The sequence below is a fragment of the Patella vulgata genome, chromosome 9, assembly GCF_932274485.2.
Source record: "Patella vulgata chromosome 9, xgPatVulg1.2, whole genome shotgun sequence".
Taxonomy (NCBI): domain Eukaryota; kingdom Metazoa; phylum Mollusca; class Gastropoda; family Patellidae; genus Patella; species Patella vulgata.
The window spans coordinates 23,147,969-23,292,147 of record NC_065887.2 but is presented as its reverse complement, the minus strand read 5'-3'; the positions used below and the strand labels follow the sequence as shown (position 1 = coordinate 23,292,147).

The 144,179-nt window shown below is 35.8% G+C and overlaps 2 protein-coding genes and 5 long non-coding RNA genes across 16 annotated transcripts; 6 read left to right on the top strand and 1 right to left on the bottom strand.

Annotated features, from left to right (window-relative positions):
- The first annotated feature begins 10,998 nt into the window (after positions 1-10,998).
- On the top strand, positions 10,999-16,950 carry LOC126832261 (uncharacterized). The gene is made up of 7 exons (XR_007684630.2): positions 10,999-11,155; positions 12,152-12,242; positions 12,706-12,830; positions 13,498-13,512; positions 15,138-15,219; positions 15,838-16,025; positions 16,668-16,950. It is a non-coding gene; the product is annotated as an uncharacterized LOC126832261 (long non-coding RNA).
- A 5,308-nt stretch (positions 16,951-22,258) lies between these two features.
- On the top strand, positions 22,259-27,923 carry LOC126832267 (uncharacterized). The gene is made up of 4 exons (XR_008789361.1): positions 22,259-22,359; positions 23,915-24,002; positions 27,090-27,202; positions 27,753-27,923. It is a non-coding gene; the product is annotated as an uncharacterized LOC126832267 (long non-coding RNA).
- A 22,501-nt stretch (positions 27,924-50,424) lies between these two features.
- LOC126832266 (uncharacterized) lies at positions 50,425-52,495 on the top strand. Its single transcript, XR_007684639.2, has 3 exons — positions 50,425-50,505; positions 51,456-51,643; positions 52,334-52,495. It is a non-coding gene; the product is annotated as an uncharacterized LOC126832266 (long non-coding RNA).
- Positions 52,496-53,987: 1,492 nt separating this feature from the next.
- Positions 53,988-63,820, top strand: LOC126832263 (uncharacterized). Of its 3 annotated transcripts, none has more exons than XR_008789359.1 (6): positions 53,988-54,138; positions 55,829-55,919; positions 57,289-57,407; positions 58,841-58,928; positions 60,506-60,618; positions 63,208-63,820. It is a non-coding gene; the product is annotated as an uncharacterized LOC126832263 (long non-coding RNA). The 3 variants fall into 3 exon arrangements; XR_008789360.1 differs by lacking the exon at positions 53,988-54,138 and adding an exon at positions 54,615-55,560; XR_008789358.1 differs by lacking the exon at positions 53,988-54,138 and adding an exon at positions 54,615-55,571.
- An 8,511-nt stretch (positions 63,821-72,331) lies between these two features.
- On the top strand, positions 72,332-78,119 carry LOC130014356 (uncharacterized). The gene is made up of 6 exons (XR_008789335.1): positions 72,332-72,466; positions 73,093-73,183; positions 73,299-73,417; positions 73,729-73,816; positions 75,151-75,320; positions 77,624-78,119. It is a non-coding gene; the product is annotated as an uncharacterized LOC130014356 (long non-coding RNA).
- Positions 78,120-89,315: 11,196 nt separating this feature from the next.
- LOC126831459 (AMP deaminase 2) lies at positions 89,316-126,736 on the bottom strand. 5 transcript variants are annotated; one of them, XM_050561959.2, is made up of 17 exons: positions 126,560-126,736; positions 120,231-120,456; positions 115,703-115,892; positions 115,154-115,337; positions 113,266-113,307; positions 107,437-107,656; positions 106,388-106,517; positions 105,547-105,681; positions 105,063-105,125; positions 102,806-102,937; positions 101,813-101,976; positions 100,101-100,227; positions 98,999-99,162; positions 98,643-98,763; positions 98,196-98,369; positions 97,742-97,852; positions 89,316-97,417 (listed from the first exon to the last, which is right to left on the bottom strand). In XM_050561959.2, exons 1-17 carry the CDS (start codon positions 126,630-126,632, stop codon positions 97,235-97,237), a joined length of 2,439 nt encoding a protein of 812 aa, XP_050417916.1. In that variant the 5' UTR covers positions 126,633-126,736; the 3' UTR covers positions 89,316-97,234. The 5 variants fall into 5 exon arrangements, with proteins under 5 accessions (XP_050417916.1, XP_050417917.1, XP_050417919.1 ...); XM_050561960.2 differs by lacking the exon at positions 113,266-113,307 and adding an exon at positions 110,196-110,234; XM_050561962.2 differs by lacking the exon at positions 113,266-113,307.
- A 453-nt stretch (positions 126,737-127,189) lies between these two features.
- Positions 127,190-143,600, top strand: LOC126831466 (2-hydroxyacyl-CoA lyase 1). 4 transcript variants are annotated; one of them, XM_050561975.2, is made up of 18 exons: positions 127,190-127,264; positions 127,850-127,954; positions 128,997-129,037; positions 130,379-130,459; positions 131,991-132,063; positions 133,200-133,277; positions 134,137-134,231; positions 134,876-134,988; positions 136,002-136,137; positions 136,432-136,537; positions 137,558-137,641; positions 138,058-138,165; positions 138,536-138,589; positions 139,260-139,360; positions 139,971-140,129; positions 141,459-141,566; positions 142,409-142,595; positions 143,120-143,599. In XM_050561975.2, exons 1-18 carry the CDS (start codon positions 127,199-127,201, stop codon positions 143,150-143,152), a joined length of 1,728 nt encoding a protein of 575 aa, XP_050417932.2. In that variant the 5' UTR covers positions 127,190-127,198; the 3' UTR covers positions 143,153-143,599. The 4 variants fall into 4 exon arrangements, 3 of the variants coding, with proteins under 3 accessions (XP_050417932.2, XP_055959137.1, XP_055959136.1); XR_008789214.1 differs by lacking the exons at positions 141,459-141,566; positions 142,409-142,595; positions 143,120-143,599 and having other exon boundaries at positions 138,536-138,593; positions 139,971-140,109; XM_056103162.1 differs by lacking the exons at positions 127,190-127,264; positions 127,850-127,954; positions 128,997-129,037; ... (5 more) ...; positions 136,002-136,137; positions 136,432-136,537 and adding an exon at positions 136,205-136,387 and having other exon boundaries at positions 138,536-138,593; positions 143,120-143,600.
- Positions 143,601-144,179: the final 579 nt, after the last annotated feature.

Here is a 144,179-nt window from a genome sequence, read left to right as displayed (position 1 = left end):
TTGACCTGCACAGAGGATCTTAACAATGGTACATTTGTAGGAATCGGAATGCCCTGATAAAACCCACAAGGCTAGGCAGACGACCCCAATCCTGTCACATACAAGTGCAGGATTCAAAACATGCCACCCGAGTAACTGACTGACCCTACGATCCAAAGCTAACGCGTCAGACCACCCGACCACCCAAAGCCCTTAATTTGTTAACAAATATTTACATAATCCAACAATGTGAAGGAGGGTTGACAAACATTAATTGCAGCAGATGCCTCATGCCCCTGTATAGTACTTGAAAACCCTGTGAAATTTACATGTTCATAAAGTCAAAAGGCCTAACACCATTATATTATTAATAATTGACTATTTAGGGATTCAATTAAATATAGAGAATTACACCCAACAAGTGTAACCTGTCTGGGCTGTCTATTTAAGCCTGTAGACTACAAATTCCAAACACATGGCTAATGTTGAAACCGTGGTCATAAAATGTTGTCTCCCCTTAATCACAAAACGCATGGCTTTCATAACGGCTTTACATACAACTTCAGGATAAATAAAATACCGTCTAATATCACAATTAATCCTTATCAATAAACACCCTATTTAGAATCTTGTATGACAGTAGAAGACAACAACTGTCATACAAACTATTACAAATTCTGCATAAGATCAACAAATCTGACATAGGTCAAAGATCGTAAACAGCGCGGGACATTTGTCGAGTGCTTCTTGCAATAAATGACAATATATTGACCTAATATTAAAGTATTTGCGCTACAAATATCAATCGTCATGTACAGATCTTAGTTAATAGTATTAAAAGCGAACAGAACATACAAACTAAGTATTGTTTAATGGTCGAGAGCGAGACATTAAGTAATATATTGTAACAACAAGAGGACCGTCAGGTCCGAGTGTTTTTACAATATATTACGCAATGTCTCAGCTCGAGACCATTAAACATCTTTTAAAATACAGATGTGACGTCACCCTTTGATGTTGGCGTACCATTATTTCAAATAATCGTACGGGCAACTTGCCAATCGTACCTTGTCAAATATTAGACTCGAGTGACGTATTTCACTGTAAACGCACGTGCGGAGTGTCTGTATTTTAAGATGTTTAATGGTCTCGAGCTGAGACATTGCGTAATATATTGTAAAAACACTCGGACCTGACGGTCCTCTTGTTGTTACAATATATTACTTAATGTCTCGCTCTCGACCATTAAACAATACAAAATACAGACACCCCGCACGTGCGTTTACAGTGAAATACGTCACTCGAGTCTAATATTTGACAAGGTACGATTGGCAAGTTGCCCGTACGATTATTTGAAATAATGGTACGCCAACATCAAAGGGTGACGTCACATCTGTATTTTAAACATTGTTAAATCACCTCTGACTCGGCGTTCAAAAACTGTTGCTACAAGTTTGATAATAAAATGGCGGATATGAAATACGCCATACAGTGTGCTATGAGGGAAATTTTGCCCGGGCAGCGGCACTATCGCCTACTCTTACATCGAATTCAAACTGCCAAGGGATCTTTTACGTGTATTTCAATGTATACACGGGACCTCGGTTATTCGTCTCATCCGAAGGACTAGACAGCTGTCCTTGTCAGACCCTCCGTTCTGCACCACTGACAAGGGGAAACCACGTCGGAAAATCCAGATGAACTTTCTCGGCCAATGCAGGGATCGAACATCCGACCTCCAGGCTAGCGAGACAGCGTCTTAACCACCCAGCCACCGTGGCTCCAAAAATGGCGGACACATGAAAATGAGGCAACATGTGACAATCGACTGGACCAAGCAAGACTATCATTTTGTAACTTTATCACTTGGTCACACAAACTAACCAGCCTCGACTGTTGACTTAAATATAATTAATGTAATAATTATTGACTTACCTCCTTTGATCAACCACACAGTACGTAGAGTTGTACTGTCGTAGTAATTACACGTGTTGATGGTTTGGTAGCTGAAATAAAAGTGTCCTTCCGAGTCTCAATTACGTCACTGTTAATCACGTGACGCATATTAAAACACTCCCGGTACAACATTCTTCCCCATTTTGTTAGCACCTGGTCGGGGGCAATGACACCAAGCGAACATGCCTCTTCACAGCATTGCAGGAAAACGCAGCGTGATGATACGAGAAGGTACGTTATTTATCATTAAATTATTATGCAAAGACAATCTTTGATTACCATATTAATATGCAAAGACAATTCTAGGAAGAGCCTAAGTCCCAACCATATGCTGTCCAGCAACATGAGGACCAGAAATAATTTCTTTTAAAATTACGAACCAGCAATCATATGGATGTTGAGAAAATTATAGAATAGGACCCTCTCGATAAAACATGCGTCAAAACAACAAAGAATTCATTAATTAACTTTTTTTTATTTAAATTTCAGGCGCAGGAATGTGGTAAACGGCATGGAGATCATGGGTAGCTGGAGCCACCAAAATCAGTTTGGCCATCCTCTTAGCCACATGTACTAAAGACACTGAAGCTTATCCACGATCCAAATAAGGGGCAACAGTTCCTCCGCCCCTTCAACAAAACAATGACGATGACTACGTGCTTGCTTCAAATTCAAGCGTTTCAAAATAGTTAGAACGTGTCGCGCAGCCTTGCCAGATCCATGATCCCTACAGTGAAGGATGATGGTTTTATTGTGCTCGGCAGCACGGGGCAAAACATGCTCAAGAAAACAAGCCTGGGCAATTAGGTTCTCCTTTGCTGCCGAAGATGTAAAACCCAACCCCACATCACCAACTGCGACACACTTGGGTTGCTGAATAAGACTGTTTAATGTCACTAGCCAAGTAAACTCTTCTCACAAGATGGGGACGTACACCAAAAGAGAGTGAAACCTCTGTACAATCCGCATGTGGTTGAACGTTGTTCTACCATTTCGGGAAAATGTAATTGGCTATGAATACTTCTGACTTATGAGGATATTCAATGGATGCCAAGTAATTGGAAGCAGCGGTGTGACCAGTCCTCTCGAGAACCTGATCTAGATGAATGTGCGAGTCAGAGAAGGCATACTCCTCCGGATTCACCAGAGGGACAGAGAAGCAGACCTGTAGTGACTTGAAGACTTTCTTCTTTCGATACGGCAACAAAGCACCCAACGAGCACAGAACCCGCCAAAGGTATAATTCCAAAATGCATCAGGGAGGAGTTGCAGAAAATACCAGACAATCAGCCAACCCAATGATACTGGCTGCTCTTTGTAACACCAAGTGTTCTTCCAAGTTGAAAGGTTCTGCCGACTGCAACTCAGAGGGATTCAGCCGATATTACTCCACAAATGTCAACTGCTCCTGCAGTTTAGCTAAATGCAGCTGATCTTTAATGAACTCCAGAAGACCCATCATCAATCGGATCCACAGTAAGAGATTATTGTCTGTAAATCCTGCTCCACCAGAATGGCCCGAATGTCTTTGTCGAATAAACCATAAAGAGGTTTCCCGAGCTTTACACTGTCAACAAACTGTCTGAGGAGCAACATACCAAGGTAAATGTGCTCATATGCGTGGCGCTTCAGGTGGGAGTATTTCTGGACACAAATTGGACAACGGTTTCCCCGTCGAAAATACTGAGAACAACCTTCCCCTGCAGATGCTTCATCCACGGTGATATATTCTTCCGAAGAGTCATTGGCAGTGGTGTACTCCTATTCATCCGATGCCATCTGAAAGTGAGAAAATCGATTGAGTTACATTACCTGAAGAGTGTGAAATGTGACTGAGTGAGCAAAGAACCCACAACATGATATTAAATAAATAAAAGTGAAACCCGAACCATATGCCTTGCGCAAACGACGCAAGATCAACAATACCACATTACTTACAGATATATAAAAATGATAGCTTGAGTGTTTTTACATTGTAAATTCCGAAAAACGCCTAGGTAAACGACTATTCCTACCACTCCTGGTGGAGACTACAGCCCTAGGCGTGTTAACCAACTTATCATGTTCTATCACTTTATCCTGCTCAACCAATTTATTCTGCTTAACTGCCGCGGCCGACAAACTCCGTCCATATGCGGAACCATCCCGATCCAACACATCCACTGCCAGCAGGTCATCTTCTGGAGCATCAGTAAATCCCAATAAAGGGGAATAACCAAGCGACCTCTCATCACTACCACTCTTGGGGTTAACCTCTTCCCTACAGGACATCATATCATCAATTCCATTTCCGGAAACGTCAGCTCGCATACTGGTTCCGCCAAGTTCTTTTTCCGATTCCCATAACTTCAGAAAGGAATGTCCACGACGCTTCAACCAAAACGGAAAATCCCAGTCCAGGCATAGTTTAATCCTGTCATGATGAATCACCACCTGCCCTTTTCTGGTGTGAAGCCGATACAATGGTGGATCCGCAGTGATTACTAGATAAGGGTCCTGCCAAGGAGGCAACAACTTCTTACTTTTCCCAATTTTGGAAGAGGAATCTAGAATGTAGACAACTGTTTTTGCCTTTTTTGACCATGCCGGATGTTAAACCGAGCATGTTCAGGAGTGAATGACAGCACTTCCATCTGACGACGAACCCAATCATCAGGACACATCCCTTCACCCTCAGTTCGATATGTCCCCATCAAGATAGCCAAGAACGGAAACTCCTCATCCCAAGTGTTGTTCCTTCCGTTAAGATAGCATCGAACCACGTCTTGCCCATTGGAGCTAGGATGGTCGTCCGAGTTTTGACGATCTCCAGTTGTTGACAGAGAGATCGAAAGAGCGAACTGTCAAAATTCCGCCCTTGATCGGTGTGAACCTCTACCGGACAACCAAAGGTGACGACAAAGTGTATAAGGAAATTTCGTGCTACCACTGTTGCTGTTTGTTCCGGTAAAGCTGTCATCTCCACCCATTTCGTGAATTGATCTATCATCATCAGGATGTAGTTATTTCCAGAGGTACTCACTTGAAAAGGACGTTCCATGGTCATATTATGCCAGAGAAAAGACTGCTTCAGACGAGCAACCGTTTTGTTTATGCCCAGATGTACTCCGCTCTTGGAGTCATGGCAGAAGCACAGAACCTCAGCGCTCAAAGCAGATGGCACCACTAAACAGTCTCCGATCAATGCGCTCATCCCAACGATAATACAACGTGTTGTCGCGAACCTGCAATTGATGTTGACATAGCCATAAGGACCTCTGAGCTTTCCCGCGTAAGTAGGGTAGAGGTATCCTCATCATTCCATTACATCCTACTTATTTCGGAAACGGTGTAACTAGAAACCCAGTTGGAAAAAATCTCCTTCGAGTCATCCAACGCTGTCTCAATATGGGATGCCACTAGCGGATCGAAATCTTGAGTCCGTCGAACAGCCAAAAAAATAACATCATCGACATCTTCTCCAAAACGATCCCATTGATTGTAAACTCGGGCGCAGTAGTGGCATCCCCCACGTGGTAGATTTTCCAGTAGTGTACCAGCTGAATAACATTTACAGCTTACCAGTGGGTCGGGTATCCTTGACAAGGAATCAGCATTGCAATGTTGAACTCATGGATGATGCTGGATTTCTATATCATATTGCGAACATTCCTCTAACCAGCTAGCCAATTGCTTGAACCTGGTAAGCCATATTAAGCTATTATGATCAGTTCGAAAGATGAACCTGCGCCCAAGAAGATAATGCCGGAACTGTCTGCAAAACTTAACGACGGCAAGAAGCTCCTTCCGGGTTGTGCAATATCTCCGCTGTGCTTTCTGTAAGGTGTTACTGGTAGGCCACACCAAGCTATTATGATCAGTTCGAAAGAGGGACCCGCGCCCAAGAAGATAATGCCGGAACTGTCTTCAAAAATTAACGACGGCAAGAATCCCCTTCCGGTTGTACAATATCCACGCTGTGCTTTCTGTAAGGTGTTACTGGCAAAGCATATTACCACTTCCTGTCCATTTTGAATTTGTAGTAATTCGCCCCCTATAGCATGATGACTCGCATCTGTATCGAGGATAAATTGTCCATCCACGACCGGATGCCGAAAACATGGACCTGAAGTGACTGCGTACTTTAAATTGTCAAATGCCCCCTGATGTTGAGAACACCAGACAAATTCGGCTTTGCCCCTGGTTAAGTCATACAAATCTGCAGCCAAAACCGCAAAGTTCTTAATATGATTCCGGTGATCATTTACGAATCCCAGGAACGACACCACCTGCTCCTTGTTCAGGGGAACCACCCAAGAAACTACTGCCTCAGACTTTGACTTGGAAACGTACACTCCCTTGGCATTTACTGTCCTACCAAGGAAATCAATCTCTTGCTTGAAAAATACACAAAAACACATACTTATGGAAAAACAGCTACTTAATTTATTTGGGCGACGTTTCGAAGAGTATTCTCTCAACGTTATTTACTCTTCGAAACGTCGCCCAAATACATTAAGTAGCTGTTTTTCCATAAGTATGTGTTTTTATGTATTGCTCTATCCGTTTACTAAATGCCTCTGAAAGATCTTGATTGAAAAGGAAGCATTTTTTCGGCTTAAGCTTTAGATAATATAGACGAAATCTTTTGAAAACCTCCTCCAGGTTAGCCAGAGAGGTCGAAATATCCCGCCCAAGAACAACAATGTCGTCAATGTACACAAGAACCTCGTTCCAGGTCAACCACAAAGAACCAATTGTAATGTTCGTTGAAAAGTTTTTGGTGCATTACACAATCCAAAATGCATCAAATAACCTATATTTTGTTATAAAGACAGTCTTCCTCCTGGCCTCCTCTTCCAGCTCGATTTCATAATACCCTGAAGCCATGTCCAGAGTGTAGAAATAATGAACGCCCTGAAGGGCACCAAGACAATCTTCAATCAGCGGAAGGGGAAAGTTATCCTTAATGGCTTTCTCGTTCAGGATGCGGAAATCAACACACCAACGAACCGTCGGAATGGGACGACACAATTACCCCCGTATCTTACTGAAGTGAGCTTGTTCCTGCTCCTGAAAACCAATTGGTGTTCTACGGATCGACTGTTTGTAAGGTTGTGCAATTCCAGTATTGATGTCCTGGTTAACGGCAGTGAGACAACCCAAGTCTAAATCATGTTTGGCAAAAACATCCCCATATTGTTTTAGAAGAGAAGAGAGAATAGAAGCCTGATGAGAATCTAGGTCCTTCTTAACCCCATCCTCCGCTTCCAGGGAGGCAACACGAACGTCATGAATGATGTCAGAGTCTGGGGCCACTACTTGTTCCACCAACTCAGAGTTAGCAAGATGAGAACCCTTTCGTAGACACACAAAGCTATTCGAATCGTTAGCAACACACATTACGTCAGGCTTCCTTCTACCAACGGAAACCGCAATAAATACTCCAGGGTGGTCTAGAACTGGTTCCAACAGATAATCATCATCCTCTTGAAATGGACACTCGAAGATAACATCCACCATTTGTATAGAATTGGGAGAAATCTTATACGTCCTTGCACTAGTTACTCTACAAATCTTGATTTCGGATGAAGACATACGTTTCAAGGAAGGAGTTAGAACCTCCTCTCCTACCGAAACGGTACCATTTCTCTGATTGACCACACAGTTCTAAAAAAATCCAAGCCAAGAATTACTTCGTCAGAAATGAGAGCAACACAAACATTCAGTATGAAAGAAGAATTCCCAAAGTGACATCCGGCAATAGATGACCAGAAATCAGCTCAGAGCCGATTCCCTTCAGTCGAACAACTTTACCTAGTTCTACTTTCTCCACCACATTCAAAAAAAAAAGTCGATACCAATGATATCATGGCTGCAGTGTCAATCACAGCATCAACTGGGACATCCCTAGGCTTCCAGGTTAAGGTAACTTGCGAGAGGGAGAATTGGATCCAGACCAGGACTATGACTGGAACGGCTGACCAGAAGAGCGGTCGAACATCCTACGGGAAACTTGACGCTGTTTAACTTCAGGAGCAGGCTTAACTTCAAAAATTGCCTTAGAGTTAGCCAGAGAACCCTTCACATACGTGACAGCCCGATGCAAAGTGGACGGGGACTTTACCATTGCTAGACCAGCAGCTTCCTTTTCCCTACAACCATCCAAGACCAGGAAATGCACCCTCTGGACAAAATCCTCCAGAGATTTTTGTTGTCTGACTGAATGCAATTCCCTCTGAGAAACAACATGAGCTTCTGTTTTATTAAAGCAACGACGCAGCTCCTTAACCAGTGATGACGATGCGCAAAACGCATGAAACACCAGTCAACTTGTGGAGTCTTCTCCAGAAAATCTTACCATCTTTGGTGCATTGGGACTGTGACCTCTACGACGATTAGAATCATCTTCATTGTCAGAGGAAATGCATTCATCCAGAATAGTATTGTTTTCCACATCAGATGAAGAAGATGATGAAGTGGACTGATCTCTATTGGAACGACTTTTCGACCTACACAAAAAAGAACGCGAGGAAGATGATTTTTTTTCCAGGAAGACCTCTCCTTACGACAACGTGATTCATAATGTAAAGAGTCGGTTCCATCACCCTGCACAGACCTTTTGTCGTACCAGTTTCCACGGGTCACACCAAACACCACTGAGCTGCTCATGCGACACGCAATAGCGCCATACACGCGGGAGGGGTTCATTGTCAAATTTGACAATTCAAAGAAGGGTTGATGAAAACTGCTGGTTTATCTATCCATGTTTGCTTTCCTATCGGTTCTTGCATAAGATTTACTGTTTAGCGTATCTTTGCTTTAGTGTGTTACGTTTAATTTGCAATATGACATCTTCAACATAATCAGCGTATCTTTGCTTTAGTGTGTTTAATTTGATCGGGAGACGCGTTCGTCGACGTCAACGTCAACCGACAACACTGTAAGAATTGGCCGTGGCACTGCAAGAGGAGTGGGTCAGATTGCCCCAAATCGTGATTGGACGGTTGATTAGGAGCATGCCACGACGAATTGTTGAATGTCTGAGGATTGGTGGAGCAATTACTCATTATTAAAACAAAAATCAAAAACGTCCATTTTCACTTTTGGCGGCTTATCTCTTTGCGAGTGAAATAAGGCTGTCAAATAAGCCGCCCATATGAACTGTTTATGTTCACGTGTAGACAATTGGCTTGTTATTAACATACACTGGTTGCCTCTAATAAAAACAGCAGTGCATGTCCGCTGTTTTGTATTGTTTCTGAATATCGCCTACATTTTTGAAGAGTATATTTATCACCGGATCTGCAGTCTCGCTGGAAGACGTTCGAACCGGTACCGGAGTGGAAGCAGCTTGCACTTGCATTGAATCTGACAAGGGCAATTGTAAGCCAACTTGCTCTAACATCAGAGTCATTGTTTCTATCAGTGTATCCGTTGTTTCACGTTGCATAGCCACCTGTGCATCATATTTCCTTGAAAACTGATTATAGAATTCAGCTTGACTAGCTTCAATTTGTGCTAATGTCAGAGCTGGTGGTGACGCGTAAGCTGAACTGCCATCAAATACTTCCCCAAATGTAACACGACCTTTTTCTACCCAGCTACGCCAAACGTCAAGTCTGCCAAGGCAGTCTACATGTCTAAAGGAGAGGCAATAAACAAAAATCAGCAAATACCAGTAACTTGTCTTTATTCCAAATAAGTAATTATATTAGGTATATATCTAAAAGTGTCTGTCCTATACCTTTTTTCTTTTCATGCACCTATACAAATAACAAGTGCAACCAAGAATAAAGATGAGAAGATAATGGCTGAACCGACTGTGAATAAAGTCAGCAAAACATCTTAATCTCCAATTGATATAAGTGTTTACTGTAACTAATACAAAATGTACATCAGTATCAATATCGAAAATTATTAACTGGATTAAATACACTCAGCTATATCAAATAGTAATTGTAATTTTTGGCAACTATGTTCGCCCATACAGTATTATTAACACCGTCGTTAATGGCAACTAATCACGTGACCACGCTTCTCCGTTGACAATAAACAAAGAATATTATCGTGTTTTATATCACAATCTAATATATGATTAGTGAAATGATGCTTATTAACTCTTCTTTCTTCGTATATCTATCAAATAAAGATGAATAATCGCTTGAAGGACCTTCAGAAATCTCCGAAAGATGTGACCTAGTTTTCAAGCGTGAAAGTTACAACACACCTGATTGACTCGACCTACTTAAACTTGCTGAGTCAGTACTTTGAGTCGATAAACCAATATCCAATCGTAGTCGAAGACGAGTAAATTTACGGCGACGCCAATGTCACTGTACGTAGAGTTCTACTGTCGTAGTAATTACACGTGTTGATGGTTTGGTAGCTGAAGTAAAAGTGTCCTTCTGAGTCTCAATTACGTCGCTGTTAATCACGTGACGCATATTAAAACCCTTCCGGTATAACAATAAGATAAAAAAAAAATCGTGTGGATCTACAAGCAGTAGTAATTTTATAAATATCATTAGCTGTTTAAAGATGGTCAGCTTAAAGGAGTTGCTCGTACTTTCCATATGTGTCTTTGAAGCAGTAGCCAATCCTTTTGACCCGAAAACGGTGATGATGTGTGGATTAAACAGTACGTGTTCGTGTTTTAAGGCTGACGGTTTCGTCGACCTCCATCCAATAGCCAATAACAACAATACACCCTAGTAAGACAGATTTTATATAGCTTTATTACTTTGATTGTATATAGTACCGCGGTACACCAAATTGCTATGACATCTCAACTGTTGCACAATATTCAGATGTGTATTAAAATTCTCCAGGTAAACTCCTGGCGATGTCAGAAGTAACAACTGTGGTCAATGATAAAATATCACGAGCGATTAACATGACGTCATGGGTTATCTTAATACCATACACTGGACATTCCCCTTTTAATTACACGACTGATACGACTGATATTACATCCAAATAACAACATCACGTGTATGATAGCGATAAATCAATATCTGATTTACGACACGTTATCAAAAACAATCAAAAGTACTTTTGTAACTCGATCTATAGTACCCGAATTCAACATGAAGTTAGTAGGTCTTTTATGCATGTGTTTGTCTCTGGTATTTGCCCAGCAGCCCCTGAAGCCGTGTAAAGCTAATAGTACATGTTCCTGTACCAATGTTGATGGTTATATAGATCTACACCCTATCGCTAACAGGAATAATACACCCTAGTAAGACCTACACCTTATTCATTATATTATTTCTGCAAATGTACGTTGAAATTCGTATGATTCGCTATTTTACAATTTAGAATAACTCGGAATACGTTAACACGAATAAGTGGGCTTACAAACATTTTATACAAAATTCAATGAAACCATTTGCTGGTACCACTTCTTATTCGGGGAGTTCACAAGGCTAAACAAATATACTTTTGTATTTCGCTCCAGGGCTGGTAAATCTGAAGATGACCTTTGGCCAAGCCATAGCCCTGGGCCCCAATGTGGTCTTCTGACTAGTGACATCCGACTTTTCAAATGTTTGTCTAAACCATCACCACATTTAACTATTAGTAGTATTATATCACTCAAAACATCTTCCTATTTAAGGAATTTACTTTAGTGATGCCTATACTAAAGCCTGATAACCCTTTTATTTGGTTGGAAAAATGGGACGTTAAAATAGTTAATAAATAATTTTTTTGGGTGTTATGTTAAACCATTCTACTTTTATATTACCTATTTTACTTTAACGTACATGCTAAATCGAAGGTAGAATGCCACAGGGGTTCATATTTAATCCATTCTTATTTAATATATTATTTTAATAATGATAACAGCACATGGAATCCTCTTTCTTAAAAACGTCAAAATACTGCTTCAAGAGATAGGAAATAAATTCAGTAGATTCTGGTTATTTAACTATTATTAACTGCTTATGTGCGAAGTTTCATCATCCAGAATGATAATGATTTAAGATCTTTGTAGAATGGGGAGTTGAAGGATTGTAAGCCGAATCGTATAAAAAGTAATCAATCATTGGTTTGTACACATATAACACGACATTTCGACAGTAGTTTTCTCTTATGGTTTCAAAGCATAAAATGATTAATTCACAAGGCAACTTTTGAAATGTGGAGGATTTGAAATTTTAAGACAGTTATTTAGATTATAAAGCTATTCATATATAACATCTATAATGTCATCTCTTTAGTTGTTTTTTTATAGTTTCAGAAATGTCACAAACAGTCCTAATTATATCTACTCCTACAACCCGTGTTACGGTTTTGCTGAAGGAAGTGTCTGTCAAAATGCCGCTGTAAGTATGGTTTTGAGTCTGTGAATTCGGCCATTATTGAAAGTGTTATACCAATTATTATTAATTTTTATTAATAGTTGGAGATTTTAGGTACAAATAGGAGATTAAAATAATGTACTACATGGACTAATGTTTCCTCACGAATCCGAATTAAAATTTATCGTGCAAATCCATTATTAAATTAACACATTAGATCACTTGGAGTTCCTATTCCAGGATATTCTAGCTGCCCCCACCCCCACCCTCCGTTGGTACAGGGCGGAATGCCCGAACAAGCACATTGCCGCGAAAAACCGAGACTCCGTGGATAAATTAGCACGTCGGAACAAAACTTGTCCGTCTTCAGTAGTCCAGTCGGTGCAGAAAAGTAGGACGTCAACCCCATTTCACCTCAATCCCTCAAAAAAACTTAATTGAATAACAAATATTTATTTATATTTTGATCTTTTTTTTACTTGTACAGATATGCCAACTAGACATAAGTGTTAACCAATACTATGTAATTGGTTATGCTAATACGGTACGATCCATAGCAGACTCGGAATATGGCCTTATATTTCAATATTCTGCAACCACTGATATGCCACTGTAAGTAAGAATTATTTGTTTTATAATACTCAGAATGACAAAGACAGTATGTGAATTTATACTTTAATGAAAGAAAGTATTGAAAACAGCCATTTGGTTTTAATAAATACGATATGAAGGGGATTGGGGGCACTGGTGTCCATCAACTGGTATACGGGTTCAATCGAACGTTGTCTCACTCGTTCGACTAATATTTTGTTTGGCGAAGATTGATCGTTGGACCACCACTAAGCCACATCTTAGTTGAATCAAGTGTTCTCACCGGAACAGAGCAGTTGAAAGACCTATTGAATCCTACTATTAGTACGACCGCCATAAAAAGAGTCCAGTTCTAGAAGCGTGGCCATAAAAAAAAGAATTAAGAATGAGATATTGGGTAACTTGGGGTTTAATATACTACCGTTTTCAGGTTTAAGAGCGGTAATTGGGGTATCATAGTTTAGTAAAAGATCAGTTTTAAGAACGAGAAATCAGGTACCTTGGTATAATAAAAGATCAGTTTTAAGAGCCTGACTATCGGCTATCGACTTTTAGAAGACGTGTGAAATACAAGTTCAGTAAATTGAAAAAAAAAAATTGTTTTCGATCTTATCGTTCGATCCATAAAACTGTGTTTGATCTGGCGGTTTCACTCGATATACTAATGACATATTATCTTGTATTCCAGACCATCGACAGTCAGGTAACAATTGATACGTTGTTAAAACGTACTTACCCCACACTCACTGACCCCATTGTGCTTTGTACTGATACCACCAAATGTTACTTTTATTATAAACTACATAAACTGATTTGCTTTCACATGCGAACTTCTAACAAAAAAACATTATACAAGAAAAAGAAGCGTTATAAGGGACGGGTGGGTGGGAGGCGTACGAGCAGATATTTATGATTGAGTTGTATTCTTAACATCTGACGTTATGGCATGTTTCATCCGAATCTGGCTTCCATTATTTAGATTAAAGATTTCGGGTCGCTATTTGTCTTCTTTGACTTCAGTGGTATGATGTATTATTGGTGTTCGGATTTCATATTTGTCCAGAAGGAAGATAAATATAAGATTCTGACTTTCTTAGCACGGTCAAAATGACTTTGAATAATTTTGTTAATGGTCACTTACATAAGGAAGTTGGGAGAAATCATTGTAGTATAATATTCAGATTCTATCACCCAACCACACCCCATTGTTACCTTGCACACTTCCCATACTCCTTCCATACTGTGTTGTCAAATTTAAGAGAGTGCAGTGCTTTGGCGGTAAGTTTTTTGGTATACTGGTGATTCATTTTGAGAAGTTAGCACTATGTTGAGTATCAATTTAAATTAGAGTTGGTGGCCTGCTACAAACGAATGCTACACTTTCCCAAGAGAATCAATCTGATTAAAATTCAGATGTATATTTCGTTTCGTTTTTTTTATACTTTCGCTGATGAAGATCTGAGCGGTTGTAGTGGACGGTCGCGTCAGGGGTCATACCAGCGGCTTTTAACCCTATGATTTCAGACATTTGATTAACCGATCAGCGGTGATGTTTCTAGTGGGCTTACCCTCAGCTCCGTGCACCTCACACCAAAAACTCACCGCAACAGACCGTTTCATTGGCTAATCTCTCACATCGTTCAGAATGCGGGTTATATAACAACTCTTCCAGATCCTGGCGTAGTAAAAACAAGAGCTATAAAAAACGAAACGACACAGGATCTGTGATTTAATCAGATTGGAAGAGAAGTAAGCGTTTTAATAGTTGAATTTCGCTGCTGTAGCTTCATACAGCATGTATAAATTCATGTATATCATTTTGGTGTGATTATTTGGACATTATTGTTTAAAATTATACTGTAACTACACGTTAGAGCGGGTGGAAGAGGGCCATGCTTGACTGAGAAAACGGTCTATCTGTTTTAATTACAGAATCCAAACTGTACTGATGTAAACGAATGTAGACCGAATGAAATTGCAATTTCTATCAGTGATTCTGTATCTTATATAGTTGGGAATAACATCCCATCGGCTAGGTCTATGGTGCACGTAAAACTTACATAAAAAAAGAAAACAGGAACGTTAGCATTCTGTAAATTATATTTACAACAAATAATGTGTAAATGTAAACAATAATGATGATGGGTTGTTACGTATACAGGCATTAACTGTAGATTGTGAGAGACGGTTTAGGAAACCCAATTTGATTAGAACAGCCATCAGAATGACAAGGAGTATAATTCGTTCCACCCACCTGTCTTAACGTTAAAGTAAGTTAAGACGAAGAAACGTTTTTCGGATTTCACTGAGAGATTTTATATATTACAGGACAGCAAATGTTATTCTTATCTGTGATTCAAATAGAGAAGGCGAACTACAGTTTGTGAAAGAGGACCCTGTAAAAACTTATGTAAGTAATTTCTTCGTTTTATATTGTGAGTTTTTAAATAGCTGGGTCTTCAGTAATGAAAGTATTTACATCAAGTAGCGCATTACTTTCTGACTTGAATATTATGTGGGGTCGTGAGACGAAAAAGAGCATTATGGAGTACAGTCATTGCCTCTGGAAGTAGTTGCTTTGAAAATCGAAACAACCTGTTAGTGTCCGTGACGTTTTTTAAACGAGAATCAGAAGTTTGTTCAATGAATAATGTTTAAACATTACTACACATACCAGAATCAGACATTAAGAAAGTTTACATATCAGTACGTTTATAGAGGGGATATCCATTAAACAAGGTGTCTGGATACACCCAGCCTTCAAATACAGGGGTAATTCAACTCTCTCGTTTGAACCCGTGAGGGATTTGGCCAATCATGTAATGCCGATTGGTAGACGACCATTATGTTCAACCCAATCTAACATGGTTCGTAAATGTATCAAAGAGAGCTTAATAAAACTCGACTTTTTGACACGAGGTTTAAAGTTGTCATAGTTATTTGGTTAGAATGTAGCGTAATGTGAAAGTCGTGAAAAATGTTAGAATCACCTTTAAGTAACCCTTGGTTTTATTTATTTGCATTTCAGTACTTTAATTTGTATTCTAAATATGCCTGTCCTATACCACCGAAACCTACAGTTCCTGGTCCCCAAACAACACCTGTGTGGACAGCACCTCCAGGTAGACCTACTGGACCGCCCGCACCACCCTCCCCAACTTCCGTACCAGTTATTTTCAGTTTGAAGGCCGTTGTTGTGCTACTTCTCTGTATTTTGTAAGTATTGTTTATGATAAGGTTTAATGGCGGCTTAAAAGAGCCATCGATATCATCTATAGTTAAGAAAATATACACATAGGCCTACGTAACAGAAATGTGGGGGAGGGGCACAAAAGCGGATATAACAGAAGAAAACATACCTTTAGGTATTCACAGTTGAAGGCGGATAAGAGATTGTTTCCAACAAAAATTAGGACTGTGGATTTTTGTGAAGTGATGAGAGCTACCGTCCATATCTAGTCGACATTATGTCATCAGTTGTTTCCGTATTACTGGCAAAGAGTGGGTCCTTTTGCTATTGCAAATCTTTGCAAATAAAAATCGTCTCTTTTCACTGACTCTATATTTTAAAAAAAATTATATTTTTGCTATGTTTAAAAGACAAACGACTTTTATTACAGTATCATGGGGTAACTAATTCCTGCAAAAAACGAAGACAATCTACTATAAAAGACTTGAAAAATTGTAACTCTGTAGAAGACATTATTTTAGTTCAACACGCTTAGTTATTGGTTCTAATGTTTTGCTATAGTATCTAAGAAATATGTTGATTTTGGTTTTCAAATGTTGATTTTAGATATCAAATAATTCAGAATTACAATGGTACATTTTAATTTACGTTTCATTTGTCTATTGCAGGTTTGTGTTGACATTTTTGTGTGGTTTGATTATTTTAGCCGTTTGTGTTTTTTCTGCAAGATTTAATTCTACCAACACTGATAAGGCAGAACTTGGGCAGTCTGCAAATTACGGCCATAAAGACGAAATGAAAAGATATTTAAAAAACGAATTTTAAAAGCTGGGTTAATTTTGTTGATGGGATGAAAATGTAAACTATAAAAATATATTTAAACAACTGCAAGGTTGTTTTTGTGTTTATAGTTTGAAAATGTAAGTTATACAAATAAAATGCTAATATATATTTGTTTATTTTATTTTGTTTAAATATAATGTCTGCTATTCTAACGCGTGAGTCAAGACACTTTGCCCTATGGTTGTAAATCCCACTCCATACCAACTTTAATTCAATCATATAACAGACTGTTGGAGCTGTATTCACAAATGATAATCAATGCCCGAATGTAGTGTGGCTCCAAACAAAATGTTTTAATCCATAGTCAATTCAGTACAATTCGTAGTATTCAATTAAAAGAAAAGTAAAGTTAGTGTTTTATTAGATTTCGGGCAATTTATGTTTCCATCTATAATATGTCATAATTTTTTGCCCACCTTACCCGTCTACCCGAAAAGTCAGATTGCCAATTAGATGATATTAGACAAAATCTTTTAATCGATAGTAAATTCAGTACAAAATTGTGATATTCAATAAACAGAGACGTATAATTAGTGTTTTATTAGATTTTTTGGCCATTTTATGTTGCCAACTAGATTATATCATAATTTTTTCCCACATTACCCATCTGTCGGAAAAGTCAGATTCACAAACGTTAGCTACGCCCCGTCTGCCCCCGTACGTCTATGTTCATAATCCTTCGGATTACCTTGCCTCCTTATCATTTTATAATGATAAACCTCATGTTCTTGATTCGGTTTAAACAATAACATAATATGGCGAACCAGAAGGGTGGGAGGGGTGTGTGTGAAGGAATCTTGTAGGAGAAAAGAGAGCAGAACTTTATTCCCTGTATGTAAACATTTATCAACAACTCGACCAAATGAATGAATGAAATGAAATTGGGTTTAAAGTCATATATTACTGCACTAACCGGGGTAATGAAGACGGACATACACCATACAGTTTGCTATGAGGGAAATTTTGTCAGGACAACAATTATTGAAATGCGATTGTGAATTAACTCCCCAAAGCTCGTGAGTCATGTTCATCAAGACCATAACACATGCAGTATTAGGAACTGTTTGTTCTGGGCGTTTCTGGGTTTGAGAGTACGCAACATCAAACGAATATTAAGTTTACTGGGTTAATTACCCTGAACTGGATCTAAAGCGAGCAAAGTGGGACAATTATCCTGGGTTTCCAACCTTTTGAGTTGAATACAGGATTCTGAATTGATAAGATTTACTGGAAATGAACTGAAATGGGGTTTAAAGATACTTTCCCGCGTACAAACTGTTTGATTTGATGATATATTTGGACTAGAAACATATTCAAACTAATTTGCTTCAAATCCGTCTCAAAACGTATTCGCCGGGGGATACCTATATAGCTATAAATAAACTGTTGTAGGACGCCATCTTTCTTTTTGTGTGTGGGGGGTGGGGTGGGGTGGGGGGAGGGGCTCCATTTTTCAGAATGTATTTTTCATTACTTACTGTCCATTTACCATACATATCGAGGCCTAAGTAAATACTTAAATATTTTCTGTCAACTTCTTTTTCTGCCATTTAATTGTCCATACTTTCCATATATACCACGTTTTCCATACTTTTGTTGGAAATAACCACCCGATAAACACTTTCGGGACAATGTACCTTTAACGTCCTACTTTTCTGCACTGACTGGGCCAACGAAGGTAGGGTAGTTTTGCCCGGTCAGCGGCTCTACGACCTACTCTAAATACGAATTCCAACTGTCAAGGGATCTTTTACGTGCACGTAAATGTGTACACCTGGTCGTGGTTTTTCTTTTACTCCATCAAAGGAATAAATTCTATCCTTGCCAGGCCCTCCGTCCTGACCCACTGTGAGATACGGGGAAAACCGCGTCGGGAAACAAGATGAACTTTCTCGGGCAACACCAGGAGCGAACCGAAACCTCCTGGTTTATACGAGTCAGCATCTTACTGTCTGAGCCACCACAGCTCCCATGATGGACTTGGGTTCGTAGCTTGATTATTTTTGGTTAAAGGTTTCTGATATAGCCTTTTATTAGTGATTGTCTTTTATAAAGGACTGCCTGGGATTCGTACCTTGATTGAAGTTTAAAATTAAAACTTATGTTCTAATTCAATATATTTACTTTATTTAACTTTATTTTACTCGCCCAGAATATACCTCAGAATCCATTTTTTAAATTTTCTAGGACAGTACCGCTACGTGAGGTTAACGAGAATATATATTTTTAGATTCCGGAGATGACGGTGGGGTGGGATCGGGGTTTGTCAAACTAGGGGGCTAATGGTATGTTGATCTTTTATAAGCAGTCACTTTACCTTCCCAGCAACCGTATTAAAATTACTGGATTGGATCATTACAAGATAACGCGTGGTGTATTCTGAAATTTGATAACGCATGGCATGTAATACTTATGTAATAAATATTACGTGCATATTAGATAACAATTAATATCAACTAAACGTGAATATATCAAAATGGTTGTTACATGTTCATGGGTGAAGATTTTACTTTTCATGTTATTCTATGTAACTGTTGATGCAGAACACGTAGACGAATGTATTAAATTAACATCATGTTCATGTAGGAATTCAGAAGGTGTCATAGATTTGTCTCCCTTGGCGTCCACTGACTTCACTGCAAAGTAATTAATCTCGATCTGTTGCTAAATACAATTTGGACACAGCTCACAAATTATTTCTAACAAAGTAAGGATCAAGGTTATTTTAATCCTTCTCTCCCTTTCCATTTCCCCCTTTTACGTGGCAAACTTTTTTTTACTATTGGTGTAGAATCGAAAAAGGGGTTTGAATATACATGTACTTTTCTGCCAGGTTTTGGTGAATATTCATGATTTTGAGGCGGAAGGATACGAGAAATAAGAGGTTGGTTAAGTTGCAAATTTGCTTGTATGCTACTCCCAGTTTGTGTATCTCAAATGTTTCATGGTGAACCTCATATCTGCGTTTGGGCAAGATGTTCATGTTGCCACATGTTGCTCCATCTCAATTTGTATCACAGAGGTATTGCGAAGAGTCTTCTTATAGCTCTGAAAAAGATGACTGCTTTCAACATATGACGTCACATCACGGGGCGTAATTATTGACATAAGACGTTATCTGGTCCGGGCAGAATGGTGCTTTTACTCATTTTACATACCCATTTACACTAAATGGTTCTATATTTTTAACCTGCATATACTTCAAACACCTTTATTTATTTTTCTAATACTTAAAAAAAATTGTTCTAGAATTTAATTTGCAGAAGGAAAACAATAATATTGGGGATTCATTAGGCTGCACCGATGGCATCCCTACCAGTGATTGTAGCGGCCTAGCGAATATTCACTACTGATCAGTGTCGCGCCATCTGTGGTAGACAGCGTTCAACCCCACGAAGATTTGGGAAATAGTTAGAGTCGGTCTAGGAGACTATAATATAATTATTAGTAAATGGGGAAATAATTGGTTATCTGTTGCCATTGTTCTGTGTTATGCTGTACAGTAGACGAGTGTATCAAGTTATCACCATATTAATATAGAAATTCTTTAGGAGGCAGACCACAATTAAATTTGACCAGTTCGGTACCCAGTCTCCAAAACAAGCCTCGCTATTCAGCATTCGAATATTGTGATCTGCAATGGAAGACAACTCTGCTTGGGTGATTGCTCGGTACCATCTCGATTTGTAGTTCGTCTAAATATAGCAATTTTCGCTATCCCTTTTCTTACCTTTTGCATGATTTTTGGACTACAGTCGAAGAAGATGGTTGAATTATAGACCGGGAGCCCAGTGGGTCAACCTAGCTGAAAAATGTACCAATATGGTATCAATGTATGTATATCTGGTATCATCAGAATGTATGTCTGCCGGGTTTCTGGTGGTGGGTTTGGTATTCCACGCCCTAAATGCCATGACCCCCAACTAGGCTAGATTAGCTCAAAAGTGTACCAAATGAAAATCGTACAGCAGTGTACCGTACATCTTCAGGTATTACAAAAACACTCTGACAGACATTTCTAGTGGTGGGGTACCCCTGACAGAGCTATGTAATTGTCAGATATTTGTAGTGGTGGAGTATCCCTGACAAGTGTTATCTAATATTTAGACCAAAAGCTAGGCTAGATTAGCTCAAATCTGTACCACCTAAAACAGCTTTGGAGCATACATTGATACCACATAGGAAAAAATTGGTACACTTTTCAGGTACGTTAACCCCCTGGGCTCCCGCTCTATTAACATTTGGTATATGTTCATGTTAAATATTGGTGTTTTCTTGGTTTGAACATAATTATGTTTATATTAATGTTTTATGTATATTTCCTTTTTCTTTTTAAAGTGATGTTGAAAAAGTTTTAAGAGCTTCTTATATATTAAATGCTGATGTTTTATAGGTTTAAAGATGTTTTAGATGAAACGGGAAGTTATTATTTTTCTTATAATCCGTGTTATTCATTCAGAGAAAGTGGATGTACAGCAGTTTCTGTAAGTTTCTTTTAATGACATAAACCATATTATTGACCCACCTCTTGCCCAGAATTAAACAAATCTATACAATTTAGAGTTATTAAAACATTAGTTGGTTTAAATGAAAAAGATAGCAGAATTCGTAGCACTATATATAAAGATGGCGGTGTGTAATCAATAGGAATAATGTAAACTTTAAATAGCCATAACTAAAGTAAAAATTGATCGATCTGAATGACTGTTTTGACAGAATTTCTTAACAGCCCTTTTGATTTTGCCTGGGTTGAAAACTTAAAATAATTAGACATATTTTATTTAAATCAACTATAAAATTGTTCATTTTGATGAATAGTGGGAGGTTAAGATACATTGCGACGAATATATGTGCCGGGTATTTATTTCAAATAAAAGTACGACAATTTTGGTATAATAATATTATTTGGAAAGTAGAGACACCCAATCTCACTAGAAAAATATTTGATTCCCCGAAAAACACCCATGGAAGGCATCTTTAATAATATTACTTCTTTAAAGCCAATGTTAATATATATATCACTGATCGTATGTTTCGCATGTAGGCACAGTGGGAAAATGAAACTGCAGTTAACAAAAAATTGTACTATCTCTAATGCAAATAATATTCAACTGACGGGACTTTAATAATGGCATATGTAATTGAGCATAGAAATCAGAGAATATGGAGAACCTGAAATATAAACATGACGGAAAGAACTTGTACAGCAAGAGGTGGATTTTCGTGGCGCGTATATCTAATCGTGGAAACAACTATACTAACAAATTGTCATATGATCAAAAAGACTTTATCTTGTCAAACATTAAGATAGAGAACTATAGTTTGTTGATTATATAATGATAAAATTAATCTAAATTGAAAAACAATAAAAAATTAAATACACGTGTACACTTTTCAGGGATGTGAAACCGATATGACTAATTATTATAGTTTTGGAACTCAAGATAGCGCCGCGTTTAAAGTAGATGCCACCAATGGACTATATATTGAATATGATGCCACAACAGATGTTAAAAGGTCAGTGGAGAGAGAGAGAGAGAGAGAGGGAGAGAGAGAGAGAGAGAGGGGGGGGAGACATCTTCGTTCACTCAACGCAAATAAGATCATTCCAGTTTCAACTTCAACGGAATTATCAGTGAAATGAAATTCGATCGTTTGTCTGTTACCACTCGTTACTTCAGTCTGTTATATAGAAGGATAACTCGTGTTTGTCATGTTTGGCGTCACTTCCCGTTTCTTCACGTGCTTGTTACAAGTCTCCCGTAGCAATGATCTTTGTGTTAAAACTATATTTGGAATGTATTTAACCAGTTCTATCACATATGTGATAATGACTGGCACCAATATTGTCCTTTAATGACGTACCGTATTACCTAAGGCGACTTATCCCCTCGCACACTTTGTTAAAGGGGAAGACCAGCGATTTTCAACAAGGTTTCCACAAATCTTAAATATATATTCAAATATAATCCCCCTGTAAAACAAGCAAAAATGTATTTGTAAGCGAGAAATTAATTTTTTATTAAAACCGGAAGTGACGTAGTTGGTTCAACACGCTCACTGGTCTCTATAGTAAGCTGTCTAGTCGTTCGGATGGCGTATGCCCGTCTTCATTAGCCCAGTAGGAGCAGAACAGTAGGACGTTAAACCCCATTTCATTTCATTTCTCTATAGTAAGCATACAGATTTGGCATAAGTTTACTGTTCTATTTTGTTACGCGTCGTCCTTTGACCAAACATCTGATCAAATGGGTTGTTTATTAGGATAAATATAAAAACGAATTGTTTAGTACACCCATACTGAACAATACGCTGTGGCCAAATTCACGCCACATGGCTAATTGTTTACATCACGTGGTTTGTTTGACAGCTTGCAAGTGACATGTACATCGTCTGCTTCGATGTTTTTGTGTTTGCTGACAGTGTTTTTCATCATGTGTTATGGGCACCTGAGACATATAATATAGTGCATTTTGGCACATAATATCGACGTGAACGACCTATCTTTTCTTTTTCTTCCATTTCCTCGCTTACAAAAACTTTTTTGCTTGTGTTACAGAGGGGATTATTTATCTATATACGCTCGTATATTTGAGATTTATGGAAACCTTATTGAAAATCGTTGGTCTTCCCCTTTAAATGGGAGAAGGAATTTAGTAAATTCTACTAACATAATAAATATAACGCTCTGCCAGGTGGACTTTTCACCTACAACATCTATCCAGTTTCATTTACAAATCTGGGTTGAAAATAACTATGTTTTGTAATATAAGCGTTATATAGCCCTACCCATCGTACAGATTAATCAGAAATGTCAGAATCGTACTCTAACCTTTTTGATGTCTATTGTTATTGTTGTTAGTGATTATCAAAGGTTCACAGTTTCATAATTTTCACATCTAAACTACGACTATTGCATCAATATCTCACCTTTTCACTAACATTTATGTGGCATGAAATATATGTAGGACATTATTTTATGTCGATTTCCGAAAAAAAAAACCCAAAAAACTTTTAAAGATAGAATGCAGAGAGGTAAACGATTCAGCTGCTTTTATTTTATATTTTTCAGAACATTACGGGTTTATTTAAGATGTGACAAAGGTGAAGAGGGTAAACTTGATGTTAAAGGACAATTTCCCGCTGGCAGCGCTATATATGTTAGTAGAATTTATTACGTTTCTTCCCCGTCCTCTTAAAACTATATAATACCATATATTAGCCTCACAATAAACCAGTATGTTTTAAATATTTATATCTCTCTATGTACTAATATACTACTTGGTCATTCTATATTTATTGACTTTAAATTTAAATGCTTAAATTGATGTCATTCTAATAAAAGAGATTTATAGACATTAAATTTAAATGCTTTAAATGATGTCACGTTAATAAAAGAGATTACATAAAACATTTATTTAGTCACTTTAGTTACCTCTTACATTGGTTCAGTGAGTAAGACGTTGGCTTACTAACCAGGAGGTCCCGGGTTCGATCCCTGTGTTGTCCGAGAAACTTGATATTGACAGGGGTTCCGTGTAGACGTAGGTGTGCTCGTAAATCCAGATGTCAGTTGGAATTCATCGAAGAGTATACGGAAACGCCTAATGACGTATACGTATGATATTAAACCCCATTTTATTTCATTTTTAATTGTTTCATAAAACAAGCGGTTGCCATGCAAGATACGCCAACGTTTTGCAAGAGGCATACAATCAGGAGTCATAATCCAAGATTTTACAGTCCAACATGTTTTAAGTTTCATCAAAATCGAGTAAAAGTTGTGACCTCTAGAGGCTCCGCAAGCTAAAAACGCGATTTTTCTTACAATCAGGGGCCATAATCCATGAAGTTAACGTGTGATATGCGCCAATATCGAAAGGAACTGTCATCTTTGGGATATAAACATATATTTTAGGTTTCATCAACATCGGATAAAAATCTTGGTATTACATACTTTTACACTGTTTGATTACAGAGAGCGGCCATTTTGTTTGGCAGTTTCGGACCGATTTTCACGAAATTCGAACCCAACCAACGGTGATATATTTGAACGGTTTCTAAAATCGAATAAAAATTGTGACCTCCAGACGGACCACAAGCTAAAAACGCGATGTTTTGTACAACCAAGGGCCATAATACAGGAAGTTACAGTCCGATTTGTGCGAATATCGACGGAATCGAGATCTTGGTTTATAAACATACGTTTTAAGTTTCATCAAAATGGGATAAAAATTGTGACATCACTAGAGTAGGTCACCGCGATACGCCAGTTTCTAATCCATGGACAGTTAACGATTATCTGATGGGCCAGTGTCATGGTCTAGTGAACTGTGTTCATCATATGGCATGTGAACTGTGTTCATTATATGGCATGTGAACTGTGTTCATCACATTTATCATGATAATGAGCAATTTATTATTAAAACTTATAGAAGTGCTGAATTCCTGTTCATCATATGAACTGTGTTCATCACATTTATCATGATAATGAGCAATTTATTATTATAACTTATAGAAGTTGAGAATTCCTGTTCATCATATGGCACGTGAACTGTGTTCATCATATTTATTATGATAATGAGCAATTTATTATGAATTCCTTTCAGACGACACTATATATATACTATTCAAAAAAAGTAGGGGATATTTGATTTTTAAGTGTTATTAAAGTCACCTAATGAAACTGACAAAGAAACAAATGACAAAATGAAATGAAGTTCACATTCATCGATTTATTCCAAATGATCGTTAGACTAAGTAAGGCACAGACTGACCATTATAAGGGTAAAATGATACCCGGGGTCAAACAGCAAAGTTACCACAGCATCACAACCAAGTCAGTAACGGGTAAATCCTCCTCTGTTTGCCAAACAAGCATTGATCCGACGTGGCATACTCCTAATGAGACGTCTAAGGTCATTTTGGTCCAGATTGTCCCATTCCTGTTGCAACGCAGCAGCAAGTTCTTGGACATTGGCAGGACGTCGTTGACGTTGACGTAACCTCTGTCCAAGCATGTCCCAGACATGCTCGATGGGGGAGCGGTCGGGACTCAGTGCTGGCCAAGGTAATTTGGTGATGTTCTGTTGTTGGAGGTAACCTGTAACGATCCTGGCCCTGTGACATCTTGCGTTGTCATCCTGGAAGATGAAACGGCGGCCATGACGTCGTGCGAACGGCACAACATGGACTGCCAAGATGTTGTCCCGGTAGTACTGGCCTGTAACACGCCCTGCAACAACATGTAAAGCCGTTCTTCCAGCAACAGTGATGCCTCCCCACACCATAACAGAACCACCCCCAAATCGATCATGTCTGATGACGTTAACGTCTTGGAAGCGCTCGTTTCGACGACGCCACACCCTCCTACGTCTGTCCAAAAAATCAACAGTGAACCTTGGCTCATCTGAAAACATCACATTGCTCCAGCGTCGATTATCCCAGTGTTGACGATCCCTACACCAACGACGTCTTGCCTGAATGTGATGATCTCTCAAACAAGGGATCACGCGAGGACGTCGGGCGCGAAGGTGACCCCTATGCAGTCGATTCCGAATCGTCTGGCCACTCACTCTCACACCAGTGTCTGTTTGAAGACGAGCGCTGATCTGATTTGCTGTGATGACACGATTTCTCAAGGCCAAGGTACGGATAAATCGATCCTGGGCTTGAGTTGTCGCCCTTGGTCGACCTGAGCGTGGTGTGTCCTGTACAGATTGTGTATCACGGTATCTGGACCATAGCCTGCTTATGACAGACTGAGAAACATTCATCGTCCGCGCCACAACCGCCTGTGTTGTGCCGATCTGTAGCATGCCAAGGGCACGTAACCTTTCATTTTGGGTAAGCCGACGCATATCAAAATTTGTTTTCTGGTCACTAAAACAATTAAACTGATGTTTCCAACCCGGAATTCAATGCCACAATGACTGTAACATTCAAAGTCAGAGTCGTGCAAATCTTGGGTTGGACCCCCATGATGATCCCAAGCATCACCTGCATTCCATGCGGTAGCTATTGGTGCGTTTGGGCGTCACATGTAACTGGAAATGTTTCTTCTGTTAGGTTCTATAGTGACTTTTTTCGTAGTCATTTGCATATTTTAGTATTATGCCCCCAAAATCAAATATCCCCTACTTTTTTTGAATAGTATATATGGAACCACTGTGATCTGTTAGATATCACAAGAAAATGTGAGCGTATATAAATAATTATTATTAATATATGTCTATATGTGTGTTTAGGTGATGATTTTAACAAGTATATACAGCTGCACACAGTCTCCTGGCCCGACTCCACCCCCGTGTAAACATAGCCACAGAGAGTGGCTTATTATCATAATACTTTCATGTATAATGTAAGTATATTATATTTAACACTACAATTGTTAACCTGAAATTCAGAAATATATAAGCTATGGCCTTGTACCTTTCAAAGCAAATAGTTAATCTCTAGAACAAACTTAATAATTTTGTGATTTCAATGAGATATAGGACAAGGAGTACATTTAAAATAAGTTGACCCGAACTATCACCCAATCCCTTTGGTAATCACAATAGTTCAAATTAGATTTCATTAAGAACAGACAACTTATACCGAAATTCATAGTATCAAAATTTCAGTTTCGTGGACCAGACTTTTCGACTGCCATATTTGTTATGTCTCTTCGCATTCATTTTTTGTTCATATGTAAATAATCTTGATTGTCCATAATATCATCAATAATGTATTAGACGTTTAAACCGTAATAAACAAGATCGCAAGATTCATTTCAAGTCGTCACAGCAGAGCCGTATATAGAGATTATTCTCGACGTCCTTACATTTCCTTCTTTATTTGGACAGATTTTACCAAGTCATGTTACCGCGTTCCATAATTAAAGTAATTAAATGTTTATATATTTACAGGTTATCATTGTTGGTGTTGATAATATTATCATCGATTATCATCTGTCTACAAATAAGGAATAACAGAAACAAGTCATTTACAACAACAATTCCTAATCCAAAAGTCTCTGAAAAGAAATCGTACGGGACTCTTAATTAAGCTAAACCAAGCATTGTTTTAATCTATAAGATTTGAAAAAGGGTATAACACCCCACTGTTAATCAATATTTATATAGTGTGCAATAATGCCGGCTGAAGCTTTGATTGTAAATTCATAACATTTATTTAACTTTTCCAAGCATATGTGTTCCCTTTTTCATTCATAACTTTACGTCGATCAGCACTCTGCTATTAAGAAATAAAGCCCCGAACATTAATGTGTTATTGACAGAATTGCAATCGAGTAACCCGGAATTCAGTTCTGTCAGTCCCGACAACGGAGGTGGTGTGAGTAGAATCGTGACTTAATTAAACACAACGAATATGTTTCGACTGCATGGTTGGTTGAGATAGTTACATATTCTGTCAACGCATGCGTTGTAGCCCGAAATCCACCTTTTCACTCGATTGTCATTATTTTGAGAGAATTCAATTCCGGAACGGGATGTCGGGTTATCGGCTATATTCCTCTTAATACTATATGATTATATACTCTGATCCTGGTGTTGGTCAAGAAACTTCCCCGGAATTTTGCAGCGTGGTTTCACCCTGTCGGTAGTGCAGGACAAAGGGTCTGGCAAAGTAGCCTACATTGTCTAGTTGTGTAGATGGGACAAAAAAACAAGCTCCCGTGTACACATTGGCGTGCACATAAAAGAATCCATCACAGTTGAATTTCGATGAAGAAATGCCACGGTCCATTGAAAATTTCCGTCACAACACTCTGCATAGCGTATGTCCATCTTCAATAGCCCGATTGGTGCAGGAAAGTAGGAAAATTGATAACGTGTATTATTATTATTATTATTATTGTTCGATTTATATAGCGCTTCATTACACGTGAAGTGTTTACGACCCCTGACAGTTGGAATTCAATATAAGAGTAGGCCGTAGCCCCGCTATCTATGTAAACTTTTCCTCATAGTACACTGTATAGGGTATGTCAGTCTTCATTAGCCCAGTCGGGGCAGAACGAAATGAAATGGAGTTTAACATCCTACTGTTTTGCTCCGACTGGGCCAATAGCCCGATTGGTGCAGGAAAGTAGGAAAATTGATAACGTGTATTCGTTCGGGTGGGACGAAAAACCGAGGTCCCATTTACATATTGACGTGCACGTAAACGACCCCTGACAGTTGGAATTCAATATAAGAGTAGGCCGTAGCCCCGCTATCTATGTAAACTTTTCCTCATAGTACACTGTATAGGGTATGTCAGTCTTCATTAGCCCAGTCGGGGCAGAACGAAATGAAATGGAGTTTAACATCCTACTGTTTTGCTCCGACTGGGCCAATAGCCCGATTGGTGCAGGAAAGTAGGAAAATTGATAACGTGTATTCGTTCGGGTGGGACGAAAAACCGAGGTCCCATTTACATATTGACGTGCACGTAAACGACCCCTGACAGTTGGAATTCAATATAAGAGTAGGCCGTAGCCCCGCTATCTATGTAAACTTTTCCTCATAGTACACTGTATAGGGTATGTCAGTCTTCATTAGCCCAGTCGGGGCAGAACGAAATGAAATGGAGTTTAACATCCTACTGTTTTGCTCCGACTGGGCCAACAAAGACGGACTTACGCCATTCAGTGTGTTATGAGGGACATTTTTCCAAGACAGCGGCGCTACGGCCTACTCTTATTTCGAATTGGCAATGGCTCTTTTTGTACACACCAATGTATACACGGGGAAACCACGCCGGGAAATATTGATGAACTTTCTTGGCCAACACCGGGAGCGAACCCGCGACCTACAGCGTCTTACTCACTTAGTCACTGTGGCTCCTGGAGCAGAACAATTGGGCGTTAAATCTCATTTCATTTCATTTCATTTTCCTACTTTTCCGAACCAATCAGACTATTGAGGATAGGCATACACTATGCAGAGTGATATGACGGAAATTTTCAATGGACCGTGGCATTTCTTCATTGAATTTCAACTATGAAGGATTCTTTTATGTGCACGCCAATGTGTCCCATCTACAATACTAGACATTGTTCTTTGCCAGGCTCTTTGTCCTGCACTACCGACATGGAGAAACCGCGCTGCAAAATCCCGGGACATTATCATAGTATTGAGAGGAATATGGCCGATAACCCGACATCACGACACCCCGACATCACGACATCACAACATTTTAACCCGACAATACGACATTTTTACGAGACATTGCGACATTACGACATTTTTATAGGAACCAGTCGCTTGGAAGATTCGACGCTGGCCACACTTTCCAAGCCGTTGCCCCCCCCCCCCCCCCCGTCTTCATTAGCCCAGTTTAGGAGCAGAATAGTAGGACGTTAAACCCCATTTCATTTCATTTCCAAGCCGTTGCAAATCACTTCCAGTTCAATGTTCGGACCATCTACAGGCTTCAGCAACGCTTTCGGGCCACCAAAACTACGGATGGTCGCCCCGAAATGGTAGATCAAGGGTTACCACAAAGCGACAAGACCGCCATGTTGTGCGACAGCACATGCAGAATCCCTTCGCACAGGCATCTGAGACAGCACACAGACAGTGGGAACACACGGAAGACCCATCAATACCGATACAGTGCGACGACGTCTCACCAGAGAGAACATCCATTGCCGTAGACCTTACCGTGGACCGAAACTCACCCCTTGCCATCGACGTGAACGTCTACAGATTGCCCAACAACACCAGAACTGGCGACACAGGCAATGGAGAACTGTTCTGTTCACAGATGATAGTCGGTATTGCGTATCAACTGCAGATGGCAGGACCAGAATATGGCGTCGACGTGGTCAGCGTTATTCTGACCTATGTGTCATAGAACGAGACTCATCGGGAGGTTTATGCATAATGGTTTGGGGTGGAATTGGCTTGAACCAGAGAGTGGGTCCTGCGGTGTTCCAAAATCTTGGTCAAGGGAGAGGATCAGGCGGCATCACAGCAGTGCGCTACATCGATCAAGGTCATCAAAACAACGTTTTCCAGAATGACAACGCCCGTGCCCACACCACCAGAGTTACTCGGGACTTTCTACAGAAGAACGGTGTCAAGCTTATGCACTGGCCATCCCTTAATCGCGGACTTACACCCAATTGAACTTCTATGGTGTGAAATTCAGAGAAGACTTAATAACGTCGTACCGAGACCAAACACAGTCGATTTATTGCGCCAGGTTTTTCTGAGAGTGTGGTTCCAGGTGCCAATGGCGCTCATCGATCGTCTGGTCCACTCAGTGTACAGACGCTGCGCTGCTGTTATTGACACTCGCGGTGGGCACACCAGATACCGATGTATAGACTGTGTACAGACTCTAAACCTTCTCGTAATGTCTTGGAATTGTGATGAATTAATCACTAATGTGTCAACATACTGTTCACAAAAAATTGCTTTGATCCATTTAGTAAGTCGTTTTCTAGAATGATTTGATTAATGTGCCTCTCTGATTTTGAAATCGTACTGACGTTTTTTTTTTCGCTATGCAGTAGTATTTTTACAGTCTTATGCCCCAAAGACACTTTCGCGCATTTTGAATCCGCAATGGGTAATCATTAATGCGTACCAATGCGGATGGATATTATGTTTATTTCACCTGTCAATCAAATAGTGCGTGCCGTTGCTGACCAACCTTTGCTCATAGTATGCAAAATCGGTCCGCACTGGTGCGCATTCGTACCATGTTAATTGTCTCTCATGTGTCCCGCATTGTCCATCATTGTCCCCTTACAGTACGCAATATCTGCGAAAAGTTTGCACACAGTTTGCGCAGGTGACCGCGCACTGGCGCTATGGTACGCCAGTTCCTGCACTGTCAGGTATTGGTTACGCTAGTGTACTCAGTTTTAAGAATGCGTGACCATTTTGTGAGTCATTTGTGGCACGCACTGGCACGCTTCATAGAAATAGTATATATAAATGAAAGGTATTGGGATATGGTCCATTCCGTCGGCAACTCTTCAAAATGATGAACTCCAGAGACCTTAAAGAAAGGAACCTTACTTTGCAAAACGTACATCTTACAGCAGCTGCTGGTCTACTATTTTTCGAAGAAGATGAAAGTGAACGAAATATTGTCGGAACTACACAAGGAAGATCGCAGAGGTTACCGGAACTTCCTACGTATCACCCCGAACTGTTTCAAGAGATGATTTAAAAGTTGACCCCACACCTGAAGAAGAATAAAACATTTATGAGAGAACCTCTTGAAGTTGGCCTGAAGTTAGCAATCACACTCCGCTTCTTAACCAGTGGCGATTCCTATGCCAGTCTCCAATACAATTTCAGAGTTGAACTTAGCACTATATGCAAGTTTCTACAGAAGTATGTAAAGCTATCGTCAAGGTCTACAAGCCAGAAATCAGGGCTGGCGCTATTACATTGGAAATATTAGTTTGTCCTAGAACAGAAGACCAGTGGAAGACTATTGCTGAAGGTTTTAGTAGCAGATGGAATTACCACAACTGTCTTGGAGCCGTTGACGGCAAGCATGTTGCTATGAAGAAACCCCCCGTGGAGGCCTCTGATTGGTGCGGCGTCTGTGAGTGAAGCAAACCTGCCAATGATTATATGAGAGTAAACTATGAGCACCAGTGAGTAAATTATGAGCACCAGTGAGTACACTGCGAGGATCAATGAGTAAACTGTGAGCACCAATGAGTGACACACGCCAAGTGGCGGGAAGAATTCCTGACCACTGGCAGATACCTACATCAACCCATGAGCACCATTGCTGATCTTGTCGTACCAGTGATGAACCTTTCGCACCAATGCGTGACATTGAGTACCCCTCAGTGCGTGACAGTGCGTGACATAATTTCCATTGACACTTTTACGCACCGGGTACGCATAGTTTGCGCATAGTTTACGAAAATGGTACGCCCTGGTACGCCCTGGAGTGCGTGGCATGAGCTTGGACAAATCCAAGGTTTTGGGTCGGCACTGTCACGCATGGCACGCAATGGTGCGCAATGGTACGCATAGTTTACGACTGTTTCCCGCGATGGTACGCATAGTTTCCGTCTTGGTACGAACTTTAGCGTACCAAAGCGTACCACGATTGCGTGAAAGTGTCAATCGGGCATTATGTTAAAGAAATTACATATTTTTCACTGTAATTTTACATTTATTTTTAACAGGGAGTTAGGTGATGCTTCACAAAGAGATAAATGAACATGTATTTAATGAATGCTACTTATATATTTTGGGATTGAGGCGGGGAACATCAGCCTCACAATTTATTTTTTTATTTATTTATGTTTGTTCTGTTTTATCAGATATCATTTCAAGTTATCTGTTCATCTAATAGACAATTATCTTTACAAATATTTTGTATTGATTTAAAATTCAGCGCTTGTAAAAGCATACCAAATGTATCAATCATGTGATTATTGATAATAATATAAGTAGCTGAGTGTATTATGATTATGCCGCTACATTCATACTTACAATTGAATATCTAAAGTAAATAATACCCTACCCAGCGGCCCAGCCCCCACAAATAGCTGAAACATCTAATCGGCTAGAATTGCAGTTATGAATTTTATCAGGATGGAACTGGGACTCCAGGAAACACACATTTAAATGATGAAAAACAAAATCGATATTACATTGTAATAGTATTATAATGACTATATTATTAAGTTGTCCCGACATTCTAAATTTCATGCTTTTCATTTTAATTTACCTGCACACCCGCGCCGCTCCATTATCGTAACAATCGAAGCTATGACAACCGAGGCTCTGCTACTCTATGTAAAATAAATGTTCAAAAAGGTATGTAAAACTGCACCAATTCACTTAATATGATAGGTACCACTATATCGTATATGTACTCTTCAAGAAAAGTAAGGGATATACAGAAACAATACAAAACTGCGAAAATGCACTGCTGTTTTTATTAGAGGTAACAAGTGTATGTTAATAACAGGCCAATTGCCTACACATGAACATAAACAGTTCATACGGGCGGCTTATCTGACGACCCCATTTCACTCGCAAAGAGAGATCCACTGTCAAAAGTGAAAATGGACGTTTTTGATTTTTGTCTTAATAATGAGTAATTGCTTCGCCAATCCTCAGACATTCAGCAATTCGTCGTGGCAAGTCCCAGACAGGACTGGGGCACGGATATTATCATCTTGAAAGATGAAACGTCGACCTGCACGTTGAGCAAAGGGCAGAACTATCGGTGCCAGGATGTGGTCATGGTGATTCCTCCCCACACCATAACAGACCCACGCCCGAATCTGTCATGCTGTCTCACGTTCACGCCTATCGGTGAAATCCAGAGTAAATCTGGACTCATCTGAGAGCATTACACGCGCCCATCGACGATTACCCCAATTTCTACGCTGCCTACACCATTGACGCCTGTTTGCCATGTGCTGGTGAGTTAATGGAGGCACAACACGTGGTCGTCGCGCATGCAAATGGGCTGCATGTAGCCGATTTCTAATCGTTTGGGGTGTAACGCGAATTCCTGTAACTTTACAGAAGGCTGATTGGCCGTTTGTCCTCGATTTCGCAGGACCTGTGTAGAATGTATCGATCCTGGGCTTGTGTAAATCTTATGCAAGAACCGATAGGAAAGCAAACATGGATAGGATAAGCCGGCACACGGCAGTTTTCATCAACCCTTCCTTGAAGTGTCAAATTTGACAATGAACCCCTCCCAGGCTCCCACGTGTATGGCGCTATTGCGTGTCGCACTTGCAGCTCAGTGGTTCTGTTGGGGCGATAAGTTATTCATCTGTGAACATACTATCAGACTATTTATCATATCACAACCTGTATTGGTATTTGCATTTCAATATCCCCTACTTTATTAAGAATATATATATATATATCCAGAAATATTAGCACAACCGTAAAAGCTGCACTACTTTGTTTCACGGTAAACGATGAAAAGATAAAAGGCATGTCGACACAAACTGATTTCAACACTGGTTTAATAACATTTTATCCGACCGTTATCGCCATCATGTTAAAATGTAATCATAATACATTATCATTATACATCTATATATCTACATGTGACCGACTAGAGATAATAGACCATTCACGTAACTATAATTCTCTGGTTCAAGATGGTGTTGAGTAATTCACAGTCTCTGTTTTTACTCCTCACTGTTTTTATTCTATGTATGAAAATTTCGATTATAGGAGCAGTTGATGCATGCGTTAAAATCTCAGCATGTTCTTGCCAAAATTCTGAGGGTACTATAGATTTAACTCCACTTTCCGGAAATCCGAAGTAAGTAAACTAACTATTGCATATAAATTTTGTCCTCCACCCACCTCCCTGAAAACTACATGTAGTATAATTGTACGGATTGGTCCATAAGCAGATAGTCCGGTTCATGGTCAAAATTTGGGTTGGGGGTTCTAACTCGGGCATCTTATATCATAAGGTCTGTTATTGAGTCAAGTGGCGTGGCTTCGATCCCAAACTTGCATGCGACCAGGCTAGGGTCATCTGCCTAACCTCGTGGTTTTCTCTGTTAAAGATCCCTTCGCACAAGCGAATTATTAAAATAAAATCGTACAGTATGTTAGGCCCGAAATGACCTACTTAATGTTGAGTGATATTACACCCCATTTCTCTGTCTGAGATAGCTACACTACAGAGAATTAAAAAAAAAAGATTTTGAAAAAAAAAAAGAAAAAGAAATGAAGGTCTGATTTGTGCTTATTTTGTTTTGGAAAAGAGATCCTCATTTGTCACAGATGTTTCATATGTTTAAATAAGATGACATCTATATTTGTATCATTGATGTTTTATAGGTTTAAAAAAGATAATATGTATATTTGTATCATTGATGTTTTATAGGTTTAAAGATGTACAAGATGAAGCTGGAAGTTATTATTTTTCTTATAATCCATGTCAGGAATTCACTGAAAATGGATGTACATCTGTTTCTGTAAGTTTATTACAATATAAGTCATTGCAACTTAATGGAATCTGATCTGACAATTTGGGAAAGATGGAAAATAGAAAGATAATATTAAACTGTTGTAAAAATGATTAATTTTCAGGCATGTGAAACCGATATGACCAATTATTATAGTATAGGAACTCAAGATAGCGCAGCGTTTAAAGTAGATGCCACCAATGGACTATATATTGAATATGATGCCACAACAGATGTTAAAAGGTAGGTAATATTAGGTCCTACACTTACGTAACGTCTAACAAGTTGGATACACATGTAAACTGGGTTTAATATCAACCCTGTTAAATATAGAATGGTTTAACATCTACTGGTTTAATGTCGGTCGTGTTAAACTAAGACTGGTGTAATGTCTATTCTGTTAACATTCTCCAGTGACAGGGTACTTTTAATACTTGGCTAGGCATAGATATGTTATACTACCCTTCCAAATTACCAGTTATCCACACAGGAGAGCATGACACGCTCCGAGAAAAAAAAACCTGTTTTAGTATCATATCATGCCTTCTTTTTCAGAACATTACAGGTCTATTTAAAATGTGACACAACAGAAGAGGGCAAACTTGATGTTAAAGGAGAATTTCCCGCTGGCAGCGCTATATATGTTAGTATAATTTACTACGTTTCTTCCCCGTCATCTTAAAACTATATAATACCATATATTAGTCTCAAAATAACCTAGTGTGTTTTGAGCGGACATTAAATATCTCTATATGTACTAATATACTTGGTCATTCTATATTTATAGACATTAAATTTAAATGCCTTAAATTATGTCACGTTAATAATATTTATTACATAAAACATTTATTTAGTCACTTTAGTTACCTCTTACATTGGTTCAGTGAGTAAGACGTTGGCTCACTAACCAGGAGTTCTCGGGTTCGATCCCTGTGTTGTCCGAGAAACTTCATATGGATTTTACAGAGTGGTTTCCATTGGACTGTGCTGCCGTATTCACGTAGGTGTGCTCGTAAATTCTGATGGCAGATGGAATTCAACGAAACGTAGACGGAAATACCGATGTTCAGACAACATTTTCCTCATGACACACAATTATGACGTATACGTAGGGCATCTAATCCCTTTCATTTCATTTTTGTGCGCCCCTGTCCGTCTGGACGTCAGTCCGTTCACAATTTACTTGTGGACACTCGACAGTCACAATTCTTATCCGATTTTGACGTCTCGATTCCTTTCGATATTGGCATCGGATCGAAACTTCACGAATCCTGGCTCCTGATTGTACGAAAAATAACGTTTTTAGCTCGTGGACACACTAGAGGTCACAATTTTCATCTGATTTTTAGGAAACTTGAAATGCATGTTTATAAGCCAAAGATCTTGGTTCCTTCCGATAATCGCGCATATCGGATCGTAACTTACTGAATTATAGTCCTTGAGGCCACAATTTTTATCCGATTGAAAAAAAACCGTTTGAATATATCACCGTTACACGCTAATGATGACTTGTGGTCCCCCTAGAGGTCACAATTTTTATCTGATTTAAAAAATAAAGAGAAAACGTTTGAATGTATCACCGTTACACCCTAATGATGACTGAGTTCAAATTTCGTGAAAATCGGACCAAAACTGCCGGACAAAATGGCCGCCCTCGTACACAAATAGTGTAAACATATGTTATATCATGGTTGTGGACCATCTAGAGGTCATAACTTTGATCCGATTTTGATGCACCTTGAAATACATGTTTATAACCCAAATATCTTGTTTCTTTCGATATTCGCGTATATGGGATCGTAACTTCCTGAATTATGGCCCTTGATTGTACGAAAAATCGCGTTTTTAGCTTGTGGTCTCTCTAGAGGCGGGCAATTTTTATCCGATTGAAAAAAAAACGTTTGAATATATCCCCGTTACACCCTAATGATGGCTAAGTTCGAATTTCGTGAAAATGGGACCGAAACTGCCGGACAAACTGGCCGCCCTTCGTACGCAAATAGTGTAAATATATGGTATATCAAAGTTGTGGATCCTCTAGAAGTCACAATTTTGATCCGATTTTGATGACACTTGACATATCTTTATACCCCAAAGATCTTGCATGGGTCCTTTCCATATTCGCGCATATCGGATCGTAACTTCCTGAATTGTTGCCTTTGATTGCACTAAAAATCACTTTTATTATAGCTTGTTCTCTGTCCATCTCTTGCAAAATGTGGGTGTATCTTGCCTGGCAACCTCAGGTTAATTGTTTCATAAAGAATGATTATTATTAATAATATAGGGATCATCCATATTATTTTTTTTATGTTTAGGAGATGACTTTAACAAGTAAATACTGCTGCCCGTCTCCTGGTCCGGGCTCGACTCCAGCCCCGACTCCAGTCCCGTGTAAACACAGCCACAGAGAGTGGATTATTATCATAATACTTTCATGTATAATGTAGGTACATTATATTTAACACTAAAAATGTTAAACCTGAAATTCAGAAATTTATAAGCTGTGGTCGTGTATCTCTCAACGCAAAACTAGATAACTCCCCAGAACACAAATAATTTTGTGATTCCAATGATACATAGGACAAGTGGTACATTTAAAATAAGTTTTTGTTTAATTGGCGCGAACTAACACCCAGCCAAGGATGACACGCCTACCCTAGGGTAATAATCATTTTTGCTAATGAGTTACATGAGAGAACATCCGTTGCCGTAGACCTTACCATGGACCGATCCTCAACCCTCGCCATCGACGCGAACGTCTACAGTTTGCCCAACAACACCAGAACTCGCGACACAGGCAATGGAGAACTGTTCTGTTCACAGATGAGAGTCGGTATTGCGTATCAACTGCAGGTGGCAGGACCAGAATATGGCGTCGACGTGGCCAGCGATATTCTGACCAACTTGTCATGGAACGAGACTCATGGGGAGGTCCAAGCATAATGGTTTGGGGTGGAATCGGCCTGAACCAGAGAGAGGGTCCTGTGGTGTTCCAAAATCTTGGTCCAGGGAGAGGGGGCGGCATCAAAGCAATGCGCTACATCGATCAAGCTCTCAGACCCCACGTCATACCACATTTCGCACGTCATTGAAACAACGTTTTCCAGCATGACAACGCCCGTGCCCACACCGCCAAAGTTACTCGGGACTTTCTACAGCAGAACGATGTCAACGTTATGCACTGGCCAGCCCTTAAACCCGATTGAACCCGGACTTAAACCCGATTGAAAATCTTTGGGATGAAATTCAGAAGAGGCTTAATAACGTCGTACCGAGACCAAACACAGTCGATTTATTGCGTCAGGCTTTTCTGAGAGTGTGGGGCCAGGTGCCAATGGCGTTCGTCATTCGTCTGGTCCACTCCATGTACAGACGCTGCGCTGCTGTTATTGACACTCGCGGTGGACATACCAGATACTGATGTATAGACTGTGTACAGACTCTAACCTTCTCGTAATGTCTTGGAATTGTGATGAATTAATCCCTTATGTGTCAATATACTGTTCACAAAAACTTGCTTTAGTCCATGTGGTAAGTCGTTTTCTAGACTGATTTGATTAAAGTGCCTTTCTGATTTTGAAATCGTACTGACGTTGTTGTTGTTGAGGTTTTTTTTTTTTTTTTTTTTTGCTGTTTAGTAAAGTCAATTTCAATTTTGTGGACCAGACTTTTCGACTGCCATACTTTTATTTCTCTTCGCTTTTTGTTCTGGATATTACAAAGGGACAGAGAAGAACATACAAGAACTGTTTTATGTTTTTTACCCTTGTTTATGCCAACTTCATACGTAAATAATCTTGATTGTCCATAATATCATCAATAATGTATTGGAGGTTAAAACTGTAATCGCAAGATCGCAAGATTCATTTCAAGTCGTCAGCAGAGCCGTATATAGAGATTATTCTCGACGTCCTTACATTTCCTTCTTTATTTGGACAGATGTTACTAAGTCATGTTACCGCGTTCCATAATTAAAGTAATTAAATGTTTATATATTTACAGGTTATCATTGTTGGTGTTGATAATATTATCATCGATTATCATCTGTATACAAATAAGGAATAACAGAAACACATCATTTACAACAGCACCTAATCCAAAAGTCTCTGAAAAGAAATCATACGGGGCTCTTAATTAAGCAAAACCAAGCACTGTTTTGATGAATAAGATATTGACTAAATAGAAATCAGACGAGATCATATAGTGTGCAATAATGCCGATTGAAGCTTTGATTTATAATATTTATTTAACTTTTCTTGGCAGATGGTACATTTTTTCATTCATAATTCTACTTTGATCAGTCCCCTACTATATATTAAGATATATTGTTGATTATGACTTTAACACAGTTTCGTCATTATCGACATATCTCCAAAAAGCACTTTCTCTCAGACGTTGGATTTATGAAGTTTTATTAGTTAATTATGTTACAGGCACTATACATGATTATCATTGTTTAATAAAATATCATTATTATATAAGTTCAACTTTTAATGTTTTCAGTTCTGTAAATAGTTTCGGCTAATATGTAATATGTATATAGAAATATTTTGTATCTATGGATCATATGATCTTATTACTGATTAAAGCATTATTATTATTATATAAAGCCCCGACCATTACTGTGTTACTATATTATACCGGAAGTTACTCGTGTCTGCTCCTGTTGGCGTAAGTGTTGCACAGAATAATATAAAGTGATAACCATAGACTTCATATGTCTATATAAATAAAATCAAAGATGTGCGTGTGTGTGAGTTTGCGTGTGTGTGGGTGAGTGTGTGGTGTGATCTTTCTTTTTGTGTGGGGGTGGGGGGAGGGGCTCCATTTTTCAGAATGTATTTTTCATTACTTACTGTCCATTTACCATACATATCGAGGCCTAAGTAAATACTTAAATATTTTCTGTCAACTTCTTTTTCTGCCATTTAATTGCAGAGTGTTCGCGTAACCATTTGATAAAGAAATAACAACCGCTCCCTCAGTCAAGGTAGCACCCAATAAGCTGGCACCAACAATCGGGTTGCCAGTTAGTGATACCCTGACATATTTGCCCAGTGCTTGCTTCGGGTCGTCCAGTAATTTTCTAGTACATGTAAGATTGGATGTCCATACTTTCCATATATACCACGTTTTCCATACTTTTGTTGGAAATAACCACCCGATAAACACTTTCGGGACAATGTACCTTTAACGTCCTACTTTTCTGCACTGACTGGACCAACGACGGTAGGGTAGTTTGCCTGGTCAGCGGCTCTACGACCTACTCTAAATACGAATTCCAACTGTCAAGGGATCTTTTACGTGCACGCAAATGTGTACACCTGGTCGTGGTTTTTCTTTTACTCCATCAAAGGAATAAATTCTATCCTTGCCAGGCCCTCCGTCCTGACCCATTGTGAGATACGGGGAAAACCGCGTCGGGAAACAAGATGAACTTTCTCGGGCAACACCAGGAGCGAACCGAAACCTCCTGGTTTATACGAGTCAGCATCTTACTGTCTGAGCCACCGCAGCTCCCATGATTGACTTGGGTTCGTAGCTTGATTATTGTTGGTTAAAGGTTTCTGATATAGCCTTTTATTAGTGATTGTCTTTTAAAAAGGACTGCCTGGGATTCGTACCTTGATTGAAGTTTAAAATTAAAACTTATGTTCTAATTCAATATATTTACTTTATTTAACTTTATTTTACTCGCCCAGAATATACCTCAGAATCCATTTTTTTAAATTTTCTAGGACAGTACCGCTACGTGTATTCTCTCTCTCTCTCTCTGCTTTTAGTTATGTATGTGAATATAATTTTATGATTCGCCACATTAAAACGTTAACAACAAAACCCTCAGCTACCCACCTAACTTAGAACAGCCTGTCTTCATCTGCCATCTACCAAGTTTGAGTAGAAAATGTTCATAAAAACAACTTATGATTTTTATAATCAAACGTTAAATCGCGAATTCATATATCTAATTCGAACGTAATAATAACCATGCCAACCTCTCTATCTTTAACTATTATATATCTTAAAGAAAAATTTCCTTTTCTCCTGGACTTGTGTGTCTGATGACAGACGTTCGATATTGACAATAACAATTTTAATGGAGTAAGACTAGTAATTATGTTATTTCATGATGGACGAAGGTAGTGCGAGTTATAAATAGACAATTTTTCCCTTAATTTTTTTCTCCCCTCTTCCTGCATTTTTGGGTTGACTTTTTGGTCTAGAATTGGAGAAAAGGAATCAAATTTGCAATTTCAAAGCAGTTTGGGGTAATACTGATGATATTAGAGCAGAGGGACAGTGGGTGTAAAGTGTCTTTCTGCAGAGCAATCATTGTGTCGGAAGTGAGATTTTCACCCCAGTCAACTTCAAATCCCCGTAGCTAAAAATCTAAACGGTCAACCCCCTACAAAATTATGATGAGGAGATTGCCAAATGTGGTCCCCATTGTGCCTATAAAGATTGGAACCAACGGAATGTTAAGCAAAAAGCTACAGCCTGTGATGTTACAGCTATTTAACATTGAAGTCAATGGGCAAATAATGTAACATTAGAGTTATTTCCCTTGGGTATTTAACCAAATGGCGGCCATTTGCAACACGTGGTAAAAGAAATTAGAACCTTGTTTATCATATTTAAGCTGGATCATGGCTGAAGTTACACAATGTGAGGTTTGTAAATCTGGAACTGAGTCTGAAGTGAGATGTACGAGTTGTGAACAATGTATGTGTAGTTCTTGTAGAATAACACACGACTCTTTTAAAGGGTGTCAACGTCATATTCTAGTCAAAATGAAAGATGTCATCGATAAACCAGCAGATGAAAGGCTGTGGGATTTTTGTACCAAACACAAAGATAGAGAAGCCGAATACCACTGTAATGACTGCCTGATTTCAATGTGTTACAGATGTTTTATTAAGGATCACAATGGTCACGGTTTTTTAGATCTACAAGATGAATGCACACAGATCTCCACCAGACAAAAGTTAAAAACTTTAAACCGTGATTTAGAAGCTCGGATTGTTAAATTCAATACATATTCAGAATGCTTGACTAGTACATTAACAGACATCAACAGATCTGCAGACACAGCGTGTAGAAATGTTGATAATCAAGTTGAAATAATCTGCACTACAGTTAAACAACACGGCGAAAATATGAAAGTAGAGATACAAAAGTCACGTGGTGAAGAAATTGCAAAATTAACAGAGCCAATAGAGGAAATAAAAACATTAATTGAAAATCTAAAAGCCGCTATCAAGTGTACTGAAGATATTTTGGAAGAGAAATCTATTGCTCATGTTATAGATAGATTATATGTGGTTCAAAAAGAAATGGACGAAGTCGATTTGAAATGTTTAGATATACCCAACGTTAATTTAACATATTTCAGCGAAGGCACAATTGACAACACTATAATTAATTTATTGGGAAGATTGGAGTGTTTACAGCAAGCAACGTTTACATGTAGTTTTAACATTAATGATGAAGTTTTACAAAGTGGGAAAAGTTTGTCTGGTGACCATGTCATAATTCAAGGCCTTCCTTGGTGTATAACTGTTGCCAAAGAAGAAAAAGAAATTGGGTCGACATTAGATGTTTATATTGATCTTAATTCGTATTTAACTAAGGATAAAGATGCTCATCCTATCCGCATTGCATCTTGTAAAATTAAATGCAACTTAAAACTTATTAACTTTAAAGATAAAAGCCAATCCATAAAAATGATTGACGACCCCGGTAGGCCCCCATACACCACTGATTTACCTGGTAATTGGTGCCAAACTTTTATCAAATGGGAAGATCTAGCGAATAAAGATAACGGTTTCCTTGACGACGATAACTCGTTTTTAATAGAGATGACACTTAGAATGATCAATTTAGAAACAAAAGATATGTAAGAGACGCTCAACTTGAAATAATGACGGTGTTGTACAGAGAGCAGAGTATATTTAATTTTTCCAGGACACTTAGTCGCGTTTCAGTAGTTTTCATAGCGTTACTTTTCTTTTGTATCTGGGATTACATTATTATAGTATTATTAAAATTATGTCGCTATTTCGTACTTCACGAAAATATAACCACGTCGTTGTCCATTTTTATACGTCCGCATTGTCGTCGCCGCTGTCCGTCCGTCCACAATTTGTTTGTGGAGACACTCTATAGGTCACAATTTTTATCCGATTTTGACGAAACTTGAAATATAGGTCTATCTCCCAAAGATCTCGGATCCTGTCGATATCGGCATGTATCGGACCATAACTTCACGGATCATGGCCCCTCATTGTGCGAAGAATCACGTTTTTAGCTTGTGGACACTCTATAGGTCACAATTTCCATCCAATTTTGATGAAACTTGAAATGCATGTTTATAACGTGATTATAACTAATTCCTGAATTATGGCTCTTGATGGTACGAAAAATTGCTTTTTAGCTTGTAGTCCCTCTATAGTTCCCAAATAGTGTAAATATATGGTATATCAAGGTTGTGGATCCTCCAGAGGCCACAATTTTGATCCGATTTTGATGAAACTTTAAATTTATGTTTATATCACAAAGATCTTGGTTCCTTTGAGAATAGTGCACATCCGTACGTAACTTCCTGGATTATTGCTCCTGGTTGTACAAGACAGGGTATCTCTTTCATTGGCTAAACGATAGGTTGGTTATATGGTAAATTGGCCAATATATTCAAAATGGCACCAGGCCGCAGTATATATTAATAAAATATAAAAAAAATACCCAAAGAAATGAATAATTTGTCTATTATCTATGTTATTGTTATTTGTGGTATTGATTGTATAAAAAAGAAATAAAATAAAATGTCGTTTTTTTCATAAAAATATGAAACTCTCATTTGTTTCTTAGACGCCCACAATTATTATTATTATTATTATAAGAACACTTATATAGCGCTGTTTCCACTATAGTGCTCAATAGCGCTTTACGATTTAATACAAAAACATAAGTATAGATATCAAAACTAAATACACATAAAATACAAATGTAAATAGTTACCAAGGTAAAACAAAAATGTACATAAAAAAAATACACAAGAATAGAAAAAATACACTTAAATTAAAATAGACATATATCACAGATAATAGACTATGGATAAATATACATGTATTAGATATCAATTAAAGGCTATTGTGAAAAGATGAGTTTTGAGACTATTTTTAAATTTTTCTAAATTAAATGTGGTTGTTTATTGTCGTAGCCTCGGTCCACCTACAAAGATAAGCGAATCCAGTATAAAACGAATGATACATTTTTGCCCTTGCCCGCCCACCGACGATCAAAAACGCACCGCCGAAAAAGGACCTAAATATTTTATTATTGTTAATTTTGTGTTCTTTTAGAAGACTATTTAACATTCAATACAATAATTGATAGGATTTGTAAATAGGCTGTAGGCACTAATTTAAGTTTTTATAATGGTTTGAAAAAATCCGGTACAATGCAATGATGCAAATTTCTGACAGATGTACATTGTTTTTGTTTTTTTAGAAACTGGATCTGCTTAAAATAATATACCAACCTGTCCTTCTATTTTTTCAGTTCTCCATGACACCAAGCCACTCTAAAATATCACGATATCAATATCAATTTACGTATTTGTCTATAAAAACTTTCCAGTCCTACTAATCATCGACAAGAGCGTTTCTTTTATCTATAGCGCCCAGTGCATTGCAAAAGGTGACCAACAAAGAATGGTATGTTATAGATATAATGTCCATTCTACACATGCATCATATCAACAAACTTAAATGATTTCATGAAACAAATTGAGGGGGTGGATGGTCGAATGGTTAGCACGTGCACAGTCTGTCATTGAGTCAACTGGCGTGGTTTTAATTTCCCCCTTGTGCGTGACAAGGAGTAGGGTCGCCTGTCCATCCTCTTGGGTTTTGTCAAGTGGATATTAAAAAATATCTATTTATCTATCTATCTAAATACCTATGACCATCTATTCTGGACTGTTTGGTGGGTATTGTTTTGATGGGGTCATAGATGCCAAATAACACTCGGTATTATGGGACAGCTTTGTGGCTATCTTATCTATATTCAATTCATAATAAAGCGGCTACTGTTACTGACTACCAAATGATTGGCGATCCTATCATTTGTTTATTGTTATCGCCAATATTGTGATCAAAGGTCGTGCAGATTTAGTAACATATAAACAGTTATATCCTAAAGTTTATCCTAAATATTATATTGCCGTCATTAAAGAGCCGATATCAAGTCTAAGTGGTATACACGTTTGAGGGCAGATCAGAAAAAATGTGATGAAGCACTGTGATGGAGATTTGGGGGTCTACTGCCACTATCGACAATTGAAGGGAACCTCACTTGCTTGACGTCTGTTTCGCTTGGTTTCGTTTTGAGTCCATTCGGTGAACATTAAGCCACGGAGTCTTGGGGGCCTTTGACCACACATCCTCTTCTATTGATATATTGAATATTATAATGTAATAAAATATTTTATTTTTAAATCCATTTGATTGTGATGTTTAAATTTAGCAGACATCATGTGATCCAAGTTTGAGTCTGGAGGCCATATGACCGAGCAACTTGACAATATCTGTATGGTATACGCAATGTAAATACGTCTGAATCAAAATGATAATGTTGATAGATACTGATCTTTGATAACCTGCAGTAACTCAGTATGATAAGTAATATTTTCTGGCTACTTCTTATAAATTATGTCGCATTAGCAAGGAGTTCTCAGTATAAAACATGTGCTCCGCGAAGCTTTTGTTCCTGTGAAACGGTGGATGGGGTGATTGATTTGCATCCTCTTGGAAATAAAGATGGGAATCCGAGGTTAGTTTATTTTAATTATATATGTTATCTTATCACTATCCTTTTAATGATATAGAGGTCCACTTGAACCTTGCAGACTGAGTGCACTTAAGAACCCAGTGGGGGCAAGGATAAAAATGCACAGCAAAAAACTTCTAAATTCAACAGCTTAAATCAAATAAAGTCATGTCTTGCGTTGTTCTCCAAATTTAGCTATTTTTTATTTAAAAATTGTATGTTATCTGAGCCACAAAAAGGATAATTCCCAGTGTTTTTACGTTTCTAAAAAAATTAAGCACGATTTTTCCCTTTTCTTCCCGAATTCTAATTCAAAAGTTTAACGTCTGTACCGTTTAAAGTTTTTTGGGTCTAAGAAAAGGAACATAGTCTACAGAAATCATGATACTGTGTGTGTTTTGCTGTGTCATTCAATGCCCTACTTAAAGCAAAACGTGAACACCTAGCTAATTAACTCAATTTTAAAGAAGTGTTTCTGAGCTGTGTGCACATGTAAACCCTGTTGGTTGATTTACTCAAGTTAATCCAAGATTAACTCAACTTTGCTTCACCTTAAACTTAAACTGATCCAATATCATTGTTAATAACAAAGCCCCCTACAACGCTGTAAGATGGGTCAATTGTTTGAAACTCTATACGTCTAGTGTAGGGTTAGGATAAAACTGGGAATTTCCTTTATGATCACAGTTACTCGCCTGTACAATCGAAGTTCAGGGCATATTCTATTGGCCTACTTGTCTGCCACACGTGGAAAGCAACCGTATCCTCCTCAAAACTGGTCGCCACATCCGGCGTATGAGTATGACCCATGCACTCTTTTCGTACTACATATCTTTGAATAGCCCTTGATCGTCTAGTATTGTCTCTGGTTGTATCCGCAATTCTTTAACTGGTTAGGGCGTATCTTTATATGTTTCTTTACCATCTCACGTTATGTATATCTTTTTATCAGTCCTAGTAAACAAGTTGACAGGAACAAAAGTACGGTATCTACAGTTTTATATCAAGCTGGATACATATGTTACAAGCAGAGATTAAAAATAAAGCCATTCTCTCTATCTCGCACTCCTATCCGAACTGATAGAACTTGCTACATCCTCTCCTCTAGAATTTATCTGGTGGTCTAAAGAATCGCTCAAATCTAAAACATTGTATATGCCTTGACTTTTGATATTTATTATTTAATCGGACAAACATTACGTAATTAATTATTATGATTGGTCACTAAGCCTAATGAACACGTGACGATGCCAAATATAGAATGGACATGCCTCATCCATGCATCCCAATATGGGACATATGACAAATGTGTTTATTAACCTAAAGTTCAATGCATGTTTCATATTATCACAGATTTCCGTTTCACGTGTTATTTTACTTGTGTATGAATCTGCACACTATAATTAGTCTAGGCCATGATCTTATCATGCATATCTTTTCTTTTGCAGAAATCCCACCATCCGTATTACTACAATTGTTCGATGTCAACTAAACTATGAATGTATATTCATACTAACTCTCTAGCCGATATCAATACCATCTGCGAACATTTAATTACCCTACTTCAATTTGATTGGTAAATACGGGTCACTGTAGACTACCCTTCCTGTCAAAACCCAATTTAGGGATGCAAACTAACTGGGGGTCGCAGCTTTATCCGATTAGACATTTTATTATTCACTTATTATTATTTTGCTTTTAGATTTACAGGAATTATAGAACCAAAGGGGCTATTTACCTTTTCCTGGAATCCATGTTATAGCTTTAATGAAAAGGCATGTCAAAATCTTTCGGTAAGTTCTGGTCCTAAACTACTGTCAAATGTTATTCCACTGCATTGAGACCCGTAGGGTAGTATTCTTTAAAATAGTTTTCTTATTTAAGATCAAAATGACAAAATAGGCACAATGATCTTTAACTATGGAGGCGGCGAGACAGTGAAGGTAACACTAACAGATATGTATAGTACTGACCACCATACATGATATGTCCGGAGTATACATTTATGCAAGTGGGTTTAAGGATGTAAAATATTTACAATGACCTTTTTTACCTTTCTGAAAATTTTATTTAATAATATTTTACAACTGCGTGACTCATTAAAATCATTTTCGTATTGTTCACGGTTGAAGGGTGAGCTGATAAACACGTCAACCACAGTACTGGACGCGGGCGCTGGGCGCTTAAGGGCAGGGTTATCCAGATACTAGTGTTTGGAAACATCGCGGGTCCTCAAATAGTTTCACGAGACTTTCGTATACATAATTAACCAGTTTTATTTCCTAACATATATGTTGGACTGCTCTTTTAACAATGAGAGCTACCCATCACCAAAAAAAAAGGTCTACACCCACCAATGATTATTTGTCACCGACAATCCAATTTCTTGTCGTCGACATTTCGTCGGTCAAAACATTCAGCGCACAACATGCAGATTTCCCGTCGCAGATTTCTCATCACCGATATTACATTTTCGCCGCTTTCTCGGCGATTGTAGGTCGTGTACGAGAATTCACCAATTGCCTCATGGATACATGACTATGTTTATATTTATACAGTTATTGGTTTACACCCAATTAAATACATGTATAGTGGTACGCAACAACGTCTTAAAACAGTTTCATTCAAAAAGATTTACATTTGGATAAGGATATTTACAATATAAGTTGGGGACATTCAATTGGGCTGTATAATCAAAGGTTATTCATCGGTGTCGAAAAAATCGCCGATGAATAATCATTGGTCTTGGTAAGCCTTTAATAAAATGTTTATAACTCTATTTGTTTGATATATTTTATTAGATTTGCCAGTATGATAAAATACGAGGAGATTCCTTCAATCTTGGTACACACAATTCAATAGAATATTTATCACAAGATGGAGTACTTATAATAGAATATTCAGCTGATACTGATATTCAAAGGTAAATAACAGCATATGAATAAATAACTCTTTTAGATGTACACGTCGCATTTAATGTAATGGTTCTCTTCAAATTATACCTGCAGTCATAGTAGAATCCTGGATAATATTTCATTTTTTGTTTTTTTAATTACTAGACTACATATTGCATTGGATGCTATCATTAACCCCCAGATAGACCTTCCAATTAAAAGCTACGGTACTGAAAATTCTGCGAAAACTTTTAAAGTGCATTGATTATTAAAATATTTGATAGGCTATCCTATCCAGTTCGAACGCATTGTTATGCTATCGACAAAGTAACAAAACACGCACCTCTTAATGTTATTAGGGGTTAATGAACTGACTACCCGATAAGAATGGAACGAAAATAACATCTAATTTTAACTAGATTAAATTCTGGGAAATTCTTGTACTTGTTAAGTACGAAAGAACCCAATCTAAGCTAGCCTAAGGTTATCCTAACCCTAACCTAGAATCACGACAGCAATCACGTGTTCGAACCTTATTTAAATCTCAGCGACCATAACGAAATCTTGAGTTGGCCTTAAGAATTAGATCTAGCTGGTTTAAAGAGAGAAATCTTTGAGACACCATTCTTCTGACTGACGTTAGAAACTCTTCGTAAACATCGTGTACACCGTGACAAACTTATTCGGTTTTTTTCTTCCATGGACTTTAACGACGAATCTTTCTTCGTGTTGAAGATTAATATATACCCTGAACAAATGAACTGCTGTTCAAGGTATTGTGTAACATAATAAAGACCCTTTAATGAGTATCAGGGCCTATTCAGTTGATTTGATAGAATTACTGACAATGTGTACGTGTTTCTGTTATCAGCAGCGCGGATCTCCCTAATCTTTATAATATTAATAAATATTATTATTGACAGGACGTCTGATATAAAGATAGTATGCGACCAAACAGTAGAAGGAAGATTACAGTTTATTTCAGAATCTCCACCAACGTTTTATGTAAGTATAGAAGGTATACTCTAAGACTTGTCACGATCAGAACTAAAGTAAAGTAAACCAATTAATCACGTGACATTTTTCTATGGCCCATGCGTTGTAGATAATAAAATGATGATATTTATGTTGTTATGTGTATAACAACAAAATACTACCATACCTATGATATGATACAAATAAAACACTACCATACCTATAATATTATATACCAATGTAACACTACCATACATACAATATATGATACCAATAAAACACTACCATACATAAATATATCATACCAATATCACACCACCATACTGTAATATGATATCATACCAATAACACGCCACCATACCTATATCATATCAATAACACACCACCATACTGCATCATACCAATAAAACACCACCATATATACCTATAATATGAGATCATACTAATAAAAGACCACCATACCTACAATTATCATACCAATAAAACACCACCATACCTATAGTATGATATCATACCAATAAAACACCACCATGCCTATAGTATGATATCATACCAATAAAACACCACCATACCTATAGTATCGCAATTGATAATTAAATTACCATGAGCAGATAGTTTGAATTTTTTTTTTTTTATTTCTGTTAAAATTTATTATATGTCCCGATATCAGCAATCTGTTTGGATAAAACTGGCTTTTATTCAAGGGTGGACCAAGTAGGTGAGGGCTGGAAATGTGGGTACAGGGTATCAACTTTCGGGTCCATAACAAAATTCAAATGCCTTTCATCCGTGTTAAAACTAAAAAAAAAAAGCATATATTTATTGAATACCTGTCAATGAGAAAGCAAATGTTGCATTTCCGTTGGTGGTCTAGTGGAGTCATATCGTCTTGAAATACCGACCTGGTCGTTTAGCTAATGGTCCTTTATCTTATATTTTGCAATCATAAACAATAAAATATTTTTTCTTTTTAATTTCAGCATTTTGAACTTATTAGTAGATATGGATGCCCTGTGCCAGGATCACAAAGTCTTCACTTTATGCCAGTTGAGAGTCTGATGGAGAATCGAAAAGAAGGGCGGTCGTTGTCTACGCATTTAATACCATCGATGCCATCATCAAACGACAGAACAATCAATACTGTAACATTGATATTTACATGTATTGTGTAAGTATTTGGCAAAGTTACCTCATATCTTTTTCAATTCGTATCATGCATTAAGCAAATAATCAGTGTGTTTAATAGTAGTAAGTACAGCGCCTAATGGCTACTGTCGTGTGTCGTCCCCAAATATCCACATGTTATGCAGACAGAAAATCTGCTATAAATGTATGCATACAAAGAGAATATTTTGTAGGGGTTCAATTGTCTACAGTCTTAAAATTGTGCCAATTTCATTGGATTACATATATTTTGATTTTTGGAATGGCAATCTATCTTTTGTTTTATAAGTAAAGATAGAGCAAATGTCATGATAATCATCACAGTCAGTCAAAATTGAAAGCAAATTTAGTAAACATTCTGACTTCCGCTTAATCGCTCTATATAAAAAATCAATCATTAATCATAAAGATATAACCGATTTTGTGTTTCAATGTTCACAGTACACCAAAATTGAAACTCAAATTAGTAAACATAAGGACTCTCGGTTAGTCTTATACGAATAAACATGTATTCGTATACAGACTACTCTATCAACCCATTCAATACTTTGTTTTTACCTATATCAAAGAGTAGATAAAAAACTAAAAATGATTATAATTATAGGGTAATAGTGATGAATTATAATATGATTATAAGTATATGGTAATAGTGATGAATTATAATATGATTATAATTATATGGTTATAATTATAGGGTAATGGTGATGCTGGTGATACTACTTTTATTAATGGGAATTGGTTTGATGATTTCTAGACATACCAACTTACATCCAGATACAAATATTCTACATAAATTTTATTATCAAAATACGTACCGAAATAGTGATAAATTAGATTGTTATACAAAATAAAGATTATTATTTTATAAGAGATTATATGGTTGAATTACTATTTTATTTCCTTACCGAAATAGTGATAAGTTACAGACTGGGACCGTTATACAAAATTAGACTATTGTAAGAGATTGTACGGTTGAATTCCTTTTTTATTTCCATCGTCTGGAAATAATTGTAGCGTAAAAACTGTCATGCAGTCACAACAAACAAATTATATACAATAATATACCAAAATGTTGATGCAAACCTTGTTATGTGGTTTTACGGCTTCACAACAGTTACAAGTCAAATAAATCAAATATATATATGTGTGTGTGTCTTTATGATCATTTACATTATCCGTTTTTATGAACGTGTCGCCATTTCATTGCTTATAAAACTGTTCCTTCGATAGACGGGTATTCCCTCGAATGTCTTAAACAAATGAGATCTATTCTAGTAGAGATCTGCATCGATTCCAATTGGCAATGTTTACAGGTCATACTAACCACCGACACGAGCGTTCGGCTAATTCTGGATATGGTGTGTAAAATATGCATATCTATAAAATATATTCCCTTGTTGGTCACATATGGCTATATGCTTTGCTGTCTTCGTTTGAATGTGTAATGGGCGAAGTGGTTCGAAGTGGATATCTGTTGTTCCAAAGAATCATATTGATAAACCTCCATTTCATCTACATGTATAGTAATAATAGTACCATATAGTCTTTTGAAATATTTATTGCGACTCGGGACAATCGTGACGACTCGCGACTTGAAAAAGCTTAAGACTCGATTCACGGCGAGGATGCATAACTCTAACTTGTCTTATTCGCCATGAATTGCAAACTCATTTGATGAACTGGCGATTTGAACCGAACACTGGCTTTGTGAAGACTTGGGACTCGACTCGACTTGGTTCTAATGTCAGCGAGTTGGGACTCGCCTCGGACTCGGGATGCGGCAACTTGGGACTCGACTCGGACTCGAGGTTCCGCGACTTGTTCCCACATTTGGCGTTTGATTTCAGCAGATACGCTGATAAATATGCTACTGCAACTAATCAAACAAAATTTCTCGATTCATCCCTGTAGGTAAAATCAGGTGCACTTTATAAGATAACGCCTTGTTTATGATCAAATGTGTATTACATATTTTATTACTAACTACGTAGTAAAACAGACTTTGTATTTTGTAAATGATAATAAAGATTAAGGGGGTGTGGGAACTTGTATGGGCATCTTTTTGAATTAGGTCAACGAGAATATATATTTTTAGATTCCCGAGGTGACGATGGGGTGGGATCGGGGTTTGTCAAACTAGGGGGCTAATGGTATGTTGATCTTTTATAAGCAGTCACCTTACCTTCCCAACAACCGTATTAAAATTACTGGATTGAATCATTACAAGATAACGCGTGGTGTATTCTGGAATTTGATAACGCATGACATGTAATACTTATGTAATAAATATTATGTGCATATTAGATAACAATTATTATCAACTAATATCAAAATGGTTGTTACATGTTCATGGGTGAAGATTTTACTTTTCATGTTATTCTATGTAACTGTTGATGCAGAACACGTAGACGAATGTATTAAATTAACATCATGTTCATGTAGGAATTCAGAAGGTGTCATAGATTTGTCTCCCTTGGCGTCCACTGACTTCACTGCAAAGTAAGTAATCTCGATCTGTTGCTAAATACAATATGGACACAGCTCACAAATTATTTCTAATTAACATAGGAAGGACCAAGGTTAGTTTAATCCTTCTCTCCCTTTCTATTTCCCCCTTATACATGGCGAACTGTTTTTACTATTGGTGTAGAATCGAAAAGGTGGTTTGAAGATACTTCTTCTGCCAGGTTTTGGTGAATATTCATGATTTTGAGGCGGAAAGAAACGAGAGATAAGAGGTTGGTTAAGTTGCAAATTTGCTTGTATGCTACTCAAAGTTTGTGAACCTCATACCTACGTTAGGACAAGATGTGTTGCCACATGCTGCTCCATCTCAATTTGTATCACAGAGGTTGTTCGTGTTTACTCTCTTTAAGGCCTTGTAGCTTATTGATTATCGCTGTGGTTTGTCCACAAATTATCCACAGTTTATCTCCCTTTTAGTATTACAACTTCCGGTGCATTTTCTAGAAAACTTCCTCGTGTAAAAGTTATAAATAAACTGAACTAAACAGTGAAGGTGAACTTTCCTACATGAATTCACCGAGAAAAGCAAATTAAACAAGGACAATTATGATGTGAAGGACACAGTATTCATTTATGCAAGTGACAATACCTGCATTATTATGTTCAGTGAATTTCATATCCATAATTACTTTTTTAGTGTATTTCTCTAAATGTGTAAACTGTGTAGTGTACTAGTGTAGAACTAATTTGAACAAAATTAAACTATACGTCTTGAAATCTCGCTTTTCTCTCACGAATAGAAATATTGCGAAAAGTCTTCTTATGACTGCTTTCAACATGTGACGTCACATCACGGGGCGTCAATCATTGACATAAGATTAAGACGTTATCTGGTCCGGCGGCAGAATAGTGCTTTTACTCATTTTACATACCCATTTACACTAAATGGTTCTATATTTTTAACCTGCATATACTTCAAACACCTTTATTTATTTTTGTAATACTTAAAAAAAAAATTGTTCTAGAATTTAATTTGCAGAAGGAAAAATTTAATATTGGGGATTCATTAAGCCGCACCGATGGCATCCCTACAAGTGATTGTAGCGGCCTAGCGAATATTCACTACTGATCAGTGTGGCTCCATCTGTGGTAGACAGCGTTCAACCCCACGAAGATTTGGGAAATAGTTAGAGTCGGTCTAGGATATGATAATATAATTATTAGTAAATGGGGAAATAATTGGTGATCTGTTGCCATTGATCTGTGTTATGCTGTACAGTAGACGAGTATATCAAGTTATCACCATATTCATAGAGGAATCGAGGAATTCTTTAGGAGGCAGACCACAATTAAATTTCACCATTTCGGTACCCATTCTTCAAAACAAGTCTCGCTATTCAGCGTTCGAATAGTGTGAACTGCAAGGGAAGACAACTCTGCTTGGGTGATTGCTCGGTACTATCTCGGTTTGTAGTTCGTCTAAATATAGCAATTTTCTCTATCCCTTTTCTTAATTTCTGCATGATTTTTTGGACTACAATCGTAGAAGATGGTTGAATAAACATTTACTGCCAGGTTTTGGTTCATGTTAAATATTGGTGTTTTCTTGGTTTGAACATAATTATGTTTATATTAATGTTTTATGTATATTTCTTTCTTTTTAAACTGATGTTGAAAAAGTTTTTTAAGAGCTACTTATATATTAATTGCTGATGTTTTATAGGTTTAAAGATGTTTTAAATGAAGCGGAAAGTTATTATTTTTCTTATAATCCGTGTTATTCATTCACGGAAAGTGGATGTACAGCAGTTTCTGTAAGTTTTCTTTTAATGACATAAACCAGATTATTGACCCACCTCTGGCCCAGATTTTAAAAAATTCTATACAACTTTAGGGTTATTAAAACATGAGTTGGCTTAAACGAAAAAGATAGCAGAATTTGTAGCACTATAAAGATGGCGGTGTGTAATCAATAGGAATAATGTAAACTTTAAATGGCCATAACTAAAGTAAGAATTGATCGATCCGAATGACTGTTAGACCAGAATTTCTTTAATACCAGCCCTTTTGATTTTGTTTTGCCTGGGTTGAAAACTTAAAATAATTAGACTTATTTTATTTAAAATCAACTATAAAATTGTTCATTTTGATGAATTTTATATGTTAATCTGTTTAGTGGGAGGTTAAGATACATTCCGACGAATGTATGTACCGGGTAGTTGTTTCAAATAAAAGTACGACAATTTTGGTATAATAATATTATTTGGAAAGTAGAGACACCAATCTCACTAGAAAATATTTGATTCCCCGAAAAACACCCATGGGCGCGCACAAAACAAAAATGTATGGGTGTCCCTAAACGACAGGCTGTTAGTTTACGTGCCTGCTTAAGTGACGTAATTCGAACTTCTTATGTGTAGGTCTAATGGTTAACAGTTGTGCGGACATTGAGAGAATTAAACGTCCAGTAGACTCTGGACGTTGGCAGAGGATAATCCTGGAATTTACTTAGGAGTCGATATTTATAACGAAAAATACCAGCTGATAATAAATTCTCCATTAATCAAGTCACGAGATAACTAGGGCGATTCAAGTTGATAAGAGTAATTTTGTTTTGATTAAAATGTTTTTATTGAGATTCGAAGTAAACTTTTGATAGATAAAATAGTTTGAATACGTTTTTAGTCCAAATATATCATCAAATCACACGGTTTGTAGGTTGGAAGGCATCTTTAATAATATTACGTCTTTAAAGCCAATGTTAATATATTATTGATCGTATGTTTCGCATGTAGGCACAGTGGGAAAATGAAACTGAAATAAATTTCCACCTAGCCTTTAAAAAAAATTGTACTATCTCTAATGGAAATAATATTCAACTGACGGGACTTTAATAATGGCATATGTAATTGAGCATAGATATCAAAGAATATGGAGAACCTGAAATATAAACATGACGGAAAGAACTTGTACAGCAAGAGGTGGATTTTCGTGGCGCGTATATCTAATCGTGAAAACAGCTATACTGACAAATTGTCATATGGTCAAAAAGAATTTATCTTTTATTACTGTCAAAAATTAAGATAGAGAACTATAGTTTGTTGATTATATAATGATAAAATTAATCTAAATTGAAAAACAATAAAAAATTAAATACACGTGTACACTTTTAATTTTTTTCAGGGATGTGAAACCGATATGACTAATTATTATAGTATAGGAACTCAAGATAGCGCCGCGTTTACAGTAGATGCCACCAATGGACTATATATTGAATATGATGCCACAACAGATGTTAAAAGGTCAGTTGAGAGACAGAGAGAGACAGACAGACAGGCAGACAGACAGAGATATCTTCGTTCACTCAACGCAAATAAAATCATTCCAGTTTCAAAAACCTCGCTTGCACTCGGGGGGAAACACACAAGGTTAGGGTAACAATCATTGGATCGTAATCACACCACTTGACTTAATGACGGACCTTATTACCTAAGGCGACTTATCCCCGCGCACACTCTGTTAAAAGGGAAGACCAGTGATTTTCAACAAGGTTTCCATAAATCTTAAATATATATTCAAATATAATCCCCCTGTAAAACAAGCAAAATGTATTTGTAAGCGAGAAATTAATTTTTATTAAAACCGGAAGTGACGTAGTTGGTTCAACTCTCTCACTGGTCTCTATAGTAAGTTGTCTAGTCGTTCGGATGGCGCATGCCCGTCTTTATTAGCCCAGTCGGATCAGAACAGTAGGACGTTAAACCCCATTTCATTTCATTTCTCTATAGTAAGCATACAGATTTGGCAAAAGTTTACTGTTCTTTTTTGTTACGCGTCGTCCTTTGACCAAACATCTGATCAAATGGGTTGTTTATTAGGATAAATATAAACACAAATTGTTTAGTACACTCATATACTGAACAGTACGCTGTGGCCCAATTCGCGCCACATGGCTAATTGTTTACATCACGTGGTTGGTTTAACAGCTTGCAAGTGACATGTACATCGTCTGCTTCGATGTCTTTGTGTTTGCTGACATTGTTTTTTAACATGTCTTATGGGCACCTGAGACATATAATATAGTGCATTTTGGCACATAATATCGACGTAAACGACCTATCTTTTCTTTTTCTTTCATTTCCTCGATTACAAAAACTTTTTTGCTTGTGTTACAGAGGGGATTATGTATTGTTTAATGGCCGAGAGCGAGACATTAAGTAATATATTGTAACAACATGAGGGCCGTATATTTGAGATTTATGGAAACCTTGTTGAAAATCGTTGCCGTTGGTCTTCCCCTTTAAATGGGAGAAAGAATTTAGTAAATTCTACTAACATAATAAATATAACGCTCTGCCTGGTGGACTTTTCACAAACAACATTTATCCAGTTTCATTTACAAATCTGGGTTAAAAATAATTATGTTTTGTAATATAAGCGTTATATAGGCCTACCCATCGTACAGATTAATCAGAAATGTCAGAATCGTACTCTAACCTGTTTGATGTCTATTGTTATTTTTGTTAGTGATTATCAAAGGTTCACAGTTTTATAATTTTCACATCAAAACTACGACTATTGCATCAATATCTCACTAACATTTATGTGGCATGAAATATATGTAGGGCATTTGCCATTATTTTATGTCGATTTCCGAAAAAAAAACAAAAAAAACTTTTATAGATAGAATGCAGAGAGGTAAACGATTCAGCTGCTTTTATTTTATATTTTTCAGAACATTACGGGTTTATTTAAGATGTGACAAAGGTGAAGAGGGTAAACTGGATGTTAAAGGAGAATTTCCCGCTGGCAGCGCTATTTATGTTAGTATAATTTACTACGTTTCTTCTCCGTCCTCTTAAAACTATATAATACCATATATTAGCCTCACAATAAACCAGTATGTTTTGAGCCGACATTAAATATTTATATCTTTCTATGTACTAATATACTACTTGGTCATTCTATATTTATTGACTTTAAATGTAAATGCTTAAATTGATGTCATTCTAATAAAAGAGATTTATAGACATTAAATTTAAATGCTTTAAATGATGTCACGTTAATAATATTTATTACATAAAACATTTATTTAGTCACTTTAGTTACCTCTTACATTGGTTCAGTGAGTAAGACGTTGGCTCACTAACCAGGAGGTCCCGGGTTCGATCCCTGTATTGTCCGAGAAACTTCATAGGGATTTTACAGAGTGGTTTCCCCTTGACAGTCGTTCCGTGTACACGTAGGTGTGCTCGTAAATTCAGATGCCAGTTGGAATTCATCGAAGAGTATACGGAAACGCCGTATGACGTATACGTAGGATATTAAACCCCATTTTATTTCATTTTTAATTGTTTCATAAAACAAGCGGTTGGCATGCAAGATACGCCCACATTTTGCAAGAGGCATACAATCAGGAATCAGGAATCATAATCCAAGATTTTACAGTCCGACATGTTTTAAGTTTCATCAAAATCAGATAAAAATTGTGACCTCTAGAGGCTCCGCAAGCTAAAAACGCGATTTTTCTTACAACCAGGTGCCATAATCCATGAAGTTAACGTGTGATATGCGCCAATATCGAAAGGAACTGTCATCTTTGGAATATAAACATAAATTTTAGGTTTCATCAACATCGGATAAAAATTGTGACCTCTAGAGGGGCCACAATCTTGGTATTACATACTTTTACACTGTTTGATTACAGAGAGCGGCCATTTTGTTTGGCAGTTTCGGACTGATTTTCACGAAATTCGAACCCAAACAACGGTGATATATTTGAACGGTTTCTAAAATCGAATAAAAATTGTGACCTCCAGAGGGACCACAAGCTAAAAACGCGATTTTTCGTACAACCAAGGGCCATAATACAGGAAGTTACAGTCCGATTTGTGCGAATATTGACGGAACCGAGATCTTGGTTTATAAACATACGGTTTAAGTTTCATCAAAATGGGATAAAAATTGTGACATCACTAGAGGGGGTCACCGCGATACGCCAGTTTCCTAATCCAGTGACAGTTAACGATTATCGGATGGGCCAGTGTCATGGTCTAGTAAACTGTGTTCATCATATGGCATGTGAACTGTGTTCATTATATGGCATGTGAACTGTGTTCATCACATTTATCATGATAATGAGCAATTTATTATTAAAACTTATAGAAGTGCTGAATTCCTGTTCATCATATGAACTGTGTTCATCACATTTATCATGATAATGAGCAATTTGTTATTAAAACTTATATAAGTGGTGAATTCCTTTCAGACGACACTTTATATATATGGAACCATTGTGATCTGTTAGATATCACAAGAAAATGTGAGCGTATATAAATAATTATTATTAATATATGGATATATGGATCATCCAGTTACATTTATTTATTTGTGTGTTTAGGTGATGATTTTAACAAGTATATACAGCTGCACAAAGTCTCCTGGCCCGACTCCACCCCCGTGTAAACATAACCACAGAGAGTGGCTTATTATCATAATACTTTCATGTATAATGTAAGTATATTATATTTAACATTACAATTGTTAACTTGAAATTCAGAAATATATAAGCTGTGACCTTGTACCTCTCAAAGCAAATAGTTAACTCTCTAGAACAAACTTAATAATTTTGTGATTTCAATGAGATATAGGACAAGGAGTACATTTAAAATAAATTGACCCGAACTATCACCCAATCTCTTTGGTAATCACAATAGTTCAAATTAGATTTCATTAAGAACAGACAACTTATACCAAAATTCATAGTATCAAAATTTCAGTTTCGTGGACCAGACTTTTTCGACTGCCATATTTTTTTATTTCTTTTCGCATTCTTTTTTTGTTCATATGTAAGTAATCTTGATTGTCCATAATATCATCAATAATGTATTAGACGTTAAAACCGTAATAAACAAGAATGCAAGATTCATTTCAAGTCGTCACAGCAGAGCGGCAATACTATATACCGGAAAACACCGGAAAACAACCGGAAAACACCATTTTATACTGAATACCGGAAAACACCGGAAAAACACTAAATACCGGAAAACACCCTAAATAGGTAACCCGGAGCCTGGTCCTCTGTGTGCGGTTTTGGACCAAGTGGGCGCCGATGAAGAATGGTCAAGGTCATTACGATGTTCGTTTTACAAATAGCCCCCCACCCCCCAAAAAAAATTCCGATTTTTTTTCTTCAAATTATTTTTGACGAAAAAAATTTTCTGTCACAAAAAAAAAATTGGTTTTACAAGAAAAACATTCCGTAGAAAATAATTTTACAGAGAAAAATACTGGAAAAAATACTGGAATTTTTTTTTTTGAGAGAAATTTGGGAGAAGAAATTGTTAAAAAAAATCTGAAAAGAAATTTTTCTCTGACCGTAGGCGATCGCTCGCTTATATGTTAATGAACTTATTTCATCAGCGCTCACCTGGTCCAAAACCATACACGAGGACCAAACTCCGGGTAATAAATAGCTACCGGAAAACTTAGAAGAGTAAACTGTGCCCGAGATTTTTTTAGAGAGCGCGCCGCGCCGCTCCGGGAGGGATCATCGTCAGGGTGCGACGGGGGTGGAATTGTCCAGTCACGAGACGAACATAGATCTTCTGTTCCTCAACCCATATTATTTCCACAGTCATTGTCATTAATCACAAATTACGGGATGATATACGAAAATGCAGGTTTACTTTGAAATAGTGCAAATGATACTTTTCCATCTACAATCTTCAGACCAAAGGATGCAAGTTCTTACACAGTGCAGCATAATTTGTGCAACAGAAGACATCTCGAATATCGATTGTCTGAAAAAAAACATTTTCTCGGGGACATTTTTTTCCGAATACGCATTCGGTGTAAGTCTTCAGCCACCAGGACGTGGTTAACATAGTACATGTGTAATGTTTTATTACGATAGTAGTACATAAAACAAATTGGTTGCCTGAGGTTCTCGGGGGAAAGTAGCCTCATCGGCTAGAGTCCTCTATTTCACAAACAAAAACAACAATTGCTGCCTTGAAAATTTATCGATCAACCCTTTTCACAGACGTCCAGCTTACCACTTCCCGTCAATGCAGTAAGATAGAATATGTAGTTTTCTCATGGACAATTGGGCGAAAGTTGGGGTTTTCTCAAGGAAAACTGGTCAACAAGTTGGGGAAAAAAGCTCGAAAAGTAATCCAGAAAAAAATCCTGTGTGCGGCCCTCGGAATATGATGGAATATGTTGAATATTATTATGGTTCAAGTGATTATATTTGTTCCTGGAATGAAAGTAAGCTCAGAAACAAGTAGATTTTTAGCCCTTCCAACGAGATGGTTAGCTCTTGGAAAGGATAGACACTTTTCAGATTACAGCCTGTCCGAGAATTGCGTGGCATCCATTTCGTTTGGTGATTAGGACACATAGCGGTTAAACCTGGAACTTCAACTCGAACTATTCAGAGATTTATTAACTCGCTTTTGCTGATACTTGCTGTTTTATGATGCGATTTGTTGTTACCTAGGGAGGAGTTGGCCTAGTCGTACCTTCCACTAATTCGTACCCTCGGAGGGCAGTGTTTAATCTACTGAAATACTGAAACACTGAAATCTACTGAAATTTACTGAAAACTAAAATTAAAATACAAAATAAAATATGGCCAATGATGGAGGTAGACTGATTGCGTCTTTTAAAACATTCAAAACAATAGGTATCAACAAAATTTTGGAGAAAAAAAATCGGATTTTTTTTTTTTTTTTTTTGTCGTGGGGGGGAGGGGCTATTTGTAAAACGAACATCGTAATGACCTTGACCATCCTTCATCGGGGCTCACTTGATCCAAAACCGCACACAGAGGACCAGGCTCCGGGTTACCTATTTAAGATGTTTTCCGGTATTTAGTGTTTTTCCGGTGTTTTCCGGTATTCAGTATAAAATGGTGTTTTCCGGTTGTTTTCCGGTTGTTTTTACGGTGTTTTCCGGTATATAGTATGGCCCACAGCAGAGCTGTATATAGAGATGATTCTCTCCGTCCTTACATTTCCTTCTTTATTTGGACAGATGTTACCAAGTCATGTTACCGCGTTCCATAATTAAAGTAATTAAATGTTTATATATTTACAGGTTATCATTGTTGGTGTTGATTATCATCTGTCTACAAATAAGGAATAACAGAAACACGTCATTTACAACAGCAATTCCTAATCCAAAAGTCTCTGAAAAGAAATCATACGGGACTCTTAATTAAGCAAAATCAAGCACTGTTTTAATCTATAAGATTTGAAATTGGGTATAACGCCCCACTGTTAATCAATAAGAGAATTACTAAATAGAAATCAGGCCAGATTTATATAGTGTGCAAAAATGCCGGATGAGGCTTTGATTGTAAATTCATAACATTTATTTAATTTTTCCAAGCAGATGTGTTCCTTTTTTCATTCATAACTTTACGTCGATCAGCCCTCTGCTATTAAGAAATAAAGCCCCGAACATTACTGTGTTATTGACAGAATTGCAATCGAGTAACGCGGAATTCAGTTCTGTCACAGTTCTGTCAGTCCCGACAACATATATATATATATTAGTAAGTGCAGGGGGACTGCACCACACAAAATTTACTGATGATATACTCTGATCCTGGTGTTGGTCAAGAAACTTCCCCGGAATTTTGCAGCGTGGTTTCACCCTGTCGGTAGTGCAGGACAAAGGGTCTGGCAAAGTAGCCCACATTGTCTAGTTGTGTAGATGGGACAAAAAACAAGCTCCCGTGTACACATTGGCGTGCACATAAAATAATCCTTGACAGTTGAATTTCGATGAAGAAATGCCACGGTCCATTGAAAATTTCCGTCACAACACTCTGCATGGCGTATGCCCATCTTCAATAGCCCGATTGGTGCAGGAAAGTAGGAAAATTGATAACGTGTATTCGTTCGGGTGGGACGAAAAACCGAGGTCCCATTTACATATTGACCTGCACGTAAAAGACCCCTTACAGTTGGAATTCAATATAAGAGTAGACCGTAGCGCCCCTATCCAGGTAAAGTTTCCCTCATAGTACACCGTATAGGGTATGTCAGTCTTCATTAGCCCAGTCGGAGCCGACCGAAATGAAATGGAGTTTAACATCCTACTGTTTTGCTCCGACTGGGCCAACAATGACGGGCTTGCGCCATTCAGTGTGTTATGAGGGACATTTTGCCCGGACAGCGGCGCTACGGCCTACTCTTATTTTGAATTGCCAAGGGCTCTTTTTGTACACGCCAATGTATGCACGGGACCTCGGTTTTTTGTACCATCCGAACGACTAGACAGTTGTCCTTGTCAGGCCCTCCTGCACTCGTGACAAGGGGAAACCACGTCGGGAGCGAACCCGCGACTTCCAGCGCCTTACTCACTTAGTCACTGTGGCTCCCGGAGCAGAACAATTGGACGTTAAATCTCATTTCATTTCCTACTTTTCCGAACCAATCGGACTATTGAGGATAGCCATACACTATGCAGAGTGATATGACGGAAATTTTCAATGGACCGTGGCATTTCTTCATCGAAATTCAACTATGAAGGATTCTGTTATGCGCACGCCAATGTGTCCCATCTACAATACTAGACATTGTTCTTTGCCAGGCTCTTTGTCCTGCACTACTGACATGGAGAAACAACGCTGCAAAATCCCGGGACATAATCATAGTATTGAGAGGAATTAGTCTGGTCGAGGTAGAAAATTTGTGGGAAAAAATTCCTACCCAAATGATTTCTTCATTTTCTGAAACAACTATGTCCCTAGTGTTCCAGAAAAATTTTCCCCGCCGACCGGAGTTGAGCAAAATTTTTTACAGCATTTTGAAATTTTGACCCCCTGGGTCAACATAATGAAACTGAAAACCATTTATAACTTCAAAAATATCAATTTTACAGCCTAGAAATGTATTATCAACATATAGGAAAGTGATACCAAGGATTCCAGAAATGATGTAAAAAGTAATGTACGACGTCACCGTGACGTCAGAATACAAAATGGCGGAACTGTGACGTCACTGTGATGTCAAAATTCAAATAAAAAAATTTGAATAAAAAGCCTGGCGGTACGGAGAAAGCTTGACACGCCTAGCTTCCATGAAATATGAAATACATAAGTGTTTAGATAACCGATGGTATATTAATAAGTCACGCGTTACAATTACGTATCACGTTTCCCCAGTAAATATTAAAGATGCATTACGTAAGACCTAATTCTCCCCATTATAGGTTTTCATTTTGGCTTTAAATGTTATATAATTACTATTCAGACATTTATTTACATGAAAAGCCTATAATCAACTCTCTAGCTCACCGGGTGGCGCAGATGAACAAATGGATTAAAATACGATTGCCATTTAATGATATAATTCAAAAATGGGGTAGCAAGACTGGGTCTCGATTAACAAGTAACGTTGCTAGGATAATGAAGACTTAAATGTTGAAAAATAAGAATATGTTAGATATATATATATATAAAATGAAATGAAATGAAATGGGGTTTAACGTCTTACTCTTCTGCTCCTAACCTGGGCTAATGAAGACGGGCATACGCCATACAGTGTGCTATGAGGGAAATTTTGCCCGGACAGCGGCACTACGGCCTACTCTTATATCGAATTCCAACTGCCAAGGGATCTTTTACGTGCACGCCAATGTGTACACGGGACCTCGGTTTTTCGTCCCATCCGAACGACTAGACAGCTTTCCTTGTCATATATATATATATAAACAGGATTACAATTTTAAATGGCACTTTTACTATAGATGCATTAATATATGCACATTTATTAGATAAAGTGCTGTTAGTTCTTACTATAATAGTTAAGAACTAGATAATGTAAAGGAAATTTGCTGAAATTTCAGTCAACTTGAATTAATCAGAAGCAGCAGACCGGGTTCTAATCCAGTAAATATCACAGGCTAGCGATGACATCGAGCGTTGATTATGGTCAAGCCAAGTGATCTAAATACCGACTTTATCGTCTTGATAACCTTAAACATCATTTACTCAAATTATATTTGAACCAAGATTTCTATAAATTAGTGTAGTAGGAAGTGATTCAGGTTGTCGAAATGGATTATTATTATCTTTATATATGTTTGGTTGGTTGGGTGCAAGATGGAGGGCCATAGATTGTGAATGATCCAAGTATACATGGATTAATAATTCAGAAAGTCATAATAGAATTTCGCTTATGAAAATATTTAGATCAGTAAATGTTATTTTAAATATTAAAGTCTTAGTACGATTGAAATTTAAGCTCCAAAATATAGAGGAATGGTGTGTTTACCTTGTCTCAAACATTCAGCTCACAATATTTAGTCGTTTGGACGTGAACTTCACAAATGCTTATCCGGACACGTAACCCTTTTAAGATTTCTGGTCATTTTTTCGTTGGGTGACCTGATAATCGATTCCCATTCCTTTAGATGTCTATACAATGAATGACCCATGTGCTGTACTTGATAACCGAAGGTAAATTTCACCTACACAGTATTTTTATAAAGTAAAGGTCTGGTTTATCCATAAGCCACATAATAGAGTTTGGGACACCGGTCTCCATTTCCAGATGAAGACTGACAGGTTAAATTGTCTGAAAACGTATCACAAATATTGAGTTAGTTGCTCGGCCCTTTGGTGGAGGATTTTAGGGGACTTTAACACAAAATTAAGCAGTTTTATTCTCCTACATATTATTGGGATTGGCCCTTTAACATATTTCGAGGAATAGACACATAGGGGATTAACTTAATTTACTTGAAATTTGGACTTTTAAGCCCTCCAGATAATATACTTGGTGTTCTGTTTCATTGTGTAATATTTTATGTCAGGACAGGTTTGATATGTATAGGAGAGATTCACGTAACTGTTATTTAAATTTGAATTATATTATATTTCACTAAAGTAAATATATCTAGTTAAACAGGCTTGCAATTTCCGAGAAATGTCCCTCTTGTGTAAAAGTTCGTGTCCGGGTAATATTTTATGTCAGGACAGGTTTGATATGTATAGGAGAGATTCACGTAACTGTTATTTAAATTTGAATTATATTATATTTCACTAAAGTAAATATATCTAGTTAAACAGGCTTGCAATTTCCGAGAAATGTCCCTCTTGTGTAAAAGTTCGTGTCCGGGTATCTTGAACGAAACTATTATTTATTTAAACTAAATTATATTATATTTCACTATTGTTAATTCTTTTATATATTGTATTGTCCTTCTTGATCAACGAATCCGTATTTTATTTTTTTATCAAAACTGTATCCATTATTGGTTATATATCATAACAAGATTATATATTGAAATATTGTTTTAACTTATGTTATATAATTTAATTTTATTTTATTTAAATTTCAACATTCAGAAACAAACATAATACGAATCAATATGCCTATATACAGGCACAGATTAAGATTAAAACAAACAAAAAACTAGTCGGGGGGCAGGGGGGACCCTATCGAAATTCAAACGCCATACAGTGTTCTATGAAGAAAAAATTTCCCGGACAGCCGCCCACAGGCCTACTCTTATATTTAATTCAAACTGTCAGGGTTCTTAAACGTGCGCGCAAATGTGTCCACTAGTAACTCACTTTTTTTATTTTTTTTTTATCAAAATTGAGTTAGGACCAAATTTGTAGTTACTAATGTGTGTGCTTCCTGTTGTTGTACTAGATATTCCAATCTTTTCATTTTGTAAGCAGTTACACTCATGGCACAACCTAGCAACTTCCTTCATTTCCCTAGTATGCCACAGTAAAACCTAGTAACTCAATTGTCCAATCAGATTGCTTGAAACAAAGATGGCAGCCCCCGTTGTTTCAATTTATTATTAGAATATGTTTAGTTTTCTTTGAATATACATAAATTACATTATGTTTTCGACAAATCGGGGGAGGAAGTTAGTACAACTGGCCTTGGAAAATGCAAAATAAGTATTTTTTAAGACCCTATTTATTTATAGTGAGAATCAATAGACTGCTTGGGTCCTGGCTTAGGCCTAGAAAAGTAGAACGTGGTCTATGCATGGCTGATAAATAATTGAATGCAGTGCCCAATACATGACAATGTGCATGCAGAAGGTGACAGGTCTGTGCTATGACACATAACCAGCCGGTTTATGTATGGTGTAGGCCCTGCATGTTTGTTTGTTATGGGAAAGGCCTCGATATAGGCCTAAAGCCTTTTGTTTATCTACTAAGTTATCTTGGTTGGTGTATAAACTGCCTATCTTCTCTAGCGTATATTCAGTCTTGGTACTATATAAAGAGAATACCCTTTGACATATAATAATGTTTTTGATCCCCACCTTTCTTTTCACCCGCCAGTCTGTCCGATCAAATGTACGGTGGAAAGTTTGGGACACAATAACTCTTTATTCACAACACGTCTCCGCCATTTTGAATTTTGACATCACAGTGACGTCACAGTTCCGCCATTTTGTATTCTGACGTCACGGTGACGTCGTACATTACTTTTTACATCATTTCTGGAATCCTTGGTATCACTTTCCTATATGTTGATAATACATTTCTAGGCTGTAAAATTGATATTTTTGAAGTTATAGATGGTTTTCAGTTTCATTATGTTGACCCAGAGGGTCAAAATTTCAAAATGCTGTAAATAAATTTGCTCAACTCCGGTCGGCGGGGAAAATTTTTCTGGAACACTAGGGACATAGTTGTTTCAGAAAATGAAGAAATCATTTGGGTAGGAATTTCTTCCCACAAAGCTGGATTTGTCACCTTCTCCAACCAGCCTAAATATGGCCGATAACCCGACACCACGACAACCCGACATGACGACACCCCGACATCACGACATGACGACATTTTAACCCGTCAATACGACATTTTTACGAGACATTGCGACATAACGACATGTTTAGAGGAACCAGGCGCTTGGAAGACTCGACGCTGGCCACACTTTCCAAGCCGTTGCCCCCGTCTTCATAATTAGCCCAGTTTAGGAGCAGAATAGTAGGACGTTAAACCCCATTTCATTTCCAAGCCGTTGCCAATCACTTCCAGGTCAATGTTCGCACCATCTACAGGCTTCAGCAAACGCTTTCGGGCCACCAAAACCACGGATGGTCGCTCCCGAACTGGTAGATCAAGGGTTACAAGGCGACAAGACCGCCATGTTGTGCGACAGCACATGCAGAATCCCTTCACACAGGCATCTGAGACAGCACACAGACAGTGGGAACACACGGAAGACCCATCAATACCGATACATTGCGATGACGTCTCACCAGAGAGAACATCCATTGCCGTAGACCTTACCGTGGACCGATCCTCACCCCTTGCCATCGACGTGAACGTCTACAGATTGCCCAACAACACCAGAACTGGCGACACAGGCAATGGAGAACTGTTCTGTTCACAGATGAGAGTCGGTATTGCGTATCAACTGCAGATGGCAGGACCATGGCGTCGACGTGGTCAGCGTTATTCTGACCTATGTGTCATGGAACGAGACTCATGGGGAGGTTTATGCATAATGGTTTGGGGTGGAATTGGCTTGAACCAGAGAGTGGGTCCTGTGGTGTTCCAAAATCTTGGTCAAGGGAGAGGAGGCGGCATCACAGCAGTGCGCTACATCGATCAAGGTCATCAAAACAACGTTTTCCAGAATGACAACACCCGTGCCCACACCGCCAGAGTTACTCGGGACTTTCTACAGCAGAACGGTGTCAACCTTGTGCACTGGCCAGCCCTTAGTCCGGACTTAAACCCGATTGAACATCTTTGGGATGAAATTCAGAGTAGACTTAATAACGTCGCACCGAGACCAAACACAGTCGATTTATTGCGCCAGGCTTTTCTGAGAGTGTGGTTCCAGGTGCCAATGGCGTTCGTCAATCGTCTGGTCCACTCCATGTACAGACGCTGCGCTGCTGTTATTGACACTCGTGGTGGGCACACCAGATACCGATGTATAGACTGTGTACCTTCTCGTAATGTCTTGGAATTGTGATGAATTAATCACTAATTTTCTCAACATACTGTTCACAAAAAATTGCTTTGATCCATTTAGTAAGTCGTTTTCTAGAATGATTTGATTAATGTGCCTTTCTGATTTTGAAATCGTACTGACGTTTTTTTTTTCGCTATGCAGTAGTATTTGTACAGCCTTATGTTAAAGAAATTACATATTTTTCACTGAAATTTTAAAAATTAAATGAGCAAAGAGATAAATGAACATGTATTTAATGAATGTTACTTATATATTTTGGGATTGAGGCGGAGAACATCGACCTCACAATTAATTTTTTATTTATTTATATTTGTTCTGTTTTATCAGATATCATTTCAAGTTATCTGTTCATCTAATAAACAATTATCTTTCTAAATATTTTGTATTGATTTAAAATTCAGCGCATACCAAATGTATCAATCATGTGATTATTGATAATAATATAAGTAGCTGAGTGTATTATGATTATGCCGCTACATTCATACTTACAATTGAATATCTAAAGTTAATTATACCCTACCCAGCGGCCCAGCCCCCACAAATAGCTGAAATATCTAATCGGCTAGAATTGCAGTTATGAATTTTATCAGGATGGAACTGGGACTCCAGGAAACACACATTTAAATGATGAAAAACAAAACCGATATTACATTGTAATAGTATTATAATGACTATATTATTAAGTTGTCCCGACATTCTAAATTTCATGCTTTTCATTTTAATTTACCTGGACACCCGCGCCGCTCCATTATCGTAACAATCGAAGCTATGACAATCGAGGCTCTGCTACTCTATGTAAAATAAATGTTCACAAAGGTATGTAAAACTGCACCAATTCACTTAATATGATAGGTACCACTATATCGTATATATACTCTTCAAGAAAAGTAAGGGATATACAGAAACAATACAAAACTGCGAAAATGCACTGCTGATTTTATTAGAGGTAACAAGTGTATGTTAATAACAGGCCAATTGCCTACACATGAACATAAACAGTTCATACGGGCGGCTTATCTGACGACCCCATTTCACTCGCAAAGAGAAATGAAATGGGGTTTAACGTCCTACTGTTCTGCTCCTAACCTGGTTTAATGAAGACGGCACTCGCAAAGAGAGATTCACTGTCAAAAGTGAAAATGGACGTTTTTGATTTTTGTCTTAATAATGAGTAATTGCTCCGCCAATCCTCAGACATTCAGCAATTTGTCGTGGCAAGTCCCAGACAGGACTCATGGCTGGCCAAGGATGGGGGCACGGATATTATCATCTTGAAAGATGAAACGTCGACCTGCACGTTGAGCAAAGGGCAGAACTATCGGTGCCAGGATGTGGTCATGGTGATTCCTCCCCACACCATAACAGACCCACGCCCGAATCTGTCATGCTGTCTCACGTTCACGCCTATCGGTGAAATCCAGAGTAAATCTGGACTCATCTGAGAGCATTACACGCGCCCATCGACGATTACCCCAATTTCTACGCTGCCTACACCATTGACGCCTGTTTGCCATGTGCTGGTGAGTTAATGGAGGCACAACACGTGGTCGTCGCGCATGCAAATGGGCTGCATGTAGCCGATTTCTAATCGTTTGGGGTGTAACGCCAATTCCTGTAACAGAAGGCTGATTGGCCGTTTGTCCTCGATTTCGCAGGACCTGTGTAGAATGTATCGATCCTGGGCTTGTGTAAATCTTATGCAAGAACCGATAGGAAAGCAAACATGGATAGGATAAGCCAGCACGCGGCAGTTTTCATCAACCCTTCCTTGAAGTGTCAAATTTGACAATGAACCCCTCCCAGGCTCCCACGTGTATGGCGCTATTGCGTGTCGCACTTGCAGCTCAGTGGTTCTGTTGGGGCGATAAGTTATTCATCTGTGAACATACTATCAGACTATTTATCATATCACAGCCTGTATAGGTATTTGCATTTCAATATCCCCTACTTTATTAAGAATATATATATATATATCCAGAAATATTAGCACAACCGTAAAAGCTGCACTACTTTGTTTCACGGTAAACGATGAAAAGATAAAAGGCATGTCGACACAAACTGATTTCAACACTGGTTTAATAACATTTTATCCGACCGTTATCACCATCATGTTAAAATGTAATCATAATACATTATCATTATACATCTATATATCTACATGTGACCGACTAGAGATAATAGACCATTCACGTAACTATAATTCTCTGGTTCAAGATGGTGTTGAGTAATTCAAAGTCTCTGTTTTTTCTCCTCACTGTTTTTATTCTATGTATGAAAATTTCGATTATAGGAGCAGTTGATGCATGTGTTAAAATCTCAGCATGTTCTTGCCAAAATTCTGAGGGTACTATAGATTTAACTCCACTTTCCGGAAGTCCGAAGTAAGTAAACTAACTATTGCATATAAATTTTGTCCTCCACCCACCTCCCTGAAAACTACATGTAGTATAATTGTACGGATTGGTCCATAAGCAGATAGCCCGGTTCATGGTCAAAATTTGGGTTGGGGTTGGGGTTCTAACTCGGGCATCTTATATCATAAGGTCTGTTATTGAGTCAAGTGGCGTGGCTTCGATCCCAAACTTGCATGCGACCAGGCTAGGGTCATCTGCCTAACCTCATGGTTTTCTCTGTTAAAGATCCCTTCGCACAAGCGAATTATTAAAATAAAATCGTACAGTATGTTAGGCCCGAAATGACCTACTTAATGTTGAGTGATATTACACCCCATTTCTCTGTCTGAGATAGCTACACTACAGAGAATTAAAAAAAAAAGATTTTGAAAAAAAAAAGAAAAAGAAATGAAGGTCTGATTTGCGCTTATTTTGTTTTGGAAAAGAGATCCTCATTTGTCACAGATGTTTCATATGTTTAAATAAGATGACATCTATATTTGTATCATTGATGTTTTATAGGTTTAAAAAAGATAATATGTATATTTGTATCATTGATGTTTTATAGGTTTAAAAAAGATAATATGTATATTTGTATCATTGATGTTTTATAGGTTTAAAGATATACAAGATGACGCTGGAAGTTATTATTTTTCTTATAATCCATGTCAGGAATTCACTGAAAGTGGATGTACATCTGTTTCTGTAAGTTTATTACAATATAAGTCATTGTAACTTAATGGAATCTGATCTGACAATTTGGGAAAGATGGAAAATAGAAAGATAATATTAAACTGTTGTAAAAATGATTAATTTTCAGGGATGTCAAACCGATATGACCAATTATTATAGTATAGGAACTCAAGATAGCGCAGCGTTTAAAGTAGATGCCACCAATGGACTATATATTGAATATGATGCCACAACAGATGTTAAAAGGTAGGTAATATTAGGTCCTACACTTACGTAACGTCTAACAAGTTGGATACACATGTAAACTGGGTTTAATATCAACCCTGTTAAATATAGAATGGTTTAACATCTACTGGTTTAATGTCGGTCGTGTTAAACTAAGACTGGTGTAATGTCTATTCTGTTAACATTCTCCAGTGACAGGGTACTGTTAATACTTGGCTAGGCATAGATATGTTATACTACCCTTCCAAATTACCAGTTATCCACACAGGAGAGCATGACACGCTCCGAGAAAAAAAACCTGTTTTAGTATCATATCATGCCTTCTTTTTCAGAACATTACAGGTCTATTTAAAATGTGACACAACAGAAGAGGGCCAACTTGATGTTAAAGGAGAATTTCCCGCTGGCAGCGCTATATATGTTAGTATAATTTACTGCGTTTCTTCCCCGTCATCTTAAAACTATATAATACCATACATTAGTCTCAAAATAACCTAGTGTGTTTTGGGCGGACATTAAATATCTCTATATGTACTAATATACTTGGTCATTCTATATTTATAGACATTAAATTTAAATGCCTTAAATTATGTCACGTTAATAATATTTATTACATAAAACATTTATTTAGTCACTTTATTTACCTCTTACATTGGTTCAGTGAGTAAGACGTTGGCTCACTAACCAGGAGGTCCCGGGTTCGATCCCTGTGTTGTCCGAGAAACTTCATAGGGATTTTACAGAGTGGTTTCCCCTTGACAGTGCTCCCGTAGGTGTGCTCGTAAATTCTGATGGCAGATGGAATTCAACGAAAAGTAGACGAAAATGCCGATCTGTTCAGACAACATTTTCCTCATGACACACCATATGACGTATATGTAGGACATCTAACCCCTTTCATTTCATTTTTATGCGCCCGTCCGTCTGGACGCCAGTCCGTTCGTCCGTCCACAATTTGACGTCTCGATTCCTTTCGATATTGGCATGTATCCGATCTAAACTGATTCTGGCTCCTGATTGTACAAAAAATCACGTTTTTAGCTCGTGGACACACTAGAGGTCACAATTTTCATCTGATTTTGAGGAAACTTGAAATGCATGTTTATAAGCCAAAGATCTTGGTTCCGTCCGATATTCGCGCACATCGGATCGTAACTTACTGAATTATGGCCCTTGATTTTACGAAAAATCGCGTTTTTAGCTTGTGGTCCCTCTAGAGGTCACAATTTTTATCAGATTTAAAAAAAAACGTTTGAATATATCACCGTTACACGCTAATGATGGCTTGTGGTCCCTCTAGAGGTCACAATTTTTATCCGATTTAAAAAAAAAACGAAAACGTTTGAATATACCACCGTTACACCCTAATGATGGCTGAGTTCGAATTTCGTGAAAATGGAACCGAAACTGCCGGACAAACTGGCCGCCCCTCCTACGCAAATAGTGTAAATATATGGTATATCAAGGTTGTGGATCCTCTAGAAGTCACAATTTTGATCCGATTTTGATGACACTTGACATGACTTTATACCCAAATGATCTTGGTTCCTTTCGATATTCGCGCATATCGCATCGTAACTTCCTGAATTATTGCCCTTGATTGTACGAAAAATCACTTTTATTTTAGCTTGTTCTCTGTCCATCTCTTGCAAAATGTGGGTGTATCTTGCCTGGCAGCCGCTGGTTAATTGTTTCATAAAAAATGATTATTATTAATATATGGATCATCCATATTATTATTTTTTTATGTTTAGGAGATGAATTTAACAAGTAAATACTGCTGCCCGACTCCTGGCCCGTCTCCAGTCCCGACTCCAGCCCCGACTCCAGTCCCGACTCCAGCCCCGACTCCAGTCCCGACTCCAGTCCCGTGTAAACACAGCCACAGAGAGTGGATTATTATCATAATACTTTCATGTATAATGTAGGTACATTATATTTAACACTTAAAATGTTAACCTGAAATTCAGAAATTTATAAGCTGTGGTCGTGTATCTCTCAACGCAAAAATAGATAACTCCCCAGAACACAAATAATTTCCCAATGATACATAGGACAAGGAGTACATTTAAAATAATTCTTGGTTCAATTGGCCCGAACTAACACCCAGCCAAGGAGGGCACGCCTACCCTAGGGTAATAATCATTTTTGCCAATCATAATGAACCGACAACTTACACCGAAATTCATAGATATACTAAGCAGCAAAAGAAACGTCATGTTGGTATGTAGTAGTAATTATAGGAAATCATTGAAAATCACTGGGCTTCTTCGTCTCACGGCCTTAAACAATGTGTATAAATTTCAAGCCAATCGGATATTAACTTTAGCCTCTAGAGCGTCAACAAGATTTTTCAAAGTGATCAAGGGCTATAACTCTGGCAGTAATTATCAATAGGCTTCTTCGTCTCATGGCCTTAAACACTGTGATAAATTTCAAGTCAATCGGATATTAACTTTACTCTCTATAGCGCCGACGGGGGCGACAACAATATACGACCACATTTCAATGTGGGCGTTAAAAAACGCAACCTGACTTCTGGGATGGTAATGTGTTCTCCATGATTTTCATGTAACTCATGCTGCACATGCTGTTCACCGGGACCAGCCCTATAAAATGCACCCTCTCCCCGAATACCTGGTTGAATCATTCATACTACAACGTCAGCAGCATGCTACGACTCACGATAGCTCACAGGAACCAGGCGTTTGGAAGACTCGACGTTGCCAATCACTTCCAGGTCAATGCTCGGACCATCTTCACCAACGCTTTCGGGCCACCAACACCACGGATGATCGCCCCCGAACTGGTAGACCAAGGGTTACCGCAAGGCGACAAGACCACCATGTTGTGCGACAGCACATGCAGAATCCCTTTACACAGGCATCTGAGACAGCACACAGACAGTGGGAACACACGGAAGAAATGAAATGAAATGCCGACATCTCACCAGAGAGAATACCCATTGCCGTAGACCTTACTATGGACCGATCCTCACCCCTCGCCATCGACGCGAACGTCTACAATATGCCCAAAAGCACCAGAACTCGCGACACAGGCAATGGAGAACTGTTCTGTTCACAGATGAGAGTCGATGTTGCGTATCAACTGCAGATGGCATGACTAGAATATGGCGTCGACGTGGCCAGCGATATTCTGACCAATGTGTCATGGAACGAGGCTCATGGGGAGGTCCAAGCAAAATGGTTTTGGGACTGGAATCGGCCTGAACCAGAGAGTGGGTCATGTGGTGTTCCAAAATCTTGTTCCAGGGAGAGGAGGCGGCATCAAAGCAGTGCGCTACATCGATCAAGCTCTCAGATCGCACGTCATACCACATTTCGCACGTCATTGAAACAACGTTTTCCAGCATGACAACGACCGTGCCTACACCGCCAGAGTTACTTGGGACTTTCTACAGCAGAACGATGTCAACATTATGCACTGGCCAGCCCTTAGTCCGGACTTAAACCCGATTGAACATCTTTGGGATGAAATTCAGAGTAGACTTAATAACGTCGCACCGAGACCAAACACAGTCGATTTATTGCGCCAGGCTTTTCTGAGAGTGTGGTTCCAGGTGCCAATGGCGTTCGTCAATCGTCTGGTCCACTCCATGTACAGACGCTGCGCTGCTGTTATTGACACTGTGTACAGACTCTAAACCTTCTCGTAATGTCTTGGAATTGTGATGAATTAATCACTTATGTGTCAACATACTGTTCACAAAAACTTGCTTTGATCCATGTAGTAAGTCGTTTTCTAGAATGATTTGATTAAAGTGCCTCTCTGATTTTGAAATCGAACTGACGTTGTTGTTGTTGTTTTTTCGGGGTTTTTGTTGCTGTTTAGTATAGTTAATTTCAATTTTGTGGACCCGACTTTTCGACTGCCATACTTTTATTTCTCTTCGCTTTTTTTTCTGGAGTTAAAAAAAAATATTACAAAGGGACAGAGAAGAACATACAAGAACTGTTTTATGTTTTTACCCTTGTTTATGCTAACTTCATACGTAAATAATCTTGATTGTCCATAATATCATCAATAATGTATTGGACGTTAAAACTGCAATAAACAAGATCGCAAGATTCATTTCAAGTCGTCACAGAGCTGTATATAGAGAATATTCTCTCCGTCCTTACATTTCCTTCTTTATTTGGACAGATTTTACCAAGTCATGTTACCTCGTTCCATAATTAAATTAATTAAATGTTTATATATTTACAGGTTATCATTGTTGGTGTTGATAATATTATCATCGATTATCATCTGTCTACAAATAAGGAATAACAGAAACACATCATTTACAAAAACATTTCCTAATCCAAAAGTTTCTGAAAATAAATCATACGGGACTCTTAATTAAGCAAAACCCAGCACTGTTTTAATGAATAGGATATTTACTAAATAGAAATCAGACGAGATCATATAGTGTGCAATAATGCCGACTGAAGCTTTGATTTATAATATTTATTTAACTTTTCTTGTCAGATGGGATATTTTTTCATTCATAACCCTACTTCGATCAGCCCTCTACTATATATTAAGATATATTGTTGATTATGACTTTAATGCAGTTTCGTCATTATCGACATATCTCCTATAAGCACTTTCTCTCAGACGTTGGATTTATGAAGTTTTATTAGTTAATTATGTTACAGGCACTATACATGATTATCATTGTTTAATAAAATATCATTATTATATAAGTTCAACTTTTAATGTTTTCAGTTCTGTAAATAGTTTCGGCTAATATGTAATATTTATATAGAAATATTTTGGATCTATGGATCATAAGATCGTATTACTGAATAAAGCATTATTATTATTATTATATAAAGCCCCGACCATTACTGTGTTACTATATTATACCGGAAGCTACTCGTGCCTACTCCTGTTCGCGTAAGTGTTGCACAGAATAATATAAAGTGATAACCATTGACTTCATATTGTGGGTGTGGGTGTGTGAGTGTGATGGTGAGTGTGTGTGTGTGTGGGGGGGGGGGGGGGTATGTTCGCCAATCACACTTCGTCGCGCGCTCCACCCCCACATAATATGTGCTGTCAAATTAACCACCATGACCACGTACATCGAATTTGGGCCTCAGCTGAATTTGGGCACCTGGCGAATTCGACCCTTGGCGAATTTTGAGCAGGCCGTACTGCGAATTTGGGCCCCTGCTAGTTTTTATTATAACGCTAGGCTCTTCGGGTTAACTTTCAGTTTATGTACATTTATCTTGTTTAAAAACAGGACATTATCTTAAATTAATCTTTATATCTGTTCTATGAGTACCAGACGATTAATGAACGACATTCTCACCACTCTCAGAAATGCCTGGCGCAATCAATCGGCTGTGTTTGGTCTCGGTACAAAGTTATTAAGTCTCCTCTGAATTTCATCCCAAAGCTGTCCAATCGGGTTTAAGTCCGGACTAAGGACTGGCCAGTGCATAACGTTGACACCGTTCTGCTGTAGAAAGTCCCGAGTAAATCTGGCGGCGTGGGCACGGGCGCTGTCATGGTGGAAAACGTACGAAATGTGGTATGACGTGGGGTCTGAGAGCTTGATCGATGTAGCGCACTGCTGTGATGCCGCCTCCTCTCCCTGGACCAGGATTTTGAAACACCATAGGACCCACTCTCAGGTTCAGGCCGATTCCACCTCAAACCATTTTGCTTGGACCTCATCATGTCGTTCCATGATACATTGGTCAGAATAACGCTGGCCATGTCGACCCCATATTCTGGTCCTGCCATCTGCAGTTGATACGAAATACCGACTCTCATCTGTGAACAGAACAGTTCTCCATTACCTGTGTCGCCAGTTCTCGTGTTATTGGGCAAACTGTAGAGGTTCACGTCGATGGCGAGGGGTGGGGATCGGTCCACGGTAAGGTCTACGGCAATGGATGTTCTCTCTGGTGAGACGTCGTCGCACTGTATCGGCACTGATGGGTCTTCCGTGTGTTCCCACTGTCTGACGTGCTGTCTCAGATGCCTGTGTGAAGGGATTCTGCACGTACTGTCGCACAACATGGCAGTCTTGTCGCCTTGTGGTAACCCTTGGTCTACCAGTTCGGCGGCGATCATCCGTAATGTTGGTGACCCAAAAGCGTTGCTAAAGCCTGTAGATGGCCGAACATTGACCTGGAAGTGATTGGCAACGGATTGGGCAGTTTGGCCAGCGTCGAGTCGCCCAAGCGCATGGTTCCTCTGAGCTCTCGTGACTCGTGGCATGCTGCTGACGTTGTAGTGTGAATGATTCAACCAGGTATGGGGGTGCCGTTTTATAGGGCTGGCCCCGGTGAACAACACGTGCAGCATCAGATACATGAAAATCATGGAGAACACATTACCATCTCAGAAGTCAGGTTGCGTGTTTGAGAACATTTCCTGTGTTTAGGAAGGAGCCTTATTGCTCATGTAAAGTTGGAGATGTGGTCACAAATATACAATAAAAACAGTTGGCAAGTTTTGTGCAATGTAAGACTTTTGCCAAAGTTTTTGCTTTGCTCTTTAAATTAAGGATAGCATTAATTAATATCTCTGGCAAGTTAGTAGATTCACATGAGTGACAGATTGTTACATAAAAAAGAGTCATAATGTGGTTAACATTCAATTCTAGGTTGGGAGGTTTCTCCAGTAAAGTTCCACTAACCATATAAGGTGGGTTTCGACGTCATTTGGCTCAATTAACCAATCTCTCTAATTATTTACATCATATTTGACCAATTAGATAATTGAAGGTCCAAAATCCAAAGCTACAAAACTATTATACTTGTGAGAATTCGCCAGACAGCAGCTTGATTTCAGAAGGGAAAAGATGTAGCAATTTCTATCAGCAGACTCGCTTCATGGAGACTGACTGGCTAGTGTTTGAGGATGACTTTAGTATTGTAATCTTTACTATGCTTGTTAGACCGGGAGCACAGGGGGCCAACCTAGCTGAAAAGTGTACCAATTTTTTCCTATATGTTATCAATGCATGTATATCTGGTATCATCAGAATGTAAGCCTGCCGGGTTTCCGGTGGTGGGTGTGGTATTCCACGCCTAAAATGCCATGCACCCCAATTAGGTTAGATTAGCTCAAAAGTGTACAACATGAAAATCGTACAGCAGTGTACCGTACATCTTCAGGTGTTACAAGAACACTCTAACAGACATTTCTAGAGGTGGGTTACCCCTGACAGAGCTATGTAATTGTCAGACATTTGTAGTGGTAGAGTATCCCTGACAAGAGTTATCTAGCCTAGTTGGGGGGCATGGCATTTTGGGTGTGGAATACCACACCCACCACCAGAAACCCGACAGACTTACATTCTGATGATACCAGATATACATGCATTGATACCATATAGGAGAAAATTGGTAGACTTTTCAGCTAGGTTAACCCTCTGGGCTCCCGCTCTATTTATCCGGCTATGATATATAAAATGTAAAAACGAACTGTTGTATTGTTATTACTGATAAGACAAACGTCTTAACTAACTGAGATAGACAAGAAGAAGTAAATACACAACGTGAAGGGGAAGCAAAGACAACAAGTGAAAATAGTAGACGATCACAGGGCTACTATACGATATGTAGTAAGAAAAGATGCATGGGTCATACGTAGGATGTGGCGACCGGATTTTGGTTTCCCCGCTCTCCACGTCTGACAAAAGAACCATGGTGCTACAGCAATACGTCTATTCAGAGTAACATATCAACCTGACGTTTCTTTTGCTGCTTAGTGTATATATATATGAACTATTTCTATGTTTTAATTTGATACTAATTATTGAAGTAAGGATCAATTATTTATTTAACTTTTCAGTGTTTTCATCTTCATTGTGTGGCGCTCTTTTCTGTTTTTGGCCACGGAACGGTGAAGCGGTTTGGTTGTATGGGAATTCTGCTGCAAATGTTGCAGTCCAGGAGTTAATGACAAAGGTTTGCCCCCCCCCCCCAATTTGTAGTTGGTAAAAATCAACTGGTCAGATCGGGCACTGCTGGTGCATATAGCCACAGCAGCACCTTAAAGTACCCCTCAAGGTTCCAAAAATTAAGTCATAAGTTACATGGCTGAAACCTTCTAGAAACAAAGGTATCCATAGCTGGAGTAAATATTTCACAAATCTAACCAAAATTTCCGGGGCTTTCCCCAAGTCAGACCACGCCCAATATCTCCTCACAGGGCTAATAATATGGTCATCGGTTACATGGCTGACAGTTAACAGAAACAAAGATCCATACTTGGAAAATATAATTTTCAAAAATCTAACCAAAAGTTAGATTGATATCAATATGGTTACGAAATTGAATGAGTGACTTTTCGCGAATGACGTCAGAATTATTGAAAGAAATGATCGTAAAAATGACTTAATATAGGAATAGTTGAAAACAAAAAGATCATTTAACATGTTTTGCTCTGAACACCTTGTGTCGCCCGAATACGACAACAATTTCGAGCTTGTTTCGTGTGCTAGTCTTGTAAAAATTTAAGAAATTAGTCATTGGCTCACCATGGAAAAGGCCCTCTATAGGCGATTTTCGTTTTTTGATATTTTTTATGCCTAATGGGTGTACTTTCCCAAGATAATGTTTAATACGCGTGTACTTTTTTATACCCTGCAGGCAACCCACCGGGGATGTGCAGTCTTGATAGCATTATACCAAAAATAACCTTCCGATTTCGACCCTTTTTTCACCAAGGTGGCATTTCGACTGATTTTTGAAGACATTTCCGTAAATATCCATGTTAAGGCGAACACATACACGTTTCGAATCATATATATCTTTATATGGGCTAATTATTTATTATTTAATTGTCTGTGTTCTTTTTAAACCAGAGAGTTATCCACTTCTGTACTTCCATTCGCAATATTTAGAATAACTGGGAAAACTTAACAGGTTTTTTTCTTTTCATATCCTATAAGGAATGTATGATTCCTCGCACAGTTTTTCGTCGTCTCTTTAGGCCAAGCCGAGATGGCGACAACAGTAAGACGTGTGACTGTGAGCTCCTAAATAACAAACTTATGTTATGAAACCAAGACTCAACTAACTCCTAAAATTCCAACAATATGTGGTGATTATGTTTGTTAATTGAAGATATCGAATTTTACGTGATATAAAACATTGATTTTATTTAAAAACATCTTAGTTTTATTGCATCAGAATTTTTTCATGGTTGACTGGTCCTTATGGGAAAACACACCAAACGTAAAAAGAGTTCAACATCAAGCAATTGGTCAAGTGACGAAAACTCATTGCTTGAATGTCTCAACCCAAATAAACCAGTCGGGAAGAAACAAAAATCTTTAGAAAGACACTCCGTGGAGATACCATCTAAAATGGCTACATCGGTTTCAAATGAAGAACTTATGGCCCAGTTGAAAACGATACAGTCTACAATCGAAGTGAAGATAGAAAATGTAAAACTTGACGTAATGAAAATAATCAGTGAAAAGGTTAATCAACTTGAAAAGGATTTGTACGAAATAAGGGAAGAAAACAAGAAACTGAAGGCGATAGTCGAAACTCAAGTGAAATCTCAAATTCTAGCTGCTGAAAGGATTGCCTCCGCAGCTTGTAGTAAGGTAAATAATTTAGAGCAGTGGACAAGGCGCTCAAGCGTTCGAATTTTTGGAATTCCAGACAAAATGAACGAAAATTATTCTGAGTCAATTCAGGAAGCTTTAAAAGTATTTTTGTCAATAGGTGTTAGCATGACGGAAGATCAAATTGATATAGCCCATCGAATAGGCACTTTTAAACCTAACCAGAATAGATCTATCATAGTTAAATTTCTCTCTAGAAAATATAAAATATTTGTAATTAAAAATCGTCGAAAATTAAAAGGAAGTGGTATTTCCATTAGTGAAGATCTGACACCACTCAATTCCCAGTTACTCTCAAGAACATCTAAGCATCCATCAGTTCTGAATACCTGGTCTACAGAGGGTAAAATTTATGCTAAACTCCTTAATGAAAAAATAGTAAAAGTTGACCACCACACTTGCGTCGATGACCTACTTCGCAGTGATATAACTAATGTCAAAACCGCAGACGTTTCTCAACCAGAAATTCAAAGTAATTCAGGAGCTGAAGCAAGAGGAACGATGGAACACGGGTCTACCACTACTATCAGGACTCCTAGATCCCAGGACATAACGTATTACCTTACTCCATCACGCTCAAAATCTAGCACGCCGATGATGCCACCAGAATAGTGCTTACAACGACCTTATCTTCCATTATCAAATATGTACTATAATCTCGAATCCATTTTAATTTATCCCTTTACAGTTATGCTAATATTATTTACATTTCAAAATGAAAACTTATATCACCTGGTACATAGTCAAGATCTCTATTTTTTTAATTAAATGGTGATATCTCAATTGTTAATCTTGGTTTCATACATATTAATACCGTGGTGTTTGCATATCTCTACCTTGCAAATGTATATATTTTGTATATAAAATCTAAACATGTTCACATTTGTTACATATTAAGGAAATCGTTTAATTTATCAAATAACGAACTTATCCTTGATAAGAGTATAGCTGTAAAACATACGCTTAATTCATATTACATTTTAACAAGAAAGTATCAAATTTGGAATGCATTCATAATATGTATATTTTTAATGAAAATTATCTTATTTTTAAGTCGTAAAAGGTGTATTCTGTATAAGTACTGTTTAACTAAACTTTCTATTAATCAGTGTGTTTATAGGTGTGGTTTACGTGTAAAGCAATCCTTAATGTTACTGTTAGTTGTTTGTGGTATTCACCCAAATCCAGGTCCAAATAGCCATTTAAGTAATTTGTCAATACTTCACCTAAACTCGCGTTCAATCAGACAAAAACTTGAATACATTTCAGACAGCTTAACTGACTTCCAAATTTTGTGCTTTACTGAAACTCACATTGACTCACGTGTTGATAGTACCCAATTAGAACTATCTGAGTATGATTCACCTTACAGAAAAGATAGAAACTGTCACGGTGGGGGTGTTTTGATATACGTTCGAAGCGATATGACATGTACCCGACTGACGGAACTCGAATTTGATGCTGATGTTATTTGGATAAAAATAAATTTACAAATTTTACTCTGTTGTACATATAGATCTGAAAAATCACCGACTAATTATTGGTCTTTATTAGATCAGTCAATCGAAAAAGCACTTGATATTTCAAATAAAGTTATTTTATTAGGTGATCTGAATGCCGATCTGTTAAACGAAAATAATTTGCTCCAACCTATTTTATATGCGCACGATCTAAAAAATGTAATAACCAAACCAACACGAATAACTCAAACCTCCAGTAGTCTTATTGATCCAATTATAATATCAAATACAATTGAATTACTAAAAGCTGATACCTTAGAAGTTCCCAGTCATGTGTCAGATCACTATGCTACATTTATGTTTTTTAAATCATCCAACCACCATAATAATGCTTTTCAACGCAAAATATTTATTTATAAACGCGCAAACTTTACAAATATTAATAATGAAATTAACAATACAAATTGGGATGAACTGTTAAGCGAAAATTTTTCCATAGACCAACTCATTGAAAAATTTGATACGAAAATGGATGAAATAATATGTCAGCATCTACCTTCGAAGATAATAACAATTCGTCCAAAAGACAAGCCATGGTTTAGTCATGAAATTCGAATTCAAATACGAATCCGCGACAGATTAAGAAAGAAAGCACTCAGATCAAAAAATGACTTAACTCTTAAGTTATACAAGCAAGCCAGGAATAAATTTAACAATATGAAGAAATATGCCAAGGAGCATTACTATAATACAATAAATGATAAAATCAATCAGTTAAAATCAAATTCTCAAAAGGACTACTGGACTATTATGAAAAGTTTTGTGTCTTCGGGAATCTCCCGAAATATTCCTCCACTTTACTGTAAAGAGCACAAGTCTTTAATTTACGACCAGAAATCAAAAGCTAATTTATTAAACGAATATTTTGCATCTATATCCACTATAACAGACATGAATACTTTGCCCGAATTTTCACAAAGATATGAAACTGACTGTAAACCTATTGATATATCTTTGAATACTATAAAGCAAAAATTAAAAGAAATTAATACGTCAAAATCTAGTGGACCAGGCAATCTAAATAATAAAATACTAGTTTCTATTTATTCAACTATATGTTATCCCTTATATTTAATATTCAATAGGATTTTAAGCCACGGAATATTTCCAAGCAAATGGAAGTTAGCTCACGTTATCCCACTACATAAAAAAGATGAACGATGTAATATTCAAAACTATCGACCAATATCCTTACTAAATAGTGTTTCTAAATTATTTGAACGTATAGTTTATCAACACTTATTGACCTACTTTTTAAATAACAATTTGATTAATAAATATCAATCTGGATTCCTCCCAGGAGTCTCAACCGTGCACCAACTGCTTGAAATGTACGATCATATATGCAATTCACTTGACAAGAAAGAATCTATAGCTTTCATATTTTGTGATATATCGAAAGCTTTTGACAAAGTATCTCACAGGGGCCTGTTACATAAATTATCTAATTACGGTATCACTGGTAAATTACATGATCTCATCTCATCTTATCTCGCAAATCGTGATCAGATGGTACTGATAGACAACATATCATCTGATATTGGGCATACAAATTCTGGGGTACCACAAGGGTCAGTTCTCGGACCCTTATTATTTCTTATTTACATCAACGATATTTCTGATGGTTTATTAGGAATCACTCGTTTATTCGCTGACGATACGTCTTTGTCGTCTTCTTCAAAATGTTTTGAAAAGATTGAATCTGAATTAAACTTTAATTTATCGAAATTATTACAATGGTCTAAAAAATGGTTACTGACATTTAATCCAGAAAAGACAAAACTAATGATTTTCAGTTACCAAAAAATCAATTATCCGCTTAATATTAAATATGATAACACATATATATTAGATACATCGGTCCATAAGCACCTAGGGGTGTTTCTTCAGAATAATGGGAAATGGAATTATCATGTTGACTTTATACTTAAAGTAGCTTCATTCAAACTTAATCAACTTCGCAAATTAAAATTTGTAATTTCTCAAGATTCACTTAATAAACTCTATAAATGTTTTATTTTGCCTATAATCGAATACTGTTGTGAGGTTTGGGATAACTGTAGTAATTATAATTCCGATAAATTAGAAATTTTCCAGATGAAAGCAGCTCGGGTTGTTACAGGAAATACAATTTACGCCTCCAGACAATCTTTATATTTTGAAACTGCATGGTCAAAATTGAGCGAAAGAAGAAAGCTTAGACGTTTGTATCAGTTACATAAAATTATCCATGGAATCTGTCCCGTGTATTTTACTAATACTATACATTTTGTAAACGAATCCAACGCACCTTACGATTTACGAAACTCCAACATTCGGGAATCCCGTTGTCGTGTTAGTATCAGACGAAAATCATTCTTTCCGAAAACTATTCATGAATACAATAATTTATCAAAAGATTTAAAAGACATTACAAACGTTAAAGAATTTAAAAAATCTCTAAAACCTAAAACAAAGCCACCAAAATTCAGAAGCATTGGTTCTAGGCCATTATCTATATATCACAATCGTATTCGACATGGATGTAGTAGCTTAAATTTCGATCTATTTCGTTCACATATAATTGAAAATCGATACTGTAGTTGTAACGCTATATCTGTCGAAAATTCGTATCATTATTTTTTTGATTGCCCGAAGTATAGTATTCAACGCTGTGCCCTTTTCAGTAAACTGACATGGCTTGGAAATATTCCTTTCCCTGAATTACACGAAATATTTCTAAACGGTTCATCGTTGCTATCAAAAAAATTAAATAGAATGTTAGTTTTACTTATTCAAAGGTATATCAAAGACTCAAAACGTTTTATATATAATTAAAAATAATTACTGTAATAATGTACCAATAAGTTAACGTATTCGTATGCATTACAATGAATTTTGTAAATAGATGTATATATGTTTATGTTAGTTAAATTAAAAAACAATTCGCCATATTATTTTATATAAAAGTTTGACTGATATTTTGGGAGAAGATTCATAATTTGTTATAAATTGTTCTTATCCCTTTGTAAAGAATATTTTTTGCAATAAAATATGTTTTGATTTAGATAAGCAATTTGATTGGTTGATTGGTCATAATGTGGCCCAAAATATGACCTTTGTCACCAGTCTTAAGCCAAGTTTGATCAACTTTTGTCGCTTTTAAGTTATATTTCTGGCATCCTGACTAAGTTAGCTAGCTTTTAGGCTTTGTTTCAGCAATGGACTCTAAATTTTAATTACGGTCACTAATTAGTGACCTTTGACCATTGAACCAGTCTTAAGCAAGGTTTGTTCAACTTTTGTCGCTCTTAAGTGATATTTTTGTTTTCCTGACTTGGTTAGCTAGCTTTTAGGCTTTGTTTCATTTATGGACTCTAAATTTTAATTACAGTCACTAAATAGTGACCCTTGAGCATTGAACCAATCTTAAGCAAGGTTTGTTCAACTTTTGTCGCCCTTAAGTGATATTTTTTGTTTTCCTGACTTGGTTAGCTAGGTTTTAGTCTTTGTTTCAGTTATGGACTCTAATTTTTAATTACGGTCACTAATTAATGTCATTTAATTAAGCTCTTAAGTAGCATTAGCACAACATTTTATGCTCTTAAGTCATGCATTCTGTTTCTTAGTTTTAAGTATGAAACGTTTGCAAGAAAATTGTGGATGAACATCGAATTTTAACCCCCATTACATTTGTGAGGGTTAGGGGGAGCGCTCCCAGGTATATGCACAGGTTATAAAACTTAAGACTTGCCTTTCCAAAATGATCTAGGGGTAAAATATGTGCTGTAGACCTCAAACCTTTTGGACTCAATATTTTGATTAAATTTCACTGGGCTCCCAAGTTATTATTTCTTCATCAAAATTACATGTCATCAAGTGTTTGGGGTTGTTTTGTTCCAATGTATCAAGTGTTTGGTAGTACTGTTTCTCTGACCCCTGGTTTCATCGAATGAAGCCCATATTTTGCAAGAGATGGATAGAGAACAAGCTAAAAACAAACGTGATATTTTGTACAATCAGGGGCAATAATCCAGGAAGTTATGGCCTGAAATGTGCAAATATCAAAAGGGGCAGAGATCTTTGGGATATAAAGATATGTTTTAAGTTTCATCGAAATCGGATAAAATTGTGACCTCTAGAGGGTCCACAACCTTCGTATTACACACGTACGCTCTTTGTATGCATATTTTCCAGAAGTCATGAGTTGTAAACAGGGTTAGAGCACGTGATTGTTGCCAGGGATTGTGAGTTAGTGTAAGATGTAGGGCTAGGTCTTGGGTTTGGGTTAGCGCTATCATCTGCATGGTGCCGAATGTAACCCGCATTTCGTCATAAATCAATATAGCTTTTGTGATTTATAAAAGTATAGGCTACACTTCCCATCTGAGACTGGCTCGCTAGCCTGGAGGTCGGGTGTTCGATCCTTGCATTGGCCGAGAAAGTTCATCCAGATTTTCCGGCGTGGTTTCCCCTTGTCAGTGATGCAGAAAGGAGGACGTGACAAGGACAGTTGTCTAGTCGTTCGGATGGGATGAAAAATCGAGGTCCCGTGTACACATTGGTGTGCACGTAAAAGATCCCTTGGCAGTTGGAATTCGATATAAGAGTAGGCCGGGCAAAATTTCCCTCATAGCACACTGTATGGCATATGCCCATCTTCATTAGCCCAGGTTAGGAGCAGAACAGTAGGACGTTAAACCCCATTTCATTTCATTTCATTTTCATTTCATTTAACATTTGAGATCCAGCGAATAAATTTCATATTACAAATATTCAGCAAGAAACAAAAATAAAAACACTCAGTTACATATCATATCATATAACAAACTTTTATTTCAAACTTGCAAGTCATAACTAAACCTTAAAATTATTAAAATTTAAGTAGGCAACAACCACGTTCAACATCTGGATATTTGTCAATGTTGCACAGTATAATTACAATAATCTTGAACTCTTGAGTAGTTTGACTTCCTGATTCTATGCCAGGGAAGTATTTTGAATTCTGGGACATCTTAAAGGTGCTACAAATCATTGATATTGTCCACAATAAAGTGTTTGTGATGATCTGATGTGTTGTTTCATTTAGGATTCATTTTATTTAGCTGAAATCGGTTTCTTTACTAATTTCATATTTAGCTAAGGCTGTTGAATGCTGGATATATAGAGTTAGTTAGTTGTAACTAAACACTGGCTCTATCTGTGGACACGTTTTTTTTTTTTACAATCTAATACTGCTAATAGTGAAAAATCAATACTACTCACTTTTAACACTTGAGTTACTAGTGAAATTATATGCCATTAACTGAGTCATCATTATTTCAAAATACTGTTCAGTATCAACAGAAAGCCATTAGTAAATGATACAGTACTTTTGTGTGATGAATTTAAATGTGTTAGTCTCACATTTTATCCAGTATCATATCATCACTGTTTCTCCTACAGTACAACTAATACTACAGTCTGGATTCTAGGAGGTACAATGACCATGTCAAATTTGAAATGTGTTGAATGCATTGTTAACTGGTGGATCAAGACATTGTGTGAACTATTTTTGGCTGCTATTTTGTTCAGGTGATACTCCTTGTAAATGAAACCATAAAGGCTGGAAAGATCGTAACTTTGCAACACCATCTCAATCAATGCTGTGTAATTAATGACTGCGTTGATAATTATTTATCAGTATTCACCCTGTGCAAAAGCGAGCAGTATTTAAGGACAGCTGACTACAGATCATTTTATTCTCGGAGCTAAACAAAGTTAACCCTTTATCACCTGATACATGTAAATATTGATTTCCCGAATTCACTGCTTCCAGGATCATCGCAAACTACCTAAATAACAGAACTAGTCTACAATTTTTTAATTAGCTTAACACTATTCGCATGACTCAAGCTGTTTAGGTCACTAGTGGGAGCCAGTTTCTAGCAGTCCAGATGCTAAAGGGTTAATGAAAATTATATTTTCCATTTCCTAATTGCAATCCTTTTATTTCTCAGACATGTAACTAACTCCACACAAATATTTACTAGCAATATTGTTTATCAATTAACTAAATATCAACACATGCAAACATTCAATAACAATTATGGACAACAAATATAGATTTACTTTAAATATAAAATAAAATTTCTGTAATATCACATTTTTAAAATTTAATATTTTAAAAACTTTAACAAAGAACTATATATATTTACATAAAGCAAATAAACCATCACAGTACCTATTCACAGTCTTCTGGGGGGGGGGGGGGGTTATACAGTAACATTCATTATGAACACTTGAAAAAGAAATGAAGCAAAACAAATTTGGTGCAACCCTTGTCAACAATCTCCATAAGTTATTTGTGGAATATAATTGCATTCCATAGAATTGTGTTCTGTGTATTATTATGGTATCTATTCATTGCAATTATACCCTGGAAAGGATTCTAGGCATTCCATTTGAAACAATGAAGAATAGTCGCAGAACTTTAGTAAATTCAATTGTTATATCTAGGCATAGATTTGTGCCCAAATTTGAGATTCTCAAATTCTTATGTTTTATTATTTTTGTGTGTACTTCATTCTGTGAGTTTTTATAGAAACAGGGTGTGATTTTAAATCTCTTTTCAAATATTGTCAACTTTACATAAAATTTGTCTATGTACTAAACTCTTCATATCCGCCTTAAACTCTTTATCAATCTTAATATCTGTACATCAATCTTAAACTTTTTACATAAATCTTAAGTTTACATCAAATGCTCTTAAGTTTACATCAAATGCTCTACTTAAAACATTTTACATCAATACTAAACCCTTTACATGAATCTTAACTTAAACTCTTTGCATGACTTTTACTAATTAGTTTTTATAAAAATTATTTTTAACTCTTTAGAAAAAAGTAGACATTCTACAGACTTGAACTCTATACTATCTGAAAGTTATCTAGTTCAGCAGCCTTATGAATAAGTAAAATTTTAAAAATGTTAGCAATTCACAATTTTTGTTTAATAGAATATGGTCTCTTCTTTGCATGTGTTTACCTAATTATACAAATTATCCAAAAATATCAACAAATATTTTCCTATTATCTCCCTTCTAAAATCAATGTCAGATTTTTAACTTCTTTAATTTTGCCTTATTAAGAGTACAGTTATCAAGTTAAAACTCATTGAAAGTGTCACTATTTTGAAAGTGTATGTCTATCTCATCCTACAATTCTTATCTTGGCCCTGTTTCTTGAAATTTTAACTAAAGATAAAATCCAATTTTAGTAGATACGAAACTTGAATTTTGGTTGGCTTAGCACTAAAATCAATCTAATATTATCCAATCAAATTTCAAATTGCGTGAAACAGGCCCCTGATTTTCAATAACTTTATATTTTTTGGGAAATTGATCGCTATTAGTAATTGATCATTGAGAGTAGAATTTTAATATTTGGACTCGATTTTTTTTTTAAAACTTTTTTTTCTAAAAAGGGTCAAACTTTGAAATGAGATAAAATTTTGATGCTAACTGATTAATCGGGTTATTTAGTGCTTATTCTAAAAATTTTTTTTATCAAAATCGGTTTGTAAATAAATGTTCTGTGCAATTTCTTTAGTTTTGTCTTTAAAAAATGTTTGTCAATAATAGGAGTCAGCGATCAATTCTTTATTCAAGTAAAAATTCACCGAAGTGTCACCATTTTGAAAATGTAAGTAAATTTTTAAAATCTATCGTGTCCTACCATTCATATCCAATTGTCAATATCGTTATATATTTGCAAACTATTCACTATTATTAACTGATCGCTGAGAGTTGAATTTATATTTGACCTAGATTTCTTTAAACGTGACATCATAAAATTCAATTTTCTTAAAAAGAGTAGAACTCTGAAATCAACATCTGTCTGTGTAAACAAAGGTTCTGTGCAATTTAAAAAGAAAAACAATACACATTAATCTACTAGATATTTTAATTAATGTATAAGTGTGTGATTGTGTTTTGTATAAACACTATCAAACTTGTTTCAAGGGCAAGTTTAGTTAAATTCTTTACCAAAAAAAAAAAAAAAGTTTTATAAATGTGGAATTCATTTACAAGTAAGGATATCTTTGCCACAAATGTTTTTTGTGAACATCTTAAATTTTAGTTTTACCGGTAATTAAAATAAAATGCTTTCATATAATCATGAAAGAACAACAAACATATATGTATAATATTAATTCTTAAATAGCTAGGTTTAATATACATTAACCTCATTATATTCGTTTCCGTACATTAGGGCTTATTATCAGAGTAAGTAGCTCTATCAGGCAGTTTTATACTAGAATATTCATATATATCTCTTTGAAAGAATATGGTTGTCTACTGTAAATCTGTATGTAATAATCATATATTTAGCAAAAGGAATAAGGCAGGAAATGAACATACTAACCATTTTATGTTCTCAAAAAATTTAATATTGGTATTATAAATGCCAATATTATGGCCAGATATTTATTCACATACAATCCCCTTCTAAATTATCATTCCAAGGTGACATTAATAAACTTTCGACTTTTTACCACAACATGATCGATTAAAAATAACATTTTGAAACCAGCGGCTGCCAGGCAGGATACGCCCACATTTTCGAGAGATGGATAGAAAACAAGCTAAAACGAAACTGATTTTTCCTACAATCAAGGGCCATAATTCAGGAAATTACAATTCGATATGCGCAAATATCGAAAGGAACCAAGATCTTTGAGTTATAAACTTACATTTCAAGTTTCAACAAAATTGGATAAAAATTGTGACCTCTATAGGGTCCACAACCTTGATATACCGAAATTTGAACTCAGTCGTCCTTAGAGTGTAACGGTGATATAATAATACATTTTTTTTAAATCGGATAAAAATTATGACCTCTATAGGGTCCAAAAGCTAAAAACGCGATTTTTCGTACAATCAGGGGCCATAATTCAGTAAGTTACGGTCCGATATGCGTGAATATCGAAAGGAACCAAGATCTTTGGGTTATAAACTTACATTTCAAGTTTCAACAAAATCGGATAAAAATTGTAACCTCTGATATACAATATTTTTACGCTATTTGAGAACGAAGGGCGGCCATTTTATCTGTCAGTTTTTGGCCGATTTTCACGAAATTCGAACTCAGTCGTCCTTAGGGTGTAACGGTGATATAATAATATGATTTTTTCAAATCGGATAATAATTATGACCTCTATAGGGTCCACAAGCTAAAAACGTGATTTTTCGTACAATCAGGGGCCATAATTCAGGAAGTTACGGTCCCATATGGTCGAATATCGAAAGGAACCGAGATCTTTGGGTTATAAACTTACATTTCAAGTTTCAACAAAATCGGATAAAAATTGTGACCTCTATAGGGTCCACAACCTTGATATACCATATTTTTACGCTATTTGAGAACGAACGACGGCCATTTTGTCTGTCAGTTTTGGGCCGATTTTCACGAAATTTAAACTCAGCCGTCCTTATGGTGTTATGGTGATATATTAACACGGTTTTTGAAATCGGATAAAAATTATGACCTCTATAGGGTCCACAAGCCAAAAAACGCGTTTTTGCGTACATTCAGGGGCCATAATTCATGAAGTTACAGTCCGATATGCGCGAATATCTAAAGGAATCAAGATCTTTGTATTCTAAACTTACATTTCAAGTTTCAACAAAATCGGATAAAAATTGTGACCTCTAAAGGGTCCACAACCTTGATATACCATATTTTTAGGCTATTTGGGAACGAACGGCAGCCATTTTGTCTGTCAGTTTTCGGCCGATTTTCACGAAATTCAAACTAAGCCGTCCTTATGGTGTTACGGTGATATATTAACACGGTTTTTGAAATCGGATAAAAATTATGACCTCTATAGGGTCCACAAGCCAAAAAACGCGTTTTTGCGTACATTCAGGGGCCATAATTCATGAAGTTACAGTCCGATATGCGCGAATATCGAAAGGAATCAAGATCTTTGTGTTTTAAACTTACATTTCAAGTTTCAACAAAATCGGATAAAAATTGTGACCTCTATAGGGTCCACAACCTTGATATACAATATTTTTACGCTATTTGGGAACGAACGGCAGCCATTTTGTCTGTCAGTTTTAGGCCGATTTTCACGAAATTCGAACTCAACCGTCCTTAGGGTTTAACGGTGATATAATAATACGTTTTTTTAAATCGGATAAAAATTATGACCTCTATAGGGTCCACAAGCCAAAAATCGTGTTTTTACGTACAATCAGGGGCCATAATTCAGGAAGTTACGGTCCGATATGCGCGAATATCGAAAGGAACCGAGATCTTTGGGTTATAAACTTACATTTCAAGTTTCAACAAAATCGAATAAAACTTGTGACCTCTACAGTGTTCACAAGCCAAAAACGTGATTTTTTCGTACAATCAGGGGCCATAATCCATGAAATTACGGTTCGATAGATGCCAATATCGAAAGGAACCGAGATCTTAAGGTGATAAACTTATATTTCAAGTTTCATTGAAATTGGATAAAAATTGTGACCTGTAGACTGTTCACAAACAATTGTGGACGGACGGACGGACAGGGGCGACGACAATATACGTCCACATGAAAATGTGGCCGTATAAAAATTATGTTATACTTTAAGACTTTTTTCACTGAATACTGGTAAAAAAAAAAAAGCTGTTTCAACAAAGCATATTCCTTTATTTCAAGGCGAGTTGCATGTTCTTGCACCTGAATTAAAAATTTTAACTTTTTCCCCCTCTTGAGTAGGACTCTTTATTATGTCCCTAAATACAAACAATTATCACAATAAAGAATTTATATTTACTGAGTATATAAATTGTATTATTGATGTGTTGGCTACTATTATAACTAGTGCTCAATATTCTGGAAGATGTTGGGGATTTCTAAAACTGAGATCATTAAAATGCTATTGTTCTACTGTACACTAAATCTTAACTGTCAGGTTGCAGTCCTGAAGATTAAGTTCAGCTTTTGTCAAAACTGTAAATAGTCAAACTTTATCAATGATGTTAGTCTGCATCAACTAGTAGTTACATATATTTGATAAAATCAAGATTCACATTGTGTTCAGTAAACACACAACAGATATAATAATAAAATTTTTCACAAATAAAATTAAAAAGTATGTATTGTAAATTTGATTTTAAACTAATTATTTTGGTAAAATAAAAATAACATGCAAAATTCCATTGGAATTAATTTTTATGAATTATGCCTGTGTACAAAATACATACAATTGAACACACATTAAAAATAATTTTACAAAAAACTTTCTATATATTTGGCAGATAAACATTGTTTCTAATAAGGCAATCTCAATTATTTTTCTCTTTGACTTCCTCTGCTCCAACCAGAAATTTATTGTAAAATGACTATACAACTGGATATATGATAAAGTTGAAAACACAGGGTATTATATATAATTTAACATACAAGAAATAAAAATTTCAGTAAATATACACAAATATAACACACTAATAATAAAAAGGGTTGTAACTCTTAAAATATTCTAGGAAAAACAAAATTATTCATTATCAACAATTTCATGACCACCAAAATCATACATTACATACCGACAAATCTTTAAAATAGAAAAAATTGATTCGTTCAAATGCCACATATACAAGACAAAGAGGAAATATAGTTCTATTCTAGACATATACAGAAACAAATATTGCTGAAGAAATACAAACAAAATATTTTAAATATTGAAATGATAACAAATTCTTAAAACATTTCAATCAGAAGAACGTATTTTGATCTTAGGTTTTATTTATAATGGAAGCATTGGTCTATTATTATTTTAATACATTTCAATAGAGTTTATATATGATTAGTTTTTAAGTAAATTTTTTACTTTTTTTAATGTTTTGGCTACTGTTAGGCATAACTACTCAAAGACTGGTTTTAATTTTAAAATTTGATAAGCAATCGTTCTTTTAATCTATTTGGCAGTGGATAACCAAAATAACTCTTGCCAAGATAAGCCTATTCATCTATTATGTTAAATTGTATATAAATAAATTACTGGTGTAACAAATAATCTATACACAACTGTGTATTTAGTTTGAGAATTAAATGCAGAGCAATTAAATTATATTGCTATTAGAATTAAGCTTATATAAAAGATAATTTATCAATTTTGTACACATTACCGGTATCACTAATGACCAGAGTCTGGACACCAGACTACTACCTTAACTATCAATTTTTCGAATCCAGATTTTGACAAGAGCTAAGTTTTCATAAAGATGTCTATTTAGTATAACCATGGTCGATAACATGATTACTACCCTTTACTTAACACAAGCAGGGAGGTGTGTCTCTGTAATGCATTAGTGATTGCCTACGCCTGTCAATGTACTTTGTACTAATGTTAAAAATCTCATCAATTTATTCAGCTGTAACAAATGCATATGTGCACAATATTTCTTATTACTTCTTCTTCTTTCTAACTTTGTTCAAACCATTAACCTTATCATTTTTAATGAAGGTTGTAATAAGCCAATTGCAACCCACATTTTGAAGAATAAATGACAATAATTTTAATTATAACCTATGTACAACAAATTAAGCACACTCACATACAGTACCCTTGAATATCAAGAACTAGATATGTCTGATTTCCTCCATTGCAACTGATCTATATACTAGTTGTCAAGGTGTTATTATACAGTACATAGCTAAATATAACAATAACTAAAGTAGGATAAATTCTCTAGAAACTTAGTTTTTGACATCTGAGTGATCATAATCAAAGGCCTTGGCTCCTAAACAGATACTTTGTAATTCTTCCATCAGGGTTTCATAACGATAGGCAACACGAACATCAGGAATATTAGTTCTTGTGACATCATTTCCTGCCACACCTTCTTTAGTATAGTTTGGACCCAGCCAATGCTGTTTTACCTATAACATAATCAGATTTCTTGACTAAAATATATTCTTTACTGACAAAAATAATTCTCTTTTATGAGGAGAAAAAACAATGTAAAAGATACAGTTATTTTAAAGATAGACTGCCAGCCCAACGAAATATATGACCAAAGCAGCTACTTCATCTGAGCAGTAAAAGGATCTAAAATCTTTAGAACTATCATTTGAGCACTGAAGATTCTATGTAATGTCTCTAGAAATAATTATGAGAAAACTTGTTTTAATTTAATTATTATTATCACTATTTTTGAAACTGCATAATTATTAAACAAATATATGTTAAATACAAAGATTCACCTCGTGTGGAAATCCACTCTGTAAAACACTATTGGCAGCTATTTCACACATATCACAAGAACTTAACTTCCATACCTGTACAGCTATACTATATTCTTCCATTAACGGTTCCTATAAAAACAACAATATCATATCAATAGACTAAACAATAGATACATGGTTCCTACTATAATAAAAATATCATATCAGTAAACTAAACAATAGATATTTTTGTTCCCTTTTCACTCTATTTCCTTTATACTTACATTACAGAAAGGTTAAAGTTTATATTCCATTTAACTCACTTAACAATAGTTTAAACCACAGTGGCTTAAATCAGGCTTCAAAGAGAACAGATAACCAGTAAAAAAGTATGGTAGTTAGATTTTATATAGAGCACACAATAAAGAAATAAAGAACCATATTGACTAGATTGTCCTTTATTCTCTCTCAAAAATAGGAATCTTCATCTTACCTTTGTAAAATGAAACTGCATGGGATCATCAGTAGATAAGGAAACATTTAACCCTCTAGCAAAATATTCTGGTAATGGATTCCGATGATAATTTAGGAAGAGAGAATTATTACTAAGTGGGGACATGGCGATACCAACTTTAGCTAAGTAATAGAGATACTGTAACACAGGAACCTGTAACAAAAAAAAAACAAACCCAAATATGAGCAAATTTTCCCTAAAAGGCCAATTTGATTTTGGTCTTTTAAAAAAATAAAACAAATCAATTAAAATAATTTTCCAATCTCAGTCACCGCTAGTAGACAATTTCAGAAGAAAACTTTATTTTTGGTGAATATTCATGTAAATGTATATGAACTATGCAACATTTTTATTTTATCATTATAGGTAGTTGCTTCATAAATGTATATTTCTTGGCAAATTCTTTTAAAGATTGTATGGTCTTACCTTACGTAGAACTAGACCATGTGATATACTTTCCGCTAACATAAAACCGGCCACTAGATGAGTTACATTTCCTGCTTCACCACAATGGGGTCGTAATGTGAAAGTAGGAAAACCTCTTTCCCTAGATAAAATATATACTAAACTATATGAAATGTCTAATATTAACATCTTACAATACAGAACATGGTTTTTGAGAGATATTTTTAAAATAAATTTTTCTGTTTGTTAATTTCTCCATTTGGACACATAAATAATAGTAAATAATTTTGTTGTTCATAAGGATAATAATTGGTAATAGTCCTCAAATTAATACTGATACATGTTGATGATGGAAAATTATATTTACATGTACCTACCTTCTAAAATGATTAAGTACTGTGATGTTAGCATACATATAATACAGATAATATGTATAAGGGGGATTAATATCCATGTTCCAATCTTCTGGTTGTGGAGATTTTGTATCAAACTGGATGTGTTCAGATTTAGATTCATCATCTACAGAATCAAATCCAGATACCTACAAAATCCAAATAATAAGTTTACATGGTACATTTAAGTTTAACATAAGATCTACACAAAGCAAGGCAAAGATTGACTTATCATTACAAATTACCTCGAATGAACTCTTTATGTCAAAAGAAATGATATAACCCCATCCACAGAACATGATATAAACAGTTTAAATAATCTCTTAAATCAAACACACTTATCAATGCTGATTTATCACATTCTTTTTATTTAGCAATGGTCTATATCTTAATGGTTTATGTTTTACAGTAGATTTGAATATCCACTGTTTTAAAAGTGTTAGCCCTAATAAAATTGAAAATTTCAGTCCAATTACTCCATTCTGAGCCGAGTTATAGCGGATACAAATCACAATTACAGTGTCATTGTTACTGCTGTTGTTACGATAATAAACAAAGTCTCGATTATCCATTTCTACGTTACATCATCAACTGCAAATCATATTTAAATCTATTGATAATCTAGAGTATCTGATGGCATCAAAAGATGATTATTTTCTTGGAAAGTTAATTAATAATTCATATAACAATTAATGCATAAAGAATTACCCGCTATAGGAAGATTTAGCTCTTGCATAATGCCTATTAAACAATTGTCACAGGGAACAATAGGTCTTCTAGTCCAGTGTATGAAGTAAATAACTAAATTCAATCCCCAGATGATAATTCCTAAGCAGTGGTTACAAGCATTATCAGTTAAACACCATTGCATTTAATTTCACCATTACTGATTAATCTGAACTGTAAGGTAGGCTATCCATTACAGCAGGCAACCTCTAGGAACTGTACCTATTTACGACTACTTTGATTGGCCTATCAGAAAACCTAGTAATTAATACAAAAAATACAAAAAATACATATATTTGCAATTAAGCAGATAATGCTCATTACACTTGTTTTGTGAATATGTCCTTCAACAAAAACTTACATGTTGTAAGAAGGAGTGTAGTTCTGGATGAGTGCTAGGATCGTTGGTGACTTCAAACAATGGTAGAAATATATTCTCTAATAAATCTTGAAAACAGTTCACTAATTTATTACTCTTATAAACATCACTGAAATTAACAATCACATTTTTCATAGGGTTTTCATACGTTTGTCATAAAATCAAATCAGTAGAAAAAGTATAATAACATTCGGTCAATTTTAAGCCAAAAGTGAGTAACATCAACAAAAACTATGAGCTATTCTGGCAACTGGGGTCAGATTATAATATAATGTCTTCATCTACAATATATAACCATTTCCTAAACCACTTTATCTTGTGTTTTATAAATAGTACATTTTTTTAGCAAAAACTTCTTTAAAAACTTATCACTTTCACCAATAAATATTTCTAATTTTATATTTTATATTCAAATTTACCCTAGATTAACATAATTTTCAGAAACTAAGAGTGAAGCCTTTTGGGCAAGCATTTGTTGAGCACTTTATAAAATGTGTACAAATCTTTACTGAATCATAAACAAGCCATTTTCCTGCAAGAGATTTTGCGAGAGATTGATAGAGAACAAAATAAACAGAAATGCAATTTTTCGTACATTAAAGTGCCATAATCCAGAAAGTTAGGGTTCGATTAGCGCAGATATAGAAAGGATCCAAGAGCTTTGGGATATAAACATATATTCTAAGTTTCATCAAAATCAGATCAAAATTGTGACCTCTAGAGGGTCCCTATGATAAAATCACGATTTTTCGTACAATCAGGGGCCATAACCGGAGGTCCCGGAGAAAACCCACAAGGTTGGACAGGCGACCCTACTACTTGTCACGTACAACCGGGGAATCAAAACCATGCCAGTTGACTCAATGAAAAGGGATATAAACATACATTTCAAGTATGGTCAAAATCTACATATTGTGACCTGTAGAGTGTCCAGTGACGACATTATACGTCCACATGAAAATGTGGACGTATAAACTTCATATTCTAATGATGAACACCAAATCTCCAGTCAAAAGGCAAAACCTAGTAACTCACTTTTTTCTTATTTTGAGAAAACAAAGGAAAACGTAATGAATGAATATTAAACGCCATCTCATCCATTGATTTGACTATTGAGTTACTAGGTTTTGCTGTGGTATACTAGGCAAATGAAGGAAGTTGCTAGGTTGTGTCATGGGTGTAAGTGCTTACAAAATCAAAAGATTGGAATATCTAGTACAACAACAGGAGGCACATACCCTAGTAACTGCAAATTTGGTCCTAACTCAATTTTGATAAAAAAGTAAGTTACTAGGTTTTGCCTTTTGACGGGAGAAATGAGTGCACCTCTTTATGCATAGATTTCTCGAAACTCGTAGTTAGGATCTATAAGGATAATGTTACTGCTAGATCATGTCTACTGCATTAATTATTACAAAACATCACTTTTGCAGCTAAATTGTTCTTGAGAATAGATGAACCAGCCAAACAATAGTCGCCAATCAATGAAGTTAGTATAGGAAACAATCGATAGGTTCATTTAGGTTATGGAAGCAAAAATACACCAATAATTACTTATAATAGTGTAAGTTGCTCCTACACACACTATCAGGCAAAAGACGGTCTACTAATACTCAAGTTGATTGGCTCCATTCACTCAAGTTCCAGTTATCAGACATTCTTTAAAGAGAAATCAGATGTTTCTTGCTACTTACTATAACCGTGGAATCTGAATCAACCATCGAACATTATCCGAATATACTTTATGATTGACAGCCCATTTAGCTAATTTATCCCATTCATCTCGAGATCGACCATATATAGATAAACGATATTCAGCATTCTGATATTTACTTTCTTCTAAATCACTCATTACTTCCTGTAATACAAATAAACATGAAATGAAATGACTACAATACAGATCTGTCTTATTCAAAAGTAGGTACATGTACTATTACCAGTACTATTATTGTCATTATGTAATAATAATAATGTATCTTAAAATTCCCCCTTGTCAGTAAATTTTTTTATTGCTAAAACAAAAGTGTCAACTCAAATCACTAGATGCCAGGGAGAAAGATACATGGGGTTTAACGTCCACTTGACACAAACTAGGTCATTTTGGGACTGACATATGGTTCAATTTGTATTTCAACAATTCGGTTGGCTATAGGGGTCTTCAGCAGTGGGAGGAAACCATAGGACCTTGAGAAAACCCCACGAGGTTGGACAGGTGATCCTACTCCTTGTCACGTACAACCGGGAAATTGAAACCACACCATTTGACTCAATGACAGACTTTATGATACAGTGCGCATGCACTAACCATTTGACCATTCAACACCCCAGATGCCAAAGGTATATGGGACAGAAAAGTTTGGGAGCCCTAATGAGGAGAAAAGGTGTACATTTGACAAAAAAAAAAAGATGCCCATGCTCCAAACAATTTTATTATACACACATCTGTATAGACACCCCAAAACTGTTAAGAAACATCCGAATTCGCTCATTTATGGGGCCACTATCGAACTCAATTTGGATCAAGCAAATTCATTTAAAAAATTCTAAATTATCACACTGCCCAAACAATATCTGAATCCATCAAGGAAAATAAATCAAAATTATTTAATTTGTCTTGTTGACCCTAAAGGTTAAATATGACATGTGCCATTTCGTTGTTTTTTCTAAGTTAGCATACATAATATTACCTTAAGAATATGTGCGAAATATCTGCCACCAATGTAGTTATCTGTTTTAATAAATATTTCTCGTAGACGACTTTCCCCAATGGGATTATATTTGGCATTAAACTTATCAAATCTATGAAATGTATTTCTATCCTGAAATTAAAAAAAAAAGGATTTCACATATTCAAGAAAATTTCTTCCTTATTTGGAAGAAATCAAGTTTAGTTGCTACGGTATTCAAAGAATAGGATACAGCATATCACATTAATTCCAATACACATTCACATATTTCCTCTCTTCTCTAGTTAGATTATTTTCACTATGTATTAAAGATGGGTTCCCAGAAAAGTATTTATCGGGTGGTTATTTCCAATAAAAGTTTGGTAATTTTGGTATATATGGAAAGTAGAGATATCCAATCTTACTAGAAAAATACTGGATTCCCCGAAAAACACTCATGGAGCGTATACAGGACAGAAATGCAAGGGTTTCCCTAATCAACAGCTCGACGATTAGGAATTTCTGCACGCGTGATGTCAAAGGTCACATGCGAACATTGAGCGCTTGATGTACAAGTTGATAAACTTTATGAAGAGTTAGACGTACAACACTTTCTGAGATAAAAATGACGGAAAAAGACACGCGTAGTGGATAATCCGAGAATTTAATTAGGATTCGATATTTGTAATAAATAGTAAGCGATTAAAGACAACATCATCTTATGTATGCAATGAATTCTCCTCTGACTTCCAAGAGAGGTAAGTCACCTGACGTAAACATGACCTGGTTTGATCAAATTTTTATAGCAGGACATTCCATTGCAATTACAATGTTTGAGAAGGATTTGAAGCAAATTTATGACAAATTAATTAGTTTGAATATGTTTTTAGTCCATATGTACCATTAAATCACCCAGTTTGTACGGGGGAACCCATCTTTAATATCTTGTTCTACAGTATTTATTAGTGCTCCTACGGTTAGGACTTTTTGTTATTCGAATAGCCATAGCTATTAACCGGTTAGTAACCGTTAACCGTATGGTATCAATTTTAAACATAAAACAGAGCTTGTCAGGAGGTGCGAGTCATTACTCGTGCGCATGCTATACTCGCCTAAAAGGCATTACACGCGCAAAAATTTCAGGAATTCTTTAATGAAAATTTAAACTATCTAAGGCCGTAGTTATTTATTTACCTGGTTAACTTGGTTCATTTGAAACATTTTTTAATTCAATATATATCTACGATAATATACAAAACAATAGGCACTACTCTGTTTCCCTTCGTACGTGACAGATGGCGATAATATATTACGATTACACAATGTTACTAAGAATAGAATAAAGTAAATTGGAAGACTTCTATTGATTGGACAATAAAGAATTAATTCCTCGCTTGCAAGTAGAATTTTTATGATTGGTTAATTTAACTAAAACCCAAAGTAGAATTCTTGCGAGAAATTACGAGTTATGAAACGTGTTGAATGTCGTAGTAACGAATCTAGTATAATGTCATTTTCTATCCTTTATGATTATATTCTGAATGGTGGTTACGTTTTTAAGTAAATAATAAACCACATATAATATTCATTGTTGACAAGTTATTTTGTGGAGATACATGTAAAACACAAGCAGGTCTGGAATTTTATTTGGACAGAACATTGTCAATGTTATGAGAGACCCATCAAAATATAAATATTATATACCATAGTTTATTTTCACCAAAATAAAAACTGACAAACTAGATTCAACATTTTAGTCTAGCATACCCCAGTAATTCAAGATATACTTAAACTGATTTATATATAAATTGACTTAGTTTTAGATAATAACACAGACAGGCCAAATAACTTGCTAAATTAAGTAAATAATAAACAAGGTAGAATATAGTTAGAAATGCCGAGAAGTATTTAGATTGGATTAACATTAGCTAAAGTCAGGACAAGGTCCGTTGACTTTGCCGTATGACTACGACGAGTGCTATTAATAGTATCATTGTTTAGCAGTTGACATCGTAGGACGACTGTTACATTCTAAGATTTTCAAACATCAAATACAAAATGACAACGGGCAAGTTTTGTTATAAAGAGGAATATAATCAAACACAACTCTATGTAATGGGGGACATCTCCAAATAACCGTACCGTTGAATTCGAACCATTTAACCGTCCAGTTCTAACCGTTTACGGCTATCCGACTAGTCGTAGCAGCACTAGTATTTATTAAATCATTTACTTCCATGCAATGCTAACAAAAATAACGTAAGAAAATTGAACTTACTGCATGAACATCTAACACATCAACACTCAAATCATATGTTGTCATATTAAAACTCTGGAAAACCTGAAACAGTCAAAATTCATCAACGTAAATGTATTTCACATTGCCTGTTCACCATTAATGATTACTACTGACGTTATCTGCTAGCAGGGTACTACTTCCACTTATGATATATTCTTTAAAAGTCACACTGAATTCTGTATATCATTTTCGTTTAAATTCTTACAGTGGTCTTTTTCAAAATCATCTATAAACTCCTAGATTTGGATTATTTATCTGAGTGACATCATTGTGATGATATATTTGATATCAAACAAGGACTTGGATGACATTCTCCATTAATTAATGAAAATAAATTTTCTTTAACAAAAATGGAGTCTTTAATATTCATTTTTCTTATGAGATATCCATTTTTTTTAGTGTTTATGCTATTGTAATGGTTATCACCTAAATAATATATGTATAGAAGATATTCACAGTTTACCTCCTCTAAAGTCATCTCTTTATTTTCTCTAGTCTTACACACTACAACCTTGGGTTCCATTTTCATCTTCTTTTTAATAAATCGTAGAAGATGTTTTTGATTCATACAAGATGAAGCATGGACGTGAGTATCAACCTAAAAATAGGTGTTAAAATATTTATTAACTGGAATATATGTAAAAAAGAAAACAGAATAAAATTAACAAAAGTCGAAAAAGGATGACTTTCTTCGTCTCACCTATAGCATCATGAAATACTACAAGAGGCGATTTCTCAAATAAAGACTTGTACAACGATGATTCTCTTGTTTTTAAAACCACATATAATATTCATTGTTGACAAGTTATTTTGTGGAGATAAAACACAAACAGGTCTGGAATTTTATTTGGACAGAACATTGTCAATGTTATGAGAGACCCGTCAAAATATAAATATTATATACCATAGTTTATTTTCACCAAAATAAAAACTGACAAACTAGATTCAACATTTTAGTCTAGCATACCCCAGTAATTCAAGATATACTAAAACTGATTTATATATAAATTGACTTAGTTTTAGATAATAACACAGACAGGCCAAATAACTTGCTAAATAAAGGCTTGTTATATATTTGTGCATTTTAGTATTGTTATGCTAGAATAAAATGTTGAATTCGGTTTGACAACTTGTTTTATAATAATATAATGTTCTATTCACTAATTAATGATTCGACTTTGTAAATGTTTATAAGTGTAAATAATTATACCATTAACAACAGCTGTCTTCATATTATTTAACAATGACCAGATATCTATATAAAGAATTAGACAAATTCCATTAAAAATCTATTTTAAATTTACCTTTCTAATATTGTAAAAGTCACGATGAGGAACTTCTTTCTGTAGTGCAGATTCTTTTAACTCATTCACTAATAAATGGAGTTGGTATTTGGCGGACAGATACGACAATCGACGATAACAGAACGATTTCCTGAAACAAAATATTTGAAGTTATGGTTTTAATGTCCATCTGTTAAAAATGGTGAACCCTTGAGAATATTTACAATTCATTTCAAAGGTTGAATCGATACAGAGGAAATGTATAAAAGATAAACAGCTCGCCAACGAAACATACGCCAAAAGCAGCTACGCCGTCCTAGAAGATCACGGAGTTATCTTATGTATTATTTCTCTGTCGGTAATGAAAGCATTACAAGACACTAAAAACTGATTAAGAGGCAGATAGAACCATTAAGTAAGTATATTTAGGATTTGTTTACCCCCGCCTCCTTTGCTAAAACTTTGGTCTCTTACATCATAGTTACAATCTGATATTTCGTTTCCTTTATTGCACTTTCATTGGCCTGCAATACATGGAGATCTGACAGGTTGTAGTGGGGGAATCGTGTCAGGGGTCATGCTAGCAGCTTGTGACCCTATACCGTCAACCCACAGTTCCCCATCTCAGACAATAAGAACTCGACGCAACAGACCATTTGCTTGGTTTATCCCTCACATTAACCAGAACGCGGGTTATTTAACAACTCTAGCAAACAAGTAAAATGATATTTTAAACTACAAAAAACATAACGAATTAGGATCTGTGTTTTAATCAGATTAGATCTCTTTGAGCATTCACAAGATTTTTCAAAGTGATCAATGGCCATAACTCTGGCAGTAAGTATTTGAAAATCTATAGGCTTCATGACCATAAACACTGTACATCAATAGTTTTCGTCTCATCATCTTAACACTATGTATAAATTTGAAGTCAATCGGATATTTACTTTAGCCTTTAGAACGCCCAAAAGCAATTGTGGATGCCAGACGGATTGACAGACAGGGGCGAAGACATCTGACCAGATTTCAATGTTGGCATATAAAAAGATTGGACAAGCCATTTTACTTACAATGGACCATCACTTATAAAGGCATACATTAAATTTTGATCTGCTAAGAAAGATTTTAAATCAACATAAGGTAGATCAATTGGCTGTTGTTTCTGTAATGATTCCTCATCTTTATACACATACACAACACCTTGTTTCATTTTCAGTTTACAATGCACACTTTCCACAAACTGAAAACTGAATGGATCCCCAGACATCGGAGGAGCATGGATTGGGTGATCTGAAAAAGATAACATTACCAGTTATTATTTAACAAATACTCCACTACCACTGATCTAAAAAAAATCTAAAAATTTGCTTTAAACTTTAAAATTGCTTTTAATTATAAAGACTTTAATATAAAAATTAAAATAAATATACACAATTATTATTAAATTGTCAGAAATTTGTATTTTTCATTACTTTTCATAAACTTAAAATCATTTGATAATGAAAAATTTAAATGAATTTAACAAATCAGGGCAAACTCAAAGAATAAAAACGATATAAAAAATCTATATCTACATTCACTGCAAAAACTGGCTAAAAGAATTCAATTTAAATCTACAATCTAGCACTACTTTTTTTCCTGAATTCATTTGTCATTGACAAGAGCAACAGTAAAGATAAAATAAATACAAGCTTCCAATTTCAGCAATTATTATTGATTTACTAAATCTGCCTATATATTAAGACAAACAAAAGATTTGTTCAATAAATAGACACAGCAGAAATAGAATTGTGTGGCCTGTTTTAAGAATATATTTTTTTGTCTTGCATAGTAAATAAAAAATCTGAAATGTGAACATAGATGGATTATTTTACAAATCCTTATACATATAGATAGATAAATGTAATACAAATAGGTGGCAGTACATATCGTAATACCAGTTTAGCATGAATGTTGTACATTGCCTATATTTTTCTAAACGGGCAAATACAACAAAACAAGAGTAGTTATAAATGAAAAGTAGTACTAATAGGTGTTCTTAAAAGGGTTACCAAGCCCTTTCATATGTATGACACCCATTACTACATGTACAGGTGTTGTAGGAATGCTCTGAACTTGGATTTCAGAAGTCAAACTACTTGGTAGCAGTTAACCTGGGGGCAACAATCACCCAGATGTTACTACATGTCGTTAAGTTATTTAAATAGAAACAGTTTCAAAGTTGTTTAAGCAGAAAATGGTAGATCTATCTTCATAAAATGCTTAGCTTATTCTTTGAAACTCAGGCCTTTCAGATAAACATGCCAGAAATTTTCCAAGGGTTGTTGATGTTTCAAATACATTGTAGTACGGTACATTGAATGTACTTTATTCTCAATAGATATTAAAAGAGCCCAAACATGTGATATTTAAGGGGGATTGGGATTTTGTAGCAGGAAAAACCCAGTAACCAGAAAACTGAAGATTTGGTTATCATGCAATCTGTGGCTCACCATTATGCTAAATAAATAATTGCCCATTGTCCAGTATATATATTTTTAACATCTTGAATTTCTTACAATATTTATTACCCATCATGTGCCTACAACTAATAATTATTTCAGAAAGTTGAATATATTTTTTCTGAGCCTGGTAGAAAATAATAATGTAATTTTTATATGCTATTTCTAATGTATTTTCTATATTCATAGCAATAAGCAACAAATTTTTTCAGCAGTAAAAAAGGGAGATGAGAAAGAGTGGATCTGTAAGCAGGTCACATGACAATTTGCTCCAATAAAACAAATTTAACAAGAAAAAAGGAAAGCGTCAGATATCTTTTAGTCTAATAATATTGAAATCATAACCTTATGGAAGTCAAATGCATACTTTTGGACTTTGACTTTATATTGAAATTTAAAATTGCTTTTATTTACACTTAAGTAAATAAAAGCATACACTGCATTGCAACGAAACATACACCCCACATCAGTCAAGATGTCCTAGCATTCCACAAAGTCAGTTGCTTTGTGACGCTACATTACTGAGAATGTTGTTTACCATGGTGATATGATGATGATTACTATCTATGCCTTTAATCTTATCAAGCTAAATTGTTGATACATTTTCCTCAAAATCTATTTTGATGAATTGTAGATGACACATCGGCAGACAGGGGCTGATGACAGTGCACAGTATTAAATTTTAATCAAAATTAGAAATGATTTCGAATTTTAAAAAAAGGAATGCTTATAAAGGGCATTCATTTTCCCTTCATTAAAGTAGCAACATTGTTTTCAATCCCTATACCTCAAATCATGTCAAATCTTTGCATAGTGTCAAAATATAATATATTATGGCCATTTACAGCTTACTGTATCCATAATAAATTTTCAAATAAGTAATTTAAAACCCCACTTTTTAAATTAGTTTGCAACCATTTGCTTACATCTAATCATATAACAGGGCATGAAATGCTACAGTTTCTAAATCAATATGTATATTCAGCAATTAGTATAATTAAAGGCTGATTAATGACAGTAAATTATACCAACTGACATAAGCTTAATAATGCCACTTTAATGAATCAGCTTTACAAACTCCATTCAAATAAACAGCCACCTTCATATTCTTATACATGTATATTTAATAATTTATGACTACATTAAACATTATTAATTACATTCTGAAATGATAAATATAGTTTCCTAACACCATTAATCAATTAGTGCGATTATATTAATAAGAAACACACAATAGAACATTATTTTATTAGTGGGTTAACAATTAATGGTAAAATATGAAATCATGAAAGGAGCTAATTGTCATGTAACCATGATACTATTCCCACCTTTAAGGCTCACACGATTAAATGTCTGCTGTCCACTTTCTGAAATATAACATATCATCAGCTCTATGATGTACCATTTGGTAAGCAAATGTGAATGGATACAAAAATTAACAAAATTTTTAACCAGTGTGGTGTGTTTGGATGATTTTAAAGGAGTTGCTCCATCTATTTCTGAAAACCTGGCAAGCGAAGATGAGCATACGCTAATGAGTGTGCTTATTACTCTTGATCAAATTCCAACTGTCAAAGATTCTTTTACAAGCACGCCAATGATTATACTGGCTAACTCACTCTTTTGCCACTGACAAAGGCAAACTAGGGACTTTCGAAACCAAGATCTTGTTAGTGAACCATCAACCAAATCATTTAATATCAAAATGGATAATCAAAAGTTAGTCTTGGTTTTCAAGTACTGTTGCTATCCTACATCGTCAAACAGTCATAAAATTGCCCAGAATAAAATAAAGTAATTTGAATGAAACTTTCAACATATTCATTTTTTATTATCTATTTCTAAACTATTATAGCAAGAACAATCAGCTCTTTATATGAAGCTTACATTATGAATTTTTATTCAGAAGCTGAGTTATCATGTTCTAATATATTCAGTTTTTGTTATCTTTACCTAAATCTTACATAATGCATTTTAAATAAATAAAGAAATGTGTCACTGATGTAATCATTACTACAAGATTTAGTTTGTGTCAAATTAACTATAACTAATGTTTCTACCCTTTCAAATTGATGATCCTTATTTCTGCTTCTGAATGCATTCTTTTATTCAGTTTTCATTTGAATGAAAGCATCTAGAAAGTTGATTCTAGCAGCTGTCAAGATTTTCTATACAAAAAATAAGTGAATCATCTCCTTTAACAATAATAAGATGATGAATATTATGATAGTCCATTGGATGAAAATAATAATATTAAATACACAAAGCAGTAAAGTAGCAATGACAAATAATGATAATAATATTAATAAATGAAAAGAACAAATGATAATAACAATGATAATATTTGTTGTGAATTTCCCAGTCTATCAGTGATCATTATCCTGGGTTCGAAACCAGGTGTGAGCTAAGAAAAACTTTTAGGGGTTTGAAAAGCCTGGTTGATATTTTTCTGAGATGGAGCCTGTGTGTCTAGTTGTCATTGTTATAAAAACTGAGGTCCTATATAAACAAATTGATAGTACAGGTTAAAGATCACTTATGTGGAAGTAGACGTTAAACACCAAGAACGAACGAACGAACAGGTAAAAGATCTATCTGCAGTTAGGTTTTGAATAGTACTCCTTTAATCTTTTTTTTTTCATCTATCAGAAAATGTATATCAACCATTTACCTTGTAATTTAATACAATACAGCCACTGTTTAAATTATTTGTGTAACAGGTCTGTTTATTCAATCATTTGATCCACTTCACATATACGTATCGTCAAACTTTTCAATTTTTTAAGTATTAAATTTATTCTGTTCAAAAGGCTTATTTATTATTGAGTCAATATTTACATTTCTAACAAAGAATTCACTTTTTGTTTCATATCTGAAGATATCAGCAGTTGAAAGTTTTGACATATTTTGAAAGCCTGTATTTCCGTACCAACATATTTATTCAGCTTTATTATGCATTAACATGTCTGACAAAAATATTTTCAAAGTGATAAATTATTTTAATGTAGATTTGTATATATATTGTTGCAGTAAAACAATCAATCTTTTGAGTTTCCTTTTGAATGGTAACATCATTGATGTCAAGATACATGCAGCTTGAGTTGATATATTACTAGTTCACTTGAATCATTTTCAAGGATTATTTATAGTAAGACAGTATATAATGTAAGCCATATAAATATCACATTTCTTTGACTATATTTACACAATCTTTTAGAAATTATGACTGAATTAATAGAGGTGGAGTCTTATTACTTATTGACTTGTACCAGTATATTTATATAATAAATTATTTATACAATGGTAACTATCCTGATATATATACATCATTATTTTTCTTGACTAGAGAATGTCAAACAAATCACGTATCCTATTAGACTTCTGAAGCAAATGGGCTAACATTGGAATTTATTCTTACAGAAAAATTTCAAAATGTCTGACTTTGTAGAGAAAGAATAGAATAAGATGAATTTGACAGATAATATAGATCCTTGCCAAATCTCCTCTCCTCCCCCCCCCCCCCCCCAACATCCCTCAAACTCCTAAAAGCAATCCATGTTGACTGTGATTTGATTTTGTGACTATTGCTATCAATATATTTGCGATCATAAATACTTAGACGTCAATTGGAAAATATAATTTAAACTATTATGGAAAATATCTATACATGTATTTTACAAGATAGTTCAAAAGAACCTCAGTTTGCATTCTACAAATATTAAGATATATATATGGCTGCTATTATTTAGAACATTTGCAAGATAATGAATGGATGAGAACTGGGCCTGACATACATGTAGCAATGACAAGCATAGTGGTTGAAGCTCTCTAATAATTAACTTGTTTAATTTATTGTAGGCTTATTATTTAATTAGAGTATATTATTTCACTAGCAGTATTGCTGGCCATTCCATAAACCAGTATACATGTACTTTCAGATACACTATGTATTTTACTGGGGGCACATAATTTTCCAATTATTGTATTATGGGTCCAGTATGAAAGTTCTCTCGGTTTATCGGCGATTTTGAGAAATTACCTCAAACTGACAATTTTCTGAAAATAAAGCTACATCTTAATATTCTCTTTCAAAAATACAGGTTAGGGTCATGCCAAGAGGTGTGGCCATAAAAACCATGGTAATTACAAAACTGTGTTCACATGCAACATAAGGTGAAGGTGTCAATGATTAAAATCTGAGGAATGGTGTCCATATTAATATTGGAATCACAGCACCCCACCCATGGCATGACACACTTCAAAAAATCATTATTACATATTGGTTAATTTTTTGCCAAACAAATGTTATTCTTTCTACTACAGAAAAACACACAGTTAATTAAGAGTGGCAATTAATCAATCATTGAATAAGAGGAGTGACTAGAGACGACTGATCACCTCGGTGGTCATAATACATAACACCATCGTTGTCATCTTCTACTGTAAATATAGCCAGAAACACAAAAAAAATAAACAAATTCTAAAAATAATTGTGTTGTTAATAAAAATTGAGATCTTACAACAAAATGTAAGTCAATTAAAAAAAAAGAATAATACGAAAATAGTGTGACTACAGAACAAGTATGGAAACCATCTTAACAACCAGAACAGTAATTAGTAAATAAGCTACAAAGTATTTCTATAATTTTATGCAGTGCATTTATATATCTAAAGTAAAATTAGAACCAATCTCTCCAGCCCCCAAATCTGAATTGTACATTGTAACATTAGCACATAACTATTCGAAATATTGTTCATTAGTACTAGGGGAGATTGATATATATTTTGTGTCGCATTTCATTGTCAAAAGACAATGCCACCATCTACCAATATTATAACATGTGATAAGAATTGTTAAATGGATTCATAATATTCATCTTTGGTACAGTTGATCTGTAACAACAATTTGAATATTCTGGAAGCGACGCAAATAAAGTATATCAGTTAGTGTTACCAACTAAAGTATAGAATGGCAATAGCTACATCAGTGATTCTCAACCAGTGTGCCGCAAGATCTTCCTAAGTGTGTCGCGAAATTTTGAACGGCCACTAAGAAAATGTGAAAAACCATGTGATCCCAATTGAGTATTCACTGGTGTTTACTGATAAGTTCACAGCTGTGTTTTTCTTCACTTAGTTTGAGTCATTCTATGTGTCTATGACTAGTCTTTATCTACAGTAGTATTCCATCTGACTTACATGTACCATGTTTTTATTTTGAAAAATCCAAATATTTTTCATATATTTAGCGAGGTGTGCCGCTATTCTTACATGTGTTCCAAGGTGTGCCGTTGGTAAAAAAAGGTTGAGAACCACTGAGCTACATGTACAAACATGGAGGATATCAGTTCAAAACTGACAATATACATGTAAGAAAAACTCATTTTTTAAAAACAATATTTATAATTTTTTCTGGTATAGCCTAATCACATGATGTTTATTTATAGATAGAGAAACTATCCTACAACAGATCGCTATAGTTAAAATTACATTAGGAATGTGTTTAACCAGTTCTATCACATGTATGTAAAATTTGTGGATGGCAACATTGTCCTGTAATATGATGCATATTACACTGTCACTGAAAAACTGGACAGTTGAACAAAATACATCAGTGCTTAAAAACAGTTGATATCTATATTGTAAGCTTTCACCAAATGCAGTGAATTACACTAAAGTGTGGTAAAAGGTCATTGTTATAGGAGCCCATATGAGGGTTTCACCATAGGGCCATGTGGGGGCCCCAACTTCAGTGTTATAGTGTACGTATTTGGGGGGTATTAATTTCCATATTTCACATCACTGTGATGTACTTATAAGGCATGTTTTTGCCACCCAACTGATATCCTATGCCATTAAACCAATATAATACAGAAACAGACATTACATTAAGACATAGTGTTCATCTAGCAAAGCATTTAATCATTTCTGTTACACAGTAGTGATCAGCCAATTACAATGAAAATCATTCTATATCTACATATATATATATATATAAGGGTCAAATTGTTTGTATTAAATTGTATTCTTAGTTTTTACTTTAATACTAACAGTAAGTGCTCCATGCAACAAGAATGTTTGAAAACGAAAAGAAAGTATGTGTACATGTAGCTTCATCAAATCTAAGGGTTTAATTTACGCACCAAGCCACCACCCCATATGACTTAGAAAATATAACATAGCCTACAATAAATGTCTGATGACTGAAAAATATCCAAGCAAATGAGAATACATAGATCTTTGTACTTAAAATATTAATAAAGAACAGTCTATTTCTTGATCTAACCTGAAATGCTTTTCTTCTCTCCTGAGTAGTTGATTTTATTAAACTCTGCCTTGTCTTCTAAGCTTTGTAGAAATCTTGCTGTAACTTTAGGAAAGTACTGATTGGACACAGCCATATATTTTTCACGAATCATCAAAGCTTTCACAAGACTTTTAGAAGCTTCCTCTAAATCATTCAATGGTACCTATAATATATTTGATTAGCGAATTTAATTTCAAAGTTGCATTTACATGTATAATATTTCTGCGTTTAGAACAGGTCTTTTACATGTGCACATAAAACAGTGCTGGTAAGAGAATAAAGAAACCATGATTTGGTACTAACTAGCCTTATTGTAGCATCAAATGTACGGTCCAACAAATCTCTCCATGCAGTGTCCTGTACAAACTGGTTGGCATGTGACATCTTTAGATGGCAAGGAAATAATTGATACAGGTAGCTAATCTATGTACAGCTTTTGAAGATGATGCTTGTGGTAGTTATAATTAGTTTTAGCTTTCCTTATTTTTGCTGTACCAAAATATTTGGAAACCAAAAGAATTTCTTTACCCCACTAATCTCATTTCCATTTACAGAGATTCTCTGAAAAGCTGTCAAGAACTCAGCCTCCTCTTCTTCAGCATTGGCAAAGGCAACATCAATATGACCAATGCTCTGATGTCTAATAAGAGTCTCTCTTTCTACTGGTGATGGTGAGGGTGATAGAAGACTACCTCCATCGGCACCTTTACCTCCACTTCTGTTGTAATAAAAATATTTATATTTGATTAAATCAACAATCAACATATATATTTATTTATGGGCCAACGGTAAAATGCATTCTAATATTATGAGTATTTGCAAAGGTATTTCAAAATTAGGATATAAAGAAAGATTGGGACAGTAATAGAAGTAGAAACAAAATCAGCAATTATCTGCGGACACATGAACAACAGGTACAATTTTATGGATACACAGTTTCAACGAGGATACTCTCGTCTTTATCATATTGATGATGATGCGCTTATGGCTGCTCTCAGTTTTGTGTGTCTGTTCTATTTTACAAAGTTAAGCTATTAAATCATATTGCCTGTTTATAAAAGTGGTACCAGTGTGTTTCTCATGTAGCAGAGAATCTTATGATGCAGTTTTGTGGTAACGTTGTATTTTAACTTTGAAGAATTTGACAATTTTATATTATTTCAACTGATCAGCAATGGCAAGTCAAGCATGAAATCACTGACTGAGTTTAGGTCGTTACTAAATTTAGCAGTGTGTTTACAAGTTTCACTACTGACAACTCTGACTTTTATGGGGAACAATTGCTGCCAAATCAACATTTTATTTATGGCGAGGAATGAGCGCCAAAACTGTTGTCTAACTTACTCAAGAGACCAACTGCTGTCCTTGCGAGACTTTAACCCACTTAAAAAGACACATATAGACTATCTTAAAACTCTTACAAATAACATAACGAATTTTCAGAAAACTAGGAGAGGGTGTTCCTCGGGAAAAAATAGAAAGCATTGTATTAGTGTGATAACTTCTCCCCCATTTGGAAACGACCGAGCTGTTCCCGGTAAACCTAATTTAAGCAACCTTATTCAAATAAACTGTCCGAAGGCGTTGCAAGAACCTTCACGTAAAGAATGTGGTCTAAAACTTTGTTTGCTAAACGCTCGTTCTGCGCGGAATAAATCAATTGAATTGAACGGATTTATTTGTGAAAATGAGTTTGATCTATTCGCAGTAACCGAAACATGGCTCAGTGGTGATAGCGAAGGCCCTGTGCTATCTTCCCTGATACCTAAGGGTTATTCAATACTTCATAAACCCAGATTAACAGGAAGAGGTGGTGGTGTAGCACTGATTTTTAAAACCGCCCTCAAACAATTTTCTTACTCGTCTTTCGAATATCTTAAACAAATTATCAACCTCAAATCTTGAACTTTTGATTACCGGTGATTTTAATATACATCTGGACAAGAAGGACGACTCATTGGCTGTTCAGTTTGAAGATGTTATCAAATCCCATTCCTTGTTACAGCATGTCAATACTGCTACCCATGTTCGTGGCCATATTTTGGACCTCATCCTTACTAGAGAAGACGGGTTATCAGTTCATAATGTGGAGGTTACGGATAAACTTCTATCTGATCATTTCGCACTTACAATGAACCTCAATATTAAACGAGCTACTATCTCTACTAGACAGATAACTTATCGTAAATTTAAATCAATGAATTCTGACGAATTCAGATCGTCATTGGATTTTTCTCGGATATCAGAAACCGCATCGATACAAAATGTTCATCAAAAAGCTGTTCATTTCAATGAATGTATCCAGTATGTGTTAGATCAGGTTGTTCCAATTCAGACTAAAACTATCAAGGTCAGACCAGGGAATGTGTGGTTTAATGAAGAGATACGTGAGGCAAAACGGGGGCGTAATAGGGCGGAGAGAAAATGGCGACAGACAGGTTTAGTAGTTCATAGGGAAATTTATCACGCGGCAAAAGTTAGTGTTACGCGTCTTATTGAAAACTCAAAAGCTTCATATTATAAAGACAAGATAGAAACTAGTAATAATTCTAAAGAACTTTATATGGTTGTTAATTCTCTTCTTGACCACAACCATGGTGTCAAAATATTACCCTCCGTAAATAATTTGGACTTGCCAACTCGATTCTCAGAATATTTTGAAAGTAAAATTCTTAATATTAGGAATAATTTCACTGATAAAAATTCCATTCATGACCATGAGAAAAACATTTCGAGTGCTCTGGACAGATTTGAAATATTGTCTCAGGACGAAATCTCTCGTGTCATCAAATCTATGGCAACAAAATCATGTGCCTTGGACCCATTGCCAACACAGATACTGAAAGATCAGCTTCCGGTATTACTCCTGACTATTTGTGACATCATAAACTCTTTGTTTAGATCCGGAACATTCCCAGATATCTATAAACATGCCAATGTAATCCCTCTCATTAAGAAACCCTCGCTTGATCCAAACCAAGTCAAGAACTATAGGCCGGTATCCAACCTAAGTTTTGTGTCGAAAGTTCTAGAGAAATGCATCGCAAAACAATTGATTGGTTATATATCTGAATTTAGTCTTCTCAGCACCTATCAAAGCGCCTACCGTCAATATCATAGCACAGAAACTGCACTGTTAAAAGTACAAAATGACATTCTCTTGTCCATTGATAATCAAAGCTGTGTGTTTTTGCTGCTTTTAGATCTTTCTGCAGCATTTGACACAGTTGACCACAAGGTGCTGTTCTCGCGACTTGCTGGTGAATTTGGTGTAACTGGTTTAGCTCTCGAACTACTTAAATCTTATTTAACAAATCGTTCCCAATCTGTCATTATACACAACAAACAATCTGACAAAAAAGATCTGAGCTTCGGTGTACCGCAGGGCTCAGTTTTAGGCCCAATTTTGTTTAGCATATACACCACCCCATTGTCCAAAATTATTGAGAAACATGGTCTGCAGTTCCAACTTTACGCAGATGACACTCAGTTGTACCTGTCGTTTAAACCCTCTCTGCCTGGAGATTTCAATACATCAAAATATCAAATTGAAGAGTGTATTATTGAAATTCGTGTATGGATGGGAATCAATTTCCTTAAACTGAACGACGAAAAGACTGAATATATTCTTTTTGGATCAAACAGTTTAGTATCTAAGTTTGATAAAGGTGTTTCACTCTTAGTTGGTGAGCATGAAATAATCCCAACATCTTCAGTCTGTAACATTGGTGTTATCTTTGACAGTGAACTATCCATGGAGAAACAAATTAGCAATATTTGCAGATCTTGTTATTTTCAACTGAGGAATATAAATAAAATCAGTAAAAATTTGCCAGTTGAGTCCATCAAAACTGTTGTTCAGGCGCTTGTCACATCACGATTAGATCAATGTAATCCGTTACTTATTGGTTTACCATCTCGTCTCACTGATAAATTGCAAAAGGTTCAGAACGCCGCAGTTCGACTCATTACCAGAAGTAAACATAATGATCATATCACCCCTATTTTAATTCAACTTCACTGGTTACCCATTGTTTTTAGAATTCAATATAAGGTCATTCTTTTAACTTTTAAATGTTTAAATCATATGGCACCGTTGTATTTATCGTCGCTTTTAGATATTCCCCTACTCGTACATTGAGGTCCTCAAGTGACCATTATTCACTTGTCTGTAAAACAGCTAGACTGAAAACTTACGGTGAACGATCGTTTACAGTGCAGGCCCCTAAACTGTGGAATAAGCTCCCACTTACTCTCAGAAGTTCTACCTCTTTATCGAGTTTTAAATCGCAATTGAAAACACTTTTATTCAAACAAACTTTTGATTTATAGATTTATTTTTACTGTTTTAATTTTATACAATTATTATAGATTTTTAAACGTATGTTTTATTTTTTTATAGTTTTTTATGTAATATATATTGTACAGCGCATCTGAACACATTTTGTGAAAGCGTGCGCTATATAAATGATGATAATAATAATAATAATATTCTGTATATATTTGCCTACTATTCACATACCTGTATCATTTGCTTGATAAAGACAAGAGTATCCTCGTCAAAACGTCGCTTAGTTTTAAACTCAGTAATTGTGTATCCATAAAATTGTACCTTGTATTAATATGTTCAATTACTAAATGCCAATCAAAGAAGATCTGCTGACATAGTTAACATTACATACATGTAAACGAGAAATGACAGACTTAATTTTGGCCAGCCTAACCTACATGTGTATGGAGATCTGAAGAATCCACACCATCAGAATGATGCACAGATTCTGTGTATATACATGTACATGTATGCATAAATCCATTAAGACATTTAAAAAAATTAAAACTATATTTCACTCTGGATTGTAATTAAATTAATTATCATTCTCTGTTTACAAATTGAGGTCTAAATTTAATAACTGTAATTGATAAATATCATTTTTATTGAAGTGTAACTTTTAACACAAATAACATACATATAAAGTTTGACAGTACTGTACATGTAAATGTAAACAACATATAATGAAAAAGAAACTAAAGTAGGATCTGGTTAGACTATTCTTACCCCTGAGAATTATACTTTCTCTGGTAGTATGTTCTGTCCGCTTCCTCCTCAATAGGATATTGTAAAACTTCATAAGGTGCCGATATTTCATTATGGGTGTGATCTGGACCAATCTGACTGCGCTTAAAGATTGTATCAGCAAGTTTATTTAATTTATCATCAACTTCAGTGTGAATATGTTTAGGAAATTTTAATGTTGTGGGTGCAAATGCTGGGGAAACTGGACCTGAAATTTACAAAAAGATAAATGGATCAAATTATCATATCATTTATAATGGCTGTATGCCGTATGGTTTCTTTTAAAAGGCACAAGCCAGATCATCCACATACAATGTATCTCAAAAGTTAAAAAATATGTGCTTTTTTAATGTAAAAACAGTAGCGGTACATTAAAAAAAAACTTAAAAAATGAGGTGGTTGGCATGTATGAAAAAGTAACCGGTAGCAGAATTATAATTCTTTACATCCATCTAAATTCAAAGACATATAAATTGGTACATGTATGTGAAATCAATAGAGAAACCAATATAAAATTGTTATCCATAACTAAATCTACATGTAGAATTGAATGATTTTTAGCCACTCCATCATTTCTATGATTGTATAAAGACTAAAGGATCCTAGTCCAGATTTTTTTTTGTAATGGAAGGTAATTGTAGTTGTGTAGTTTCCAAAGATAATTTTCTTACACAAACATGTTATATGTAGACTGGTAACTTTGTATAGTTCTGTAAAATCTCCATTTCAATTCATGGAAGAAATATTTAACATCACAACCAATCGTTGAACTTTTACAGATTACACAAGTCATCATAATGGTGTAAAATTGTAAATTAACTTGGCACCACAACTGATATTTATACCAGATCAATAATTATAGTATGGTAGTTTAAAGAATCCTGGAAATTAATCATCTAGTGTAAACAAGATATTGATCTATGAAACTAGTTGCATCACCCTCACCCAATTAAAATTCAAGTTATCTGGTTCCAACGTCTCAACTAATCCAATTGTTTGTCTCTGCTTCACCTTCTCAGAGAATGTTCATCATTAAACTGGGTCAAAAAACTCACCTGATGAACATCTACACCCAGTTTGTATAGTCTACTTTAATTATCTCTGTGTCCCAAAGTCTTAATCAACAGTAATTAAATTGAAGTCTCTACTTACATGTACATGTACATGTAGCAGCAGAAAATTCTTATCATACTATAGAACTTAGTTAAGGTACATGTAATGAAACTACCGGTACATGTGTATACACCAAGTTTGAAAAACTCAACCAATCAAAGTGCTTCACTCAATGAAATTATACCCCAGGCCCAGGTCCAGGTTTTATTGTGTTCGGAAGTTTTAACCAATCAAAGTAGCTCAGTGTGCTTAATCTGAGCAGAAATGATCATTATATACATGTAACTTCCATAAATAAACTCTCACTCAATTACATATTTATCAGAGTTATTGTGTTGCTTACATCTATCTCTGCTTAGCCAACACACATGCAGGATATGCCCATCATCGAAATTCGTCAAAGTATTGATGACATCTATACACACAAGGTTTCACCACTCTCACTCAATTTGAATAAAAGTTACTGGTATCTTGTTTGAGAGTCTTGACCAATTAAAGTGCTTAAGTAACATGAGCAAAAAATGCTCATTATCGATTTTAATAATGCTCACTTGTGTTGCTTATCAATGCTTTGCCTATGCAGAAAATGCTATCACCTTATTCAGTCAGAGCATTCAGTTACGGACTTTACGGTATATTCGTGTATGTAACAAGAAGCAGAGTTACCGGTACATGTCAAGACTTGTGTTCCAAAAAAGTGTGATGGACAGACAGACAGAGCCTTTTTAAAAGTCTCCTGCTTTCTTCTACGACTGGAGACCTAAAAATTCTGGAAACTTTCTCCTAGTAGAAACATACATGTACACAAACAAACATGACTTGGTGAATGATAAATGGTGTATTTAAAAGTTGAGTGTCAAATACATGTACCAGTAATTTTAATTTTTACAACATGTCCATATAATACATGTACACTGGGAAGTATGTAAATAAACGCAAAGTAAAATACCTAAACAGAAATTGATCAATTTTGATTGGTCTAGTGAACATTTCTTTTTCCAATTACACTTTAGTTTATGGTAAACAGATTACATGGTTATTCAAATATAAATAGACTGTGCAATTAATAAATTCAGGAGTAAAAATAGGGGAAATACAGAAATAATCAAATTCTGTACATTTCAACTATAACGCAGTAAATGCACCTCTTCACCCCAAATTACAGCGTAGTACAGTACTACATATGTATTTATTGTTTCTAGTTATTTTGATACCCAAAACACATGGCCATGGCATGGCATGACTCAGAACGAGGCCTAATTTTAGCAATAGAAACTAAGTACACTTGTGTAGAGAAAACAGCTTATCCATGAGCCACTAATGATTTCTATACAACACACTAGAGAACTGCCTCATACAATACAAAAAAATAGCAGTAATTACAATCAGCAGGGATTAATAAATGTTTGATAATAGTAAAATAACTGTCATTTTCAATAAGAAAACAAATTTATGTAGGCCTATTCCCTATATTAATATTTATAGCCTATGCCATATTTGTGAACCTACTCATACTTTTAGAGTGACACAACTTAGCATTGATTGAGTGTTTCCTGAGCTCATTGAAAATCATCATAAATATGTACCAGATTTAATACAATTTGTTCCATTTTCATAACTCAGATACTGGTATTTGCTTTTAATACATTCTGGGTTTATGTGTACACATGACATTACATGTACCGGTACATGTAGTATCAATTACTTGTTTAGTGGACATCTATATATGTAATGTGAAGAATAAGACCACCGTAATTGTTATTTTATGGTAAATGACATTGCCAAATTTCATGTCTTGCAAACACATAACTGTTTATAAAGTTGATAATTTGTAATGCATATGTAGGTAGAGATATCTCTCTGTATACTGTAGGAAGCTTTTGATCTATTGATGTGACAATTGTACTAACTAAATGGTACATGTACATGTATTAGACCTCACATGTACATTTATTAGTCATAAAAAAAATAATTCTAAAACTGGGAAATGAAAAAACTAAGAACTCTATTCTACATGTAACAAGCCAACAGTAAGGCTGATGTCCCCCGCCGAAATCCCCAAATAAATAGATGACACATATAAATTAATCACACATCTATTTTTTTCAAAAGTATCGAGCAATCAAACTGATTATCAACTATACACTAAGTTTCATCACTCTCTATCAGATAGAATCAAAGTTATCTTGTCCCAAAGCATCGACCAAGGAACTTGCTTATCTCTGCTTAGCTTTAGCTCGATATGTTAATCATTCTATCTCAATTAGAAACAGAGTTGTTATGTTCCCAAGTCTTGACCAATCAAAATGCTTATTGCTCCTTAGCCTAAGCAGAAACTCTCATCATCGAACTTAGTCAAGGTATTGATGTAATGAAACTATAACACCAAGTTTCATCACTCTCACTTAATTAGAACTAAGGTTATTGTGTCCCAAAGCATCAACCAATCAAATTGGTTATCTCTACTTACCATAAGCAGAAAATGCTTATCTTCACACTCTATCATGGCATCGGCCTCATAAACACCTACACAAAGTTTGAACATTCTAGCCCAATTAGAAGGAGAGTTATTGTGTCCCAAAAAGTGTGACGGACAGACAGACGGATAGACAGACCGACAGACAGACAGACAGACGGACGGACGAACCCATTTTAATAGTCCCCTGCTTTCTTCGAAAGGCGGGGGACAACTAAAGTTATAGTGTCCCAAAGCATCAACCAATCAAATTGTTTATCTACTTAATTAGAACTAAAGTTATAGTGTCCCAAAGCATCAACCAATCAAATTGATTATCTCTGCTTACCCTAAGCGGAACGGACAGACAAACAGACAGACGGACGAACCCATTTTAATAGTTCCCTGCTTTCTTCGAAAGGCGGGGGACAATAAGCATGAACATTCACTCAATTCGAAGATCAACCAATCAAATTGTTTATCTCTGCTTACCATAAGCGGAACAGACAGACAGACAAACAGACAGACGGACGAACCCATTTTATGGTTCCCTGCTTTCTTCGAAAGGCGGGGGACAATCAAAGTAGGAGAGTTATTGTTTTCCAAAGTCTCGACCAATCAAATTGCGTATCGCTCTGCTTACCCTGAGCAGAAAATGCTCATTATCAAACTTAGTCAAGGTATTACTGTAATGAAACTATACACCAAGTTTCATCAATCTCACTTAATTAGAACTAAAGTTATCGTGTCCCAAAGCATCAACCAATCAAATTGCTTATCTCTGCTTACCCTAAGCGGAAAATGCTCATCTTCGAACTCCATCAAGGCATTGACCTAATCAACACATACACCAAGTTTGAACATTCTAGCTCAATTAGGAAGAGAGTTATCGTTCCCCAAAGTATCAACCAATCAAATTGCTTATCTCTGCTTACCCTAAGCGGAAAATGCTCATCTTCGAACTCCATCAAGGCATTGACCTAATAAACACATACACCAAGTTTGAACATTCTAGCTCAATTAAAAGTTATCATGTCCCAAAGCATCAACCAATCAAATTGCTTATCTCTGCTTACTCTAAGCGGAAAATGCTCATCTTCGAACTCCATCAAGGCATTGACCTAATCAACACATACACCAAGTTTGAACATTCTAGCCCAATTAGGAAAAGAGTTATCGTGTCCCAAAGCATCAACCAATCAAATTGCTTATCTCTGCTTACCCTAAGCGGAAAATGCTCATCTTCGAACTCCATCAAGGCATTGACCTAATAAACACATACACCAAGTTTGAACATTCTAGCTCAATTAGGAAGAGAGTTATTGTGTCCCAAAAAGTGTGACGGACGGACAGACGGACAGACAGACAGACAGACAGACGGACGAACCCATTTTAATAGTCCCCTGCTTTCTTCGAAAGGCGGGGGACAATTAAACGGATGACTAAATATATGAAAAAGTCTGTAGTTCTATATCTTAATTCTCAGCAATTTCTGTACATGTACAATGTACCTACAATAGTTCTACAAAAATACTTGGTTTAAACTGCTACGCTACATGTACATTTAGATAATAAGCACACTATAAAATGAAATGAAATGGGGTTTAACGTCTTACTGTTCTGCTCCTATACTGGGCTAATGAAGACGGGAAGCACACTATAAATTTGAGAACTAATTTGCACATAAGTAAAAAATATAGTGATAGAATTCTTGTATTTCTAAACATTTCCAATGAGAAGACACTGATTATAGCAATTTTCTGCTCTATGTTTAAAGTTTAACGGAAAATGTCCCCAAGAAGCTACCAAGAGCCAACCACAATGACAACTTTAATGCACTAAGAAACAATATTTCTAACAGCAATGGCAGTTTCAATGACCAATTACATTCTTTACAAAATTTAAATTCAATTCTAATTCTAGATTGTGACTGTAAACTACAATGTAAGGCTTAGGCTTTTGTTATTTTTATTCTTTTCATTGTCAGTCTATTGATTGTTGGAATATTTCCTCTTACTACACCATGGTTTTTGTATTGAATGACTATAAATTCACCCAATGTACCGAAATTTGCTTATTCTCACTTAACAGTATTCAGGAATTCTTTTCAGTTTTATTTTGTCGATCAAAATCAATGTACAAAGAGGATCCCTAAGTAATACATGTACTTTCACAAGATACTGCACACCAAAAGTAGCGAAATTTTCAATTTACATTCACCATATTATACGTGTAGGTAGGCCTACAGCCAGGATATATATATATTTCGTCATGGATTCTTTTCAGTTTTATTTTGTAGGAGCCCTATTGATTTTGACGTTGATCAGACTTATTCAAACTAGTAGTACGCCTAATGGCAGTTTATAAAGCAGGACGTACATTATATAGTAGCCTACAGGGCACAGAGTGAGCCGATCTAAATTTAATATGATTATTTTATTTCATAAAATGAGCGGTATTATTTAATTATTATTAGCCTATTATTTTTTCATTTAGGCCTAGGCCTATTATTAACCAACTTCATTTAGTTGCAATAAAAAAAATCAAATCACAGCATATGACATTATGAGTGACAACCCAGAAAAAGAGAGTCTATACAGACTAAATCATTTATGAGCTTAACTGATCATTGATACAGTAGTACGTAGTAGATCTATCCGTATCACTAGGCCCTCTAAATACTCATACTGTAACTCAAGTAGGCCTAACTGTATCAGAAATGGATATTCTTATTTCTTCTTACCTGCTACGCGTTTGTTTAGATTCTCACTATCTTTAATCGGGAGCCCATTGATATCTGGACATTTCTTAGACATTTTCAGTAACTTAACAATATTAACGACTTTTTCCTTCAAATAATTATCTGCTGTTATCGTTTTGTTTCCCTCCCAGCTGACAGACGGAAAATTTACATTTTCAACGTATAACAATGGCGATGTAATAAATTCGAAGGAGTACTTGTTGATGATTATATAAATTATATTATTAATAAAATAATACATCATGACACTTCATAACATAACATTGAATTTGATAAATTGTCCAAATCAATTTGATCCCCCCCCCCCTACAAATAATCCGTTTTCAAACACAACATAACATGTTGATTTATTTTTATTTTTGGTATAAAACAAGAACTGCTCCCACATGGGGCCCTTTCAGGTGCTGTCTGCTAGCCTATATCATTTTGTAAAATTATTAAATTTAATAAATAAAGCATAAGTAATCATCGTGTTTCAAATTTTTTTAAATAGAAATTATACTTTAAGTAAATACTATTTTATAATCTTAATACTGTGCAGGCTGAACGTATTAATTTATCAATAAAAATTGTTCTATAATGATCCCCTGTAATGAAAGTTTGGTCACATGATCATTCAAAATGGCGAACTCAGAAGAAGCTGAACTCGATGGTGCAACTGTCTTAGCTAAATCCCTTAAATCTCAGGTATATGGTTGGATAGCACTTAATTTATAGCATGGTGTATATCCATAGCAATTACCATGCAGCACAATTAGCATTGACATCAATTATTTAAAAGCCAGTAGACCTGTTATTTGCTGTGCAGTAAGCACCATGAAGCATTGAATTTGAATGGACTTTGGTCGGAGAATGTCAATTATATGACACCATGGACCCTATAATAGGTTCTATGATGACACTGTCACATACTATTCCCTTAGTTTTGAGTTGACCTGACTTTACCATATAACGACCATCAATTTGAAGTTTTACATAGGTTTTAATCAAACCATGCATACCAGGCAGTTTTCCATGACACTGGACGCTGTCAGTGACAAGATAAGTCTAAAGTTGAGATCCCAGACTGCTGTCAGTTACAATACAACTATGGCCCACATGTGAATTCACATATCTATATCACTTTTTCAAGATTGTGTACCTAAAAAATGATTTGGAATGAAGAAAAACAAATGGAAAAAGTACATCTCATATGGAATTGATATGTTATGTAATAGCCTGGAATAAAGATGAGGATAACTATACTTTTTTGTATATATGTCTAATTAACAGGGAGTAGAGTATATGTTTGGTATAGTTGGTGTACCAGTAATTGAGGTAGCTATGGCTGCTCAAGCTGAAGGTATTAAATATATTGGTATGCGGAATGAACAAGCCGTAAGTGTTTAGGTTTGATTATAGTTCATTTCAGTCTTTGATTTTATCATAATACATGTACAGTGTAATTAAAGGCATTGCCTTTTATAAGAGATTTGTTTTAACAATAGAACTGGAATACTTATAATTAGTTATTGACATGTATTATAGAATCCTACACCTCAGGTTATGATTTGCCATAGTTTTGTTAATGCAGTGATTAGAAAATAAACTTTTGTACGGCTGTACTTCATTTTTTTTAGCTTGTTTGAAATTTGATAAAATAAGTAACAAATTTAAAAATACATAATGTAGCATTTTATTTCATGTTTATTAAAGATACATAAGTTAAGATTTTAATAAAGAGTTGGCCATTCTTGATACAACAGTTCAAAAATAGATAATAAAAAAAAGAAGATATTGAAACTTTCAGTCAAATTACTTTATTCTGAACGAAGTTATCACTGTTGGAAGTTTGGACTAGAAATAGATCATTTGATTAACAGACGATAACTCTGCCCACATATTCTCAATTATCAAGTAACATTCTCAATGCCTATGGTATCCTCGATTATCAGTCCTTTCATCAGCAGTCTCTGGGAGGGACGTCAGTGATTAACGGTAAATGTTAGCTTGGTCAGCCATTTAATGATTTAATTAATAAATGGGCGACTGTTTAAATCCAAGCCATCCAAGTGTTTACAGAGTTGATGTTGGGCTTGTTATGTAAATAAAGGTCTAATTAATAACTTCTATCACATTTGAAGCCTATAGAAAGACTTGCAATAGGCATATTTAGCTCTTAACTAATGTATCTTAAATTGCCCGGAAAGGCACAACATCTAGTCAGTCAAATGGGACGAAGAAACCAAGATCATGTGTACACTTTAGCATGCACATAAAACAGCCGTTGACAGTGGGAGTTTGATGAAGATGAAAGGCTAATTTTCCCTCATTGCACACTGTGTGGCACATATATTGCTTGTCTTCATTAGCCCGGTTGGTACAGGACCGTAGGATGTTAAACCCTATTCCATTTTATTTCATTTATTTTTTACTTCAGGCATCATATGCAGCATCAGCCATTGGTTATATGACTGGCAGGTAGGATTATAGTAACTCTTTCAAATTCAAATTTGATCATAAATGTTATGCAACCCCATCCGCCCTCAACATAATGATGTGTTCCGTTATGTTCATTCTAACTCTTTATAATGCACATCCTCTTTTGTCTGCAAAGTTATTACGTCAAACCCATTTCAGATCTTTTGACACCCAAACTTGGATTCACTGCATATTCGATTACTTTGTCTAGTGTGACCCACTCAGTTCCTATATTGTCTCACTTAAAGGAGATACATGTAGACCTTCTGTTTGTAAATTCTAAATAAATAATGTAATAGTTATCTGTTCTACCATTACCATTTGCATACATCATGAATCATATAATAAGTGGACTAAAGCTGTGGTACATTGTATATTGATTTAGTAGAAAGTTGATATCAAAACAGAACTTAAAGATTGGTTCCCAGAAAAGTATTTATCGGGTGGTTATTTCCAATAAAAGTATGGCAATTTTGGCATACATGGAAAGTAGAGATATCCAATCTTACCAGAAAAATACTGGATTCCCCAAAAAACACTCATGGAGCGTATACAGGACAAAAATGTAAGGGTTCTCCTAATCGACAGCCAGACGATTAGGAATTTCTGCACGCGTGATGTCAAAGGTCACACGCGAACACTGAGCGCTTGATGTACAAGTTGATAAACTTTATGAAGAGTTAGACGTACAACACTTTCTGAGATAAAAATGACGGAAAAAGACGCAGGTAGTGGATAATCCGAGAATTTAATTAGGATTCGATATTTGTGATAAATAGTAAGCGATTAAAGACAACAACGTCTTATGTATACAATGAATTCTCCTCTGACTTCCAAGAGAGGTAAGTCACGTGACGTAAACATGACCTGGTTTGATCAAATTTTTATAGCAGGGCATTCCTTCTCAATTACAATGTTTGAGAAGGATTTGAAGCAAAATTATGACAAATTAATTAGTTTGAATATGTTTTTAGTCCATATATATCATTAAATCACCCAGTTTGTACCGGGAATGTATCTTTAAAGTGGCTTAGTAATACAGGAAATAAATAAATAAACTGTTCTTTTCTAATGGCTGATTGTTTAAATTTAAAGTCATAGTAATCCACATTAGGCAAGGATTCTCCTTCTTTCTTGGTTAATCCTTCCACCTAAAAAATCTCCACGACTGGAATTCAACTGCATTTATCAAGGAATGTTAGCGATAATTGAAGTTGTCTGTACTAACCGATTCATCCATGGTGTGACATTTTTCATGGACTACTGTATATTCACTGCCTAGCCTTAAGTTGAAATAAATTACAACTGTACCATAAGCTAATGTAAAATCTATTTTTTCAGGCCCGCTGTTTGTCTAGTTGTATCAGGACCTGGTTTAGTTCATGCATTTGCAGGAATGTCTAATGCCATGGAGAATTGTTGGTAAATAGAATATAATTGCATTTATCGGATGTTTCCTTATTCGTATTGTATCAACCAAATTACTGCTCATACTGTGATAAGTAGATAATATTGTTCTGTCACTTTAAAATAATGATAATGTACATATGTAGAGTGCTAAATCCATCAAAAGCATGCTCAAAGCATAGTGAGAAAATAGTTATATACACTGTGAATGGAAAGTCTAATTCTCGGAATAAGTAGGTGATTATACTCGACTTCAAGTTAAACATACATTATGCAAGAGCTAAATCTGTGTATTGCAGGTCTTTCTTTAGGAATGAAATGTAATCTAAATTATTAATTAGACATCAATTAACTTATCCAGACATTAATCAACCCTTGATGGCATCGGATACTCAAGATTTTAACTAGATTAGAACGGTGCGGCATTTAAAAATTTAATTTAAAAATGAGAAATCAAGGCTTAATCTCGAATATACCAGTGCCCTGGTTACCACTATGCACACATCTTGTCAAAACTACAAACAGTGATAACTTGGCTCAGAATGAAGTAATTTGAATGAAATCTTCAATATTTTCATTTTACATTATCTATTTTTGAGATATTAGCAAGAATGGTCAGCTCTTTATCTAAATCTTACATAATGTATCTTAAGTCATAACATTGTTAAATCTGTTACTATTTAGTCTTGACAGTTCACAAATCTGATAGCAGTTCAGATTGGTATTGACACTGACAAAACAGATACTAAAAATAGCGCAAACGTTTCCATATTGAACTGAAATTTTCTATCTGAAAACATGATAATCAAAAAAATACACCTAAAAGTTTTCCAGCTTTTTCACCACAAGGGGTGCATAACTCTTTAATAATATGTATTTAAAATTAGTTTAATCAAATATTACGGTGGTTCAGTGAGAAGGGAGCTTGCTTACTAATTAGGATTGTCTCACAATGTTGGCTAAGATAGTCCTTTTATGATGCAGGACAGAAGGCCTGGCAAAGAAAAGCATTTAGTTGTTTGAAGGTGACAAAAGAATCCTTGATATTTGGAATCTTAAGAAGAGTATAGGTAAATGGTGCTTTGTCTGGGCGAAATTTCCCTCATGGCACATAACAGAGCGAATGCCGTCTTCATTAGCCTGGTTAGTGAAGAAAAGTAGGATGTTAAATCCCATTTCATTTCCTGTTACATATTATGCAACAGATAGACAAATATTTTAATTCAAAATATATTAAAGGGGCATTATGGAAGGTTAGATAAAGAGCTGACATTTCTCGCTATAATAGTTAAAAAATAGATGTGCTGAAAATTCCAATCAAATTACTTCACTCTGAGCTGAGAAAACTGAATTTCAAAAACACAATAGCCTTGATTGTCATTTTACCATTGTTACGATAATAAACAAAGTCTTGATTATCAATTTTTACGGTTAATCATGAACAGCAGTAAAATTGCAGATTTAGCTGTTGTATAATGTATGTTTAATATTTACGGTCATTTAGTGTTGATATATGAGAATGTTGTATTTTGGTAACATGTTACAGGCCTCTTATTGTTGTTGGTGGATCATGTGATGCCAATCAAGAAGGTATGGGAGGTTTTCAAGAATATCCACAGGTAACTTAGTTTTGAACAGTAAAGTCAAATTCAAAATCTAGGAATCTGTCAGTCGGCATTCTACCTAGATGAGTAAAACTGGACATAAATCTGTACTAGATACCTTGATTCCTACTTTTAAATATCTTATTAGATTCTGATGAATATATTTCTAGAGCAAATAAACAAAATGTGACCAACTATGGTTAAATTAAAGATGTGGGTTAAAAATTCAAAATACTGTTATGCATCATTGCATTAATTTAAATTATGTATTCCATACTCCGTAGCAGCAAAATGTAGCAAATTTTATGCATTTCAGTTAAAGTTTAGTCTGCATGATGAGCTGTGGGGAATTAAAAATATGGTCATTTCTGAAGACAACATGCTGGGAACTAAAATGGGTGGAATTATAGTTTTTAAATGTTTTTATCAGTATGTTCCATGTCTGATATAGTCAGAGATGGTCACAAATAGAAGTATTGTCTGTACATAGTTAATTCTCACTTTGATGTACTTGATTATCTCATTTAAAAATATGTCTTTTAAACTTGACCCGACTTTCATTCTAAATACCTGACTAAATCACTGAAAACTTGATATCTTTTACTAATAAATAAAATGCTGATATCGTAGTTTGATGGATTTTGAATCGTTCACAAATTGTAATATTGTGAATGATATTTCACCAAAAGGATTATCATTCCAAAAATAGTTCAATTCCATTCAGTATTTATATACATATGATTGAAAATTTTGCAAAATTTGGCATCCTATACAGATATAGATGGGATTTGGTCAAAATGACTAAATCAAAATGACAAAATTCACTGAATATTACTTAATTAGTTATTTTGATTTTTTATAACGAATCCATAGCTGCTTAGACCAAATTTTGGAGACATTTTGTCTACGACCCATATAAATAAACAAGCTAACGAAACCTATAGATTTAACTAAAATCGTTTGATGCATCCAAACTAGGAGATCAGCCACTGTTGATAGTTTTTGCTTGTCTTCCTTAGATATTATAAAATCAATAATGCAAGTACATTTACCCATGGATTAATCCCTGAAAAATTAGATAGATGTTGTCCGTAAAATGAAAATGACAATCATCATCTTAAAGATGATTTTACAATCATTGAAAATTTCAGGTTTCTTCTGCTAAATCATTTTGTAAATATTCAGCAAGACCAAGCAGTATTGATAGAATTCCATTTTTTGTTGAAAAAGTAAGTACCATTACCTAAATGATTTCACTTAATCTGATTAATCTCTGAATCTGAATTCAAATTATTAAAAATTACCTATGAATGATCCTCAGTAATTTATTAATTCAATTCCGTCTAAGACCGATAAGTGATTTTTATCATATTGAAATGAAATGAAATGGAGTTTAAAATCCTAGTGTTCTGCTTTGACTGGGCTAATGAAGATGGGCATACTCCATACAGTGTGCTATTAGGGTAATTTTCCCAAAACAGCAGCGCTATTGCCTACCCTTAAATCCAATTTCTACTGCCAAGGGATCTTCTACATGCACGTGAGTGTGTACATGGGAGCTTAGTTTTCCGTATCATCTTAACAACTATACATTGTCTCTTGCCAGACCCTCTGTCCTGCACCACTGACAAATTATCATATTGAAAAAATTTACTTATCAATCTGCACCTGTTATTAAATATATTTGATAGAATATTATTAATATCAATAGCTGTCTTTATGCCAGCACACACAGACTATTCCTTCACTTGTTGAAGCAAATGAGTAATAGTTAGGCAGCCAGGCATCCCTGCTGTCAAAATCTCGGTTCAGATACTGCCCCCATTTATCATATGTCTAGTGAAGTTATGTGGCTGCCATTTTTTAATATGACATGATATTCTAGCTTGTGCTGACTTAATTGTCAAACAAAAAGATGGCTCCACAAGAGATTGCTTGCTGTCGCAGAAATAACAATTTATATACGATTTCAGCGTGACGCGCAATGACACACACATGCAACTGCCTTAAAAAATCACCCATGCTTCAGAAGACAGTTCAAGTCTTTATCATCTTATTATATGTATTGACATTATTATATTTGATTAGGCTGTAAGACAGAGTATATATGGTAGACCTGGTTGTTCTTATATAGATTTACCAGGAGATATGATCACCCAGAAAATACCAGAGTCACATATCAGGTAGGTTTATTCATGTTTTAATGTTAGACTTAGGTTCCTCTCTGACTTGTGGTTTCAGTTATTTCTGTATCTGGAATGAATGGCACAATGTTGATCAAGCTCTGTTGTTTGACATTTTACATAAATAACCTGTTAAAAAGAAAGAGCTAGACCCAGTATGGGTTGTGAAGGCAAGTGCCTGTCTAAATACATGTAGTAACATCTTTACATTTTTAAGTCCTAGGCAATACTATGGTGCTAATTCAACTTTATTTTAAAATGCTGCCGAGTACCATAAAGGGGGGAATTTATATTTGTCTGTGATATCAGTTCGGGCATTAATTAAAGCTATTTCACACAGATTGTTAGAAGGATGATGTGTAGTGGGTTGCTGTGTGTACTCAGATTATTTTTAATGACTGCATACGCTCACTTGGAGTTTGCGAAAAACAGGCCATGGAGGGTCAAATTAACTTATTTCAACAAAACTTTGTAGGAATGTTGGTTTGTAGTATACCTGTACAAATTTAGGTGCAAATGTAGACATTTCCCAACAAATCCACATAAAGATTCAACTTAAGCTAGATGAATGATTAAAATATTGGTGATAAGTATCTCTAACTTTAAATTATTGATGGGAATAATGACTTATATAATATTTACAGAATGTTAAAGAAATGTCAACCAGCACCAGTGATATTAGCAGATCCAGTCTGTGTTAAGCAAGCTGTTGATGTTTTATCTGCTGCTAAAAAACCTTTAGTTGTTGTGGGTAAAGGTGGGTTGGGGTACCAGTTATGTTTAAATTCTTGGGTTTTTTTTTCTATCCTCTGTGTTTACGTCTGTGCAATTTGTCACTTTCTTTTTGACCAATTTTTCTATAAAAAATATTCCCATTAAGGTTATGAAATGCTCCACTGACAATACTTTTTTGTAATTTTATTGACCTTGAAATTTCACTTTCTGTCAGATTTCTTGATCTTGTTGACTATTTCTTATTGTAACTGTGTAACTTCGAATAAGAGGAATCTACTAGTGTTAAAAGCTTCACTTATAATGAATATTAAGTCATAATTTACCTTGTGGTAAATAGTATGTGGACTGATAAAGTTTCACAAGAAGCCAAAAAAGCTAGTTTACTGTATACGACCAACACTGGGTAGATGAGACGCATGACACAGCCCCCTGTTTTAAGGGACTGCAGATAACCAGAGAGCATGTACAAAATCTATTTGACCGATTTTGAGTTTTCAGCACATTTGAAGTAGCTAAGTCTTTAACTCAATATCATCCACACAGTCTCCAACATTGAGAACACAAATTATTTGTCAATTTAAATAAACATTGATGTTGTGATCTTACCGGGAAAATATAGGCTTCTGACATCAAATATTTAAAACAAAATAAATATTTTACCATTGGTACACAAATCATGTACGAGAATGCGTTTCAGTGCCATTTGTAACCAGGGACTTGAAGAACAAAGCTAGACATATTCCACAAGTCATGTCAAACACCATATTCTTATCTGGAGAGCATGCTCAATAAATACTACCGGTGTAGACTGGAATAACCAGATGCTAGAGATTGCCATTCAATCCAGACTTTTCACGAATTTCGTCGAAAATAACTGATTTGAAACGATAGAATGTAAATTAGTTTATATACATTCATATAACATTATGATATGCGTTGCAACCCATTTGTGTCAATTTCTAGGTCCCAAATATTAGCAATTTAGCTCCTTTAAGTAACGAAATTATGATAGATTTGTTGACTGTCTGATTACAGGTGCAGCATATTCCCAGTCAGAAAACAGTATTAAAGAGTTCATCACATTATGGAATTTACCGTTTCTACCAACACCTATGGGTAAAGGAGTGCTTCCAGATAATCATCCACAATGTGTGTCGTCTGCTAGATCAAAGTATGTACCTGTAGTATGAATAAAAGTCGTACCAAAAAAAACACAAATTAGCACTCTCTCAAAATTATTCTCACATTCATGTATACCGGTACTGCCTTTGAAAAGGAAAACCTACATAGTTATAAAGTTATAAGCAGATGAAAAAGTTTATTTGAGGAACATATGAAACAAGTATTCAGCACAGGTAGTCCAGAGCTTCACCTTTCTGACACTTGTAGACAGTTCACAGAAGTTTGAATTGGAGGCCAATGTATGTATATCATATTTTTCTTTTTTTTTTTTTTGTATTTAAAGAGCTCTTCAAGAAGCTGATGTGATACTATTATTAGGTGCTAGATTAAACTGGATTCTTCATTTTGGTCTTCCACCTCGTTTTCATAAAGATGTTCAAATTATTCAGGTATAAACGAATAAATAAATGGCTAATCAGGATCATAGTTGTAGATATTCTTTTCTTCACAACAGCAATAGGTTGCAATATAAGTCTAATACCTTGGTTAACTCCTGTTTCTAAAATGCACAGAATGGAGCGCCTGACAAGGACAGCTGTCTAGTCGTTTGGATAGGCCAAAAACAAAAAAACCGAGGTCCCCTGTATACATTGGCTTGTACATACAAGATCCCCTGGCAGTTGGAATTCAATAAAAGAGTAGGCCATAGTGCTGCTGCCCAGGCAAAATTTCCCTCATAGCACACTATATGGCATATGCCCATCTTCATTAGCCCATTTGGAGCAGAACAGTAGGACGTTAAAACCCATTTCATTTTTTATTACTAAATGCAAAGCTCACTTATCACATATAACGATTACAGCTTTATCAAAATTGCATCTGGGTAGTAAAGGCTATTAACCCAATTGAAATCTGAATTCTATATTGTGATTGAAACTTATGTATAATACTTATGGTAATATGTATAATTGTGACTATTATCATGGCAGATCTTTTTCATTTGGTCATTGTAATTCAATAAGTAAATTGTTTTATAGTTGTGTTTCTCAGGACAGAGTGTGCACCCTTTTCCGGACAGCTGTCACTGCCTTCTATTTGAAAGTCCACATAATTGTTGATTGATTATGTACTTCAGTAGACTCTGTGTCAATTGACGAGTGTAAGTGGCGGGTGCTGTGCACAGAACAGAGTTAGCTTAGACTTTTCAGGAAATTTTGACTTAAATAGTACCGTAGTTGTAGAAAGCACAAACAAATATACGGACATTACAGTAATTAAATTATCAGAGATCTTTCAAATGAATTGAATAAACCCATGAACACGACTATCAATTATATAATTATGTGTACATAGTTGAATTAAATTATCAGAGATCTTTCAAATGAATTGAATAAACCCATGAACACGACTATCAATTATATAATTATGTGTACATAGTTGAATTAAAAAATGTATTATTTATATTTCAGGTTGATATTTGTCCAGAAGAATTGGGAAATAATGTTGGTAAATGGTTAGGTCTTGTTGGTAATATTAACAGCGTTGTCCAACAGGTATAATAGATGGTTTAATTATAATCAGGGGGTTCAATGTCCTACTTTTCTGCACCAAACTAGCTAATGAAGCCAGGCAAACACGATACAATGTGCTGTGAATTTTGCCTGGACAGTGTAGTGTCCACCTACTTTCATAGAATTCCAACTTCAAAGGGTTCCATTGTATGCACGCCAATGTGTACAGAAGACCTTGGTTATTCATCCCATTCCGACGACAAGATGCAGTTCCTTGCCAGGCCTTCCATCATGCTCCACTGAAGGTGAAACCACACTGAATAATCCCATGGAACACCTTGATTGAACCTGGGACCTCTTAGTTAGTGAGCCAGCATTTTAATCACTGGGCCACCGTAGGTACAAATAAATATAGAATTACTGGAATCACCTGTAAATTTTATTTTATATATTTGAAGCTTGTAGATGAAACAAACAGACAAACCCATAAACCTACAATTAATGCATCAGATCCATGGTGGAAACTTTTACAACAGAAAATGGCTACGAATCAAACTACTTTTGAGGTATGTTAGATGAGAGACATATAGGGTCAAAACTTCACTTTGGTACAATAAAATTTAACCGTATGTAACTTGAGTGTTGTACGGTAATTCATTTTTGAAATCGGGACATCTTACAGCAGTGGTTCTCATCATCAGTGTGGAGGAAATGAAAAAGCCATAGAAAACTCATATTGTTTGCAGACGACCATACCCACAAACTACAATTCTTTAATTGATGAGACATTAGACCACTTGGCCACCCAATCCTACTTGTGGTTAAGTGATACATATTAGAAAGAATATCTTTATGTCAGTAATATCAAATAAACATTTTACTGAAACCACTTTTAAAAGAATTGTTACCTGCAAATTTATTTTATTTTATTTGCAGGAAATGGTATCAGATACAAGCAGTCCCTTAAATTACTATGCAGCGTTATCAGAGGCAGGTACCAATATTAATTAGTTATTGTTACAAGTTATTGTCGTCAGACGAGTTATTGTTGTTCATATTCATCATAAAGCAATGGTTATGAGCATTATCAGTTCATTAACCATTGCTACATACTGTAGTAAAGTGATGTTTGTGTTCAGACTTTTCTCTGTAATCGGGTCCATCCCTGAATATCTTTATACAACTAGATATATTTGCCTTGAGATTTCAACTCATACTTTCTGTGCTAGAGCTACTTGGATTAAAATCAACTATACATTTCCAAAAAGCTCCATTGAACCTCGTTTGGGGGATATTTAGCAAGCTAACCCTGAAGACAGTAAAAATTGTCACCCATAGTTGATATCTAAATGTGGTAGCAGTTAAAGAGCTGATAATGCTCATTACCAGTACTTTCTTGAATATGGAATTGTGGTTTCATGCAAATATTGTGGGTTCATGCAGATATCTTATAATCCACTTCTTGATTCAAAAATGAATTAATGATTTATATAAAATTATTTCATCTTTGAATGAGGCTATATATATCATCATTTTCTAAATTTTGAGTTTTTGTAAATTATCAGGTTTAGGTATGTTTGTACACCCACAGAATTATGGAATGTTTTTTTATTAAACACTACAAAGTACTTAATAAATATTTATCTTTTTTGATCTGTAGATACAGAAGGCCATTCCTAAAGATAGTATAATAGTAAATGAAGGAGCTAATACAATGGATATTGGAAGAGTTATGTTACTTAATAATTTGCCAAGACACAGGTAATTTTATGAAGCTTCAAAATATTTTAGTAGCTACCTATTCTATAATATTAAAATTTGAACCTTAATCCTACCATAAGTAATTTTAATTGTTAAGCCAACCATTGGTAAATGTTTTCTACCTTAATCTCGGAAATGAGATCAGGTTGTGTTTTAAACCTTGCAGATGTCTGCTGATTCAAACAAACAAAACTGCCAAAAGTGCCAAGCATAAAAGATTCCCAACAATGATGACAAAGCAAAAAAGATATTCATTCCGAGGGTATTTCTGAAACAATACATGTTCTCAACTGGCCTTAACAAACTTTACAATGCAAGCATCTATAAATTTTCTGTATATATATAATCGAAATACCTACATGAGTTCTGTAAGACTGAAATTTCATTGAAGTAGTCATGGGTTCTGCAATATAATGTAGTGTACTAAATTCCAAACAATATCTCAAAGTTTGATAAAAATTCAAAAATTCTCCAAAACTAATACAAAATCTATAGCACTCCCCCCCCCCCTTTGGTGTCACCTTTAGGGGATGAATAATGTAGGCATGCCCATTAATAGTCAACTTGATATTAGCTATCTTATATTTAATATTATACATGATTTATTCAGATTAGATGCTGGCACATTTGGTACCATGGGTGTTGGTCTCGGTTTTGCTGTAGCTGCTGCCATCTGGTGTAGAGATCATGCACCAGGTAAAAGAGTTGTCTGTGTCCAGGGAGACAGTGCTTTTGGATTTTCAGGAATGGAGATCGAAACACTGCAAAGGTGGTAAAATTATTTTTGATTATTAAATATCTATACATTATTTGATTTTCTTGCCACATAATAATCATTGCTAGGTTGTTGTTCTATACTGTATCTTTTCCCAAATCCAATCCATTCGTTTCCATTTAAAAACTTGTTAGCGGATACGCCACTTGTTTAATAGGTCGTTAGTCAAGGAAAAACCTAAAGGATATTTACATCCTAGTTTTAATTCATTTAAGTTGAAGGTATTCACAGTAATATAGGTAACACAGAGTATAATGGTATCCTGCCAAACCATGTGGGTTAAAATGTCTATTTTTCAGAGATTACTTTTAACTAATTTCTTCAACTTCCCAAATGTATAGGCTACTATATCATCAATTTATATTAAATCTAAAAAAGCAAATTCTGGACCAGTGATCTTCTCTAAAAACCTAATGCCACTGTTATGACCACATGGAGGATGGGATAACCCTGTGTTTTAGAGTGTCACGCTTTGACCTCTGGCTTGCGGTTGTTTGTGGTTTCGATCCTTGGTGTGAGTGTATATAGCTTGGAGATACAGGTGTCTTCTCACAGTTCACTCAAGGTACTCCTACAAGAAAGACCCCTGCGTGTGCACTAATATAATGAAAATAAGACAACTTGTCTGCTGTATCACCCTTGTTGAAAGTGAAGGTTAAACAATAATTGAAGCAATTATAATAACCCCTTCATTCCAATACAGATTATGTTTGTCCCAAATTGACTGGGGTATCACGTGGCTAAGTGAGTAAGACGCTGGCTCGCAAGCCGGGAGGTCGGGTGTTCGATCCCTGCATTGGCCGAGAAAGTTCATCCAGATTTTCCAGCGTGGTTTCCCCTTGTCAGTGATGCAGAAGGAGGGCCTGACTAGGATGAAAAACTGAGGTCCCATGTACAAATTGGTGTGCACGTAAAAGATCCCTTGTGTTTGTGATGTCACCAGTGCCTCCATAACTAATAATATCCATTGGAAAGATAAGATACAGAGGTTTTAGTTGTCAGAGCAAAGAATGAACAGCTTTCACCAATTCAGTCCAAACATCAATATGTAACAGCTCGGGATTGCCAAGTTAACAGATCATTTGTCATAAATGACATCAAGAACACTAAATTAATGAGCAGGAGAACATAGAAACTTTATTAAATGTTATCTATCTATTATTAGAATATGAAAATAGGTAAGTCATCTCTTTTAAACCAATTGCATTAATTTAGTATCACAAATAATTGTTTGTGTTATAGTTTGTGTTCGTTAGTCCAGTTGGTGAAGAAAAGTAGGATGTTAAACCCCATTTCATTCATTTGTTTTATTTTGTTATACAGATATAATCTACCTATTGTACTGATTATATTAAATAATAGTGGAATATCATTTGGTATTGATCAGGATACATGGACATCTATGGAATCTGCTGGAGATATGACATTATTGTAAGTACCTATAATAGACCTTCACAGTTTTCAATTTGTTGTAGTCTTTATCCAGTTTAAATACTCCACATAATAAATCATAGGTGATAATCAATGACAAATGCTTTATTAAACACCAGGGAAAACCTCAATAGTGACTTATATAAGTGTACAATGATGATATAATAACAACAAAACACATACACATATGATATAATAGTGATTTTGCTAAAGCAGTGGACACATTAGCCGAATCGTTCGGCCGAATCAATCGGCGCCGAATTTTATTCGGCCAAATGGGTGGACACACTAGCCGAATGCTTCGCCCGATTCAACCTGCCGATTGCATCACCTTTCACGTCACATGATTAAACATGGCGGCGTCTATGTCTTCACTGTATCACCTGACTTCTCGATATGCGTGGTGATTGGCTAATGAATTCTATATTCGGCCGAATGCTTCGGCGAAGCGGACACACCAGGCGAATATAATTCGCCCGAATAAATATTCGGCCGAATATATCAAACCTGTTTGATTCGGGCGAATCATTCGACTGAATGACAGTGGACACACTAGGCGAATTTCGACGCCGATTGATTCGGCCGAATCATTCGGCTAGTGTGTCCACCGCTTTATGGAATCATCAACAAAGAACACATATTCCACATGTACATCTAGATTAGGTATAAACCAGGTAAACAGTTAGTGACAGGTGCAATAATGACATAATATATAGCTTGAATATTTACTTTATTCTAAAAATTCCATTACATCTAGAGATAGTCACAACAGGGCCTCTTTTTGTCTCAAGTTTTGTTCATGGTTTTATCCAGTATACTTTTCTAATTTTACTATAATATAGATCCCCACCTACATCACTGAAACCTAACACTCATTATGAAAAAGTAATGGAGGCTTTTGGTGGTCGTGGATATTGTGTAAATAATATTGAAGAATTGAGAAGAAGTCTGACAGAAGCTGTACAGATCAAAGATCAGTCATCTTTAATTAATGTTTCTATCAACCCAATGGCTCAACGTAAACCACAGGTATAAACAAATCACATCTTTAATTAATGATTTTATTAACCAATGGCTCAACGTAAACCATAGGTTAAACAAATCACACCTTTAATTAATGTTTCTATCAACCCAATGGCTCAACGTAAACCACAGGTATAAACATAATCACATCTGACGCGGTCCACTGGCAGAGATTCTCATAACTGAGAAATAGGACATACTGGTATTGTTTGTTCAAAATAGCAATTCACCATTTTTCGTCTTATAAATTTCAATAAATCTGGTACCTTGACTTTTTTCTAACAATATTTATTTCTTTCTCACCTTTGCAAAATGAATTAATCTAAACATCTTGGCATCTAAAATGGGTTAATTGTATGATATCCAGCTTCCATTGAAACTTACCAATTAAAGACAATATAGGCGAACAAATGCTGAAAACCATTGTTAGGTTCTTTCACCAGGGCATATGAATTTTACACTAATAATCTTAAACCATACCAATATTATCACTGTAAATTTTCTAAAAATGTAACATTATTTTTTTCCAGGATTTCTTCTGGTTAACAAAGTCCAAGATGTAATCAAGAATCAAGATTATTTTAATTATACATATTTGTAGGCTAAACAAGAAGAGAATTAGAATGAAATTGTCTACAATTCTGTAAATTGTTAAAGTTTTGTTACTGATTTTGAAATTTTTATATTTTTATGGACAGTCTAGGATAAGATAATATCTAATTACCTCCCTCTAATGCTTTACATTAGCTCTCCAACTTTTGCAGTTAATACATTCACAATTGGGTGGACAGTTTTCGTTTCAGTAAACAATTGAATGCATATGGCGATTTTCAGTCAGCAATAAACTACACTGTTCAGACTTGTAATGTATGCATCCTATGCAGCCCAATGCTGGCTAGATCCAATACCTGTAGAAATTTAACGAAACTTGGCAAACCTTTCAAATTATAGACCGGGAGCCCAGCAGGTTAGCCTAGCTGAAAAGTGAACCAATTTTCACATATATGGTATCAAAGCATGCATATCTGGTATCATCAAAATGTAAGTCTGCCGGGTATCTGGTGGTGGGTGTGGCTGTGAAGGCTGCGATACTGGGCATGAATTCTTGGGCTAGATTAGCTTAAAAGTGTACCACATGAAAATAGTACAATCAGTGTACCTTACATCTTCAAGTATTACAAACACATTTTGACTGACATTTCTAGTGGTGGGGTACCTCCGACAGAGGTATCTAATTGCCAGACCACAGCTAGGCTAGATTAGCTGAAATCTGTACCACTTAAAACTGCTTTGCAGTTGTTCATCACCACCACAAGAATCATGAATGATCACTGCCAGACAGTTTATGCGGTGGGTTACCCCTAACAGAACAGACACAACCAATATGCCACGCCTCCCAGCTAGGCTAGATTAGCTTAAATCTGTACCGCCTAAAACTGCTTGGAAGTCATTCAGCACCACAGGAATCATGAGTGATCACTGCCAGACAGTTTTTGCGGTGGGCTACCCCTAACACACATGCCCAAAATGCCAGCCCCGCCCCCCCCACCTAGGCTAGTTTAGCTGAAGCCTGTACCACCTAAAACTGCT

What these genes read in the sequence shown, in the direction of transcription:
- LOC126831459 (XM_050561959.2), bottom strand. Translation starts at nt 126,632, where the DNA reads ATGTCTAAGAAATGTCCAGATATCAATGGGCTCCCGATTAAAGATAGT. An exon ending in TATGTATTATGACCACCGAG is followed by an intron (nt 107,657 to 113,265) that starts GTGATCAGTCGT and finishes TATCTTTTTCAG; the next exon opens with ATCACCCAATCCATGCTCCT. An exon ending in ATGGTCTAGTTCTACGTAAG is followed by an intron (nt 98,370 to 98,642) that starts GTAAGACCATAC and finishes TTTTTGTTACAG; the next exon opens with GTTCCTGTGTTACAGTATCT.
- LOC126831466 (XM_050561975.2), top strand. Translation starts at nt 127,199, where the DNA reads ATGGCGAACTCAGAAGAAGCTGAACTCGATGGTGCAACTGTCTTAGCT. An exon ending in GTATGCGGAATGAACAAGCC is followed by an intron (nt 127,955 to 128,996) that starts GTAAGTGTTTAG and finishes TTTTTACTTCAG; the next exon opens with GCATCATATGCAGCATCAGC. An exon ending in AATAATTTGCCAAGACACAG is followed by an intron (nt 139,361 to 139,970) that starts GTAATTTTATGA and finishes TGATTTATTCAG; the next exon opens with ATTAGATGCTGGCACATTTG.